Source organism: Sander vitreus, chromosome 17 (assembly GCF_031162955.1).
Source record: "Sander vitreus isolate 19-12246 chromosome 17, sanVit1, whole genome shotgun sequence".
NCBI lineage: Eukaryota > Metazoa > Chordata > Actinopteri > Perciformes > Percidae > Sander > Sander vitreus.
In genome coordinates, this window is record NC_135871.1 from 29,571,578 (window position 1) to 29,715,756 (window position 144,179).

General features: G+C 41.7%; 2 protein-coding genes across 3 annotated transcripts in view; both read left to right on the forward strand.

Moving 5' to 3' along the window:
- The window catches only part of LOC144532195 (polycomb group RING finger protein 5-A-like), a 22,166-nt gene extending 19,321 nt beyond the window's left edge, over window positions 1-2,845 (forward strand). The window contains exon 8 of the mRNA XM_078272817.1: window positions 2,389-2,845. Coding sequence (XP_078128943.1) covers window positions 2,389-2,436 — 48 coding nt within the window. The 3' untranslated portion in view covers window positions 2,437-2,845. The remainder of the gene's footprint in view (window positions 1-2,388) is intronic.
- A 36,102-nt stretch (window positions 2,846-38,947) lies between these two features.
- Window positions 38,948-110,744, forward strand: hectd2 (HECT domain containing 2). Of its 2 annotated transcripts, none has more exons than XM_078273035.1 (22): window positions 38,948-39,487; window positions 46,339-46,480; window positions 55,130-55,268; window positions 55,765-55,867; window positions 56,127-56,216; window positions 56,716-56,780; window positions 57,951-57,996; window positions 61,256-61,365; window positions 64,403-64,551; window positions 65,605-65,728; window positions 67,225-67,321; window positions 67,722-67,829; window positions 70,083-70,215; window positions 75,600-75,688; window positions 86,494-86,558; window positions 86,977-87,070; window positions 91,043-91,117; window positions 94,283-94,370; window positions 96,892-96,998; window positions 102,641-102,756; window positions 104,816-104,959; window positions 106,063-110,744. In XM_078273035.1, exons 1-22 carry the CDS (start codon window positions 39,404-39,406, stop codon window positions 106,181-106,183), a joined length of 2,289 nt encoding a protein of 762 aa, XP_078129161.1. In that variant the 5' UTR covers window positions 38,948-39,403; the 3' UTR covers window positions 106,184-110,744. The 2 variants fall into 2 exon arrangements, with proteins under 2 accessions (XP_078129161.1, XP_078129162.1); XM_078273036.1 differs by having other exon boundaries at window positions 39,388-39,474.
- Window positions 110,745-144,179: the final 33,435 nt, after the last annotated feature.

Sequence of the window (144,179 nt, forward strand, 5' to 3'; positions counted from 1 at the left end):
AGAGTAAAAATGAGGTGTTAGTCTGGAGACAAGCAAAGAGAAGTAGCAAAAAACTAGGGACTAGAAAACTCTAGAAACTTGTTGGTCTGAGGTTCCATACCGTGACTGGTAAGCAATAATCTGGTGTTGAGTCTCTGGAAGCCTGGAGTCTTTATGCCACAGGTAATGAGGAGATATGATCCAGGCGTGCTCGATAGGATTCACATCATTTCGAGGAGACAGACTTGCCCTCACGTTTTTAACACACTTTGCATTTCTTTGTTTGAAAACAGCCATAGGATTATAGTGTTTGTTTCTGATAGCTGATTATATTCTTGGTCCAAGTTACCCTGATAAAGAAGATTGTTGATTAAAAGTTATTTCTGTAAGTCCAATAACAATAACCTGCACGGCTGCATTGATCACATTTTGTCTATTTTTCTGCCTCTGGCGCAGCAAGATGATGATTAATCCCACTCACAATGCCCTGGTTGGTTTTCCATTCACAGAAACAGCTGAGCACCAGACCCATCTAAATCACACAAAAAAGATCAGAGACTAATGATTGTTCTGAAATGTGTAGGATTTTAATAATCTTGACATGAATGAGTTGAAAGCAACACATCCAGAAAGTAGACTGTACCATTGGTCAATGGGATTGTCTAATTTGTCTACACAAAGTTATGCCATCTGAAAAATGATGCACTAAAAGTACATATACAGGCTTTTTGTTGTCTCTAATTAAAAGCTAAATTACATTTTGATAAACAGGCTTACCTCTGGATCTATTTGATAATATGCTCCAGCAAACCTAAAAGAACGAGTGGCTTGTTCCACACACTCAGTTCTCTGCGTTTCATATCGAACGATAACCTTTTCAATTGAGCTTCAGCAGAGCGAGCAGCAGCCAGACCTTGATTCCTTTTTTTTCTTATATGGCTCTTCTGCATCAGGCACTTGGCTTGTGTTCCTGCAGAGCAGAGCCAGGTGGATCCTGGACGCTTTAATGGAAACGAGGTTTACGTTCTTCTTTAATTCTGAACTCAGGAAAACCTGCTGTTTGACATCCAATGAAAAAGGAGTCGCCCGGTCTGTCATTGGACACCCGAGCTTCAACTAACGGGTTAAAAAGTTGGGAAATGTATCTGGCTCGATGTGGCTGCAAATCTAACTGAGATTTATTCTGCACAGGCACTTTCACAGCCTCAAGAATGAATATGATACTTGAAGCTCTCTTCATGTTTCCTTTTGGCCTAAATTCAATTTTATTTATAGTATCAAATCACAACAAGTAGGTCTAGACCACACTCTATAATTTACAAAGACCCAACAATTCCAGTAATTCCCCCAAGAGCAAGCATTAGCAGTGGCTAATGCGACAGTGGCGAGGAAAAACTCCCTTTTAGGAAGAAACCTCGGACAGACCCAGGCTCTTGGTAGGCGGTGTCTGACGGTGCCGGTTGGGGGTGTGATGAACATGGCTTGATGATGTGGCAATAATAGTCGTAATAAAGATAGTGGAACGATGACCACAATGGTAGTCGTAGTAGTTCATGTCATAGTAGGGCACAGCAGGGCGTTATGGGGTGTAGTGTGGCACAGCAGAGCATGGGTGGACGCGGAAGGACGCAGCAGGACGCAGCCGGACACTGCAGGGAATCGCAGAGCGTAGCTTGGTGTAGTGGGTCCACAGCGACAGCTGCACCCAAGACCCAGGTCTTGGTGCCACCCTATTCCAAGGCTATATTCTGGGTGAAGACGAAACATAAGGACTCCGGGGAGTAAACTCCCCAGAGCTAGGTTAAACCACTTAAAAACATTAAACTTTTTTATCACATCTCTCTCAGTTGCTCCTGTCGACTGTTCTGTTTACAGCGTGATTTAAAAGATGATTTCTACCTCTCAGGGGTTTATTAAAGAATGTTATGGTATGGAACTTGACATGATGTGACCAAATATGAGATTCTATATGAATTTCTAGGCTAAACACACACTGTTATTGAGCCTAATAGGTTTTATAATAGGAGTTTTATTTTTCTGCGACCAAAATGTAGATATTGTACTGTCCCTTTTTTTTGTTTTACTGATTTAGTATTTTTTACATTGCCTTTAGATAGATGACCAGTGCATTTACTGTATTATGAACATTTAAATATGACACACTATTAGTGACATTTAGCTAAGACTTTCCTCATTCTGTGTGTGTGTGTGTGTGTGTGTGTGTGTGTGTGTGTGTGTGTGTGTGTGATGTTGTATCAAATTGAAAATATATGCTGTGACAACTCTTCTTGCACCTTGTGTGTAATTAATTATTCCTCTCGGTGTTCCAGCAGCTGTGTGGAGCAACGTTTGAACATTGATTCTCTCTCTTCTCTGAAACGGTTTCTCTTTTTTCTGTCTCTCCCTTAGACGTATCCCATGGTTCTTGAGTACCGGCCACGAATCGACTTTGGCTGAACCCCCGGCTGCAAGAAGAGGACCACACGCACACAAACACACACACACACACACACACACACACACACACACAGGCATATGCAGACGTACATGACAAGTATATAAAACATTAGAAATGCGTACATTTGCATATGGACAAACACAAAACACACACAAACACCAACATACACTCGCCCACCATGTGCAGAGAAAGAGATTTAAATGTATTTTTGTACAGCCAATGATGAAGTGCATACGTTGTCATGCTAAAGAGGTTTTATGCTACATAGAATAATATATGCTATAATATATGATATTTTTAAATGTATGTCCCTGTGCCTAAAAACCTGTCGAGGTCAGAAATGAAGTATGACCATATCTTCACTTTGCCTGTCTAACTCTGTAGATTAAATGTTGATTTTCTACTGTTGATGGCTGTTTTTATGTTCATGTCTCTGCAGTTTGATCACATCCACTGTCACTATCTGAAGGCTAACACAGTGGTTCCCAACACTGCCGGGTGGGCGGAGTTATTATATTAGGCGCAGCGCCACTAAATATGAATAAATAATGCATAGTTCTGCTGCACTGCTAGCAAAGCATAGACACGTTTGTAAAAAAAAAATGGTAGGACCCGAAAAGCTTCCTCCTACTCCCTTTCAGACTAGTATTTATTTAAGAGTATTAATTTATTTTACTTATTCTTGCTTCTTTTTTCGTAGTGAACTGCTTTTGTGTCTTGTATTTTTATTTTTTTTTGTTTATTCTTTTGTATGTTGTTCAAAATAAACTAGTAATTCAATCATTCATTCAAAGGATTGCCAGGTAAACGTAAAGCAGACGATGAAGCCCCTCCACAAAACTACCACAACTACCAAAACAAAGGCAAGAAAATACTTGGTGTTGCACACATTTTTATCCAATGCCTACCATACACTAGAAGACTTTGAAAAGACTAAAGTCTGACACCATCTCACATCCAAGGCTATATTCTGGGTGAAGACGAAACATAAGGACTCCGGGGAGTAAACTCCCCAGAGCTAGGTTAAACCACTTAAAAACATTAAACTTTTTTATCACATCTCTCTCAGTTGCTCCTGTCGACTGTTCTGTTTACAGCGTGATTTAAAAGATGATTTCTACCTCTCAGGGGTTTATTAAAGAATGTTATGGTATGGAACTTGACATGATGTGACCAAATATGAGATTCTATATGAATTTCTAGGCTAAACACACACTGTTATTGAGCCTAATAGGTTTTATAATAGGAGTTTTATTTTTCTGCGACCAAAATGTAGATATTGTACTGTCCCTTTTTTTTGTTTTACTGATTTAGTATTTTTTACATTGCCTTTAGATAGATGACCAGTGCATTTACTGTATTATGAACATTTAAATATGACACACTATTAGTGACATTTAGCTAAGACTTTCCTCATTCTGTGTGTGTGTGTGTGTGTGTGTGTGTGTGTGTGTGTGTGTGTGTGTGATGTTGTATCAAATTGAAAATATATGCTGTGACAACTCTTCTTGCACCTTGTGTGTAATTAATTATTCCTCTCGGTGTTCCAGCAGCTGTGTGGAGCAACGTTTGAACATTGATTCTCTCTCTTCTCTGAAACGGTTTCTCTTTTTTCTGTCTCTCCCTTAGACGTATCCCATGGTTCTTGAGTACCGGCCACGAATCGACTTTGGCTGAACCCCCGGCTGCAAGAAGAGGCACACACACACACACACACACACACACACACACACACACACACACACACACACACAGGCATATGCAGACGTACATGACAAGTATATAAAACATTAGAAATGCGTACATTTGCATATGGACAAACACAAAACACACACAAACACCAACATACACTCGCCCACCATGTGCAGAGAAAGAGATTTAAATGTATTTTTGTACAGCCAATGATGAAGTGCATACGTTGTCATGCTAAAGAGGTTTTATGCTACATAGAATAATATATGCTATAATATATGATATTTTTAAATGTATGTCCCTGTGCCTAAAAAACCTGTCGAGGTCAGAAATGAAGTATGACCATATCTTCACTTTGCCTGTCTAACTCTGTAGATTAAATGTTGATTTTCTACTGTTGATGGCTGTTTTTATGTTCATGTCTCTGCAGTTTGATCACATCCACTGTCACTATCTGAAGGCTAACACAGTGGTTCCCAACACTGCCGGGTGGGCGGAGTTATTATATTAGGCGCAGCGCCACTAAATATGAATAAATAATGCATAGTTCTGCTGCACTGCTAGCAAAGCATAGACACGTTTGTAAAAAAAAAATGGTAGGACCCGAAAAGCTTCCTCCTACTCCCTTTCAGACTAGTATTTATTTAAGAGTATTAATTTATTTTACTTATTCTTGCTTCTTTTTTCGTAGTGAACTGCTTTTGTGTCTTGTATTTTTATTTTTTTTTGTTTATTCTTTTGTATGTTGTTCAAAATAAACTAGTAATTCAATCATTCATTCAAAGGATTGCCAGGTAAACGTAAAGCAGACGATGAAGCCCCTCCACAAAACTACCACAACTACCAAAACAAAGGCAAGAAAATACTTGGTGTTGCACACATTTTTATCCAATGCCTACCATACACTAGAAGACTTTGAAAAGACTAAAGTCTGACACCATCTCACATCTAAAGACAATCTTCTCACATCTAACGTTAAAGACTGTCATAATATGTAAAGACTGGGGATCTTGCAGGGTCACACATTGCAAGACTACAACTAGATTTGGGAACCACTGGGCTAACACAACAGTCAGCCTAAAACATGTATGGCTTATCTGGATCTGATGCTCCTCTGTATATCAGTCAGGTATATTCGCTTCAGAAAAAGTCTGAATGAATAGTTTTCTTCAATCTTCACCCTCTATGCAGATGATGCAATGATTTATTTAGTTACAGACAGTGAGCATCTGCAGAATCTAATATCTTTCCATTTTTGTATCCAGCCTTCACTGCTGTCGCTGTTCACTTTGGTTTTGGCGAATCACAATTCTGGGAAAAGTGAGCTGTTGCTCTGTCACTCGCAGAGAAGCGACTGACAGTGATTGCCAGCAATTATAAGCTCTTCCTTATTAATTATAGTCATTTTGTTAAAACAGAGACAGTGAAATATTACGGCTTTTACGTAGAAATGGATGATTTGAGTGCTTCTTCTGTTACAGGTCATATGTACCCTATCCAAAAATACACACACGTAAACAGCATGTTTTATGTGTTGCTGTGGGCAGGGTCAGACAGACGGTGTGTGCTCACATGCTCGTCCTTCCAGCTGCTTGTTTTGCCCTTGTAGTTGTTTTTTTAGGTCAGAGATATGTAGGCCAGAGGTCTCTGTGGTTATTTTTTTTAATTATTATCCAAAAAAGTCATACATTCCACAAACAACAGAGCAAATACACGACAGACCTCACCACAAATTAAGAGAGAAAAATGCTAATAAATGAAACCAATAGATAAGAATAATAGTAAAAAAGTAGTGTGGTTCTTTACATAATTCACAGTGCTGCTGCTGCTGATGACCTCTCACGCCTGGACTCTGGGTTCATATTAAAGATGACTGGGAGGCAACAGCAGACACATCTCGTCCATCTGAGTATGAATCTTCACTGGTTTGACGATTCGATAATGATTATCCTGTCAATAGTCTCGCATTGCCAGACCTTCCTCCACAGCGCTGCGGAAGAGGGACTGGCTAGTCCACACAGCATTCTGGGATGCTTTCGTAGGATATCATATGTTTTGGTGTGCATACATTTTCGTACGATATCATACGGACCTGTTCATGAGAATGCGTTGATAGATAGATAGATAGATAGATAGATAGATAGATAGATAGATAGATAGATGGATAGATCTTTATTGTCATTGCAGTACAACGGAATTCTGTTGGAGCCATCCTCTCCAAATAGCAGCATAGAGTAAAAAGATATACATTCTCACCCAAACACATCTCGCACATACACATTAATTTCATGTTCTCAAGAAATATCTAAAAAACAGTAAACACAGCAGTTATTGCACAGAGTCTGATTTCACTGAGGGGGCAAGGGATGTGTGGATGTGTGTATGATTTCTGTAATATGTTCACAGCTCTGGGGAAAAATCTGTTCCAGAGTCTATTTGTACGTGTGCTGGGGGTTATCAGTCTGCCTGAGGGGAGGGTGGTGAACAGGGAGTGTCCGGGGTGGAGGTGTCTTGCCTGATGTCAGCGTCCGGAAAATCAACAAGCAACGTCGGCAGGCTATAATCGATTATGGTCTGTCACTGCATCGATGCAGAATCGTCCAGGTCCACATCGCGATGCATCGATGCAATGATTTGATCGATTCATTTCAACACCCCTAGTAGACTCCAGCACTGTTTCTTAAAGCCCAGCAGTGGGTCAATCAGTACAGACTTGAGCTGTGCAGCCAAATTTGGTTCAAACCTACAGAGTTTTACATTTTAGTAGAGCTCCCAAAGATTCCAACAATATAAGATATGTCGGGATAATTTTTGGCTAAATGTCGAGAATCTTTCCATTTGATACAGTGGTGCAGCCAAGAAAAACAAAGTCTTTGGTTTAAATATTTTCACTCATTGTAAAACTTTTATAAAGAACAAGCTGATGTCATCAGTCCATCCTGTCTCTAAACCAAAATCTGTGTGCTGCCAATTAAGATCTGGATCTGAGGTTGTCATGAAACATGTTTTTTTGTCATCGCTGTTGATATGTCTTCATCTTTGTACCATATGTGTAATTGTTGTCTAGCTCTGTGTGTAATTTTTACGTTTTATTTCTTCTTGTGAGCGGAGCTGCTCGGCAACGCAAAATGAATTTCAGTATGAACTGGTAATAAAGTTGTATCCTATCGTATCGTATGTCGAATAAATAGGATAATGACAATGGAATTTTAGATTTTTTTAGATTAGACTCAATTCAACATTGTTGGCATTGTGCCAAAATAACGAAATGCAAATAATTGTTGGGTCATACGTCGAAAGACAAAACAGAATTTGTGGTTTGAGTCAGAAGAACTTAATGACTCAAAGAGCTTCGGATTTCATAAAATTGTTAACTAACTTCTTTATATTAATTAAAAGTCCTACTGTTCCCAGTATGCAATACTTGGTTGTGTGAACCTGTCTGTTTGTGCTGTGGGTGTGATCTGTGTTGGTGGAGAGAGAGATAATGACTGGTATCAATACTGAAAGTAAGAACAAGAAAGCTGAGAGAAAGTGAGTTCTGTCTCCGCACTCAGAAGCCAATGTGCACTCTGGTTCAGTGAAGCTGCCTTACAAACACACATGAGTTTCACTTCCTCTTTTGATCCATTACAGCTTGTCAGACACTTTGTATGGATGACGTGGGAGCATTGTCATTGTTACCACTGTGGATTTCTTCATCATTTTGTGACATTGTGTATTGACATTTTATCCATTTTAAAAAAAGAAAATACTTTAGTACCAAACCAGTCTAAAAAAAGGTTCCATAAATAAATAAATGGTGAACAAAAGATGTACACAGCCATATATAGATAGATAGATAGATAGATAGATATTTTTTATTTACGTGTCATGCCACTAAGTGGCCCATCCCACACGGAATTACATGACACCAGTACAACAGTAATTAATTCCACAGCTTCCAGTCCAATGTCCACACACAACATTCTCCACTTTGCACAAAACAAAGAACAAATAAAACATACCACAACAGCCACAACACAACAGTGCAACCCATAAATTGTCCAACTAGAGCCAGACACCTCATACACAAAACAAAACCACAGACACAAAAAAAATGAGAAAAAAAAAATGACTGGGAATGTCACTATCAGACAGAGAATCATCGATACAAAGCAGTCTTCCTTTTAGCCCATGCTTGTTCTAAAAAGTCTGCAAATAAAAAACGTTTTATGTTCATATAACCAAACAAACAGATATATATCCTGCCTCATCTCTTTTAGTTCAACTTTGTGAAATAATTGCAATCTTAAATCATATGGCCAATACAAAGCAAAATTAACTTCATTTTCTTTTTCATTGAGATCACACAAATAACACAGTCTGTCTTTCTCACTGGTGCCTGACCAACGTCCTGTTTCAATATGGAGAGGTAGTATACCAGACCATAAGTCACCATCTCATCAGAATCAAAGGCAGCTTTATTGGCCAAGGGTTTACACATACAGGGAAGTTGGTTTCTGTTGCTGTCAATGTACACAGAAATAGACATGCAGCTAAGACATGGACAACACTGAACAAAGGTAAAACATAACCATTTGACAACTACGTACAGAGAGAAACATTATATATATATATATATATATATAAAGTGAAAAAATACATGTAAGAAAATCTACTTTAAAATAATGTATTTATGTTCTTTTTCCGTTATGACTGACTGTCAAAGTGAAAAATAAAAGAATGTTCTTTGGCGTTCATTGTTTGTGTTTGTTCATGTTTCTCAAAGAGTTTAACCTGAGCCAGGCCGTACAGCAAATATATAAATCATATCACATCATACAGGGAGAGTAGTGTACAGCTGTTCAAACCTAATCAAACATATGACACACTTGTATCGGATCCTTACTCGGTATCGTGTCATACGCAAGTTCAGGTGTCAGAATCGATGTCGGGAAGCGAAAAATGGTATTGGACCATCTTTAATTACTGTAGTTCTATCTTTGGCTTTGGACAACACAAATAAGCAATATTTGAAACTAATTTTAAAAAACCACCATCTCTGTACAAGCGCAACCTTGTGGATATGTTCTGATCTGTTCAGTAAAACTGACTGAGTTAAATCTCGTTTCTAAAGACATCCTGTTACATCTCCTCTGAGTCATTCAGCTCTGGACTGCTGTAAGTCTGCCAGACACAGAGACGATGTTGATGGCAAACAGCGTCTGGCCCGAGATACAGATACATCTCATCCCCGCAGCTCAGGTGGACTGAAAGTGGCTTTATCCTTGGATACGGCCGTGTCCTTTCATTATGAATACATTATCCTGGGAGGACGCTCCTCAATGATACTCTACTGTAGCTGTACGGCTGAACACCATACGAGCCAGGGAGATTTAAAGTTCATTCTTGGCCCTGTATACGCTCGTTGACATTGCATCATCTGCAGGAGAAACGTGTTGCTAAGGACAACAGTGGCAGAAAGAGCTTCAATGTGCGCACAGGATCAGTTATTTATTCATAAGTTTGAAATTTGAAAGAGCGATGTGTTGATTTTTGCTTAAACTGATGATCTCCAACATTTAAATGTCTGTTCAGTCATTTTAGAATAGAACAGAAGAGAATAGAATATATTTTATTGTCATTGGACAACAGCTGTCCAACAAATTGTTTCTGCAACTCACCCTCAGTGATACACAAATAAAATGACTAGTACCCTTAAATGGCAAAAGACAGAATAAAAAACAATAAATATAATAAATACAATAATAAAAAAGTCAGATATTGCATATTTGTATTCGCAGAAAGACTGCTATTGCACCATTATTTGTTAGTGTTCAGTTCCTTTATGACACATGGGTAGAAACTGTTCATAAGTCTGGATGTGCGGGCCTTCATGGACCTGTATCGCTTCCCAGAGGGCAGCAGGGTGAAAAGGTGATGGGCTGGGTGGGAGGAGTCCTGTGTGATGTTTTTGGCCCGATCACCACTGATGAAAGCTCTTACTTTTGCAGTATTACAAACTGGATCACTGTGGCGACAACACATTTCTTAAAACTGGTTCATATGATATGATACAAAAACGTAAGCACAACGACTAAGTTTAGCAGCCTTTACAGTTAATTTTAGCCGACAAAACGTAACTGTCAAGTTAAGATTTGAAAAAAGATTGTGGTTTGGGTTAAAACACCAGTCCCCTTAAGTAGAACACCCAGGACACAAACATGCATTTCCTGGGTGAAAGTCTTGTGTTTTCCCCTTAACTTTGTTCCGGGACGCAAACTACACTCCCCTGCTTAAAAGCACTGTGCTTTAAGACCCAAACATCCACCCCGAACCTTCTTTTTATGTGGATCTTCACGGTCTTATACAGTCAATGTGGTCCGCCAGAGGCACAGCTAACATTACAGACTCGCTTTTCAACTGACAACTGAATGATGTCACACAGGTGACACTCCGTGAGGTGAGATCTAAAACAACACAGCTGCAAATACCAATGCTACCAATGCAGATTTACTACTACTACTTGTCACAGCGATGCCGTTGCAATGAATTAAAGTCGCCAAAAAAAACTCTGCTGGTGTGACCGGGCCTTTAACGAATATGTTTCCACATTTAAATTTTGCGCATTAGGAAACATGGGGGGGAATCTATGGGAATTTGACACAATCTAATATCAGAGGAAATATGTAACATAGATGCAGCTTCATGACGCTACGTCACCCTGATACCATCTGACCACTGCGTATCACTATCAACACTCGACACGGATATCAGCGCGTCAAATGTTAGGCCAAGTTATGCAGCAGATGGCACGGGACGTCCCGCAGCCTGAGGGGAGCTGACACAGAGTCTGCTTAGACACACAGCAGCCGGCAGGATCCTGCTGAGAGGGTCTGCATGTGTGACAACGAGGCATCACGGGCGCATGTTCACACTATGTTGGTTGGATCACTGCAAAATACATTAACATTACATTACACAAAAATGTACAAATTGCAAATTAACAAAGTTCTAATCCAGTATCCCTGTGTTGATTTAGTTTGTGTTACATGCTAAATATGTAAAAAAAAAACTGTACTTCTGTCTAAATTTCAGGTATTTGTAAGTCTTTTCATTCTGCTTTCTACTTCTACTCCACTACATTTCAGAGAGAAATATTGTTCTTTTTACTCCTCTACATTCATCTGACAGCTTTAGTTACTAGTTACTTTACAAGATGTTTGCACACAAAACACATGTAGTTGATAAAGTAAGTTACATTTTAAATTAAACTACCCAACAATATAATGACCTACAAGTACAGACATTATAGAAGATAAACAGTTGATTGACACAACTGTTTTGATCGTTTCCAGTTTCGAAAATATGAGGATTTTACTTTTAATACTTCAAGTACATTTTCCTGATGATACTTACATACTTTTTACTTTTAAGTAACTTTTTCAATAGACTTTTACTTGTAACAGGGTAATATACGCAGTGTGGTATTAGTACTTTTACATACTCTAAGTAAAGGATCTGAATATTTCTTCCACCACTTACAATTTCAAAATCGCTCTTTCTTGTCTTCCTGTAAATCTTGAACTCAGGGACGGTTACACAATGGTATCCAATCAAATATGATTTGGGGTGCTAGCTAACCACGCTCAATATAAAACAATGATATGAGCAATATCATATAAGGTGTGTGTGTTTGGATTTGAGCTGGTAAACTTTGCTTACATTTCATAAGAATGTTTGAGGTCTAAATAATTCATTTCTTCCTCATCCTCCTGATCTAACAACACAGGCAAGGGAGGCGTGCGTGGAGGCCAATGGTCCTCTGTAGCTCTCTATCTCTTTGCTCTGTATTGCCCTATCATTGCTAAACCACTAGTCTATATCATTAACGTTCCACTTCCAGGATTGCTCCGTTGCCGACCATATTTCACTCATTCAGGCCGGATATCCATTGCCTTGGGTTTCCTTTGTGTTGGCGTTCTAACCTCTGGTGGATTTCTGAGGACTATGGTTAACTGCTCCTCAGATCTCTGCAGGGTAAATCCAGACAGCTAGCTAGACTATCTGTCCAATCTCAGTTTTCTGTTGAACAACTAAAACTACTTTTGAACGCACACGTTCCACCAAAAAAAGTTCCTTCCCGAGGCTATTTTGTAGAGGCACCGTGGCTCCGTCCGGCGCTTAGTGCCGCCCAAGACGATTGTGATTGGTTTAAAGAAATGCTAATAAACCAGAGCACTTTTTCTCCCATCCCAGAAAGCTGTGCAGACTCGCCAGACCCTCCTCTGCAGCACCGCGGTAGAGGAAGGTCTGGCAAAGCGAGACTACTAAACCACAAACTTTTTTGCGATCCAATTACACCTGTAGGACCTGATTTAAATCCCTCTTGTATCTAATCCCCATCCACATATTCTGTCACATTACTGACGCTAAAGACTCTCTGACTAAAGACGCTCAAGGCAGCACGGAGGCCCAATGGTTAGCACTGTGGCCTCACAGCAAGAAGCCACATTAACCAGCTCCGACTGGGGGATCCCGAGGCGTTCCCAGGCCAGGTTGGAGATATAATCCCTCCACCTAGTCCTGGGTCTTCCCAGAGGCCTCCTCCCAGCTGGACGTGCCTGGAACACCTCCCTAGGGAGGCACCCAGGGGGCATCCTTACCAGATGCCCAAACCACCTCAACTGGCTCCTTTCGACAAAAAGGAGCAGCGGCTCTACTTCGAGTTCCTCACGGATAACTGAGCTTCTCACCCTATCTCTAAGGGAGACGCCAGCTACCCTCCTGAGGAAACCCATTTCGGCCGCTCGTACCCTAATTGCATCAACAACAAGAAAATGTGAGACAACTGTCTGCAGTCGATCGGTGAGTTTGAAGGATAGATTACAGTTGGGAGATGCATCACTTCCCTTTTCAAAAGTGATCAATCAGTGAGTTGATCCATTGGCAGACAGAGGAACAAACACATCTAGATTGCAGTATATTCATGGTTATTGTCATTTTCAGGTTTATTTACCAATCACCACAATTACTATCTCAAGAACACAGGAAGTTTCTGCAGACTACCCAACTCCAAATCAAACCTTTTGTGGCCAATAAAGTGTTGGTAACAGGCGCTTACGCAGCAGCGGTGTGTATTCTCGGGCTGGGTGCGGTGATCTTGATGTGCAGGTGTTGTTAGTATTTGCCTTGGACTGCTGCAATAGCACTTGTTCAGACAACTGATGTCACCACAAAAGTCACACATATTCATCGACTTTTATTTCAGTTCATTTCTAAAATGAATTAAAATGAATGAATTATGAAATATGTTTGGAAGTGGATTCTGATTGAAGGTCACACTAATAAAAGACGACTATATCACCCTGGTGGGGTGATGTATGTGCTATTAATAAGATGAACATGTTGGTTATTTTTATAGGTGACATTACAAGAGGCGTGTGTGTGTGTGTGTGTGTGTGTGTGTGTGTGTGTGTGTGTGTGTGTGTGTGTGGTTATGTATTATTGTGTATGACAGTGCTGCAGTATGTATTTCGATGAATGTGTGACTGTGAGAAAGCGTCTGCATGAGTTTGTTCCCCTCCAGTGTTTCCGCGACTATCTGTGAGACGTGTTATGAGTGTGTTTTATGAAAGTGTGTATGTGTGTCGCATACAGCAGCAGCCCCACCTCCAGATTTTGCCACCTCCGTCCTCTGTGGGCACGTGTTGCTCTCTGCTTCCCCCGTGAAGGCAGCGATCTAACATGCAAACACCGATGTCTGATCTCAAGCAAGAACTGAACTGGAAACGATGTGTTTGATGTTTTGGCATATGATTGCTTAGTTGACAATTGACAAAGCCTGTCACAGTTACTGTAGCTGTATTCTTGTGCCATATAGGCTTCACTCCTTTGCCCAAACTTGGACTTTCTGGCAGGCTACCAGCCCATCACATGATGAAAGTCTTTTTCCCACAGACTTACATGGCGAAAGAGGCGTTTGTAAATCAGTGGATTTTTTCTTTGAGTGTCACAACCCCGGCAGAATGACTCGTTACACCATCAGAATTTGATCCATTCAGTTTTGACTTTTGGAACGAGCCACACAATTAAATAATTGATTCCCCACTGCCAATCATCCGGGTCATTTTTGGCTCCATGATGGCTTCATGCGCCACTGAGCAACTCTTATAGGAATGAACGGGGCTCCTCCTCGAACGCTGTATCCAGGTCTTATAATACATCCATGACATGCGGTATAAAGGTCCCTCCAATACACCTGCCGGACTCAATCGCAAGTCAATCACAACACTTGAACATCAGCGTGAAAATAACTACCTGAAACGACAGAAAACGTCTTTTGGACAAATGTCTTTAACTTAGATTTTAATTTTTTTGTCCCATGTCAGATCGGCTAAAATGGAGGGGGGGTTTATTACTGCAGCCAGCCACCAGGGGGCAACCGAGATGGCCACTTTTGGCTTCCCGTTTAGGAAGCTATCATGCCGTCAGTTTTTGACTTAACACTTAACAATCCCGTACAGTTCACTCTAAGCAGCCCTTTAACCCTTGTGTTGTCTTCCCGTCGACCGTGCAACTTTTTGTTTTTTCCTGTGTCAAAATTTTTAAATAAAACTTTTATTTCAACACTGTGGTTGTCTTTTTCGACACCTTTGTCACTTTTCCTGATGTTTTTGTCAGTTTTTCCGACATTTCAGAAGCTTTTTCCGATGTTTTAGTTTTAGGTTGTCTTTTTCGACCCTTTTTGTAGGTTTTTCCACGTTTTTGATGCTTCTTCCAACATTTTAGTCACTTTTGTCAACGTTCTTTCGTCAATTCTTTTTTTTCAAATGCAATAAAATTGAATAAAACACTCAAATTCAATGAAAATAGTGAACTGATTATGTATTTTACTTGTGAAGAGCATTGTATGGAACCATACACGTTATTTTGTTGAACGAAATCCAAAATTGTGATATAGAAACTTTTTGAAAATGGGTCAAATTTCACCCGAGGACAACATGAAGGTTAAGAGATCCAAGATGGCCTTATACAAGAGTGGCCTTAATCTGGCACTCATGGTTGCCAGAGACATGTCAGACTTGTGACGGATGAAGAACCAGAATCGGCTCAAGCATACTTGGTCTGGTTCCATGTTTCATCTATGGCCCAAGGCTGACTGGCCAACTGGAACTGATTTCCACAGCGAAACGAGCCCAGAGCCCAAGCAAGGGTTCACATTTTATAATCTAATGGCACAACACAGCTGAGGTGAAGAGTAACTTAGTAACATTCCTCATGTCTCGAATACAGTGCTTAAGAATAATTTAAGGTACTTTTTATATTTACATATGCTGCTATACACTTACTCAGTTGCATTTCTGACCGCTATATTTAGTTACAGTAAACTGACGTGACTTTATTTTGCCTCTTCCCGTGTGTGAGGGATTTGTTGGACATACTAGGAGTGTGTTAGTGATGATGAGGATGATGACATGCAGGGCCGTCGACTCAGCACATGGCTCAACAACAGCAGCCGTTTGCGGGAATGTCACGTTCCTATAATGAGCCAGCTTCTGCTAGAGCTGGCGACACATGAGGATGCCAAAGGAGTGACTGCATGACTGCAGACGGGCTGCGGGGTCAAAGGTCAATCCCATTAAACAGGGTGTGATGGTTCAGGAGGCGGAGGATACAGTACATTAGAGAGACTGCCACGTGGGTGATTTTTGATACGGTTAAGTGCACGTGTGGCTGATGAAGTGTCTATGGAGCACGTCTAAGAGAACTTTAACTTAAAGGACAGGCCAGAGACTGTAAAAATAATGGACGAAGCTTCCAGGTCTGAAAAGTGAAGCTGTAAAAAAGGGCCATAAAACTCTGTGTTTTCATTTTTCTGTTTGCTGAACCACAGGTTCACAGATTTATTCTGAAGTCAATACGTGCCCTGCATTGCTGTGCCTTCAACTTGAAGCAATCAAGTGCAGTAAGCTTGTACTGGGCTCCTGTCAAATGCATACTTCTCACTTGATTTATTACCATAGTCATTTCATAATGAGTTTCAAGTCTTCTTCAATACAGCATGATGTTAATTTTGTAAATTGAAGTCCCATTTATTTTATATTTTATTTTTAATTCTTTAAGTGATGATACATATATACTTTTAAGTAAAACTTTCAATGCAGGACTTATTTTTTACAGTGTGGTATTTGTACTTTTACTTAAGTAAAGGATCTGAATTACTTCTCCAGCCCCTCGAGAATAAAAGATGCAGAAGGGAAGCGACCGTAACATTACTCAGTCTGCATCAGGACAGAATGTTGTGCCTTCTCATGCGTTCTCATTTGCTTGCTATACCTTGAAACAACAATCTAATTCTGGAATGACATTCTGCTAACCCTTTATATGTGTAACTATTTGTTCTCTTACAGCTGCATGTATAAGTTGTTGGTGTTTTCTGTCTCAGAGGAGTTGCTATCTGTCCAGAGAGTCCGAAATGAATTATGCAAAAGTGCCTCTCTAAATTCTGCTCCAACTCATTGGGAGCAGCAGCAGCAGGATGATTTAAAGTTGAAAGAGCTGCTCTCTCTTGAGGAGTTTAGATTGTGAATAAAGGACAGACTCAATAAGGAATTGTCCTTGCAAAATGTAAATGAGTCTGGCCTAAGAAACTGCTGATTCGATACTTGACTGTTGTCTTCTAGAGGACCCATGTAGAAAAATATACTTTGTTAACTCTTTTACCCAAGTTTCTATCTAGAATAGTTATTATTCTACATGAGTTATGGCTGGGTTATCAGTTTACTTTGCTCTAATCATCAGGTTAGGGTAAGGGTAGGGTTAGGGTAGGTTAGGGTTGGGTTAGGGTAAGGGTAGGGTAGGGTAAGGGTAAGGGTAGGTTAGGTTTAGGGTAAGGGTAGGTAAGGGTAGGTTAGGGTTGGGTTAGGATCAGGGTAGTGTTAGGTTAGGGTAGGGGTAGGTTTAGGGTTGGGTTAGGGTCTGTGCTTTGCTCCGCTAAAAATACGTGCTAGGTCTGTTGTTGGCGGAGCCGTGGGGCATTGTATAGGCCAGACAGGAAGTGGAACCAAGCATAAGGTCAATTTTCTAAATAAACACCCTGTGCAGTATCCCGATGGTAAATCACATCACTAACACCTAAAACACAGCCACAAATCTGTGACCCATGTTTTCATAACTCCATTTTACTATGTAGACCACTTACTTTTTTTTGTAAAAACACAAATGCCCAGGAAAAATTACAAAACCTACAAGATCTGCAAGTCACGCAGGCAAAACGTTTCTCTTCTGAGACGCTCCCAGCGTGTGGTATGAGGCACAACGGAGGATACAACGACAGCACGGCGGTGCATCTGCGCCTGGTGGAATCCCGGTTTAAGAGCAGGCATCAAAGATAGCTAATCTCTGTGAGTGTCACCACTTTTAAATATGTCATCACTTTGTCAGGGGAACAGAGAGTCCTTCATATGGATGGACTCAGAAACCGAAATCTCAACGAGACTATGAATAAAGATCGAATATTACAACAAATACATAATATTACTGTAAGAGAGAAATGACAAAGGTAGCCATGGACTAAAATGATAACATCTTTGTGGCTTTAAAATGTTAATATATGTGTATAAATAGGCCTCAATGTAATTATGATGATATAAAAATACATGTAACAGGTTAGGAGCCAAAATATATTCACAGCCACCGATATGTGGAGAAGCATGTGGTGTGTGTTTGAGACACAGGTGTTTTTCTGGAATAGAAAGATGACATAATGCTCTGACTGGCAGCCTGATGATACAGAAGTGTGTATGTGTGTGTGTGTGTGTGTGTGTGTGTGTGTGTGTGTGTGTGTGTGTGTGTGTGTGTGTGTGTGTGTGTGTGTGTGTGTGTGTGTGTGTGTGTGTGTGTGCGTGTGTGTGTTAGTAAAAAGATTTTGTGTCTGAAAAAGGAGAGAAAGATGTGTGAAAGTGAAAAGAGGGCGGGTAACGAAGTGTGTTTGTGTCTTGCATGGAAGATCTATACGGTGATGTTGCGTGTGTGTGTGTGTGTGTGTGTGTGTGTGTGTGTGTGTGTGTGTGTGTGTGTGTTAATATGTGTATGTGGGTGGGTGTGACTGTGTTTTATGGCAGCAGTTGTGTGACACCATGCAGTAAATATGTGAAATATGCTGTTACTTCAACACCCATGTAACTTTGTCTGAGCAGGCCTGTGTGTGTGTGTGTGTGTGTGTGTGTGTGTGTGTGTGTGTGTGTGTGTGTGTGTGTGTGTGTGTGTGTGTGTGTGGTATGAACTGGCAGCACATATACACAAAAGGCTGAACATCTTTCCATGTTTATATTATCTGATCAGAATAATAATTTAGCGCTCTCATCTCGTGATCAAGATTTGTTTTCTGACTGCAGCTGCAACCAAACAGTAATAATATTCTGCAGGAAGTGATACTGTGCTTGTGGTAGTCAACATTTGGTGTGCAACATAGGAACCTTAGATCAGACCTGAAGTGAACTTTGGTTTCTTTATATGTCGTCAACAATCCAGAAAAAGAGTGAGTTTACAACATAATTCTTCTTAGATCGTGAGAGAATAAATCGTAAAATCATTAAATCCCTGCACGGGCTTACATAGCCTGGTCCTACCAGACTCTGGTCCACTAGCCTGGTCCTACCAGACTCTGGTCCATTAGCCTGGTCCTACCAGACTCTGGTCCACTAGCCTGGTCCTACCAGACTCTGGTCCACTAGCCTGGTCCTACCAGACTCTGGTACACTAGCCTGGTCCTACCAGACTCTGGTCCATTAGCCTGGTCCTACCAGACTCTGGTACACTAGCCTGGTCCTACCAGACTCTGGTACACTAGCCTGGTCCTACCAGACTCTGGTCCATTAGCCTGGTCCTACCAGACTCTGGTCACTAGCCTGGTCCTACCAGACTCTGGTCCACTAGCCTGGTCCTACCAGACTCTGGTCCACTAGCCTGGTCCTACCAGACTCTGGTCCACTAGCCTGGTCCTACCAGACTCTGGGCCATTAGCCTGGTCCTACCAGACTCTGGTCCATTAGCCTGGTCCTACCAGACTCTGGTACACTAGCCTGGTCCTACCAGACTCTGGTCCATTTCATTTGTCCAGAGAGTCTGGCCTCTCTCCATTGACAAGTGTTAACTTCCTTGAAGGCGGGTACTCTGTTGAAGTTTAAAACTATTGGATCTGCCCAGAGCCACTCTGGATCTGCCATAACCAATCGCTAACGTTTGGTCGTGATGTCGGCTTAGCATCGCTAGCGTTCGCCTTAGCCAACTCCTTCACCACTAACAGAGCGAGCTGGAAAATCTAACTTTTCTCGAACCCTGTGGTGAGGAGGGCCACAACATCATGGCCACCAACACAACTCAGCAAAGATTGTTCTTGCTCGAAGCTTTAACTTCTGGATATTCGGCAGCGTTGCCACAACAGCCCTTCGCTACATGTCGTCTCCCCCTTCTCTCCCTTCCCTTTACTGTCTTTGCGTTATTCTGTCGATTCAAGGCCACAAAAGCCCCAAAAAATGATCTTAAAAAAAAGAGAAATCTGAGTAGAATCACTGAGATGTATTTGGTGCAGTGTATAACTCCATATAGCAAGATGTTATTAGAGAAAATCTGCTGCCTTCTGCAATACTGAATCAAGCTGAATTTTCATTCATGGCACCTTATTTCTCTGGCGAACCCAAAAGACAACAACATAAGATATCAGCAACGCAAGGCAAGACAGCTTTATTTCTATTGCACATTTCAGCAACAAGGCAATACAAAGTGCTTTACATGCATTACACATTAAGGAGCCATTAAAAACTGTAAAAAAAAATAAATAAAAACAGATAAAGTATTAGAACTAAAGTTACAGTGCAGTAAAAGAAATTAACAATTATTTAACCCTCTGAGGACAAAAGACGCAGCGGTGAGTCCAAGCGATGTTTGACACATTGAACACTCCTACTCAAAAAGTGATATTAGAAAATTTCATTTTAGACATTTATTTACTATTTTATATATATATATATACTGTATTACGCTACTTTTGTGACATCCAGATGTTGGGTCTGGGAACTCACCATTGGCAGGGCTCAATCTGAACGGTTGTCTTTCAAATTTCCTCTGCACCCAATAGGATAGCGCTACAACCAACCAGAGCTAGTTGATAGACTAAACTTTTACCGTATCCAGTCGGGAAAACTCCGAACACATCTTCCTTTTTTAAGAACGACTTCAGTGCCGTTCTTTGTTCTTTTCTCAAAGAAAAGCTGAACTCGTGATACACACCGTGATTGGCCTGACCTTGGCTGCAAATTACATTTGCTGCTGCTAGGGTGCGTCTAGATTTCTAGGCTACAACTTTTCAGCTTCAGGGCTAAATTATCTCTCTACACATTGCTCTGGAACAAATTTGAGCCTCACTATACAGAAAGTTGAGTTTGCTTTGAACATTTTGATATGAAACACATGGGTTATGTGCAAATATCCTTAAAATGTGAATTTAAAAAGAAATGTACAAATGCCCTTAGACCTCAGAGGGTTAAAGAACGGCAGCATCAAAAGAAGTGTGCAGCTTTGATTTGAAAGAAGTCAGAGTTGCAGCGGACCTGCAGTTTTCTGGGAGTTTGTTCCAGATACGTGCTGAATAAAAACTGAACGTAAACATCTTCTGTCACATGAACGCTGAGTCAACGTCACGAGAAAATGTGTAATGTTTTAGTCTTAGCCAAAGACAAAAGTTTGAATAATACCTCATCCAAATCATAACCAAAATACATAACTTTAACCTTCCCAAAAATAATAATAATTAATACCAAAAAAAAATAATAATAATAAACTGAGACTTATTAAAGATGTGGCATAATTTCAAATAAAGCCTATACCTTAGAGCAGGGGTGTAAAACTCAACTTCACTAAGGAACACACTGGAAAATGAGAAGCACATCAATAGCTGGACATGTACATTTATTTATTTAAAAAAGTAAAATATCATTGATTTATGGGGTCAGCCCTATGTTCCCACAAACCAAAGGCCCCACAGCCCTATGTTCCCACATGTCTAAGAATTTTTTTTTCACTGACAATTAGGCCCTATGTTAGGGTTAGGGTTAGGGTTACATTCCATCTGTAGTCCATTGCTACTGGATAATAGGTTGGGTGTAATTGGCTACCAAATTGGGAGAAAGGGGGATAAAATCTGATACAAAGAAAAAAAGAAAATGTGGGAACATAGGGCCTAATTTTGGGAAACAAATCTTAGAAATGTGGAAGCATAGAGCTGTTGGAACACAGGGCTGTGGGAATATAGGCACGCTCCCGACTATATTATTGCATGTCTCATATAGCCTTCTCACTTACAGTTTGGTCGACATAAAGCCCTAAAAAAGTCAGCGAAAAAGTTCTTTAGCCATCAGAGAATTTAGCAAAACAAGCAAAACGATCAGGCAGGCTACCACACAACCGACTCCCAGCAACCTGTTTCACAGCCTGAACTGTCCAGTTCTGTGGGAATTTCTGGGTCTCGAAGTCAGCAACTCTGCCAAATTCTGCTTTGAGTGCTGCATAATTGCATAAAAAAAAAAAAACCTTAATTGATATGCGAGCTGGATACAAATTTGCGAGGGCTGGATCCGGCCCGCGGGCCTTTAGTTTAACACGTGGGCCTTAGAGAATTTAAAAGTGTAGTTTTTTTTGTTTTATGTGTAGTGTGTGAGCAAAGTGCTGAGTGTAAATGCTGTACCTTTTACAGCTCTCTCCATTCATCCAGCGGTTTGCTTTGACATACGACTGCTGTGTTATCAGGTTTCAGAAGCGCCGTCTCTTACGGGTTCACTTTACGAGATCTAAAGATGTTTCAGCCGAGCATACCTGCACACGCTGCCTCCCTCAGGTCACTGCCACTGGGAATCATCGGCATTGTGAACATTCACAGCTAAACTAATCCGTGACATCAACACTTGTGACTGCTTTCTATCCTTGGACTGAATGGAAAAAATCCCGATGGCAGGAGTAAATCAGAGTCCGATTTATAGCCAAGCAACTCTGTACTTAGAACGAAGTGTGTGTGTGTGTGTGTGTGTGTGTGTGTGTGTGTGTGTGTGTGTGTGTGTGTGTGTGTGTGTATCAGTGTTGGGGTAGTTCAAAAAAAAGTAATAGATTACACACTACTAGTTACTTTAAAAAAAGTTCACTGCTGAACTGCTCACATTACTTTTGGATTACTCTGTAACATCACCTGAGATGCACCATAACTTACTTGCCAAATAACAATATAAAGTTAAACCTCATGTATGCCCAGATCAACACAAACCCTTATTATAATGAGGACTCTCACAATATCTCTCTGTTATGCTCTTTTACAACAAAGTTGTAAACATCAGCACAAAATTTTATCAAGAAGTCGTCCGCTCTTCATTATCTGTATTTTGGCCAGTATATTTGGGAAAGATGGCGATTCCACTGTTGAAACAGGCAACAGTTCCTCCACTATGTATGCTGCAACAAGCCCACTCATCTCTGCTTTGTGTACCTGCTGTTGAATGCAGTCTTGGCTGCTTGGCTGGTGTCGACAACATGCTCTTTTCATCCGTGTCTAAGGGTCTGGGGGTCTTTAGCAACTAGCTTAACGTTGGATTGGATGTTGTGTTCATGGCGGTGGGGAGGTGTTTGTGGCCTGGGCACAATTTACACTTTACAATCAAGTTTTTGTCCTTTCGCGCAACTAATTGTCATGGGTGCAATTTTCTGTTACAGTTTTTCCTGTTTTATTGTGTTAATTTATTCCCCGTTTCCTTGTTGTTTACTGTCTCTTGTGTTCTCTGTTGCGTTTTACCCTGTTTTCACCCATGTGTATGTTTTATGCTTCAGTTTCCTGTTTTATTTTGTAGTCTGTTTTCTCCCATGTCATGTCTTGTTTTACTTCCTGCCTTGTGTTTTCCCGCCTTGGTGATTGTCTGCCCCGCCCTGATGTGTTTCACCTGTTCCTGAGCCCTCGTGTCACCTGTCCCTTGTTTCAACCTTGTTACCTTGTGTATTTAGTCTCTGTGTTGATTTTGTCATCAGATCATTGTGTGTGTATTAGAGGATGGATACCCGACCCGAGCCCGACAGGACCCGACGGGGTGGGCCGGGTTTGGACAGATATTTAGAAATGATTTTCGGGTTCGAGTCGGGCTCGGTCACATTGGGCCTCTTGCACGCGCCTGTGTTAACGTGCGCTTGTTGTCCCGTGTGCGCTGATCTGTTGACATTTCCGAATGCCTTCATACAGTTGCTTAATAAAAGGTGGCTCTGACAGATTTGTTTCGTCTGCTTGGACGAGTGTTAGGGTGTTACGCAAATCTCTGTTTGCGAGAAAGCTCGGAGCACAACCACAGACGTGATAGAGAGAGCAAAAGACGCAGAGGGAACTGTGAACAAAAGCACATTATATCAAACAAATAAATGACCAACAGTTTCCGACTATACACAAATGTTTTGTGATTTTTTTTTGATACTTGAGAAGTTTTGCTTGGACTTAAAGACACAAAAATAATTTCATCTTTTACTGCCTTTTTGGGTGCCAAATGTGACAATATATGAACGGAAAATGTTAAATGTAGTACAGCTTTTCCAGCCTTTCTACTTTGTTCTATTCAAGTTGACTCGGCCTAAGTTCTTCAAAAAAACTCTTCATGCTAAATAATGGGCTTTTTTGCCCAAAATGGTGCTTTTTTCGTGACACAAAAGCTGCGGGAATAAAGGTTCATAAAAGTTCATGAGCTTTGTACTCGGATATTATTTCTACCTCTTAGACATGTTTTTAGAGGTTTATTAGACCACTGTTTGTGCAGAGAGGACATACAGTCATACAGTGCATGCTGACAAAGTACAGGGCAAGACATCTATAAACAGTACATGTATCACACTATAAATATACCTTCCACATACTGGGAGACGTTGTGTGGTTTTATGGGGATCGCCATGTGTTTTGTTCAGGTGAATAACTTTAGAAAGCCATGATGATGACATCTGAATTCACAACAGAAACTTCAATTGAATCAAACCATATAAGAATGTGTGGCTTTGAGAGGGTGACGTCAGGGCAGAAACTGTGTTTCACCCTCCTGTTGTCCTCGGGTCAAATCAAAAAGTTTAGATGGTTCCATACAATGCTCTTCACAAGTTAAATAAATGAGCAGTTCACTACTTTCATTGGATTTGGGTGTTTTATTCAATTTTAGATAATAGAATGTTGAAAAACGTAGGAAAAAAATGTCAAAAAAGCACAGAAAAAAAGTGACAAAAACATCGGAAAAAGTGACAAAAATGTCAGGATATTCTGAACGGAATTCTGAAGCGAGACGGCCACCAATAAATTCCTCGGGAAAATAAGTATTTGGTCACCTACAAACAAGCAAGATTTCTGGCTCTCACAGACCTGTAACTTCTTCTTTAAGAGGCTCCTCTGTCCTCCACTCGTTACCTGTATTGATGGCACCTGTTTGAACTTGTTATCAGTATAAAAGACACCTGTCCACAACCTCAAACAGTCACACTCCAAACTCCACTATGGCCATGACCAAAGAGCTGTCAAAGGACAAGAGAAACAAAATTGTAGACCTGCACCAGGCTGGGAAGACTGAATCTGCAATAGGTAAGCAGCTTGGTGTGAAGAAATCAACTGTGGGGGATATTATAAGAAAATGGAAGACATACAAGACCACTAATAATCTCCTTCGATCTGGGGCTCCACACAAGATCTCACCCCGTGGGGTCAAAAGGATCACAAGAACGGTGAGCAAAAATCCCAGAACCACACGGGGGGACCTAGTGAATGACCTGCAGAGAGCTGGGACCAAAGTAACAAAGGCTACCATCAATAACACACTACGCCGCCAGGGACTCAAATCCTGCAGTGCCAGACGTGTCCCGCTGCTTAAGCCAGTACATGTCCAGGCCCGTCTAGAGTTTGCTAGAGAGCACATTTGGATGATCCAGAAGAGGATTGGGAGAATGTCATATGGTCAGATGAAACCAAAATAGAACTTTTTGGTAAAAACTCAACTTGTCGTGTTTGGAGGGGAAAGAATGCTGAGTTGCATCCAAAGAACACCATACCTACTGTGAAGCATGGGGGTGGAAACATCATGCTTTGGGGCTGTTTTTCTGCAAAGGAACCAGAACGACTGATCCGTGTAAAGGAAAGAATGAATGGGACCATGTATCGTGAGATTTTGAGTGAAAACCTCCTTCCATCAGCAAGGGCATTGAAGATGAAACGTGGCTGGGTCTTTCAGCATGACAATGATCCCAAACACACTGCCCGAGCAACGAAGGAGTGGCTTCGTAAGAAGCATTTCAAGGTCCTGGAGTGGCCTAGCCAGTCCCCATAGAAAATCTTTGGAGGGAGTTGAAGGTCCGTGTTGCCCAGCGACAGCCCCAAAACATCACTGCTCTAGAGGAGATCTGCATGGAGGAATGGGCCAAAATACCAGCAACAGTGTGTGAAAACCTTGTGAAGACTTACAGAAAACGTTTGACCTCTGTCATTGCCAACAAAGGGTATATAACAAAGTATTGAGATGAACTTTTGTTATTGACCAAATACTTATTTTCCACCATAATTTGCAAATAAATTCATTAAAAAATCCTACAATGTGATTTTCTGGATTTTTTTCTCATTTTGTGTCTCATAATTGAAGTGTACCTATGATGAAAATTACAGGCCTCTCTCATCTTTTTAAGTGGGAGAACTTGCACAATTGGTGGCTGACTAAATACTTTTTTGCCCCCACTGTAACCATTCCAATGACTCCAAAGCTGTTCAGTTAAGGTAAATTAAGCTAAAGCTTTAAGTATTTTCAATGCAGGACTTTTACTTGTATCAGAGTATTTTATACAATGTGGTATTAGTACTTTTATTAAGTAAAGAATCTGAATACTTCCCAGAATCCTAAATCTCTGATCTCGCCTCTGCTATACAGTATTTTTGGATGGTGCAGTTTGATATGAGTTGCCTCGGTCCCAGTTTGCATCTCGTTGGTGTTAAGCAGGGCTGTAGATATCAAGTCTTTATGTCTGAAATGGCTTTAAAGGGAGTTTTAAGAGTGTGCATTGGGGCGCACATTTAGGCTGCAGCACCCCCCAGCGAAAGTATGTTCCCGTACGTATGTCTTCTTCTTCTTCTTCTTCTTCTTCTTCTCATTATTTTACTAATTTATCAAAGTTAACCCATTTAATGCATTAATGATTACAAATCACACCTCATATTAGTCTGAATCAAATATGGGCCAGTGTTTAAAGCAGTCTCACAGATGGCCCAGCAGGTGCAACACACACACACACACACACACACACACACACACACACACACACACACACACACACAGGACTCCCAACATCTGAGCAGTTTGATGTGTGTGATTAATTAGATCATGTTTCCACAGCAGCGGGAGGCTGTAAATAGGTGGTAATGTGAGGCAGTAAACGACACACACACACACACACACACACACACACACACACACACACACACACACGCACACGCACGCACACGCACATACACCATTTGTGCTACTATACTTGGGGGGACACTAGCTCACACACTAATATCTAATTCTATCCTTAACCCTGAAACAAGTGAGGATCGGACAAAACATCCTCATTTTCTAAAACGTCTCAAAGTTGTCTCTCTCTCTCAAAAACAAAGAGAAAACTTTGTATATCCATATAGGAGGTAGGCAGGGGCGGAGCGAGGGGGGGGCGTCAGAAAAGTGGAACTTTTTTCAACTTCAAAAAGACGCTCCGAGCTGCAGAAAAAAAGGCGGTGGTGGTGTTTAAAAAAGCACTCAGGACTGTTTTGAAAACGAGGTTTACTCCACAGGATTATAATGTAAAACAGACGCTGGCAGCTTCTAGAAAAAAGTGTTAACATAGCCTAAGGCAGGTTTTCGTCCATCTGTCAAACAGCAGCAGGTGATTTCTAAGGTCACGAGGTTTTGAGTTTGACATTTTTTGTTTGTACAGTGTCGTATATGACAGACAACTGGCTCCTGACTGTCTCTTGGTGATACTGGGCTCTGGCTCTCCCCTCAGCTTTACAGCAAGCCCTCATGTTTGGTATGCTCATTGCAAAACCGGTCATTATAAGAGAATGGAAGTCGACTTCTCCTCCTCAAAGTGGCTGAATGATATGGTTTCTTGTTTGCACTTTGAAGAAATTCGGTTCTCTTTGTCCAACTCCCATGATAAATTTAAAGTGCTCATATTATGCTTTTTGGCTTTTCCCCTTTCCTTTATTGTGTTACATATCTTTTTTGTGCACGTTATAGGTTTACAAAATAAAAAAGCCCAAAGTCCCCCCCAAAGGGACTTACCATCTCCAACAGAAAACACTGTTCACAAACTGCTCCAAACAGCTCTATTGTAGTCCAGCCTTTACTTCAGAGACATACGTGGTCACTTTGTAACACACGTTACAATGCTCGCCTAGCTGCTAGCATGGCACGCCCTCATAGTCTGCTTCTGACTGGCTAGTAGTCCTTACCTAGCTGCTGTCAGGGCACGCCCTCATACTCTGCTTCTGACTGGCTAGTAGTCCTTACCTAGCTGCTGTCAGGGCACGCCCTCATACTCTGCTTCTGACTGGCTAGTAGTCCTTACCTAGGTACTGTCAGGATACGCCCTCATACCCTGCTTCTGACTGGCTAGTAGTCCTTACCTAGGGACTGTCAGGGCACGCCCTCATACCCTGCTTCTGACTGGCTAGTAGTCCTTACCTAGCTGCTGTCAGGGCACGCCCTCATACTCTGCTTCTGACTGGCTAGTAGTCCTTGCCTAGGTACTGTCAGGATATGCCCTCATACTCTGCTTCTGACTGGCTAGTAGTCCTTACCTAGGTACTGTCAGGGCACGCCCTCATACTCTGCTTCTGACTGGCTAGTAGTCCTTACCTAGCTACTGCACATGTGCGACTCCCAACAAAGATGGAACAGAAGTGTGATGTCTCACTCTGTTGCTAAAACAGAGAGCTCAACACACAGGGTGAAAAGAGGAGCTGCAGCAATGTGCAGTACAACAAAAATATGGTGTTTTTTGAAAATTAAACCATGTAAACCTATTCTGATACAACCTCTAAATACAATTATGAACCTGAAAATGAGCATACTATGAGCTCTTTAAGAAGATTTTGGGCCCTTTCACTGAGTACATCAGGAGGGAAAAACCGCAAACTGGGGCCTTACCTTTTTTTTTGGCATGTGTATTTCCACATTTTCTTTGCTTTGAACGGAGTCTGTGCTGGCTGTTTGTCTGTTTTTGTTCTGCTTTGTTCCATTCTTGATGGGTCTTTGTCATTTGTATGTTCTTGTAAAATCTTCCTAAAAAAACTGCAGCAGGTGAGCTACATTTACAAACATACAGATTAGATTTTAAACACACAGTCAGAATTCTGATTTTAGAGTCAAAACTTGAATAAATTTTTTCACATGTGGCCCTTATCCTCTTCCATACAAACACATACTAAATGTTTGGTTGAAATAAATAAAAAAATGGACTTCACCCACCAAACAGTGAAAACTGGAGGCTTTGAGAGTTTGAATACTTCACAAAAAAACAACCCTGAAGCCTTCTGAAACCCTATTCAATAGACTGAGAACAATGACACAGTCATAATGCAGCAATGAGAACAACTGGAACTACTGTGCTGACTGAAATGAATGGGAATCATGGGTAAACTGCACCATCTTGTGTTGAAAGAAGACGTGACATAGTGGTCTGCATTGAAAATGAATTTACTGGATGTTGAGCTGCAGAGACTCGTCATCCTCATTCCTGGCCGACAAGATGAAAAATAAGACTACATTCACACCACAAGTCTTAATGCTTATTTCGGATTTTTTGCTCAGATCCGATTTTTTTTTGTTTGGCTGTTCACATTGCCTTTTAATAATAATTCACATGCTTTGTTTGCTACTGTCGATAGGTTAACAAACCTTCCAGTACCAGTAGTATCTGAACTTTTAATCAACCAAGGCCTGCAATGATTTTGCCACCTTCTTCATTCCATTTTTAAGTAAAATCAAACTCAACCTTTTCTTGTCACTAAACAACAGTTTTGATGCCTTCCAGTCAGGTTTTCGACCACACCACAGCACTGAGACAGCTCTTGTTAAAGTCTTTAATGACATCCACTTAAACACAGATAGTGGCAACATTTCAGTCTTAGTATTACTTGATCTCAGTGCTGCATTTGATACGGTCGACCATGACATATTATTAGACCGATTGGAAAACTGGCTTGGCATTTCTGGCTCAGTACTAAAGTGGTTTGAGTCTTATTTAAAGAATAGGGACTACTTTGTGTCTATAGGTAATTATACATCTGAGCATACAAATATGACGTGCGGAGTTCCCCAAGGCTCCGTTCTGGGGCCTCTTCTGTTTAACATCTACATGCTTCCACTGGCTCAAATTATGGAAAACAATAAAATAAGTTACCATAGTTATGTGGATGACACACAAATTTATATAACCTTATCGCCAGGGGACTATAGTCCAATACAACAACTGAATAAGTGCATTGAACAAATTAACGACTGGATGTGCCAGAATTTTCTTTATTTAAATGATGAAAAAACTGAGGTGATTGTTTTTGGAGCAAAAGAGGAATGATTAAAAGTCAGTCCTGGGCCGTGAGTCCAATCTGCACGAAAACTTGGATATAGACTCGGAGGACCCTCATGACTAAAAGTTATCAAAAGAATTTTGATAGCTAAAACAATGCGCAAGATATGGAGGAACAATTTCCTGTAGGTGGCTGTTAAAACATGAACGGTTGTATCTTGGCAAAAGTTATTCTGATTTACATGAAACTTAGAATGTATGGTCTACATGTGATGTTGCGTCTGCCAGTACCACCGACTGCAAGAAGGCGAGGGCCCGTTCACCGCTGCTTGCAGCTTTAATTTTTATTTATTTTTTTATCATTTTTACCTGCTTTTTAATGTTTTAATTAGTTTTTTTAATCGTTTTCTAACTGCTCTTTAATGTTTTATGTAAAGCACTTTGAATTGCCCTGTTGCTGAAATGTGCTATACAAATAAAGCTGCCTTGCCTTGCCTTGCCTATATCAGATTCCAGTGTGAACTGTTTGTGGTTTCGAACTGACCCACATGCGCAAAAGAACAATAACAATGACATCAGACGCAGCACGCTGTTGCACTAAAGTTAGGGAGGTTATGGAGGAAGGAAGCTTTTTCGCTTTTATTTCAAAATGTTTGTGTAATGGCAGCCGTAACATTAATGAGCAGGTGCTGAGGAGGAGAAGAATGAAGAGAAAGAGAGCCAAATTGGCTATTTTGGCCTTTTGCGGGGTTATGGCTGCAAATTAACTTCAGAGGTCTGTGTGGATGCAGAGATGAAGCCAGGAGTGGTGGGACTGCGTTGTGAATAGCTTCAGAGAGACTAAGTTTATTCAAAACTTTTCGGAATTTGTCTAGGGCTAACTCCCGCCGGCGCATGATTGTGACAAATGTCGATGTAGATTGACATAAAAGTTGCATCAAATCCGCCTTGGTTGTTCACACTGCGGCCACGTCCAACCAAAAATCCAACCTGGGTCTGATTCAGGACCACATATGGAAGTGGTCTAAGTCTGACCTGGTGACTTGACCCCCCCAAAAAAAAAATCAGATTTGGGTCTTTTTTGCCTGCAGTCTGAATGTAGCCTAAAGACCTTCACAAGAACAAAAGATGGATGCAAATGTTTCTTTGTGTTCATTTCTGTTCCCTTTCCCAAATGTTTCCCACATTTCCTTTTATTCCATTAGTCCTTAGCCTACATTCACTTGGTGGTTGTTGTTTATTTTTTTTATTTTATTTTGATACTTATATTTGATGTAGTTCCCTGGTTTTTACTTTCACTACTTTCTGTTTTTCTTTCCTCGGACACACTCGTGTGTACTGAAATGTTAAGAACGGACACAGAAACACACCCTCATGTGCAGGAAATGGGTGCACCGTTCACCCTCCTCCCTCTCACCCACTCTCTCCTTCTTTCTCTCTCTCTCTCTCTCTCTCCCTCTCTCTCTCTCTCTCTCTCTCTCTCTCTCTCTCTGTCTCTCTCTCTGTCTCTCTCTCTCTGTCTCTGTCTCTGTCTCTCTCTCTCTGTCTCTCTCTCTCTCTCTCTCTCCCTCTCTCTCTCTCTCTCTCTCTCTCTCTCTCTCTCTCTCTCTCTCTCTCTCTCTCTCTCTCTCTCTCTCTCTCTCTCTCTCTCCCTCTCTCTCTCTCTCTCTCTCTCTCTCTCTCTCCAGATCTCAGTTGAACTGGAGTAACCTCTCTCCCCCTCCACTCCGTTTTTTTGAGGAACGGCGCACATGTGTGTGTACGGCGTGTGTGTGCGTGTGTGTGTGTGTGTGCATGTGTGTGTGTGTTCCTGCCAAAAGGTCTGAGAACAGGATTCTGCTTCTTTTTTTCTCCCAGATGTTCGTTTTGCGCTCCCTCTCTCTCTCTCTCTCTCTCTCTCTCTCTCTCTCTCTCTCTGTCTCTCTCTCTCTCTCTCTCTCTCTCTCTCTCTCTCTCTCTCTCTCTGTCTCTCTCTCTCTCTCCCTGTCTCTCTCTCTCTCTCTCTCCTCTCTCTCTCTCTCTCTGTCTCTCTCTCTCTCTCTCTCTCTCTCTCTCTCTCTCTCTCTGCTCTCTCTCTCTCTCTCTCTCTCTCTCTCTGCTCTCTCTCTCTCTCTCTCTCTCTCTCTCTCTCTCTCTCTCTCTCTCTCTCTCTCTCTCTCTCTCTCTCTCTCTCTCTCTCTCTCTCTCTCTCTCTCTCTCTCTCTCTCTCTCTCTCTCTCTCTCTCTCTCTCTCTCTCTCTCTCTCTCTCTCTCTCTCTCTCTCTCTCTCTCTCTCTCTCTCTCTCTCTCTCTCTCTCTCTCTCTCTCTCTCTCTCTCTCTCTCTCTCTCTCTCTCTCTCTCTCTCTGTCCCACAGTTTGAGGCGTTGCTATGAATCAAACCAAATATTCCTCCTGACAACAGATGCTTCTCCTCCCTCTCGGCTCCTCAGTGTTCTCACATCAGTGCAAACTTGCGGGGATCACAGTGGACACACACACACACACACACACACACACACACACACACACACACACACACACACACACACACACACACAGACAGACAGACAGATATGTTCCTTAGTTTTGCACGTTATTCAGCTTTTTTTCTCAAGTGTGACGAATGTGTTTATTTCTTTTTGCTTGTGTTTTTTGCATTGAGCTCTCTCTGCACACATCTGCACTCGCCATCGCCACCTTTTTTCAAAAAAGATTCAAATAAAGTAGCTGTAGTTCCTTCTCCAGTAACAAGATGAAGCAGCTCAGCTTATATTCCCTCAGCTTTTTTGGTGAATTGTAGCTCAAAAGATGTTTGGACGTTTTGGTTTAAAGAGAGCGACACTGATATATATATACTTACACCACTTTCACAGAGAAATATTGTCGTTTAAATGTAACCCAGATGTCTTTTCTTCCACTTTACATTTCACATTTAGGCCAGTTTTATTCTGGACAGATTCAGTAACTTCACGAGCAAAAACCAAACATTCTGTGGCTTCATGGTGTCAGAGAAGATTAAACTCAATTTGATTCTTAATAGTCATTCATAAAGTCATATATCTACATGCTGCAAACAAGAAGCAAGCTGCAGAAGAGCCATCAGCTACAAGGATCAATATCTCCAATTGGCTAGCAAACTCGTGTCTGCACCTTAATGCTGATAAAACAGTATGTATGTTTTTTTTCGAAATTCGCAAATAGAGATCCAGATCCAGATGTTGTAGTAGCAGGGAAAATACTTCCAGTGGTCCAAGAGTTCAAATATCTGGGAATAATAATAGATTCACATCTTTCATTTAAAACACAGATCAAAACGGTCATAGAACTAAGGAACATCACATCCATCAAATCCTTCTCTAAATCCATCAAACATTGCTTAATTGGCTAATCAAATATGCTGCCATAATACAGAATAATATGTTTGTCTTTATCACTACAGTAGTGTCTCTGTATGTGTTTATGCAATATGTGTTGTTGATGCGTCCTAATGTGTGTCTATGCACTTTCACCTGTGTCTACTGTGATACTTGTGTTATGTTTTTCTCATGCCATCAACCTGCCAGTTGTCATAATCTGGAATAGTGGTTGTGTCATTGTACTTGTCTATGCCTATGTCTTTCTTGTTTTATGTGTATTTGTTGTATTGTTGTAGCGTTATCTATTGTTTTAAGCCATCAACCTGCTATAGGGACTGCAGATGAAAATGAGCCTGTATGACTAAATCTGGCACATTTACATGTTGGCCTCTGTACTCTCTGTTGATTAATGTGCGTTGTCCCTTTTAAATAAAGACATCTAAAAAAAGTCTGTTATTAATCTTGTATCTATCTTGCCTGAAAGGACCACATGCTGAAGGAAATATAGCTTTTAACCAGTGGTGGAATGTAACTAAGTACATTTACTCCAGTACTATACTTAAGTCCAACTGTTGAGGTACTTTACTTGAGTCTTTTCTTTTCATGTCACTTTCTACTTCTACTCCGCTACATTTCAGAGAGAAATACTGTACATTTTACTCCACTACATTCATCTGTTACAGCTTTAGGTACTAGTTACTTTACACATTAAGATTCCTGCACACAAAACACACAACTGTTTGGATCGTTTCCAGTTTCTAAAATGTGAGAATTTTTCTCCATCGAGTACTTTTACTTTTATTACTTTAAGTACATTTTCCTGATGATACTTACAGACTTTTACGTAACGCTCCTGTTGTCCTCAGGGTCAAATTTGACCCGTTTTCTATAAGTTTCTATATCACAAATTTGGGTTTCTTTCAACCAAATAACATCAAAAATGTCAAAAGATATAATGTGGATGGTTCTATACAACGCTCTTCACAAGTCAAATAAATGATCATTTCACTACTTTCATTAAATTTGGGTCTTTTATTCAATTTTATAGCATTTGAACAAAAAATTATAAAAGAATGTTGAAATAAGTGACAAAAAAGTTAATTAAAAGTGACAAAAAACTTGGAAAAAAGTGACAAAATACTCGAAAAAAAAGTCGGAAAAAGGGTCAAAACTATCGAAAAAAGACAACAAAAAGTTTTAGATTTACATTTTGACCCAGAAAAACAACAATGTGCATGGTTGATAGGAAGACGACACAAGGTAAGTGACATTTTCAATGCAGGACTTTTAGTTTGTGTTTCTATATTCAACACTTGTGAATCAATGTGTTTGTATCTCCAGTGAGTGGAGAGGCAGAGGTTGAAATCTTGAACTCGTTCTTGTGCAGGACCATCTTTAGGATGCGGGTGGAAAACCTGGAGGCTGGCTTCTGTTTTTCTTTGCTTTTTTTTTTTCTTTCTGTTTGGCAATTTTCTCCAGGAGTGCCCAGACTTTAGAAACTTGCGTAGGTCAGCAGCTTTAATGCTTATGTGGGTTAAAAATACAGCAGAGTTTCCCATCTGCCAACTGGTCTTATAGTCTTCTCTACTTCTGTTCAGAGTCAGCCGGCAGCCAGGAAATGGTTTCAAACTGAGTCAGTCAGAGTTAGTCTATATCAACGATGTTTCACTTCCGGGATTGCTCCGGTGAAGCCAGAAGATCAGCCGGATGTCCGGTACCTTCCTCCTCCTTTGTGTTGGCGTTCTAACCTCTGGTGGATTTGTGAGGACTATGGTTAGCTGCTCCTCAGATCTCTGCAGGATAAATCCAGACAGCTAGCTGGACTATCTGTCCAATCTGATTTTTTTGTTGTACGACTAAAACAACCTTTGAACGTATACATGTTCCGCCAAAACAAGTTCCTTCCTGAGACTATTTTGCAGTGTGACACCAATAGTCACGACCCAGAACGTATAGATAAAGCTTGTTTAGATCTGACCCTAAAGGAGACTTTTAGCGTCAATAACAACGAAAGGCACCTGACCAAGGGTCCGTATTTTTACACGATGGGAGTGAGAATGTGTTGTTTATTCTGCCAAAGTGTTTCAAAGTGCAGCTGCTCACCTGCAGCAGGAGCTTTATTATAGGCTACCTTTTGCAGAGTCTATATCAACGACTATTCATTTCCAGGATTGTTCAGGTGCCGGAAATTCCACTCATTTTCGACTGGATGTCTGTCAACTCCCGCTTTCTCTGTGTTGGCATTCTAAATCTAACTCCAGACAGCTAGCTGAGAGTACTGGTGGCATACAGTAAACCACATGCCAAAACTCCCAGCAGGCTTTGTGTTTCCACGTCAGGTGCACGAGACTGCAGAGAGGCTGGACGGAGACTTTGAGGTCCAGACGCCATAAAAACTGAAGCAAAACACATCTGCTGGAACAGAACCACGCCAATCACACGACCGACCGTCTGAGCTCCAAAAACAAGCAGAGCTCAACCGGACGCCTGCACTCAACCAAGATTAGAAAAGCTGATGCTCACCATTTTCCAAGATAGAATAAATGCCCAGCAGCAGTCATCTAGTAAAAAAAGGGAAAAGTCCAGTGTTTCATAGCAAAGAAGACTTGTGACACTATTTGTTCTCATTTTTCAAATTCCACTAATTGCCCTTCTGGGTGTAGACTGGGTAAAGCCAGCCCGATCTGATTTGATATCGCCCTGCAGCTCAGGCTGGAAACCTGTACGTCTTTCTGTCCTGCTTCCGTTACAAATCTGCGGGGACCAATCACAAACTGGCTTATCCACCTGGCGCGCTATTGGCGGGTTTAACACAGTGACGATAGAGAAGCGATGGCAAGCAGCTTTTTGTTTACATTCAACATGGCGGCCAGCGAAGCGCAGCAACCCGTTAATGCTGCTGTCGCTGCTGTTTTTAAAGATTTCAAAGGCAAGTTTTCTCTGAAAATGGAACAGAAACTCGCCCTGGAACAATTCCTACAAAAGAAGGATGGGTTTGCCTTACTACCGACCGGCTTTGAGCCTAATTTACCAGCAAGCCCTGCAAAGTACGTCACCCGGATCGTTGGTCTGATTGGTTGAAGGACTATCCAATAGCGTACAGAGTCATTTGAACTGTGCCCGTTGATCGTGTCTCTTGTGCAGTAGAAAATACAGAGCAGACTCCCCAGACTTATGTTCAATCTTAAAAGATTGAGCTTGGTCTGGTGATAGCCAGACTATTGTAGGTGAGTTTCTGAGCTGTTTCTCATCTTCTGTCTCCTCCTGAGATAAGTTGTTTAACTTTCTATTGGCTTTGAAATAAAACTGAACAACAACAACAAAAATCAGAGTTGTCATTACAGGAATGTCAGATCTAAAACTGTCTTCAAGGCGTTTCCAGGACCTGCAGAAACACTGAAGCTGTACCTCAACTATACCACACACACACACGCACACACACAAACACGCATGCACGCACACACACATGCACGCACACACACACACAAGCACACACACACCTGCACGCACGCACACACACACACACACACACACACACACGCACGCACGCACACACACATGCACGCACTCACACACACACACGCACAAACATACATGTACGCACGCACGCATACACACATACACGCACACACATGCATGCACACACACGCAGACACGCACACACAGACACACACGCACACACACACACAGACACACACACAGACACACACGCACACACACACACACACACACACACACACGCACACACACACATACATACACACATATCTGCGACATCAAGAGCCCAGTTTCTTTATGTTCAGTGCGAGTTGGCCTGCAGCCCAGATCCTGTTTCTTACTAATTATGGACAGAAGTTAAATTGCAGCGTGACGCAGAGTCTGCAGGGCCTCACAGTCAAGACCGAGGGGATCACAGCACATCACTTCCTCTCACAACTGTCAAATTAAAAGCCTGTGTATAGGGTAACATAAAAAGAAACAGAAGTGGGGAAAAAGATTTGAAAAATGCATACAGTCACAAGTCAGGGTTTTTATAGTCTCGCATTGCCAGACCTTCCTCCACAGCGCTGCGGAGGAGGGTCTGGCTAGTCCACACAGGATTCCTGGATGGGAGAAATACGTGCTCTGGTTTATTGACATTTCTTTAAACCAATCACAATTGGTTAAGGGCCAGACGGAACAACGGTGCCTCTGCTAAATAGCCTCTGGAAGGAACTTGTTTTGGTGGAAAATGTGTACGTTCAAAAGTAGTTTTGAACGTACACGTACATGAGTGGAATTTCCAGCACCTGAACAATCCTGGAAATGAATGGTCGTTGATATAGACTGTGCAAAAGGTAGCCTATAATAAAGCTCCTGCTGCAGGTGAGCAGCTGCACTTTGAAACACTTTGGCAGAATAAACAACACATTCTCACTCCCATCGCGTAAAATACGAACGCTGGTCAGGTGCCTTTGGCGTTGTTATTGACGCTAAAAGTCTCCTTTAGGGTCAGATCTAAACGCGCTGGGTCGGGACTACTGGTGTCACTTTTGATGTGGATGGGCCTATAAAAGGCACGTGTACGTGACACACGGGACAAGAACAGGACGGTTGGGTTTAGGAAAAGAAGAACGGGACAGTTGAGCTTAGGAAAAGATGGTGGGTAAATGCACATTTCAGTGACACGCAGGACATGGACCCCGGTCTCCTGGGTGACAGTCCTTTGTTGTTTGATCCATCCAACCCCCCAACATGGGTCCTTATGTGATTTTATGGGCTTTCATACTACCGTTATCGCTTGTAATACTATGTCATCTTCACGCGCCGCGGAGCTGCTGCTCTGCCCAGTGCGTTGTACACACACGCTGCGGGGGTGCTTATGGCGTCGTATCAGACGCTGACAGCCGATGACCAAGCGTCCGTATTTTACGAGTTGGGAGGGAGAACGGGTTGGAATAAAAGTAGGAGAAGACTTTTCGCTTTTTTCTTTTAGGGCGCTTTTTAAATGAATCGTCGTTGATATAGACTCAGTAATGATACGGATTATTTTCAGATCACGTGTACAGGAAATAGTCATAGCCTACCTACATTTAATTTTCTAAGTGAAGAAACAACCTTTTTTTACTTTTAAGTTAAAGGTAGTACATAAAAACATTCAAATTAAGATTTTGTGTTTGACTTGATATTTTATGGCATTTATTTGTATTAAATGATAGTTTGGCTTTGTCATTCCTAACACTGAATATATTCTATGTGTTCTTCCTGTCATACTTTACTCATTCTATTCTTGCACTTATTCTATTCTTTGTTTGATTCCTTCAGTTCTTTCTTCATTCATTCTGTCTTTCATTCATTCTTTCTGTCGTTTTTTCTTTGGCTTTATTTATTAATTTATTTGTATTTCTTTCTTTCTTTCTTTCTGTTCACTAACTTTGTCTTTCCCACTTTTATTGTGTAGCCAAAGCTCCTATTTCCCGTTACTCTGTGTGTGTGTGTGTGTGTGTGTGTGTGTGTGTGTGTGTGTGTGTGTGTGTGTGTTCTTGTTTAACTATAGTCGTGGGGTTCAACAACCGGGAATACAGTATACTTGTGGGGTCCCGACAGCTTTGTGGGCCCAAAATGCTGGACCCCACAAGGTTAAAGGGCTGTTTGAGGGTTAAGACCTGGTTTTAGGATTAGGGTTATGATGAGGTTCTGGTTAGGGTGAGGGTAAGGGTTAAGGTTAGGCATTTAGTGGTGATGGTTAAGGTTAGGGTAAGGGGCTAGGGAATGCATTATGTCAATGATGGGTCCCCACAAAGATAGTGAGACGCACTGTGTGTGTGTGTGTGTGTGTGTGTGTGTGTGTGTGTGTGTGTGTGTGTGTGCGTGCGCGCACTAGGCGCCTCCTCCTCCTCCAAACATGGCGCCGGCCCGCAGCGCTGCTGCTTCCCCGACAGACGACGCGCAGAGAGGGAGAGACGGAGGAGAAGAAGGAGAAGGAGAAGGAGAAGCGGTCAACAACTCACCCTGAACGTGTTTTTCTTTTTTGTTTTTTTATTAATTTTTTAAAACGAACAAAACTTCACACTCTTTAAGCTTTTCCGGCGGAGACTTTACGTGCAGCTTTTTGGAGACGTTTACGCGCCAGGCTGTGCGCGCAACGGAGAGCCCACCTGTCCGACGAAGGTACACTTCACTCCAGTTTCTTCGAGGATGTGAACGTGCCTGATTAACCGTGGAATACCGGAGCAGAGCGAGCAGACAGACGGGTAGCTCTGGGAAAAAAACATGTGCAGGAACACAGAGGCTGCAGAGGACTGACTCTTTCCAGGGACGGAGGGAGAAAACAACAACTTCTTTCCGCTCTTCCACACCGAGAGGATGGATGGAGAACATTTTTCGCTGTCAGGAGTTGAGAGGGAAAGAGAGAGGCTTCCGCCAATTTACAACAGGTCCGCTCCTGCTGTAAGAAAACTGCTTTTTCTCCTCATGTATAGTCCAACAAAGTGATTTACACCATCATTTCTGTCTTTGATGTGCACAAAATACGTTTGTGTTTGTGTTGGTAGAAGTAGTAGTAGTACATACAGATAGTAGTGTAAGTCAAAATGGGAAAGGAAACAGTATAGCATCCAATAAGCATCTTCTATTGATTTTTGTTTATTTGAAATAACAATGTAAGTCTATGTATAAACTGCAGGGCGCATTGAACTACAGGCAATTTTATATTCATCCTTTTGCAAAAAAATAAAATAGGTAGACATTTATTTTTTTATAAACCACATTTCAAAACACTTTATTACTTGTGATACAAGTCTGAATGATGCTTCTTGTTTTACTGTAATGATTTGTACTGTTTTGGCTAAAGTCGTTATGCTTTATTATTATTATTATTTTTTTTATATATAAAAACCATGATGCAAACAACGTGACACATAATTAGGGAACACAGCACGATCATCTGCATTAGGGATCGACCGATACTGGCTTCTCAAGGCCGATATACCGATTATAAGTAGTTAAAAAATAAAAAATTAAAATCTTTCAGTCAAAATGAAGATTTTGGAATGTTACAAACTCCAACAAAAAACTTTGTTTAAATGTTTTAAGCAATTATTTAATGAATTAGAAACTTTCAACATCACACCCAGTAACAGAGAGTCAGATAGTGATGTGGGGGGGGGGGAGACATTAAGGCAGACTCAGTGGTGAGTGAAACCGAAGCAGAGGGACAGACACAGAGCTGTAGCCGAGCCAAAGTAGAACACTTCTTAATTCAATAAAGCTTTAGTGTTTAACTTTTTTATATTAATGAACGTCCGTTACATTCAAGCCATTGCCAAATGATTTTCTACTAAGCTAATTAAGACTATCAGCTCCACACAACTCTCTCTGGATCTCTCAGTATGACTATGTTCAGAAGATTGTGGCGTCCGGTGACTTTCCTGCGCAGAAACTCAAGAGTCCATCATGTTTTTTTAATCCTCCGTGTCCTCCTTGGCTACTAGCATCTGTGTGTAGGAGGGGTGGGGACGGTGCACGATCACGGAAGGCTTCTATCATGTTAGTCTCGCTTTGCCAGACCCTCCTCCAAAGGGCGCTGAAGGAGGGTCTGGCTACTCCACATAGCATTCGGGGATGGGAGAAAAACGTGCTCTGGTTTATTAGCATTTCTTTAAAGAAATCAGAATCGTCATGGGCGGAGCTAAACTCCGCACAGAGCCGCTGCAAAATAGTTGTGCGAGAGAAAACTCAGATTGGACAGATAGTCTAGCTAGCTGTCTGGATTTACCCTGCAGAGATCTTATTTTTTTTAATTTAATTTTATTGGTTTATTTAATAGGGACCATGCATATTTATGAACATTGTTGTATAAAAAACACCATGTAAATATGCCAGAATTAATTAGTAAAAATAACTACTTTTCATCTGCAGTCCCTAGGCAGGTGACATAGGATTAACATAGAGACAGACAAACAGACTAATGTTTCTCACTTGATCCCGAATCATTATATAAGGACATTTGTAATATTCGACAGATTCTGCTGGTTATCTTCTGAACTTTAACTTGCAGTGTATGGGGGGGGGCATATCGAAGTGTGGGGTCTGGGATTCCTCCCCCAGGGTTATTTGGGCACAGTCGCTACGCACGCACTACACACTGCGCGGGTCGATGAAAGATGAGAAAAGTCTCTCTGCATGTTCTACAGTATAGTTTGCTAGTTTACTCGACCCCATATTTGTGAATACAAATATCTGAAGTGAAAGTTCTGTCACATAAATATATTGTTGCATATCATTGCACATTTTTAAGTGGGTATATGGGTGTACCTGCGTATCACGTAGACTACACCACTGCTGACAGCTTTAGTTACTAGTTACTTTACACATTAAGATTCCTGCACACAATAAATCTGATGTTTTATTCTAAAGTAAACTAGCCAACAATATAACGTCCTACAAGTCCAGCTGAGATGATCAGACCATTAAACACACAACTGGTTGGATCCTTCACACTTTCTACAATGGGAGGATTCTTCTGCATTGAGTACTTCTAGAAGATTTTTTGGGGCATTTTAAGCCTTTATTTGATAGGACAGCTGAAGACTTGAAACAGGAGAGAGAGGGGGAATGACATGCAGCAAAGGGCCGCAGGTCGGGATCAAACCCGCCGCCCCTGTGTCAAGGACTGAACCTCTGTACATGGGGCGCATGCTCTACCAGGTGAGCTACCCAGGCGCCCCAAGTGCTTTTACTTTTAATACTTTAAGTACATTTTCCTGATGCTACTTACATACTTAAGTAACATTTTCAATGCACTTGTAACAGAGTATTTCTACAGTGTTACTGTGTTATTAGTACTTTTACTGCAGTAAAGGATCTCAATACTCCTTCCACCGCTGCTAGTAACTACAGCTGTCAGATGAATGTAGTGGAGTAAAAAGTACAATATTTCTCTCTGAAATGTAGCGGAGTAGAAGTAGAAAGTAGCACAAAGAGAAAAGACTCAAGTAAAGTACAAGTACCTCGACATTTGTACTTGAGTACAGTACTGGAGTAAATGTACTTAGTTACATTCCACCACTGGTGACAGCCAACTGAAAGACTGTAGTTTTGTGGAAAAAGTGATGTCCCTGTGTTACATAACGCCCCCCTGACATCATGGCTGCAGCAGTGTCTGATGATGTCATCGTCGTGTTTCTGAATTGCACTGCAGCGAGCCGAGTGCTGGTGTCTCGCTGTGTTTAAAGTTTTTGCTCCTCGGTGTCACTCCGGAGCAGACTGGTGGGGGCTTGCAGGCTTGGTTGGTTGGTTGATGTCATCTCCATTGTGTCAGGGAGCAGGAATGTGCAGATCCGACGGTTTTTGACCATTAAACAGTCGGTCATTGCTCAGACTGACTCTGGTTGTGTCTGGAAATGCCATAAAGCGGGCTGCATGCGTTTCTCTCGCTGCAGCTCGTTCTCTCTGGAACTGATTCTCTGTTTCCTCCTCCAATGTTCTTCTGCAACGTCAAGCTTAGATCTGAGGAAACTCAGGCCAAAGTAGGGCTGTCAAAACTGGCCAAAGTAGGGCTGCCGTTCGATTGTTCGTTCTAAAAAAAACACAGAGGTTTGAATATATTCAAATACCTACCTTTTTGCGCATTATGTCCATAAGAGGGCAAACCAATACAACGGCAGACATCGTAGGCGTAGATTTCAAGCTCCATGATGCAGAGTTGTTTAAGCCGCTACAGAGCTTCATGACGCCAGCTACAGACCTCCGTTGTATCAGTGGTAGTTGGTGGTTGAGTAAGTTACCCCAAAATAGGTGACTTTGAGCCGGGTACAGAGCACCGCGAGCTGATGCTCGTTTCGGCGGAATTTACGGTTAAATTTAGTCCACAAAATATGAGCGTTTTACCGCGACAGAAGAGAAGATTAGGCTCCAAAACAACCAGTTAAGATTAGGAAAAAGATCGTGGTTTGTATTAAAACTCCCAGGGAACACACATTTCCTGGGTAAAAGTCTTTAGTTTTTCCCGGGAAGTGAACTCCGCTCCCTGGCTTCAATGTCCTGTACGCGTTAACGCCCACCCCCCCGACCTTCTCCCTACGCGGCCAGCCGTGTTCTTATACATAGGGTTGGGCTTCGTTTGGATTTCAACTAATCTGATTCCAATTCTGATTCTTCCTTTAGATTCCGGTTCTCATCGATTCTCGATTCCGATTCTTTGAGGGGTGGAGTTGAAACGGGTCACGTGCCTATTTCACAAATAAGAGGAACGTTTTATTATGATTCAGTGGTGGTTTGCATTTCAACAGGGCTTTTTCAACGTCACATAAATCCTCACTAGAGAGCTGCTTACTGTGCTCCGTGTCTGCAACACAACAACCACATGGACGCTACTGAAACCAAAACGTGCACATTTTAAATTTGGAACCGATTTGAAACCAAATCCTCCAAACGATTCCAATAAAGAAACGATTCCACTGGAATCGTAATTTCTGAAACGATTCCGACTTACAGCGCTTAACTTTTCGCTGCTTTTTGAACGAATGGTTCACGAGAACAGGCTGAATAATTCTACACTACATCACTTAGAGGTGAATGGACGAACCATGTGACTACATGTCTTGAGAACGTTCCTTGTTACTGAAACGTCGACCAAATTTAACCAACGCAGAGGATACAAAGCAAGTGTTGTGCGTCAGGGCTGCAACTCACGGTTATTTTCATTGTCGATTAATCTGTCGATAACTTTGATAGTTGTTTGGTCTCTAAAATGTCCGAAAATGGGTAAAAATGTAGAACAGGGTTTCCCAAAGCCCAAGACGATGTCCTCAAATGTCTTGTTGTTTTGTAGCTCTACTCTTTGCAATGATTGCTGTCTATCTGTATTATGAAACAAGCTTTGTGTGTCTGTGTTATGTGCAGATCAGTTATTATTACAGATTCTTTGATCCGATCTGAATGAAGCTGTTGTACCTGAAAAGTGCTCTCGCAGAGAGACGGAGCCTCTGTCAGACGACACGAGATGAATGTGCACACGCGTTTGTGTACTATACATGTATGTCTATTTGTACGTTGTGTCATAACTCTGGAAACTCAACCTGTTGCCTTCTGAGGTTGTTTCTCCGGACACAAACTGTCCTTTGTTTTCTCTTCACGATGCTGTGTGCAAGAGAGAAAACAGTATGTAACTAAGTGTGTGTGTGTGTGTGTGTGTGTGTGTGTGTGTGTGTGTGTGTGTGTGTGTGTGTGTGTGTGTGTGTGTGTGAGTGAGAGTGCTGCGCGCCGATGCCAAGAATTTGTTCCGATTTTTCCTCGAGGTTTTATTTCTTTGGAAACTGATACATTTTAACAGATTATCTGTCTTCCTGCTCCTTCTGTTCTGCAGCCCCTGAACACATTGGTGGTGTGTGTGTGTGTGTGTGTGTGTGTGTGTGTGTGTGTGTGTGTGTGCGTGCGCGTGCGTGTGCATGTGTGCTGTGCGCCGATGCCAAGAATTTGTTCCAATTCTTCCTCAAGTTTTTCTTTCTTTAGATTCAATATATTGGATTAACCGTCTTTCTGCTCCTTCTGTTCTGCAGCCCCTGAACACATCGCTGGTGGTGTGTGTGTGTGTGTGTGTGTGTGTGTGTGTGTGTGTGTGTGTGTGTGTGTGTGTGTGTGTGTGCGTGCGCTGCTGTCAGGAGCGGCTGCTGTGCATCTGTTGATCTCTCCACCTTTCATCCCTCCTCCTCTTCTCTTCCTCCTGTATGCTCTCCATCTATTTGTACATTCCTTTTTTCTTCCCCTGTTTCCTGTCCTCTTCTCCTTCTGTCATTTGTTCTCCTCTATTTTCCTTCTTTTATCCCTCATGTTTATTTCTTCTCTGTCTTATCTACATCATTGTCCTTTCTATCATTACTTATTTCTCCCTTACTCATTTTACTTCTTGACTGTTCTTGTTGTATACTTCTGGATCTCACACTTTCCCATATGCTTTTTTATTTATGAATGTGTATATACTGTAGAAACTGAATTGCCCTTCGGGGATAGATAAATAAAGAATGTATCTGTAATTCCTATCCCTTTTTCTAGTTCTTTTTCTTTTCTTGAACCCTCATATCTCCCTTCCCATGCCTCATTCCCACTTAGGCCTTACTTCATTCCCTCTCTCCTTTTTGTTGTGCAATTTCCTCCCCAAATCCCTCCTTCCTCTCCTCTCCTCTCGTCTCTCCGTCCTCCTCTGCTTTGCACTTGCGGCTCTTCTGCAGCTTGCAGAGACTTTGTGTGAAAAACCAGAAGAGCAGACGGCGATCGATCACAGGGAACACGTAGTAAATGTTATTTTAGATCAGTTCGGTTCGTATTGTATCTCAATTGTCTGGATTCCATTCGGGTGAGGAAACCTCAACATCTAGGAGTCGCTCTGGTCAATATATTTGTTCAAATTGTTTGCTAACTTAGATAGATAGATAGATAGATACTTTATTCATCCCGAGGGAAATTTTAGGCATCCAGTAGCTTAGACAACCATAACACAACAAACACACATCTCACATACATAAAAATCACTCACAGAAATGTAAAGAGTTAAAGGTGCTATGGTAGACTGTGTGCATTGGTGGTAGCGCAAAAGAGAACAGTGCAGGGATTGAACAGTTGTCGGTCACTGGGAGATTGTAGCTACTTGGATTTTTCTTCAATATAAAGAAAAGTGTATCAAAGAATATACATTTACAAATACAAATCAGCATTGGTATTGATAAAAATGTACATTTTTGGACATTTCATGCCTCTTTTTTTGTCAGTAATAAAATGCAAAATGTTTGTGGAAACTGGAGCTCTAGTTTCTAAACGTGTTATAGCTTCAGTCACTGTAGATGCCTTTTTAAAGTAGCTTTCATGTATATTACTGATAGGTCTGATGTATTAATATTATTGATATTGTTGCCTTATTGCAGATATATCAGTGAATATTTTGGCGGAGAAGTACATATCGATTGCAGTGCAGAGAATTGCAGCATTACATTTACATGCAAAATGTGTATTTGATTTTTCTTACTGTTATCTTGGATAATAAAGGTAAAATATTCCTGTAAAGTTTCAAAGTAGATTTACATTTCCGTACATCCATGCCAAAAAGGTTTTTCAGTGTTATTTGTGAATGTAAAAAGTATTTAAAAAATGTATTACGATCTTTACTTTCCCTAGTGTAGCGTAATCAACAACATGTTCACAGGCTGGTTCGTTGTTTGTGTCCCTCATAATGTCTCCAACATCAGCAGCAACATGTTTCTTCTCTGTTTCTATGTGGTGCTGATGATGTCATCTTCCCGCGCCAGGGTTTTGGGCGAGGAGCGAAGCAGCCGTTTCCGTCTCTGAGCACCTTCATCTCCACGCTGAGCCAGAGGAGGGACGCAGGGGGGCGGGGCTTAGCTGGCGGCATGACGGGCGGCCTGAGCAGCACCCACTGGCTCCGACACGGTGAGTTCAAGTCCAAATGTTCTTCTCTATTGTCGTTAAACACAGCGCTCGAGCCTGATGCATTGGTAAGGCACATTATTTTGGCCCAATCAAATTATACTTTGTTAATCAGTTTTAGCAAGATGGAAATGCTCCAGAAAAACCATATTACCATAAGCATCCAGACTTTGAAGAGACATTGTGTGAATTGGGCCTACTCAAAGGAAAACAACATGTTTCATACTGTTGCACCTCCTCACTAGTCTATACCCAAGTCCTTCCACTTCTGGGATTGCTCCGTTGCCGCCAGATATTACGCCGGATGTCCATTTCGGCCGGATGTCCGTCACCTTCCTCTTTCTTTGTGTTGGCGTTCTAACCTCCGGTGGATTTGTGAGGACTATGGTTAACTGCTCCTCAGATCTCTGCAGGGTAAATCCAGACAGCTAGCTAGACTATCTGTCCAATCGGAGTTTTCTGTTGCACGACTAAAACTACTTTTGAACGTACACATGTTCCACCAAAACAAGTTCCTTCCCGAGGCTATCTTGCGATGGCACCTTGCCTCCGTCCGGCGCTTAGCACCGCCCAAGACGATTGTGATTGGTTTAAAGAAATGCCAATTAACCAGAGCAAGTTTTTCTCCCATCCCAGAATGCTGTGTGGACTAGTAGACCATCCTCCGCAGCGCTGTGGAGGAAGGTCAGGCAATGCGAGACTACCTCCTCACTAACGTGTGCCTGTGACATTACATGTTTACTGGCGGCGCTTGTGGTAAGCAAAATTTTCGATACTGGTACCGATACCGTGACTTTGTTACCGGTTCCTAAACAATACTTTTTTTTTCTATTTAAAATGATATGGCATGGATGTCATGAACCGCACCCAGCCAGAGTGCTCTGATTAGACTCGGTCATTCTCCTAGTAAACCAAAACTCTGTTACATAGAGCATTCTCCTACCGTGCTCCTCATGTGTTAAAGGTCCCATGGCATGAAAAATTTACTTTATGAGGTTTTCTAACATTAATGTGAGTTCCCCCAGCCTGCCTATGGTCCCCCAGTGGCTAGAAATGGTGATAGGTGTAAACCGAGCCCTGGGTATCCTGCTCTGCCTTTGAGAAAATGAAAGCTCAGATGGGCCGATCTGGAATCTTCTCCTTATAACATCATAAGGGGAAAGGTTACCTCCCCTTTCTCTGCTTTGCCCGCCCAGAGAATTTCGCGAAGCATGGCAGTTGGTCAAGGCCACAACCCCACCCTCCATCTTGCCCACCCTCTCTCCTCCTTAATAGCATTTAAAGCTACAGACACAGAAATGGCACATCCTAAGGAAAGCTCATTGTGGGACTGGCTCTAGTGGCTGTAATTCTGCACCAAGGCTGAATTTCAGGAAAGAGACTTCAGATACAGTATTAGGGGACCACTAAGGTCTATATAAAAGAGACTTCAGATACAGTATTAGGGGACCACTAAGGCCTATATAAAAGAGACTTCAGATACAGTATTAGGGGACCACTAAGGTCTATATAAAAGAGACTTCAGATACAGTATTAGGGGACCACTAAGGTCTATATAAAAGAGACTTCAGATACAGTATTAGGGACCACTAAGGCCTATATAAAAGAGACTTCAGATACAGTATTAGGGACCACTAAGGCCTATATAAAAGAGACTTCAGATACAGTATTAGGGACCACTAAGGCCTATATAAACGCATCCAAAAAGCAGCATGTCATAGGACCTTTAAAGAAGCTCACTCAGGTGACATTTCTTAACCCCCCCCCCACACACACTCATTATACTACAGCCAACCATAACACACCATCCTTTCCGCGTCCCACACAAACAAACCTTTTTCACTCATTCTCTTATGGTGCTCGTTTTGTATCGTTTATTATAACTGCTTTAATGCTGTTTGATTGTTTTGTTGCTGTCTGTTATGAGTTTCTATAATTGTAAAGAGCACTGAGACCATGTCTAATAGGGATTTTAAACTTTAAATACATTTGATTGATTCATTTCAAAGCAAAGGTTAAAGCAGCTCAGAGTGGCCAAACTGCAGCGTGAATGCCGGGGTGGTGTGTTCACTGTCTGTCTTTGTTCCTGCCGTGGTCTCCGTCTCGTCCAGGATGTAATGATGTGTTACTTCCTCTGTTTACACTACGCTCTGTTTATGTTGAGCTGCTAGCAATGCCATCGAAGCAGCAGCTCCAAAATGGAAGGTTTTCAGAACAAACAGAAAAAAAGAGAAGAGGAAGAAAAGCTGTTTTATGTTTTCCAGTTTTGCATGCCGTGCATTAATAGAACTTTGCAGTATGCAGAAACATCTCAGGATCACACTTCTGATTAGATAGAAACAGGCGTCTTTATGGCGCGATACACATCTCAGCTGACCCACGGCTTCTCTTCTTGACGTTCTGCCATTTTAACTTCATGGTTCAAGAAGAAATTTCAGATTCTCTGTTGAAATGTGTTCAACTATTCCCCCTGCTCAGCATGTTTCAAGAACAATTTAAAAAAAGAAAGTTTAGTTGTTTGTTAGGGTTTCAGGAAAAAAAGAGAAGAATCTTTATGGGGCGATTCAGGTCCCATCTGACGTTCAGCTTCTTCTTTTTTGATTTTCTGCCATTTCTACTTTATGGTTCAAGAAGAAATTTCAAATCCTCTCTTTAAAAGGTGTTCCAAAATTCTCCCTGCTCAGCTTGTTCCAGGAAAAATTTGAAAGTTTAGTTGTTTGTTAGGTTTACAGGAAAAAAGAGGGAAAAAAAGCTGTTCGTGTTTTCCAGTTGGTGACAGAGTATTTACCTTCACAAAAGTGCTTTTTTTTTGCTACTAAAAGGCTCTGATTATTACTCTAAATGTCTGACAACATTATGGAAAGGATCCCTACAGAGATAGACCTTTTTAAAACCTCTTTAAGACCGTTCTGTTTAACCAGAAACAGCTCTGTAGTCTCTAGCACTAAACCCACCAGACTCCATTTAAAAAAGCAATACTTTCAGCGTGTATAGAGCCAACATATTTTCACATGTAAATTGGTAATCTATGTTTATTTCAACCAAAACTAGAGTTGTGATGGTTGGAAAAGTGGAAAGACGACCAAAAACGGCCTTTCATAGTTTTATTTTGGGTCTGTCGATTTTGAATGAAGTGTGTTTTACAATGATAAAATTACTGTTTATTAGAGCCCGACCGATAAAGGATATGTAAGGCCGATACCAATACAAATATTTGATGATTTAAAAATCCGATATTCCGATATATCGGTCGAAATATATATATATATATATTTTTTAAATCCAGAAATGCATAACAAAACATAAACAGATTTCCTTAACATTATTTATTTGAAGTTATTTATGAGTCCTCACTAAAATAATATGATAATGCAGTTAAAAAATAATAGTTTGTTTTATTGTCTCAACAGAATAGAGGAGCATCAAAATATATTAAAGTTCTGATAAATATAATGTATAAAAATACAAACTTAAGAAATGAAACTTAAAGTCCTTTGAACAAAAAGACAATAACAACAAAAAAAAAACAAAAAAAGTGTTTCCAACAGGGACGTTGTAGAGCGCCCTCTGGTGGACAGACTACGCAACGCCAACACTCAGAACATGGTTGAAGGGTGTTTCGTCTATTTTTATTTAATTTTTTTAATATTCAATTATCAGAATCATTTGTCATTTGTCATAAATAATTCCGATGAATAAAAAAAAGCCGATATATTGGTCGGGCTCTACTGTTTATTTACATGGAGTCTGGTGGGTTTAGCGAACACAATTGTTTTTATGTTTAAAAAAAGGATCTTACTCTTTAACATGAAGTTCAACCTCCTTAGAAATCCTTCCCATAATATTGTCAGACACTTAGAATATTAATCTGAGTCTGTCAGCGGCAAAACGAGCACTTTTGTGAAGGTAAATACAAGCTGGACAGTTGTCCTATTAACTTACATTGTAGCTTGTTTCTCCGCTGCTGACTGCAGCGATCTCTCTTAATACTGGACCAATGTCAAAGATTGTTTTTCCCATCAGTCACTTAGACACTAAAACATAGGAACATAGGGTCCATGTTGAGATAAGCGGTAGTTACCCTTTAAAGAAAGAAGATAACCAACGGATTTTTTGATTTCCTGCCATTTCAACTTCATATTTTAAGATTCTCTGTTGAAAGGTGTTCAAAATATTTTCCCTGCTCAGTCTGTTTCATGAAAAATGAGAGTTTACTTTGAGTTTGATCGAGAAAATAAATCATTAGCGACGGAAATGTAATGAAATCAGAACCATCATGACAACCAAGATGACAAACATGTCATGAGGTTCTTTATTGTTTATTCGCCATCAGTGTTTTGACATGAAAGGGAGCGTTGCTTCCTGTCGAAGGCGAGGTTATTCCTGACTGCCGTGTGAATGCAGACTGAGCCGAGTCCGCTTTGTCACCACGACTACTGATGCCAGAATAATTATGCAAACCTCCGCCCCAAATGAAAACCATATGGTGTGTTAACACACACACACACACACACACACACACGCAGACAGAAGATAGTGCAGCGTTCCTCAGGCCCGTTACAGTCGCCGGCCCGCTGGATAATCACTACAATTTGCTGTTTCATCTGTTAAGTATTACACGAGGTTTGTATTTCCTTTGAATATTGTCAATTATGGCTGAGCTGAGCAGAGGTCCGTCTGAGTCTCATTACAAGATTGAAAACACAATGACACCTTTTCTAAAGGAAAAAAAAAAAAAAAACTAGCACCAAAGTCCAGCTTGTTATGGAAAAAGATTTCAAACTTTATTGATCTCAGCAGGGGCACTGGGGCACTGCGGCAGGATGCAGCCACTGCATCTACAGAGAAGAAAATAGCACAATTGGTTGCTTTATTATCACATCTGTTTTCTCTCTTGTTCATAAATTCAAACGTTTCCCAAGTAAATGAATTAACCCTGCCGCTGTTCTAGACTTTCCAATGGTTACTCTACCGAAAAGATGAAATTCTGATGGTGAAACAAGTCATTTTCCAGGGTTTAGACACTCTAGTCTATAGGAAAAAGTCATTTTTGGGCCAGAGCCTATTACTGCCTGACACACCTGGAAGTTGCAGTTCAACTGATTGTCAGAATACACGATGCAGGGCCTCATTGCCACCTTGAACAACTTGAGCAAGTTATCTCGCTCAACTGGATAAACCGGCACGATAAAGGCGAACGACGGCAACATATCGCGAAAGACCTTGAACAGACTAAAGTCTGACACTATCTCACATCTGAAGACGATCATCTCACATCTAGCGTTAAAGACCGTCATAATACGTAAAGACTGGGGATCTTGCAGAGTCACACATTGCAAGACTACAACTAGGTTTGGTTTGAAAAATGTAACCAAGCTAGCTAGCTACAGCTAGCATTAGCTGGTAACTTAAGGGAAAGTTTCCAGATTTTCTGTTCTGCCGTACATGCAGATGAATGTCTCCAGTACCCGGAGGTCTGCGTTTAACCGCCGGTAAAACTCCCGTTGGATGACTCGCTTCAGAAGGGTTGAAAATCGTCAACTCTCCCTCTTTAGCATTTACCTTAGCGCAGCGCCATAGCAACCATAAACAACTCTGGTTCTAGCTCTAGCTGGGTAGATGCTAGATCGGAGCTGCTAGATGTGTTGACGTCAAAGGACGTGCCTCATGGCCTTCCTTATTCTGCCTCTGATTGGCTAACCCTGGTATTCTTACCCTAACCCTAACCCGTCCCCACTCCCCATGCCTAAACCTAACTACGTCAACCGTTCTAGCAGATCCAAATTAAGATCTACCCTCTAGCCGTTTGCTGCTTCCTGTTTGGTGCGGGATGGAGCGCGCCCATAGGCGGACTGGCAACCTGGCAGCTCTGGCGAATGCCAGAAGGGCTGATGCAATTTTCGGCCGATTTGGGCCGCTGGAAAAAAGAAAAAAATTGCAGGCAACACTGGCGTTTCACAATAGTTTGACAAAAATATGCAAGACTGTACGTCTGAAGCCTGGAGCCTCTCGTCTGGTGCCGTCAGGCTTCTACTTTTCAAAATAAAAGCTGGCTAGTCTTCGTACTTTGGTGTTTTGGGTGTTTAAGTATGTAATATGTTTTAAATATGCAAGCATTTCCATTCTATTCTAAGATGGTGACATAATCTCAGGTGAGCCTGGTTTTTGCAAATTATAAAGCAAATAATCTCCCCGTCTGAAATTGGGCCGGTAAGGGATGGAATTGCCGCCCCTGAGCGCATCCATTGGTTGTTGATAATGTTCCCGTGATTTAACTTCACGACCAAGACTTAAAACTTATATATAAATTATTATTATTATTATATAAACTATAATATCGAACACGTTTGATTTTGTCGGAACGTCAAGATGGGAAAAAGAGTGAGTTTTTATGACCACCTAAAGCCAAACAACGGAGACGACGGAAGCGCCACGACTCTTGCAAGACTCTCAGGATTTCATTCCGATAGTTTGCGACAGTGGAATCGCTTGAAAAGTCTTCGCCGTTAGTTGAAAGAAAATATAGAAAACTGTAGTAGAAAACTGCACACACACAAAACTGTAACTGTCGTTCTTTTATGGTATTCAGTTCAACGTTCAATTTGTTCAATAAAAGAATGATGTTGGAATTGATTTCCTTTCATTTCTTCCAAATTCAACAAGCAAGTTCTTGTATTTCAGCAGAATACTGAAAGCAGCAGAAAGGCAGAACTGAAGTACACTTTAGTATCTGATTATTTATGCCAAGTATTATTGTTATCACGAGACTTTCCTCATGTCGTGCAGCCCTGCCGCAGATTCTGTTTGGCTCTGCTAATTAGACGGATTTGTTCAAATGCAGCAACAGCTGATCTTCAGTCTGATGTTTGTGGACTGCTCCATTCATTAAACCTCGGCGTGTTTGAATGAGTGGACCGTACTCGATGACAACACTCGAGGGAGATAACGAGCTCGTCCTCGTATCCCTCGCAAAGACATCAGAGGCTTCTGTTCAAGCAAACTTTGATAAAAGACGAAGAGAAGGGAGGAGGATGTCCTCAGAGGTCTTCAAGGAGGCTGTTCTGATGAAAGGGTGTCATGGCAACCGAGACTTGTTGCTGTCAGGACTCAATTGTGTGACGCACAAGCTGACAAAGCAGTGGAAGCAGTGAAAGAGGATTTTTTTCTCTGTGTTGTAGCGCTCATCAGCTCTACGTTTCTCTCTCTCTCTCTATCCCGCGGGAGGAAACGCCAATTTTCCCTCTGCTTCCATCACCTGCACTCATCAACACATTTCATGGCCAGGTTGCTATGAAACATACCTGACAAGCATCAGAAATGTTTAAAAACAAAAAAGCAACAAATGCAGCGACAAAAAATAGTCAAAAGCTTCGAAAAAAACGTCTTTCCCTTCTTTTATTCTGCCAAAGTGTTTAAAAGTGCCGCTGCTCACCTGCAACGGGAGCAACAGCAGCAGAAAGGCAGAACTGAATACACTTTATATATCTGTTTATTTATCGCAAGTAATACCATTGTCGCGATATTCAACAACGTTATCGCATACTTTCCTCATATAATGCAGCCCTAGTCAACACTAGTGCCCAAGCAATGTGAAAAACCATTTTTAATAACCCCATGGTCTTTTCCCTCTAAACCATCTAAAGCTCCTCCACTACTCTCACAGAAAGAAACACTTGGGTTCCTGTGATGTAACAGCTGTCTGTCGTGACCCTTTATCTTCAGGCTTGTACAATCTGTCCGTGCCTACAGAATGAGCACCCACAATGCACCTGGACAGGCCTGCTGGTGTCTGTTGTTACTGTGGAGACGGAGACAATATAGCAGGCTAATTATACAGAGGATGAATAGATGGTCAGAAGTGTGGGAGGATGGGGGGACGTGTGTGTGTGTGTGTGTGTGTCTGTGTGTGTGTGTGTGTGTGTGTGTGTGTGTGTGTGTGTGTGTGTGTCTCTCTGTGTGTGTGTGTGTGTGTGTGTGTGTGTGTGTGTGTTCTTGTTTAACTATATTCGTGGGGTCCAAAAACCGGGAATACAGTATACTTGTGGGTTCTGGACAGCTTTGTGGGGCCGAAATGCTGGACCCCACAACTTTAAAGGGCTGTTTGAGGGTTAAGACTTGGTTTTAGGATTAGGGTTTTTTATGGCATTTATTTGTGATGCCAGGTTAGGGTAAGGGGCTAAGGAATGCATTATGTCAATGACGGGTCCCCACAAAGATAGTGAAACACACTGTGTGTGTGTGTGTGTGTGTATGCGTGTGGTCACATAGTGCAGCCGCGACTCTGTGATTACACACTGATTGAGGGTAATAGCTGTGTGTGTGTGTGTGTGTGTGTGTGTGTGTGTGTGTGTGTGTGTGTGTGTGTGTGTGTTTGTGTTTTGTTCTCTGTCTCCCTTCGTCTTGCTGTACAAACGTATATATTCCCTACAACTCTCTATGTTTCCGGATAGGAACAGTAAAACCATTCCTGTTTTCTCTGCTGTCATGTTTTCCTTTTACGGTGGCCGAGACGTAATGCCAAAGGCACAAAAAAATTCCACACGTCACAACGTCATCAAAAGTCTGTGTTTACCATCCATTGTTTTGATTGAGGGACCCCTAGGAGGGACGCGTAATGCTGACTGAGTGGTGCGTTGTGTGTCTGCGGTGCAGGGAGAGAGCTGCCCCCGATCTGCAGCGATGTCCGTCAGAAGCAGCGGCTCTCCATCGACACTCTTCCCCCAGAAGTCAAAGCTCCGTTCCCCTCCGACCCCGTCATCCCGCTGCGCACCAAGACCACCAAGGAGTTTCAGTGAGTCCCTGAACATCAAGGCTGTTCTCCTTTTGTTTTCAGAATGGCTTTTAAGACATAGTAGCATGTTTCCTGCTTTTATGCAACCTTTTCTGATGTTTTATTCTTTTTATTGTATGTCATGCTGTTTTATTCTTGGTCCGTGATGTAAAACACTTTGGATTAGGGCTGGGCAATACATCGATATTATATCGACATCCATATATGAGGCTAGATATCGTCTTAGATTTTTTTTTAATGTTGTGATATGATAAAAGAGTTGTCTTTTCCTGGTTTTAAATGCTGCATTACAGTAAAGTGATGTCATTGTCTGAACTTCCTAGCTGTGTTAGTATTTGTCTTTACCTACTTAGTAACGTCATCTACATTATTGGTGATTATTTATCAAAATATCAAAAATCTCATTGTGTTAATATTTTGTGAAAGCCCCTACAATATCGCCACAATATTGAGTGTGTGTGTGTGCGTGTGTGTGTGTGTGTGTGTGTGCTGCCAGGGAGGACATGGAGCGTGCCGTCCAATCAGGTGACTGGAGGGAGGTGCGAGAGTTTTACCTGACCACCTTCGACTCGTTCATAGAAATCAACGCTGCCTTCAAGGTAGAACACACACACGCGCGCGCGCGCGCACACACACACACACACACACACACACACACACACACACACACACACACATTCTGGCTCTGAGCAGAATGCCTGCCTGTGTTAGATGCTGTTAAAATTTCACCAGACGCCGTAACCGTTTTTACGATGGGAAAGCATTGTTTTTTTTCCTCTGCTGTTTTTCTCCTTTTTCTTCTCTCATGCTCTCTCCTCCTCTTTCCTTACTCATTTTCTGTCCTCCCTCCTTTCCCAGCGAGAGGCCAACGGATCGTTCAACACCATCGACGACTCGGGAGTCAACGCCAAGTTTGTCAACGCCGTTTACGACGCTCTGCTCGGCACAGTAAGCACGTGACAACGAGACCCCGCCTACCAACACATACGCATAGATCATCACCACCTGTAACTGAGTTCATAGCATTTATGACGCTGTTTTAACGTGCGTCTTGGTGCGATCGGATCACAAATGGACAACGCTATGTAGCGGGCCGTTTTTTGGGGCAGTCTGTATCAGGGTTTTAATTTCCTGATAACCGATAAAGTTATTGAATTAAGAAGTGTTCTACTTTGGCTCGGCTACAGCTCTGTGTCTGTCCCTCTTCTTCGGTTTCACTCACCACTGAGTCGGACTTAATGTCCCCCCCACAACTAAATATGGCAGCCAATGTTTCCATTTCTTGTTGTGGGTCTCTAACATTCAGGAATGTTGACTCAATCTTGGTGATCCTTTATGTGTTGGACGTTGAACATGTTTTGGTGTGTGTGTGTGTGTGTGTGTGTGTGTGTGTGTGTGTGTGTGTGTGTGTGTGTGTGTGTGTATGCGCGTGCGTGTGTGTGTCTAGCCTCAGGACATCCAGAAGTCAGTGTTGAAAGGGATCATCAACAGCTTGCTGAGGGAGTGGAAAGGGTAAGTCCACCACTGTGACACTTTCTACATTTTATTTTTCGTCCATGTGCTTAATTTTATTTTCTACTTGATCTCTTTCTGCTTCAATGTCATTTCCAAGCAATACAAATTAACATCAGAGAGTTTATTCATTAAAACAAAAATCATAGTAAAATGGATGATTGGCAAGAAGGTAAACACAATAAAACAGAAACTGTAACTTTTAATAAGGAATATTCCTAATGGTTGATTTGTTTAGGTGCAGTAGTTAGACTGAAATTAAGAAATAATCTGAGATCCATCTCTGTTTTCTTCAGTACAGCTCTGTGACTTATTTACCAGGTTTTTGTTGTGCTACGTTGCAGCGCTGGGTGATATGGCTACAATCTTCCATCCCAAAATTGGTAATTTCATGCAGCGACTGTTAAACCAAGAGGGAAAACCAACTCTAGAGACATTCAACACAACTAAAGGAGGCAATGGGGAAAGCACCCTAAGGCTCTGAAAAATGGCAAAAATGTAAAAATAAATAAATAAATAAAACATTGAAAGAAGCGACCGTGACCTGTACAACTTACTAAGTGTAAAAAGTGCCAGAAAAAACAACAAAATGCGTCATAAAAAAGCATAAAAAAATGACAAAAAAGTGAAACAAACATCAATAAAGCGTCAAAAAACGTCGGAAAGGGATACAAAATGACAATAAAACGTCAGAAAAGGATACAATTTTTTTTTTAAAAGTGCCTAAAATGTGGCCAAAAGTGTCTCGATCAGTATATAAGTACATGTAGCATGTTTCCTGCTAACTCAATGAATAAATAGTCTATATGAAATAACAATATTGTAGTTCCTATTTTCGTGTGAACTAACTCTCTGAAGTTGTGCGCGTCCAAACAATGTTTTTTTCAATGTTTCTAATAATATACAGCGCAGAAATATGATTTGGATATTGGTGGCATCGGCAGAATCTCTGCTTTCGCGTTCTTTTTCATCTCAAGATCATTTGTCACTCACACTCCAAATTAGGAGACAGGGAACCTGTGCCTGTGCCTCTCTGTGCGTAATTGTTGGACTTGCTGTAGGGTGTGGGTTTTTAACGGTATGTACCGCCATATCACCCAGCCCTACGTTGTTGCGGCGCAGTCATTCTTTTGTGTGACAAGTTTTGTTCTGTGTGTTTTCTGATTTCAGGCCTCGGACAAAAGACGACCTGCGGGCTTATTTCATTCTGGTTCAGGTGAGACTGAAAATCCTCGAGACACAGTAAAGACAGTCAAAGGTTTCCTGATACACCGAAATAACGGACTCGTCACAATAAAAGCTCGGGAGGCGAAGATACAGAGCACAGTGGAGCTAAAAAAAACCTACATATTGAATAAACACTGATTATACGGTACTTATAAGTACTGTCCTGAAATAAACTCATGAAGCGAAAAGTCTGGATTTTTAGTTTAGATTAGCAGGGTGCGATTGGCTGGGGGGGGATGCGTGGGATTAACCCCTTTCTGGTCTACATATCCCTGCATATGCTGAATTATTTTTATCCCCGCCCCCAAAAGTGATTAATGCTACTTCAGCAATAGACCATATATTATATACCTAAAATAGAAGTATTTTAAACTAAGTAAAGCGCTGTAACGTGGTTTGTAGTGCTGATTCTGATCCATAAACATGATCCGTCCTGATTATTGTCTTATCTGTTGTGTTGGATTCAAGATGCTGTATGTAAGGTGGGATTTACCCGAGTGTGGGATCGATAGAGTCTATCTTATTTCATCATAATTCTGCAAGCTAGTTTAGGAAATCCATACTTTGACCTTGACCGGCTTTATATTACATTTTTTTTTCTTTTCTCATCAGTGCTGGGGCACAGAAATCTTTCCCTCGTACCTCCCTCTGCCCCCCCCCTCCTTTTCAGCCTTTATTATTCTGTTTTTTTGTGTTTGTTGGGTCCTTTCTTTGATCCTGTTTGATCCTGTATTCAATCTCTCCCTTTCTTTCTCTCTCTCTCTCTCTCTCTCTCTCTCTCTCTCTCTCTCTCTCTCTCTCTCTCCCTCTCTCTCTCTCTCTCTCTCTCTCCCGCTCTCTCTCTCTCTCTCTCTCTCTCTCTCTCTCTCTCTCCCTCTCTCTCTCTCTCTCTCTCTCTCTCTCTCTCTCTCTCTCTCTCTCTCTCTCTCTCTCTCTCTCTCTCTCTCTCTCTCTCTCTCTCTCTCTCTCCCTCTCTCTCTCTCTCTCTCTCCCTCTCTCTCTCTCTCTCCCTCTCTCTCTCTCTCTCTCTCTCTCTCTCTCTCTCTCTCTCTCCCTCTCTCTCTCTCTCTCTCTCTCTCTCTCGCTCCCTCTCTCGCTCTCTCCAGTCTGATTTCCATATATGGTTTTGGGGATTAGAATCAGATAAAGACAGGAATCCACAGTAGTTCCACTGTGGTTCCACGCTCCATCAACACACACACACACACACACACACACACACACACACACACACACACACACACACACACATGACTTTGTCCCATTTGACTTTGACGACTCGCCTCGTCTTCCAACTCTCATGAGAACACAACCGCACACGCACGCACACACGCACACACACAGATTGGGACTTGGTGAAGTCATGTTGGAGTTGAGGACTGGTGGTTTCCTGTATGATGACGACTCTCTCCGTTACGGACTCTGAAAGCTGCACATTCAACTCGTCTCTCTCTCTTCGTCTGTGTGGTCGAACCCTGTAAAGACTGAACACTCCTCTTTGGGATTATCTCACTTATTATGTCATGTGTTTTTTATCCTTATTAAATCCAAACAGCAATCTAACAGAAAGAACTTCATGTTGTCAAGGTCACAGTGAGTCATGTTTTTGACGGAAAAACACAACCAGATAATAGAATAGATCCAGCTCGAGTCTCCGTTTTCTTTTCACGGACGGGACAGAAAAACACTCCCAGACGTCAATTGTGCAAGCAGCAAAATACGACATATGGGTCAAACAAACACAGGACTTTGTCCGAGTCCCGTTTGAAACTAAAAGCGATTCTTGTTTTGAACGTCACGTTCGGCGCCACATGCGTAGTAACCTTCAAGAAGTGATGTAGCGTCTCACTAACCACGATCTCTTTCTAAGCTTACCTAAGTAATATTGGTGCCTAGACATAACCAAACACGTTCTGTGTCACGTGCTTAACCTTCAGGAAGTGAAGTAACGTCTCATTTTATACCAACCCACCATCTTTTTATCAACTTACCTAAGTCGTTTACAGTATGTGCCTAAACCTAACCAAACCGTGAGCGTTTCACAACGTTAAAGATATGTTTAAAATCACAACCTTTACGTTCAAAACCGCGATCGACGGTCTGGTCATATCTGGTTAGATATGAGGTCATATTTCTGCCACTGCTACGCAGCTTAGCCTGGCGCCCCCCTACGTACTTCCACTCAATTTTCATTCAGCCTTCAGTACTCCGTCTGGGTTTGCGGCATATTCACAGGTTTTCTCCGGCCAATCTTTACCGGTCCAATCAGCTAACAGAGGGCGTGGCTGAGAACGATGACGCTGAGGTCGTGCGCTGGTTTGAGTTGTAGTTCCGTAATGGCGGCGGAGAAAGATGCAAAGTAAAGCCTTTCACCCAGTGTTCCTTGGGAGTGTTTTAATCCAAACCACGATCTTTTTCCTAATCTTAACTAGTTGTTTTGGTGCCTAATCTTAACTTTTGTCACGGCAAAACGCTCCTATTTTGTGGACTAAATTTAACCGTAATCTCCGCCGAAATGTTATGTACCCGGCTCAAAGTCACCTATTCTCGGCTAAACACATTTACTAACTGTCGCTGATACGACCGAGCTGCGACGGAGGTCTGTAGCCGACGTCACGAAGCTCAGTTAGCGGCTTCAACAACTAGCAACTGCCGCTCGGCGTCGTAGAGCTCGTAGCCAGCCGGCGTCACGTGATCAACCGGCGGTCTCCTAATTTCTTAGGATATCATACGTCTTGGTGTGCATGCAGTTTCGTACAATATCATACGGACCCGTTCATAAGAATGCGTTGCTAGGGGCACTGTTTTATGAAAGGCTCCTGTGGGTCGTATTAGAGGGTAGGAACAAACGACTGATATCATCGTCTGGTTTGGAGGACTAACATTATGACATTATGACATCCATCGGTGTGTTGTGTTTGTGTTTTTTTTTCTTTTTGCCCCATCAGCCCAACTATTTATTATGCTAGCATGCAGACTGAAACTCCTGGGGTTTTGAGTGTGGTGATGGACACTTTTGTCCCAAAATGCAATGCACAACAGAAATGGAAAAACTGCTTTTAAGTTGTGTTCCAAAGTCACCAGCTGCACGTGTCCCGATACAGCTGGATCTTCTGAAGACACTAGTTTCAAGACCACGATATGACATATTGCTTTGTGTGTGTGTGTATTTTTGTGCGTGTGTGTCTGCGTGTGTATGTGTGTGTGTGTGTGTGTGTGTGTGTGTGTGTGTGTGTGTGTGTGTGTAGAACCCCCAGTATTCGAGCACCAGCACCTATGTGATCTACGCTCACCTGCTGAGGCAGATCGCAGCTCTGTCTGAGGCCGACCACCACTTCCTGGTTCATTGGCTAAAAAAGTAAGTGTGTGTCTGTAAGTGTGTGTGTTAGAGCTGCAAAGATGAATCGCTTAATTGATTAGTTGTCAACTATTAAATTAACAACAATTTTGAAAATAAATTCACCGGTTTGAGTCATTTTTTATGGAAAAAAAAAAAAGTTTCTTCCAGCTTGTTAAATGAATATTGTCGGGGTGCCGTGATAGGTTACCGATTAATCGACAATGAAAAGAATGGTTAGTTGCAGCCCTAGCGTGAGTCACGCTGCCTTCACGTTGGCACAGTAGATACGGCTGCGAAGCGACCGGAAGTCATTCATTTCCTACGGAGATTCGCAGAGCGTATGCGAATGGGTCCGAACCGATGCGAACGAGTGCGGCGCGGAAAAAAATCGGGTCCGTTGGTCATCCGGATGCGTTAAAAAAAGTTGAACTCGTACGACAGGCAACGGACGGTTCCTATCCGACAATCGGAGCGGAAGTTAGCGTTGCTATGGTACTGATGAATCTGAATTCTTAACTTTTAATTTATTATTGTGTAATTATAGAAAGGGGTAAAAGATTGATTCATTTTGGAGTATGAGAAAAGTTCTTCCGTGCAGAAACAATGCATAGGATACCAGCTATGGCTAAGTTGGTTAGCAACAGACATCCAACTATTGACATTATACCGCTATATCACATTTAACAGACCTGACATATCAACATCCTGGGCAGCAGCAGCCTTTCTGTTTCCATCTCTATAGCCCTCAGATGAGAGGTCATAGAGAATTGTACATTCATTTAGAATACATAAGTAAACGCGCTTGGTCGGGACTATTGCCGTCCCTTTTGACGCAGTTATGTTAAGGAAAAGGTCGTGGGTGGGCGTACGGTTCCGTTACATGCGGAAGAACGGGACAGTTGTGTTTAGGAAAGGGTCGTGGGTGGGCGTACGGTTCAGTGACACGTGGGAGGAAAGAAAAAAACGACTATAGCAAGCGTGACAAGCGGGACGCGGACCCCGCTCTCCTGGGTGAAAGTCCTGTGTTTGAAGTCCTCTCTAAATCCTCTCTAACTGCTGCTCTCCCCGGTGCGTTACACAAACACACTGAAAGACGCCTTTTTCGCCGCATTAGACGCTGACAGCCACTGTCCAAACGTCCTGATTTTACGAGTTCGGAATGAGAACGGGTTGCGGGATGGGATGGGAGCGACAATTGATTCCCGCGTCACCCTCTACTGGGGGGCGCACTGCGTATTACGGAGCTGATTGAAAGAGGAAGTGTGAAGGCGGCGTCAATCTTTGATGTTTGTTTGCAGCCAAGTTGCCATAGCTTTCTATCTAGCTATTGCTCTCTGTTTTCTTTGTCGTCCTCTTCCTGTCTTTAACTTGTTGTTTCCATCGGCAAAGGCGCATTTTCTTTATCTTCCTATTTGCATTGTTTCTGTATGATCTTTCACAGTTTGTCCTCGTCCGAGCCGAGTCTCAGGAGGGAGGCTGGTTGTATGTTGAACACATTGTAAAGCTCTCTGAGGGAAATTTGAGGCTCTGTAAATAACTTTTGGACGTGTAAGCGGATTAGGTCTTGCCATGTGGTCTTTGCTGCAGGGTTAGCCGCTGATTGATGTTGTGATGGCAATGTAAATTTAAAGTTTTTCCATCTCTAACTGAAAATACTTTTCTCTCTCTGTCTCTTTCTCTGTCTCTCCCTAGCGCTACTTATGCAAATATCACACACAGCTGCAAATATCACACACAGCTTTCGAGCTTTGATAAATCTGTCATGTCATCTGGTACAAAAGCCACATTGGGACAACCTGCAGCAGTTGCATTCTTTTCAGAAACCGACTTGTTTTCATCATCATCTTTGTTTTAACCTGAGGAGAAGCCGACATGCAGCCGTAATGGAAATGACATGTTTGCCATTTTCAAATATGCGACAAAAATGTTAAAAAGGCAAGAAAAACAAACAACAAAACAAATATGTCCAGGAAAGGCGACAAAAGGCGACAAAATCCTTGAAAAAAGTGACCAATAATGTCAAAGAAGGCGACAAAAAGCAACAAAACCTCAAGAAGATGACATAAGCAACGTCTAACGAACAATAATCGCCAGACCCAAAACGGAATCTGCAGATTTGTTTACAGTTTTCAGCGACAAAAAACTCAAAACAGCAAAAAACTCAAAAGCAACCAAAACGTTGGGGGGGGGGAAAGCGACAAAAGCGGCAAAAAAAAAATTCAAACAAGCGATAAAATGTCGGAAATAGCTACAAACGTGTCCAGAAGGGCTCCCGTGTCTGGGCAACTACAACCAATTCACTCTTCACATGTATATTGTGTGTACATAATGGAGGGTCTAGCTCATGGTACATGCATGCATAATAAAGCAGAGGAGAATGAATTTCTTCTAAATATTAGCTACATTTTGAGTACTGAATTAATTTTTACCGAGTGTTAAAAACTGTCAATTATCAAGAGTTGGCAACAACATCCATTGTCTAATAATAAGGCATACATTTGTTAATTTTTAGGTATTTCACAAGGTGTACCTACTTAGGTATCATATTGGTACTTTCCAGCTTGTACTCGTTTTTAAACTGGTGTCCAGTCAGATTAAAACCTTTTTTACAGGGTAGTATGTACCAACTGTGTCTCCACGTTAATTTATGATCTCTTTTTTGGAAAACATAATCCTCTATCAGGCAGTTTTGTCAAATCGTTGTATCTTTTAAAACATGACTCAGCCTTTATAGTAACAAACAACAAGCCATCTCTCTCAGCCTGAAGAAAGAGCGCTGACCAATGCGTCCTGTATGTGGTGATGATTTACAAGCGAGCTGCTTCAAATTACAAGTTGTCTTTACTTTTGCCTTAGATCCAAAAACCTAATTTAACCATCCAACGCTGCTATTTTTCTCTATTCAAGTGTCTATTTATGTGCATGTGTATATTTCAGGGTTTGTGCGGTTTGGACTCTGCCAAGATCTGCCCAACCAATGCTAACTGTGTGTGTGTGTGTGTGTGTGTGTGTGTGTGTGTGTGTGTGTGTGTGTGTGTGTGTGTGTGTTTTTCAGGCTGTCGGCGAGGCGTTTCAGGCAGCTGGTAGAGCGCCTCCTACAGTTCATCTCCACCCGTCTGTTGCCTGCAGAACCAGACGAACTTCCTCCTCTTGCCAAGTGCTCCTGGTGGATTCCCTCTGCTACCAAAGTGCTTAGCCTGTTCAGTGAGTCTCTCTCACACACACACACACACACACACACACACACACACACACACACACACAAAGTCTGGGTAAATTAGTTAATTTTAGCCTACTTTATGAAAACAAAATCGCCCCCTTGCAATTTTTACCTGCCCCCTTAGTCATTTTAACCTGGCCCTGGGCCCGTTAGCAATGCTAACCATGCTAACACTGTGGACATTGAACCAGACCAAAAGAATGGTTAGTTCTAGGCGTTGTCCGTGTTTTCGTCTTAAACTTTGACCCTCTCACTGTGCGTTTTAACTTCGTCAAAGTTAACTGGAACATTTTGGCCGCCTAAACATGTCTTGTTCAGCGTTCTGCCAACCAAGCCAGCATTAGCTAGTAATTTAAGGGACAAGACAACACTGGCTTGGTTGCGTCATCCTCCCCAGCTCCACCCTGTCGTCCAAAAAAATGTTACATCCCGTTTAAAACACCAAGTTTGCGATGGATAAATTGCGCGCACACACACACACACACACACACACACAGAGACGCACACACACACACACACACAGAGACACACAAACACGCACGCACACACACACACACACACACGCACACACACAGACACAGAGACACACACACACACACACACACACAGAGAGACGCACACACACACACACACACAGAGACACACAAACACGCACGCACACACACACACACACACACGCACACACACAGACACAGAGACACACACACACACACACACACACAGAGACACACAGATACACACAGATACACACACAGAGACACAGAGACACACACACACACACAGAGACACACAAACACGCACACACACAGACAGACACACACAGAGACACACAAACACGCGCACACACACACACACACACACACACACAGAGACACACACACACGCACACACACACACACACACACACACACGCTTCAAAACAGCGTTCCACAATCCAGTGGGTGACGTCCCCACTGCTACGTCCACTATTTTTACAGACTGACACATACAGATCATTTTGTCACACTTGACTTTCTTTCTTCTTTTCCTGTCCTCAGATGCAGCCAACAGTGTCTCCTCTACTCCCATCATGCCTTTCACCGACTTCTACAACATCACTCTGGAGCATATAGACTTCATGGAGGAGTACAGGACCTGGCAGAACTACGGCAACTCCAATAGGTCAGATATCTGTCCTTCTTTTTGCCTATCCAGTTTAAGTATTAAGCTGACTGACTTTTCCGTCTGCTGATGTTTATTTACTAATCGATCAGTCGATCGACAAAAAAATAATCGCCAGTTACAGTTTTCAGCGAGAAAATTAGATTTAAAAAAAAGTAAGATTTAAGATTTTAAAACATTGAAAAAAGCGATACTCAAAGCAAAAAAAATGTTGGGGAAAAAGGGAAAAAACTGACAAAAACCTTGGAAAAGGCGACAAAGAAAATGTCAAACAGATGCGACAAAAACCTCAAGAACAACACACAACCTCTAGCCTACCGCTCCCAATAAGTGACAAAATAACGCCAACATGTTCCTGTTTACATGTTGTGATTTGTAGAGTCACAGCATGTACAAATAACAAGATCACATGACACACAGCCATCTTCTAACTGTATATAAACTGGGAACTATATTCTCAGAAGGCGAAGCACTGCTACTTGGGCGGCGTGATATTACTCCAACTCAGGTGAACTCTCTGCTCCTCACCTCGGGGCTTCTCAGGTGCTGCTAGCAAATCACTCCGCCCAAGTAGCAGTGCTTCGCCTTCTGAGAATATAGTTCCCAGTATGTATACAGTTAGAAGATGGCTGTGTGTCATGTGACCTTGTTATTTGTACACGCTGTGACTATACAAATCACAACATGTAAATAGGAAAATGTTGGCGTTATTTTGTCACTTATTGGGAGCAGTAGGCTAGATGGAGCCGGTTACCTCCAGGATCTGTGCTAAGCTAGGCTAGATGGAGCCGGTTACCTCCAGGATCTGTGCTAAGCTAGGCTAGGCTAGCGGTGGGTGCGTCAGACAGAGTTACGACACGCACGGAGATGAGAAGGGTATGTATGTATGGACTAACTCTGGGGGATACGGTGAATAAGACAAAGTCCAAATAAGTCGGCGTATTCCTTTAAATGAAGGAGCAGTGGAACAGACGCTGAGTACTGACTTTTTCCAGGGAAAGTGGCTCTTCCTCGCCTGGTAATAAGGAGCAGAAATGCTAACAGACGTGACAACACATCAGCTTTACTCACTTACCTATGACCAAAAGCGCTCTTAGCTCCTTCTGAAACTTTCTGGAAGCCAGACTCGAGTGTCTCCGCCTGTGCAGAGACAAAGTGACGTTCCCACAGCTGCAGTTTATCCAGAATGGTGGAAAACACTTTGAGAAGCCGTGAAGTCTGTTCCACGCTGCGTTACGGCTCGTTGGCGTCCGATAAAGGGAACGGATCCAGAGTTTACAGTTCAAATGTCCCTGGCTGGTGCGGTGGGGGAATTTTGTTCATTTCAGGCTCGGAGGGTGTTCATTTCAGAGCCTTGTGATTTAAAAAATAATCAAGAATGATGGTTGGATAGTTGGTCAAGAATGAAGTGTTTCTATATGTATTCAACTAGTGGTGGCAAACTGATTTACAAATAAGATTACTAACTCTTCATATTTCTTCTTGTCCTTGCTCAGGTTTTCCTTCTGTCAGTTCCCCTTCATCCTTTCAACGGTGGTGAAGAAAGCCATCATCCAGAAAGACTCCGAGCAACAGATGATCAGTCAGGCCCGGGTGAGAGAGACACACACACACACACACACACACACACACACACACACACACACACACACACACACAATTATTTTTTTTTTATACTTCTTTACTTGTGAGGAACATTATCTAAATAACACATGCAAGAACCAAACACTTACCCTAACCTAAATCAAATCCCAGCCTGAACTGTTGAACTGCCTTTTGAAAAAGTGACCTCACTTTTCAGGTGTTCTTTATTCACGAGGTCCTCACAAAGATAGAAGTACAGTAACACAGAAAGCATGCAGAACATGCAATGAGGTACTGTACGCAAGCAACAAATGTCTACATGTCCACACAGTTTAATCGTGAGTGTGTGTGTGTGTGTGTGTGTGTGTGTGTGTGTGTGTGTGTGTGTGTGTGTGTGTGTGTTTCACAGCAAAGCCTGGTCAGTAAGGTTTCTCGCAGGCAGAGAGTGGATATGAACCTTCTGTTCCTCAACATTAAAGTACGACGAGCACAACTCCTCAGCGACTCACTGGATGAGGTTGGTACGCACGCACACACGCACACACACACACACACACACACACACACACACACACATACACACACACACACACACAAGGAACACGTTTGAGAAAACTTTGAGAAGAGTTGTGTTTTCTCCGCAGAGAATTCATTATTTTAAGTATGACAACACTTGGGGATTAAATATGTCTCTCTAGGGGAACCATAGTTAAGACTGTTGCATGATGATTGGTTTTATACTTCTACAAACGTTGTTATATGTTTTTCTTTTCCATTTCAAACTCGCCTCCCGACAGGAAGCTGGAGCAACTAAACAGCTTGTTTGACACTTGGCTGCTTTACTGTACGGGCCTCTGTGATCACAGACACTTTGCATGTATCTTATGAATACCTTGAGCTGTGAGATAACATAGAGCAGTGGTTGTTTTGCTGAAATATGTTTGAGGCCTCCAAACCAATCTGCTGGTCCAGTGCCAAACAAACAAAAAAACTATAATTTTCCGTTTAATTGACATATCTGCATGTTTTTCCTGTAAGTACTGTGTTACGGGCATCCTCCACTGAATGCATTAAGCAAAGATAATGAAGAAGGAAGGAATTCTCACAGACGCAGACAAATGTCTTTGGTGGAAACTTGAAATAGTTAGGCCTTAATGAGGTTTCGATGCCAAACAGAAATATATTTTTTTGAAATGTTTTTTGTAATGAGAGAAAAACAAAAAACAAAACGGGCACATTTGTGGTCTGGCAACACAAAGAGGGCGTGAAAATACAGAACCATTCATGATGGATAAGCCTTTAATGTTCTACATTCATGTCTCAACCTCAGACGCTTAGTCTGACCTAAACTGTAAATCTCATGTGAACCCCAAAATCCAAGTCCAAGTGATGATAACAGTTTGAAGTCTGATTCATTCAGTTTTAAGATTATCCATGTGTCTGTCTTTGTGAAGTTATTTGGTCTGCAGAAGTTTAGGAATACATAGTCTATATCCACGACGTTCCACTTCCGGGATTGCTCAGTTGCTGCCGGAAATTCCGCCAGATGTCACTCTACCAGATGAGCTAACCAGGCGCCCCAGATGTCACTCTTTTAGGCCAGATGTCTGTTACCTTCCTCTTTCTCTGTGTTGGCGTTCCAACCTCCGGTGGATTTGTGAGGACTATGGTTAACTGCTCCTCAGATCTCTGCAGGGTAAATCCAGACAGCTAGCTAGACTATCTGTCCAATCTGAGAATTTGACTTTTTAACGTACACATGTTCCACCAACACAAGTTCCTTCCTGAGACTATTTTGCAGAGGCACCGTGGCTCTGTCCGGCGCTACGCACCGCCCAAGACGATTGTGATTGGTTGAAAGAAATGCCAATAAACCCACACACCCAATAAAGCACGTTTTTCTCCCATCCCAGAATGCTTTGTGGACTAGCCAGACCCTCCTCCGCAGCGCTGTGGAGGAAGGTCTGGCAATGCGAGACTAAGGAATACATGATAACCGTTTTGTACTTATGTTTGAAGGTTTAATGAAACATCAGTTTTTATTATAAGGTATAGTTAAAATGTATTTAAAATATTGGTTTCAAAACTGTTTGCAACACAACATAGAGAAACAACAATAAAATTATAGGTGAACTGTTTTTTGTTCGAATTGTATGTATTCGTAGCCTGGCTCCTACGTACTTCCGCTCAATTTTCGTTTTCCTTCAGTACTCTGTCTGTGTTTATGGTATATTTTTGGGTTTTCTCTGGCCAAATATTTACCAATATTATTTGTCCAATCAGCTAACAGAGGGAGTGGCTGAGAACGATGACGTTGAGGTTGTGCACTAGTTTGAGTTGTAGTTCTGTAATGGCTACGGAGAAAGATGCGAGTGAAGCCATTCGGTCCGTTGTGGCAACGCTGCCGAATATCCAAAAGTTAAAGCCCGAGCAAGAACAATCTTGTTGGTGGCCATGATGTTGTGGCCCTCCTCCCCACGAGGTTCGGGAAAAGTTTGATTTTCCAGCTCGCTCTGTTAGTGGTGAAGGAGTTGGCTAAGGCTAACGCTAGCGATGCTAAGCCGACGTCACGACCAAACGTTAGCGATTAGTTATCGCAGATCCAGAGTGGCTCTGGGCAGATCCAATAGTTTTAAACTTCAACAGAGTACCCGCCTTCAAGGAAGTTAACACTTGTCAATGGAGAGAGGCCAGACTCTCTGTACAAATGAAATGTACCAGAGTCTGGTAGGACCAGGCTAATGTATTCGTCCTCTTCCTCCCTCTGTAGTTGACAAGGAAGCGGTGCGACCTGAAGAAGAAGCTGCGGGTGACGTTTGTTGGGGAGGCGGGGCTGGACATGGGCGGCCTGACCAAGGAGTGGTTCCTGCTGCTGGTCCGACAGATCTTCCACACAGACTACGGTGAGACACACTTCCAGTTCGCAGAAGTCAACGGGCGCTTTCACACCTATACATTAGTTCGGTGGACTTGGTGTGATTCGGGGGGGGGGAGAAGTTGCAACATTGTTGCATTTTTCATTTGGCTCAGTATGCATTCACACTGCACTTTGTCAATCGCACCAAACACTGTAAACACACGTCACGCGACCGGAACGGTTGCTTGTTTATTGTACAGAAAATCCGAAACTCGCCGACACTTCTGGTCTCAGAAATAATGGAGCGACACCAAATTTATAAAGTATTGGGTTTCCTGGTTCTGCCTTAGTGTTTCTTATATTTTAGAAGAAGGCAAACAATGAGTGAAGGAGAGAGAGATGATGATGCTGTCACTTCACTCTGGGAAAGTACTTTAAAACGTTAATATATTGTTGAATTTAAATAATTTTCAATTTTTAAAAAAACTCTATAAAAGAGGATTTCTTTGATGTCATTTTTCAGGTTTTCAAGAATTGGTTTATGAATCAGAATCATTTTGAAAGTACTGGTTCGGCATCGGAATCGTAAAAATCCAAACGATACCCAACCTTATCGTGCGCTCAACCACACCTGTAGTTGCAGCACCTTACATATATATATATATATATATATACATATATAATTGTGAGCAAGGTTGAAATAGCAGGCTAGTAAATGCTCTGTTCTTGGTTCACTTCATGTATTTGGGTGGGATCGCGTTCTCACCTGAAGTGAACCCAACTCTAGTTCACTTGGAAGCGAACCGAGACCCCCGTTTTCAAGCGGACCAGAGTTTGTTTGTTTGTTTGATCCGCACCAGAGTTCAGATGAGCTTTCACACCGCCCCAAACCAACCGGACTATCCGACCAAATGCTCCGGGGTTCATTTAAAACGGACCAAACAAGGTAGATGGGAAAGCAACCAGACCCTATTCAGACCTGTACGCATTAACGCAGGAGGAAGCATTGAGATCCGATCACTCAGACCACTTTCGGAGGTGGTCTGGGCCGCATATGGCCACAGTATTTTTGCGGTGTGTTTGCAAATATGTCATGTGCGCCACCATTGCCTTACAATTGCTGCCTCCCGCTGGTTAAAAACAAATACAGTATGTGGTCTTGACAAATAAAAAATGATTTACATATACATATTCATGGATAGACCCTAAGATGAATCATCTCGTTTTCGAGGTGGTTAGATCTATGTAGAGCAGGGAGTGAAATCTGATCACAAGTGTACTCAGGACATGTGGAGACGCATTAAATGCCATGTTTGAACTGACATACTTAGGGTCCTATCTTGCTCCCGGCGCAAGTGTCTTTGCTAGTTTAAGACCGACGCAGTTGTCAATTTCTATAATTAATTTCTATGAATTAATGAAGACAAGTACAACCCTTTTGAACCATGCGCCCGGCGTACGGACCGTTTTTTCCACCGTCAAACCAGCAAAAGTGGATTTGGACACGCCCTAAACGCACCTGCGCCAGGCGCTTCACGCCGTGCGCTTAGATCGTTAAACTAGGGCCCTTAGAGCTGTGCACTTCTGATCGGATCACCCAAGACGTTTGTTAATGCCAGGTCTAAACGGGGCCAAAGTCTGGGATGTCGGTAAGCGTTTGCCATCAGTATGTCTGCAGTGTAGCTCAGAGGGCCTTCAGCTGACATCAAACATATAAAGTATGTCCGTGAAAAGAGCCTAAATCAAGTGTGAATAAAGTAAAAAGGAGAACAGAGAACCACAGATAACGTTGAGAATCTGGAGGAAAATGAAGCTTGATGCAATGTCAATGGGAAGTGAAGCCATACTTTATTGGAAACAAGTGGAAAGAAAATCTGTTTTTTATTGGATCAAAATGGAAAGTACATTTTTATTACACGGAGGTCTCAGTGGACGAGCTGTGTGAGTTTTCAGGTTGGTAAATGAGTGTCAGATGGCTGAGAAAAGTGGTCAGTTTTGCTTTTGGATCCTCAGCAACAAACTCTTATTTCAGACTGGAGCAGCTCTTGTTATGACTGTCCTCTTCTGTCTGTCTGTTTCTCTTTTCAGTTTACGCTCCTGCCTGACTCTAATTATCTCCATGTCTCTGCCACTTTGCCATGCGCCGTTGTGCCTGTGTCTCTTCCGCTTCCTCTCTTCTTCTTTCATCCTTTTAAAAAAAAAAACCTTAAGCCTCAACAATTCGGCCATTTTAAAGAAACCGTCCACCAAAAATGTTTCTTTTTTTAGTATCAAATTCTCTCCCTGTAGTGTTGAGAAGTGGCGCTGAGAGATCCTTAGACTTCCGTGGAAGCCTCTTAAACCGCTCCTGCAACACAATCCACTTCTTCTCCATGGATCCACATGTTCAGCAACCGATAGTTCTAAGAAATCATGTCATATATTTCAGTCAGGAGAGACCTCATTTAAAAGTGAAAATAAGTTTAATGAATGAATGCATAATAGGTTGCAACCTGTTCTCATGAACTGTTCGAAAAGCTACGAAAAGATAAGCACTGTAATTTGTATGTTTTACACGTTTTTTTTGCTGTTTGCATAGGGCTGGGCAACATATCGATATTATATTGATATCGTGATATGACACTAGATATCGTCTTAGATTTTGGATATTGTAATATCGTAAATGGCTTAAGTGTTGTCTTTTCCTGGTTTTTAAAGGCTGCATTACAGTAAAGTGATGTCAGTTCCTGTTACCAGACTGTTCTAGCTCTTAGGGGTGGGGATGACGTTAACACACAGGACTTTCAAGGCAGGGACCGGAGTTCGCTAGCCTGGCACCGCCATCCTACGTACTTCCGCTCAATTTTCATTTTCGGTAGCCGATGTCACGTGACCAGCCGTCGGTCTCCTAGTTTTCGTATAATATCAAACGTTTTAGCGTGCATAACGTTTCATATGATATCATGTGAACCCATTCAGTTCGAAATACCCCCCTCACTTTTTTGTTGTTGTATTTTTTAAAGAACGACAATACGAATACGGTCGACTAAACTCAACTGTATTGTGAAACTTTCGTCACATGACCAGCGGCAGAGGCCATCATTTTCGTACGATATCGTACAAACAGTTGTGCAGAAGTTTTCGTACGATATCACACGGACCCGTGGATGTGTTGATTTCCTACAGGTGTCTTTTTGGGGAACTTGCTGAAACGACTGATGCTGTCGTTCTCTTCGTTTAGCAACAATCTGAGGCACAAACTAATGTTGACATTTTGAATCCAAATTGAATTGATGTGAAATGTGATTATAACATTTCACAGGCTCTCTTTTATTCACGTGTTTCCATCAGTGTGGTTCCAGTATTTACTTTAACCACGAGACGCATTCTCCCGTCGGATGTGCGGATAAAAACCTTTTTCATAATATTGATGCAGAATTGTCTCCCAAGATTTTCAGTTTCTCCTTCAGTACCTAGGAATTAACATTAGGAAATACTTGAATGGAAACGTTTGTCTGCATCTGCCTCTCCTCTCTCTCTCTCTCTCTCTCCCTCTTACTTTCTATCTGTGTCTGTCTCTCTGTTTCTCTCTCGCTCTCTCTCTCTCTCTCTCTCTCCTCTGGCCGAGTTGTTCTTTCCATCATCTTTCCATCGTCTTTCCATCTTTCCGCGGTCGTCTGTGTTTTTGGTGCACACTCAATGAAAGCTGTGTTCCCCTCATTAGCAGCGCAGGGAAAGCCCCAGCTCTGCCTCGCACACACACAAACACACACACATGCACACACACACACACAGGCTCTTTTATGCGTGAAGCGGTGTCAGTTTCTGGTGTTCAGAGATGTGAGCGCTCCAGATGTGTGTCTCCGCTCAGAACAGACTGCTGCTGTTTCTCTCAGTCGGCGCTGGAAAACTCGCTTTAAAGCAGCAATCATTTATATTTTTTATAATACAGTATTGAATGTGCAAAGGTGTCTCTGGTAGTAATCTGTAGGGGGTGTAAGAAAAAATTTATACACTTGAGTATCGCAATATTTTATTTTGCAATACGGTATCGATTTTCAAAAACGCAATATCGTTTTTTTGTTTTTTTTAGTTTACGTGCAAAAATGTTCATGTAAGACGTCACGTTGTGTTCAAACCCCCTACTGCTAGATGGCTATGCTGAGACGCACCACTAGTGTCCTCGCCCAACAGTGCCTCACAGTGCCTCGCAGTGCCTAACAGTGCCTGACTTTTTGCTAGAAGCTAACAATGTAGCTATGGCTGAACTTTGGCCTACTTTAGCATATAAACATTAGCTCACTAAGAACCTGGGAACCACAATCCCAAACTGGCAGTTTGATTTTCTGTGTACTGAATTGATTACCTAAAGTAAACGTCTTAGACTTTTATGCACATCCAACCCGTTCTCATTCCGAACTCGTAAAATAAGGACGTTTGGACAGTGGCTGTCAGCGTCTGATGCGACGAAAAAGGCGTCTTTCATCGTGTTTGTGTAACGCACCGGGGAGAGGAGCAGTTAGATAGGATTTAGCGAGTAGTATGTAAGGGCGAATTTCCACGTATGGAGGTTGGTTGGGGGGGTGGATAGGTCAAACACAGGACTTTCACCGAGGAGACCGGGGTTCGCGTTCCGCTTGTCACGCTTGCTATAGTCATTTTTTTCTTTCCTCCCGCGTGTCACAGAACCATACGCCCACCTACGACCCTTTCCTAAACACAACCGTCCCGTAGTTCCCCCGTGTCACGGAACCGTACACCCACCCACGACCTTTTCCTTAACATAACTGCGTCAAAAGGGACGGCAATAGTCCCGACCAAGCACGTTTACTTAAAGCGCTAAAGGGACGGCGCTAAAGGGATGGCGCTAAAGGGATGGCGCTAAAGGGACGGCGCTAAAGGGATGGCGCTAAAGGGACGGCGCTAAAGGGACGGCGCTAAAGGGACGGCGCTAAAGGGACGGCGCTAAAGGGACAGCAATAGTCCCGGACAAGCACGTTTACTTAAAGTGCTAAAAGAGACTTTTAGCGTCAATAAGAACGACAAAGGCACCTGGTATTTATATATATTCTATATTTTTCATCTATACCATGTATGTGTGCTGACTGTATATTTTATTCTTTACTACTGTTTTTTCATTGTTTTTCAAGTTTGAGTTAGTCTTTCTTCACTCTGTCTCTTTACTTTTATAGTTTTGCAGTTCCTCTTTTGCATTTAACGCCTCCATTGGTTTATTTGTTCCTAATTAACCAATTTAGCATATTTATCCTTCTACTATCTTCCTTCCTCAATCGTTGTTGCTTCTTCCGTCTTTTTTCCTTTTTACCCATCTTCCTTCTCTTCCTTTTGTTTCCCCTTCACTTGTCAATCCATCACTCTTTCATTTCTCCATTGATTCATCAACCACCAGAAATGTGCCAAACCTAATCTAAACCATTTTTTATATTACAGGCATGTTCACCTACATGAAGGACTCGCGCTGCCATTGGTTCAGCAGTTGGAAGTGCGACAACTATTCAGAGTTCCAGTTGGTCGGGACTGTATCCTTCATACAAGAAACAAAACACGGAGAGTGTGTATTGCATGTAATGTACATTTTTAGTGGACCTTGGGTGGTATATTCTTAGTTAAAGGGATACTTTGCTGATTTAAATCCAGTTCTGTGTCATGTAACGGATCAATTGCAGAGATTGACTATAATAATAGTGTCAAACTGTCTGTGTTACTTAACCCTTGTGTTGTTTTCCATTCAACTATGCACTTGCCGGTTGAAAACTGAAAGTCAACACTTTTTCTGACTTTTTTTTGGCGCTGTTCTTTTAATGTTTTTGGTGGGGGTTTTTTACGTATAAAGTGCCCATATTATGAAAAAAATCACTTTTTTCTGGGATTTGGGGTGTTATTTTGTGTCTCTGGTGCTTCCACACACATACAAACTTTGAAAAAAAGAGTTGAGTTAAGTGAGATACGGTTTCTGAATGTGTCCTGCCTTCAGTCTCCGGGTGAGCTGTTCAAAATCTGCACGGCTTTCTACGTCACTAGCCGAGACGAGGGGGCTAAACGTTAGCATGCTAGCTCATTCTCAATGGCAAAACACTGCTACAACACACACAAATTCACCCTAATCTACAAAATAAATTGTATAGAACTACTTCCATGTCCCTGTTCTGCAGGTATTCCACGCAAAGTTGGAAGTGTGCCCTCGTTTAGAAGAAGTCTCCCGGCTAATCCTGCCTTGTACAGGAAGTTGCAGAAACAGCTAGCTAGCTCATGTAATGCTTACCTAGCTACTGCACATGTGCGACTGACAACAAAGATGTTACAGCAGTGAGAGGTCTCACTCTGTAGCTAAAACAGAGACCTGAACACAGGGTGAAAAGAGGAGCTGCAGCAATGTGCAGTACAACAAAAATATAAAATTAAACCATGTAAACCTATTCTGGCACAATCTCAAATTACAATTTATGAATCTGAAAATGAGCATAATATGGCCACTTTAAAGGAAGAAAGGTACTTTTTTTGTCACATACACATACATGTAGCCAAATTCGTTCTCTGCACTTTAACCCATCTGTCAAGGGAGCAGTGGTTGTAAATCACACGTTATATCGACGATACAATATTTACTGAATAATTTACTGATAGCACAAAGTCTGCCACGATCAGAATCACCTTTATTGGCCAACTATACTTACATACACAAGGAATTTGACTTTGGTAGATGTTAACTCTCTATACATTCAACAAATAGACATGTAGTAGTAAACATTCAGTCGACAAATAGTAATATAGACACATACTGTACAATAGAGACAACAGTATACATATAGGCACATGTCAACATAATATACAAACATACAAATATACAAATAAGACATAATATCAAGACAAGTACACATGGAGTGGGATGTAAGGTGCAAAAAGTAATATTGCAAAGTAGTGTGCAAGATGCATATTCATTCGATTGAATCCATCAATGCCATCGATACGAGACAACACATTTAACACAATCACTCACATTTATATACAGTATATTTACAAAAAGCAACTAAAATATGATTTAACAATTTCATTACAAAGCTCTTCCAGACATTAAAAAAAATAAAAAATAAAGATAATTGTTTTGGGCTTTTCCCTTTATTAGATAGTGACAGTGGATGGACAAGAAAGTGGGGAGAGAGAGAGAGGGGATGACACACAGCAAAGGGCCGCAGGTCGGATTCAAGCCTGGGCCGCTGCAAAGGACTAAGCCTTCATCACAACTCTAGTTTTGGTTGAAATAAACACATGGTTTACCGATTTACATGTGAAAAAATACTGGCTCTATACAAGTATTGCTTTTTTAAATGGAGTCTGGTGGGTTTAGTGCTAGCGACTTCAGAGCTGTTTCTGGTTAAACAGAAAGGTCTCAAAGAGGTTTTAAAGGTTAATATCTGTAGGGATCTTTTCCATAATGTTGTCAGACATTTAGAATATTAATCTGAGTCTGTCAGCGGCAAAATAAAACACTTTTAGTGGACGCAAATTGACAATGCACATTTCACCGATAGGGTTACATTGCAGCCCGGTCTGTGTTAGCGTTTTTGCTTAATACTGGACCAATTTCAAAGATTGTTGCAGTCACTTACACACAAAAACATAGAAAAATAGGGTTAAGGTTGAAAAGAAAAGAAAAAGATTATGCACATTAGTATTTTGTTCTCAGGTAGTTTCACAGCTTCTGGTTGGAGCTGTTGGCAGGGAGAGTTTTGGGATGTTGGACACACACACACACACACACACACACATACAAAGTTTTCTCTTTTACTCCCCCTCCCTCCCCGTCTCACACACCATAACACTCCTCTATTTTAAACCACAGAGGAGAACGAGATACTATAATGTGTGTTTTTAGGCCATAAATCTGCACACTGAACACATATATCTCAAACTAAATGCGTCTTCTTTCAGCACCGAATGTGAAATAAAACAGGCAAGGTTTCAAAATGAAACATTTCCCCGAAACAGGGCGGCTTCAGTGATTTCACACCCACATACTCTTACATAACAAATACGTAAAAAAAAGACAAAAAAGCTGTTTATTATTTATTTATTATAATATTGTAAAAGGCCTTTCACAGTACAAGTGGACGCTGCATGCTTTAAATGATATACTAGCAATGCTGTAGTTTTATAAGATGGTCTGCAGTCATACACTGTAAATGTGTCGTATTGATGTATATTTACAGCTAAAGTCTGACATTATCTTACTGTTTTAATGTTATACAGGATCATACTGTAAATGGCAGTGCATTCTGGTAGAAAAAAATAATATTACAGCACTATCTGCAAATGTTACAGATTACAGGTATTTACTGTTAATACCAATGCATCTTGGGAAAATGGGGGGGGGGTTGAGGAACAAAACAACAATGATGTCAAAAGGCAATGTCGGAAAAAGTAACAAAAACCTCCCCCACCCGAAAAAGGCGACAAAATATTGTGTGAAAGGCGACAAAAACGTCAACAACATTGTCTAATTTCTTTTTTTTAAAAGGCGACAAATTTAGCAACAAAAACATTGGAAATGCAACAAAAACGTCCCAAAAAAAATAATTAATTAAAGTGCTCATATTATGCTTTTTGGCTTTTCCCCTTTCCTTTATTGTGTTATATATCTTTTTTGTGCACGTTATAGGTTTACAAAGTGAAGAAGCCCAAAGTCCCCCCCAAAGGGACTTACCATCTCCAACAGAAAACACTGTTCACAAACTGCTCCAAACAGCTCTGTTGTAGTCCAGCCTTTACTTCAGAGACAAACGTGGTCACTTTGGAACACACGTTATAATGCTCGCCTAGCTGCTAGCATGGCACGCCCTCATACTCTGCTTCTGACTGGCTAGTAGTCCTTACCTAGGTACTGTCAGGGCACGCCCTCATACTCTGCTTCTGACTGGCTAGTAGTCCTTACCTAGGTACTGTCAGGGCACGCCCTCATACTCTGCTTCTGACTGGCTAGTAGTCCTTACCTAGGTACTGTCAGGGCACGCCCTCATACTCTGCTTCTGACTGGCTAGTAGTCCTTACCTAGGTACTGTCAGGGCACGCCCTCATACTCTGCTTCTGACTGGCTAGTAGTCCTTACCTAGGTACTGTCAGGGCACGCTCTCATACTCTGCTTCTGACTGGCTAGTAGTCCTTACCTAGGTACTGAGCATATGCGACTCCCAACAAAGATGGAACAGAAGAAAAAGAAAGTTCACTGATACACTCAGTATGAGACAGAGATTTCTTATTACATTTATAAGAAAACATAATCGGGTGGCATTATGTTTCTTTTAAAAGTATTTTCTGTTTCATATTAATAGCATGCAGGTGTAATTTCTCGGAGACAGGGTTGTGTCCTGCAGTTTTTCTGACTAAAGGGCACGTATTCTACCTCAGACAGCTGCACATTTTCCACTTTGTAGCCTGTTTGAGCAGCCTGTATGCTCAACACTTACAAGTACACCATGTGTACCTCCATTCATCAGAAAGTCGCAGTACTGCGTGATAAGAAATGGTCGTCAGGTGGACGGTTAATGAAAGAACTGAAGATTTCTGAGTGAAACATTCATGCATTACTTTTTCTTCTGTAGTTTGAAATACTACAATGTTGCTTTTCTGTTGTTCCTGCTATTTGTAAAATGTAGGTCTACGTGCGTGTGTGTTTGTAATTCTGTGAGAGTGTGTATGTATACAGTATGTGTGCATGTGTGTAGTTTATGTGAATAGAGAAGGATCCAGCACTTCATCCTAAGTTACTGGCCAGCTGGGAACTGTCAAAAGGTTATATAACCTAATAGCTGCCTGTTCCTCGCCAGGTGTGTGTGTGTGTGTGCGTGTGTGTGTGTGTGTGTGTGTGTGTGTGTGTGTGTGTGTGTGTGTGTGTGTGTGTGTGTGTGCGGGTGCGTGTGTGCGGGTGTGTGTGACTGTGCAAGGGGGAAAAAATTTGATGGATGGAGCAAGACAGAGAGAGGATGGAGAAAAGAAAACATGGAAGGGTGGGAAATGTTTGTGTGTGTGTGTGTGTGTGTGTGTGTGTGTGTGTGTGTGTGTGTGTGTGTGTGTGTGTGTGTGTGTGTGCGTGCGTGTGTCTGGGTATGTCTGCGTGTGTGTGTATGTGGGTGTGGGTGTGTATGTGTGTGTGGGTGTGGGTGTGTGTGTGTATGTGGGTGTGGGTGTGTGTGTGTGTGTGTGTGTGTGTGTGTGTGTGTGTGTGTGTGTGTGTGTGTGTGTGTGTGTGTGTGTGTGTGTGCTCGTGCGTGTGTGTGGGCTCCTGGGTGTTCCACATGTGTGCTCACAGTAAGAGCTAATTTATCAATCTCCCTCGTTCCGGTTCAGTCGTCATGGTAGCGTTGCGTCACTGTGGAGATGAAGAGGGAGCGGTGAGAAATAAGGACACTGGAGAGAAAATGTGTGTGTGTGAGAGAGAGAGAGAGAGATAAATGTAAACCTAAAGGCCTTGCAGCTGCCCTGTTTTCCTTCTTCCTTTCCCCGGCAATGTGTACATATTCCAATATTGCAATATTACACAGTCACAGGTTTGCTGTGTGGTACTTTACCTTAAACACAAAGTCATTTGGGAATATGTAAAATGTTAGTACAATACCATCTGAAATACTACAACATTAGAAGCTAAAGCATGTAATAAAACATTAAACATACAAAAGGAAGTACTAAAAGAAGGTGAGCTAACCAGTAATAAAATCATCATGGACAACATAAATTACATAAGACATTACGAAAATTAAATTAGTACAAAACAATTGGTGCACAGTGAACCTGGGGATTTTGGGGGGGATCCAGTTTTGTTGACGCGCGATTAACGTACGCACGTTGTGTGACTTTGCTCCGTGGTGTGGGAAATCGGGAAGCGAGACAGCAGTGACGTTGTTGCCAACTTGGCGACTTTCTCGCTCGACTGTCCTTCCTTTGCCGTACCTGAAGTTGCTGCATTCTGGCTGCTGTCTGTAGATTCCTTCATGCTCAGCTCGTATTCTTCCAGATGTTTCATACCAGATGTTGTAACAGCGGTGATGTTGTGTATTGTTTAGGGTCCTCGCCACCACCAGACTAATCAGCATTGCAGATTGAACATGTAGCTGGACTTGAATGGCCTTCTTTTGACTGAAAGTACTGCCAAACAACACTTTTTCTGCTCACCAGTTCCATTTCCACTTCCTCTCAGCCTGCTGCATTGAAGCTCCACCTACGTAAACACCTTCCTGTAATCAACGGCGCCGTCATTACAGCGACCAACGTAGCGCGCGGAGTGCGAGCGTAGGGTTCAGCAGAAACCCAACCCCGTCAAAAAGCCCGATATTCAGCCCAATCTGAAGCCAAATCCTGGATTCGGTGCATCCCTTGACTTTTCAGGCAGTGAAATAGGTTGTGGTAATTCCACCTTCCTCTATATTTTCATCCCCTTGTTCTTTCTCTTTTGTTCTGTCTTCCATTTTGTCCTTTTTTCATTTGTTCTTCTCTACTTTCTCTGCTCTGTATGTTTCTTTGTCTTTCCTTCCTTCATTCAAGTTCATTTCTTTACTCTGTCTCTCTTTACTTTTGTACAGTTCCTTTTTTTTTTGCATTTGGCTCCTCCATTGGTTCGTTTGTTCATAATTACCCAAATTACTTTATTTATCCTTCTACTACACGTGTCAAACTCAAGGCCCGCGGGCCAAATATCAATTATCGCTCGCATATCAATTAAGGTTGACAAAAAATTTGGACTTGCCTAGTTGTGCACACAATCCAAAAATACAGGATTTTCTTTTTTTTTTAACTGCATTTACACTACACTCAAAGCAGAACTGTGGCAGCGTTGTCGACTTTGAGACTCCGAAATCCCCACAGAAGCAGAGAGTTTGCATATTTATGGGATTATTTTTGTGCCTTTAATTCCAAGCAAAACTTCTAGAAATTCTTCTTTAAGTATCAAACAAAAATCACTAACTCAAGCAAAAAAATGGTCATCTCAAAAGTAAAACTTAAAAACTTGCACAGAAAACGTGTGTGTAGTCGTAAACTATTGGTCTTTCATTCGTTTGATAATATGTCCTTTGGTTGACAGTTCCCTCTGCTTCTTTCTCAATGATCAGTCTTTTGCTCTCCGTTGTGTCTCTCCATCATGTTTGCCTTAAAATAGTTTGATAGAGAGAGCAACCCAACTGTAAACAAAAGGACAAAATATATTAAAAATAGTTTACGACTAAACAAATGTTTTGTTTGCAAGTTCTGAGTTTTACTTTAGAGATGACCATTTTCTTTGCTTGAGGTAGTGATTTTTGTGTTGCTTGGAATTAAAGGCACAGCAATAATCCCATGCATATTCAGGCTGTGAAAGAGGTCAGCTGTTTGATATAAAAGGATATCATTGTCTTTGCTTGATTTGCTAAATTCTGTGATGGCTGAGGAACTTTTTCGCTGACTTTTTTAGGGCTTTATGTCGACCAAACTGTAAGTGAGAAGACTAGTGTATATGAGACATGCAATAATACAGTCAATGATGTGCAAGATAGAGTCCAAAATCAAAGCAGACCATCATCATGCCTCGCTAACTGCGAACCATGATAATAACTTGTCAACTAAAAGTCAGTCTCCACACTGCACTGTGTGAGGAGATCAGCGTGCGTGCACATCAGTTTGGTCACTAACTTTGTAATAGCAACAGACAACACGCAGACCCATAACATCAGGGAAGCTCCAGGCTTATTACGTGTCAACTGCCTTGTCTTAATTTACTTCTAAATGTGCTTGATAAGAGCCTTATGGTGGATCCTTCTTCATTTCCTGAGTTTTTGTGATGTTTATATTTGCAGAATTTTGAGGCAGAATCTGTTTGTTGTTTGTGGCGTGCTGTTGCATCAATGAAGCAACAGAGTTTAAAGGGGTGATGGAATGCAAAACCGATTTTACCTTGTCATAGTTGAATAACGACAGTTTGGTGGGTAAATATGACATACATAGAACCTCAAAGTCCCATTGATACCTCTTTCCTCTGCAAATCTCACATTTTGAAACTGCTGCTGAAAACGGGCCAATCTGAACAAAGCTGGAAGCTGACGTCAGCATCCCAACTCCTAGTCTTTGTCACCCCCCAACATTTGCATAGGCTACACCACTGACCTGAGGTCAGCTTAGTCTTCTGAATCTAGCTAGGTCACGCAGATCTCCAGAGGTCCGCTATTGAATTACTAAATTCACTTCTGAGACTTTTTTATGTGAGAAATCAACTCTGTAGAGGTCAAATATGGGCCGTTTTACCAAAATTGATGGCTAATTGCAAATTTTGTCCGACTGTGTGTCGCAGTTCAGCAGGAGCTCAGCAGGCTACGTGACAGCGGCCGGTGCTGCCTCGCCGCCCGGCGTGTCCTACTTCATAGACCCCGGCTCTGTGTGAAATACCCTATATAATCATTCTATCACCCCTTTAAGAAACAGTCTGGCAAACAGAAGGAAGTGGGTAGAAAAACAGACGGAGAGATAATGTGAAACAGAGCGGGCATGAATAAAGACAGAGAGAGAGAGAGAGAGAGAGAGATTTATACGTCTGTCCCATAAAATGGCGATATATGATCGAGGGCCTCTAAATTCTTTTCTGTTCTGTATACTCTGTTTGATATCAGTATGTGTATGTGTGTGTGTGTGTGTGTGTGTGTGTGTGTGTGTGTGTGTGTGTGTGTGTGTGTGTGTCTGTATGTCTGTGTGTGTTTCTTTGACTTCATAATGACCTTAATGGTTGCGGTAATAGTTCAGTTAATGTTTATTTTCATGTCGGTGCCTTTGTGTGTGTGTGCCTACTGGTAATCAGTAGTACACACACACACACACATACACACACACACACACACACACATATACACACACGCACACACACACACACACACACACACATTCAACCTACACACACAATTACACTACATCTGGTCACCACATGTGGCAGCTGTGAACACTTTGTGCGTGTGTGTGTGTGTGTGTGTGTGTGTGTGTGTGTGTGTGTGTGTGTGTGTGTGTGTGTGTGTGCAGGTGGATGGGACATTCAGTTCTGTACATGAACTAAACACAAACACACACACATTGAAGTTACACAATGAAGTCATTTATAGCAGACATTAAACTCTTTCTGCCATTAAAAAGACTGGCTGGTCTTTTTTTCAGTTCACACACACACACACACACACACACACACGTACACACATACACACACGGACCATTAGGTCAGATTTTACACTGCGAGTTTCAGACTGAACAGCAGTAAAATCCAGCTGTTTTCTGTCCGGAAATCCAGCTCCACCTTTTTATAAAGACTTCAGCTTCTGTTCTGACAGCTATTATTCTCTGTGTATTCGGGGCCTTAGGGCTGCTCGATTATGGAAAAACAAATCATAATCATGATTGTTTTGGTCAATAGTGAAATCAGGATTATTTAAGACGATTACTCATTGACTTTTGGAAAGATGTTGCATTTATTGAAGTTAGAAAACCCGTGAAACAGTTCAACAAATCAACAGCATAAACATCTGGAACTGTGAAATTCTACTGAATACTTTTCCCCTTTGAATGTTTTTTTTTTTTTCCATTCAGAACACAAGCCAAAATAAGAGTTTATTCAGGAGGAGCCGAAATTGAAATGACCATCAAAATGTGAGTCATTGCACAGCGCTAATCTGAATCATGCCTGTCCATATTCTAAGATAACGTGATTGGGTTACTGTTGAGGGTTATTGAGGATATTTATTTTTTAACCCTTGTGTTGTCTTCACCGTCGTCCATGAACTTACCGGGTCATAATTGAAAAATTTGTTTTTTTGGAACTTTTTTGACCCTTTTTTTATGCTTTTGGCGTTGTTTAAACATTTTCGTCCCTCTTTTCAACGCTTTTTTTTTAATACATGGTCAATAAACCTAATAAAATGACATTATACCAAATTTTTTTTTTTTAAGATTGTTTTTTGGGGCTTTTTTGCCTTTAATTTTACAGGACAGCTAGGTGAGAAAGGGGGAAGACATGCAGGAAATCATCACAGGTCGGACTCAAACCCTGAACCTCTGCGTCAAGGCATAAACCTCCAAGTATATGTGCACCTGCTTTACCACTGAGCCAACCGGCCACGTTATACTTAATTTTTGAGTTTGAAAAAAAGATATTATGAATTATTTTGACTAATAGAATAGTTAAGATCGGAGGATGTTGAGTCAATCACATACTGGTTTATGTCAAAGTTTGGTCAGGATGCTGTTTTGGGGGTTAACATTTTTTTCAAATGCCATGAAATTAAATAAAACAACCCAAATTCACTGGAAGTAATCATTAATTATTATTATATTATTAATTATCTTACCTGCGAAGAACATGGATGTATGTGTTGTATGGGTTCCATCCAACGTACATAATGCATCCATGTTATTTTGGGGCAATGTGGTTGTTAAGCTCCTCTTCGTTTTTATTTTTGCTTTTACTTCTGGTCACCTGTCTTGATTTCTTCCTTCAAATGTAAAAACGATAAGTGAACTTGGAAAAAAAACACCTTCCTCTTCCTTTGTGTTGGCGTTCTAACCTCCGGTGGATTTGACTCTGGAGGACTATGGTTAACTGCTCCTCAGATCTCTGCAGGGTAAATCCAGACAGCTAGCTAGACTATCTGTCCAACCTGAGTTTTCTGTTGCACGACTAAAACAACCTTTGAACGTACACACGTTCCACCAAAACAAGTTCCTTCCTGAGACTATTTAGCAGAGGCGCCGTGGCTCCGTCCCAAGACGATTGTGATTGGTTTAACCCTTTGACTTGCAACTTTTAGTTTTTCTGGGTCAAAATTTTAAATAAAATAAAAAACGTCAACGCTTAGGTCGTCTTTTTCAAAAAAAATTCCGACGTTTTTGTCGATTTTTTTCTGCGCTTTGGACACGCAAAGTCAATGAAAGTAGTGAACCGATCATTTATTTTACTTGTGAAGAGTAATGGTTGTAGGGAACCATCCACATTATATATATATATATATATATATATATATATATATATATATATATATATATGTGTGTGTGTGTGTGTTTTTGACAATTTGTTTGAAAGAAACATCAAATTTATGGTATAGAATGTTTTTTTAAATGGGTCAAATTTGACCCGAGGATAACAGGAGGGAAAATGCCAATAAACCAGAGCACATTTTACTCCCATCCCAGAATGCTGTGTGGTCTAGCCAGACCCTCCTCCGCAGTGCTGTGGAGGAAGGTCTGGACATATGACACTACTGTCTATGTGACGTTATGGATCAGATGAAATACCAGACTATGTAACTTCCTCCTTAACCTGCTGTGTTATCAGCTGATGGGCTTAGCTGTTTACAACAGCATCGCTCTGGACATCCACTTCCCCCTCTACTGTTACAGGTACGTGTGTGTGTGTGTGTGTGTGTGTGTGTGTGTGTGGTGTGTGTTGATATTTTAGTTTGTCCCATGTTTTATATAGCTACATACACATATGTGTGTGTGTGTGTGTGTGTGTGTGTGTGTGTGTTGATATTTTAGTTTGTACCATGTTTTATGTATATAGACCTTCATACACATATGTACGTGTGTGTGTTTGTGTATGGTGTGTGTGTGTGTGTGTGTGTGTGTGTGTGTTATTTTAATTTGTCCCATGTTTTATATATATAGCTACATGCATATGTATGTGCGTGCGCGCGCGTGTGTGTGTGTGCGTGCATGCGTGTGTGTTTCTGATGTGCGGCTCCAACCCCACCAGCAGGAATGTACAGTAACTGGTAACTTGGTTAATGTTTCCCTGAATGATTGTCCTCTCTCACAGGAAGCTCCTCACTCCACCTACTGCACCATGCGACCAAAATGCCCTTGTCGGAATGGCAACCGCCACCCTGGACGACCTGCAGCAGATCATGCCGGTACGTGTCGCTGGTTTGAAATTCTCTCGTAATTTAGGATGAGCTACGAGCTTAAAGTGACTAAAGACTGAGGTTTAGGTGTAACTTTGAAACTAATCAGCAATGTTTTGCTTGTTGACGCATATTTTATTACATTAAAACCCCAAAAATGTCAAGAAAACAACCAGAAACCACCCACTGCTTGTTGCTTTGTATGTACAGCTCTACAAAAAAAAACATGTTAAAGACATAAGACATTGTGTTACATTAAACCATATAGGTGTAGATTTCGGGGGGGATGCAGGGGAGATATGTGTATGTGTGTGTGTGTGTGTGTGTGTGTGTGTGTGTGTGTGTGTGTGTGTGTGTGTCCAATATTTAGAAGAGGTAGATTTCTCCCCCTTCAAAACATATCAAAGACCCCCCAAAAAGAGGTAATTGTGCGGCTTTTGTCAACGTTGTTTGTCGCTTTTTTGGGAGTTTTTGTCGCCTTTTTTAAGGTGTTTTTGGACAATTGTTTTCAGCGTTTTTGTCGCTTTTTTAGGGTGTATTTGTCAACAAAAAAAAAAAAGACGACGTTTTTGTTTTTTTGTTTTTTCGGGGGGCTTTTGGACAATTTTTTGACGTTTCTGTCACTTTTTCCATCTTTTTTGTCCTTTTTTTTCTACAGTATTTTTGTTGTTTTTGTCGCTTTTTATAAAAATGACATGCATACATGTCGCCCCCTTAAATAGTTATCATATTCTCTAATAGATCTCCAACCCCAATGTTGATCCCAAAGTTAAGCCCTTGTGTTTGACGCTCAAAAGGTTTTAGGGGGAGGACACCCCCCCCCCTGCGTCTTTGCATTAAACTAAAAAAGCTCAATCTTTTTCTCTCTCTCACTCATAACACTACAAAGAACATGTTATTGAACTTGTAATTCTGTGTGCTGTCACTAGAGGGTGCCAGAGTACAACTTTTGAACACTGTGTGTTCACTTCGACCCCCCCCCCCCCAAATCCCTCAAAGCATGGTCTTTGTAAAGTCTAAATATAACTTCATGTGCTGCTGTCGGAGTGAACTTAAGTCTCCCACCAGATATATACTTAATATAGCTTTGGTAACTTTGTGTCAAAACACATTCATGCATTTTGTCTACTGCTCCAACTTTTACGTCACTTGAAATATATTTAACATGCAGTAGTTTTCAATTGTACCTTCATTTACAATGTTTTGCATTTGTTTTAGAGTTTTTGAGATAATATTCAAAGTATATGATTGCCTTTTATCTGTAGTTAGAGTGCGTAGGGCTGGGTACAGCATTCAATACTTTTAAGGCACCGACCGAATAGCCTCTAAAGTATCGAGTATCGAAAAATGCCTCGTCATGCAATACCCAATTTTAATACCCTAAGGTCAGTCAGCGTCAGTGAGCCAATAAGCACGCAGCATGCTTCTACCAAGATCTAGCAATGTCTGTGATTGGCTGCCTAATGTTACACATCGTAGAGGCACACAGGAAAAACTCTACGTTACACAGAGACGGGGCTCACGTAGAAATATCTGTGTATATACATACATTCTTCCATAGAACCTGGGAGGGTTTTGAGAGATTAAAGAAGTCCACGTTGTCGCTTTTTTTGGACGTGTCACTTTTTACGACATTTTTTAAGTTTTTCAAAGTTTTTGCCCCTTTTTTCAACATTTTGGGCGTTTTTGTGTTTGTTTTTACCTTTTTGTTGCTTTTTTCTAGGCATTTTGGAAGTTATATAGACGTACTTCCAGACTTTTACTTAAGTAAGATTTTCAATGCAGGACTTTTGCTTGTAACAGAGTATTTATTACACTGTGGTATTAGTACTTTCACTGAAGTAAAGGATCGCTCGGTTACTTTGTAACCTTGGTTCTCTGAGTGAAGAGACTATCTCTCCAGCTTGTAGGCCGCTCGGAGACAGTTCCGATCATACTATCAGTGATTCTATCAGTGATTCCACGCCAGCCTGCTTTATAGGGCGTGTCTGGGCAAGCCGCTGTGTCTAAAAGAAGTATCCACGTGACCTTAGGGGGATCATCACCGTACATATGGAATATGTAACGGTGGAGAGATAGTCTCGATACGATAGAGAACTGAATACTTCTTCCACAGCTGGCTGCAGGGGTCCAACAGTTTAATCTGCAACTCGTGTGCTCTAATAGTGTGCTCATTTTATTTCAGAATCTGAAGCAGAATACTTGATCCCCTCAGGGAAAGTGTTCAGTGCAGTTTCTTACAGTCAGATTCAAGGTAAAAGTAAGAGTAAGAAAAGAGTGCGTCAATAAGTGTATAAAGTATGTAAAGTTGAGAAGAAAGGTTGAGTAGGAGTAAAGTAAGATTAGGGTCAAAGCTGTCACTTTGCAACAGAGAAACTCTTGTGACCAATGGAACAATTCAGCTGTGTTGTGCGTCAGCTTTGAGCCAAAGATCCAGAACATTCACTCAAAGTTAGTCCTCAAGTTTCACATCCAAAACTGTCCTGAAGGTTGAAAACTCTGGATCGCACTAGGACACAAGCACGCGCACACACACACACACACACACACACACACACACACACACACACACACATGCACACACACTGCGGTGCCAGAATGGGTACGCCGCGTGGTTACATAACAGCAGGATATCAGATACGAGGCCTGCAGTTGGTGCCCGGCAATAACTCTAGTGACCTCAGACGAGCTTCATATTCAAACGTCATTCAGCAAAGAAGTGAATCTGTTTCATATCTGAACATGAAGTGGAAATGATGGACTCTTGATCACCATGAAAACCTTTCAGCTATTCACTGGTCTGAAAACTGTTCTCCTTAGTAGATATATTTCACTTAAACAGACAAAGACGGTACGTGTCTCGTTCATTGTCTCTGTAAGCAGCCGTGCGATGCATTGTGGTAGCGCCGCGGCGGCTTTCATTAGACGGTCGCGTCGAGTTGCCCGCTCCTCATTTACATAAAGTTGAATCCAGTCAATGCAAATCAGGTGCGTCCAGCTTGACTTTTTAAACTGACCATTGTTCAACTAAAATCAAAACAGCTTCAGCAGCTGCAGGTCATTTCTCGCATTAAATGTTAACGGAAACACATTTCGGTGAACTATTGTCATAAAATAAGAGAACGTTTCCAAGCAAGCCGCCGTGTTGGTCTGTTTTGAAATCCGGGAGCAGGCAGCCCCACGAGTGAAGCGTTCGTCCAATTAGGTGTAGCCATCGCGGTTGAAGGAGGGTGGAGCCTGTTTTCATTGCTTTTCAGTAGGGATGCACCGAATCCAGATTTTTGGGGTTTGGCCAAATACCGAATCCACTGGTTAAGATTCTGCCAAATCCGAATACCAAATCCTCCTCCCATCCTCAGTCCATTAACACAGTGAATACATTAATGAAGTAAACAATGTCGACAGCAGTGTATTTTTTGTACCTGAAGTTGCTGCATTTTGGCTGCTGTCTGTAGATTCCTTCATGCTCAGCTCGTATTCTTCCAGATGTTTCATACCAGATGTTGTAACAGCGGTGATGTTGTGTATTGTTTAGGGTCCTCGCCACCACCAGACTAATCAGCATTGCAGATTGAACATGTAGCTGGACTTGAATGGCCTTCTTTTGACTGAAAGTACTGCCAAACAACACTTTTTCTGCTCACCAGTTCCAATTTCACTTTCTCACAGCCTACTGAATTGAACGGTCCACCTACGTAAACACCTTCCCATAATCAACGGCGCCGTCATTATGTTGACCAGCGTAGTGCGAGCGTAGGGTTCAGTTCGCTGGAAAAAAATTCTAAGGTTCAACAGAAACCGAACCCCGTCAAAAAGCCCAATATTCAGCCAAATCCAAAGCCGAATCCTGGACTCGGTGCATCTCTGATTTTAATTCTCTCAGTTTATTTGGGACTGAACCTGTGACCTCTGACTCCCATCACTGTCTGTTGTTGAGCCAAAAGTTTGGCCCTGATCCTGAACTCTTGTGTCTATGTGCAGGAGCTGGCTCACGGTTTGGGAGAGCTGCTGAGCTACGAGGGAAACGTAGAGGAAGACTTCTACCTCACCTTCCAGGTATCAACATACATTTACACCAAATGGATGCCCCTGTGGGAATATGTTGGGTCTTTGCAAATAAAGTGTCCTGAGATAGATGATTTGACCATTTAAAAAAAAAAAAGTATAATTTCTTTTCTTCTGTCAGATACATTTTTTTCTCATTTTAAATGCACAAAAGTACAAAAATGGCCAAAAAACAGTATTTGTTGTCATCTCATCAAGGTATCAGTTTTGCATTGCCATTATGCTTTATACGCAACTTGAACTTATCTGCAATTTATTTGCCAGGTTTTGATTATCATTTTAATATCGCAGTTGAAAATGATGTGAGAAACATCTGAGTACAAATAAAACTCGTCAAGCGACTGTTAAAAGTCAGGATACACGCACACACACACACACACACACACACACACACACACACCACAAATGTCGTGACCACAGTGTCTTGGCAGGTCTGACGGTGCTGACAGACGGCTGTGACTGCTGTCACTGCTGTGTGATTTTAATACATTTTATTCAGTCCCACTGATGTCACACAGCAAATGAGTTAAAATGTCAAAGATATGAACAGTTATTAATTTAAACATTGGCTGCACACTGTCTTACTTGCAAAAAATATAAAGTTTAATAGTAGGCAACGTTTCGGTACTACTCAGATACGAGGCCTGCAGTTGGTGCCCGGCAATAACTCTAGTGACCTCAGACGAGCTTCATATTCAAACGTCATTCAGCAAATTAGTGAATCTGTTTCATATCTGAACATGAAGTGGAAATGATGGACTCTTGATCACCATGAAAACCTTTCAGCTATTCACTGGTCTGAAAACTGTTCTCCTTAGTAGATATATTTCACTTAAACAGACAAAGACGGTACGTGTCTCGTTCATTGTCTCTGTAAGCAGCCGTGCGATGCATTGTGGTAGCGCCGCGGCGGCTTTCATTAGACGGTCGCGTCGAGTTGCCCGCTCCTCATTTACATAAAGTTGAATCCAGTCAATGCAAATCAGGTGTGTCAGGACAAAAAGTAAAGAAGCACTGCAGAGTGAATTCACAGCACAAAAAAAAAGAGGCCCAAACACTGCCTGGTGAGATAATATCTGAGTTGATTATCAGCTACAGAGCAGTGCAGGGATGTTGACCAACTGCTTGCCTTTAACTTACATTACATGTCATTTTAGCTGACGCGGTTATCCAAAGCGACTTACAATTGCTATATATATCAGAGGTCACACACCTCTGGAGCAACTAGGGGTTAAGTGTCTTGCTCAGGGACACATTGGTTGATGTATCGCAGCGGGAATCAAACCCAGATCTCCCCCACCAAAGGCATGTGTTATAGCCACTGTGCCATCACCACCACAACTTCACAAAATTAGGGCTGGGTCGTTAAAAAAATCCAATAGCAGTACCGACACCAATAGTGTGACTTCGATATTTGTTCCTAAACAATACCGGGTCCTAAACATTACTTTTTTTTAAAATAAATTATATTTTTCAGCTCCTAATACGTTAGCCACGTCTCTGTGTAACGTAGAGCTTTTCCTGCATGCCTCTACAACATATAACATTAGACAGCCAATCAGAGACATTGTTAGAGCTTGGTAGAAGCATGCTGCGTGCTTATTGGCTCCCTGACGCTGACGAGATATAATCCTTAAAGTAGAGAAGTTGGGTATTGAATGACGAGGCATTTTTTGATACTCAATGCTTTAAAAGGCAATTCGGTCGGTGCCTAAAAAGTATTGAATTCTGTACCCAGCCCTACCTGGAACTAAAGACAAATAATTATTATCTGTGTTTTATTAGCCATGAAGTATTTTCCCACAGTCATTTAAGGCAGCTTCCAAATCCAGCCACCGTGGTCCACAGTGATCCTTTAAAACATTACTCTAAGTTTGAGTTAGCATGACATCAGCATGTTTTCTGAAGCAGCGCGTCAGACCGTGGCTGCTCCCTGCCGCTGAGTGAGGTAACCAGATGCATAAAGGCATACGTTGTGGTGCAGCTGGAGTTATATAGAAAGCCGGAACATATGTGAGAAGAAACATTGTGTAAAAGGCTGAGTGGAGGTGTTATTTGAACCCACAGCGTGAGTTATATGCTGGTCTCAGTCACACCACTGTGGTGCAGAAAAACCCACTGACCTGCAGCACACACTGCATCTCTCTCTGTCATTTCTCCCAGTCACTGTGGATCCCCACTTTCTCCTGCATGTTTGTTCATCAATTTGTGTCTCGTTTACTGTATATATTTATACGTATTTCATATTTATACCCCTCTAAGTTTGCACTGCTGTACTTGCAAAAGCCCTCACTGACATAATGCATTCCCTATAACCCCGTCAACCCTAACCTCCACCTAATTCTAACTATAAACTCAAACTTTATTTATATACCACATACCAGGAACGATTCTAGGAGCAAAGCTTTAGGGGTGCCTAGCATCCTTTTAACGTAATTTCTAAAAACGTTATTCTAACTGTTAGTTGGCAATGAAGTAATATAATTTTGACCTTACTCTCTCCCCTGAAACTGGCTCACAGTATCAATACCTTTTGAAAAAGAGAGATGTATGTGATTCTGACTAAAGGCTGACAAGCTGTATTTTCTGAAAATGTTCCTGTGAATTCCCTTTTTTGTAGGCATTTCTGCCTTTATTCGATAGGGAAGCTGAGATATGAAAGGGGAGAGAGAGGAGGGGGAAGACATGCAGGAAAACCGTCACAGGTCGGACTTGAACCCTGGATATTCTGCGTAGAGGAATAAACCCCTGCATATGTGCGCCCACTCGACCAACTGAGCTAACCGGCCACAATTTCCCTTGTTTTATTCTGATCTTTTACATATTATACTGTTGTTATAATATGTGCCTCTTTTGGACTCATTTGCTGTGTCATTTTTTTGTGCTGTATCATTTGTATTGTGTGTCCTTCAGCGATATACTGAATAACTCTCATTCACACACACACACACACACACACACACACACACACACACACATACGCACATACACACGTAGTGTGCAGACTGCTGCCATGTGTGTGTGTGTGTGAATGAGAGGCAAAGTGTACTGCAATATAAATGGAGCCATTCACCATTTTACGAGACAATGAAAGGGTTTGGGAGTCCTTCATCACCTATGTGACATTCTCTGTGTTTGTGTGTGCGATTGTTTCAGGTGTTCCAGGAGGAAATGGGCGTGGTCAAATCCCACAACCTGAAGCCTGGAGGAGACAAAATCCCCGTCACCAAGCAGAACAGAAAGGGTGAGTCACCGCAGTGAGCAGCACATTTCTCCACTTTAGCAGTGAACGACTCAGCAGTTCATCAATCGTGCTCGCTGACACACAGACCTCCTTCATACCTGCATGATGCTGCATCTTCTGAATCACAATCACAATCCGAAAAAGATTTATTGCCAGGTAGTAGCACTTATTAGGTATTTGCTTTAGGTGATGGTGCATACATAAACCCACATTTAAACATTAATATGAAATAAACAAACACATAAATATAACTATATGACATGACTGGCTAGTAGTCCTTACCTAGGTACTGTCAGGGCACGCCCGCATACTCTGCTTCTGACTGGCTAGTAGTCCTTACCTAGGTACTGTCAGGGCACGCCCGCATACTCTGCTTCTGACTGGCTAGTAGTCCTTACCTAGGTACTGTCAGGGCACGCCCTCATACTCTGCTTCTGACTGGCTAGTAGTCCTTACCTAGGTACTGTCAGGGCACGCCCGCATACTCTGCTTCTGACTGGCTAGTAGTCCTTACCTAGGTACTGTCAGGGCACGCCCTCATACTCTGCTTCTGACTGGCTAGTAGTCCTTACCTAGGTACTGTCAGGGCACACCCTCTTACTCTGCTTCTGACTGGCTAGTAGTCCTTACCTAGGTACTGTCAGGGCACGCCCTCATACTCTGCTTCTGACTGGCTAGTAGTCCTTACCTAGGTACTGTCAGGGCACGCCCTCATACTCTGCTTCTGACTGGCTAGTAGTCCTTACCTAGGTACTGTCAGGGCACACCCTCTTACTCTGCTTCTGACTGGCTAGTAGTCCTTACCTAGCTACTGCTCATGTGCGACACCCAGCAAAGATGGGACAGAAGTGAGATGTCTCACTCTGTAGCTAAAACAGAGAGCTCAACACACAGGGTGAAAAGAGGAGCTGCAGCAATGTGCAGTACAACAAAAATATTTTTTAAAATGAAACCATGTAAACGTATTCTGATATAACCTCTAAATACAATTATGAACCTGAAAATGAGCATTATATGAGCACTTTAAGAAAGAAAAAAAACACAATGAATGGCTGAAACAATACCTTGCTGGTGGATCAGACTGGAATAGAGCAAAAACACATTAGATCCACTATGCAATAAAGAGCAGATCATCCAAACAGCCACAAAGTACTACCCATAACCGATTTTCTGAGAAGGCTGACCACATGGCCTGCGGGCCAAGTCTGGCCCCCTCGAAAATTTTTATCTGGCTCGCATATACATTTAGGTTGGCAATACATTATGCGCACAACCAAAAAATACGGCAAACTGTTTTTTTAAAATGCAGTTATGCTACACTCAAAGCAGAATTTGAGAATCCTAGTCTATAATTATGACGTTTAATTTGAATGCTGAGGTGTCGGATGTCTTTCATTTCGGCTGGATGTCCGTCCCCTTCCTTTGTCTTTGTGTTAGCGTTCCAACCTCTGGTGGATTTCAGAGGACTACGGTTAACTGCTCCTCAGATCTCTGCAGGGTAAATCCAGACAGCTAGCTAGACTATCTGTCCAATCGGAGTTTTCTGTTGCACGACTGAAACTACTTGTGAACGTCCACATGTTCCACCAAAACAAGCTCCTTCCTGAGGCTATTTAGCAGAGGCACCGTTGCTCCGTCTAGCGCTTAGCACCGCCCAAGACGATGGGGTTATGGTTTAAAGAAACTCCAATAAACCAGAGCACGTTTTTCTCCCATGCCGGACACTCCCCAAACAACCAGATATTTTGGATATTCGGGCTGTCAAACAGGTTGTTGTGAGGCGACTGTTTGGTAGCTGCTTTTAAAAATGTAATTGTTGTTTTTGCTTGGTTTGCTAAATTATATGATGGCTTAGGAGTTTTTCAGCTGACATTTTTAGGGCTTTATGTGAACCAACATGTAAGTGATGAAGTTATATGGGACATGCAATAATACAGTCAAAGATATTTGACTTTTTCGATGAAATAAAAGCATGTCAATAAACTATATCACCAGCTGGCCCTTGATGTGATTCTCATTTTCCAGTGTGGAAGTTGAGTTTGACACTGCTGTGCCAGACAATTCTGAGGATGTTTAATGAGTCGGCGGCGGCCAGTGTTTGCTGTTGTGTGCTGGGGAAGCAGGCTTAGGATAGCAGACGCCAACAGACTTAACAAACTGATCCACAAGGCCAGGAACATTGTGGGGGAGTGGAGGGAGCTGGACTCAATGGCGATTACAATATGCAATACAGAAGCAACCACCATTTCTTTACTGAGTTTAATACAAAGCACTTTGGTGCAACATGCATTGGGTACAGATAATCTTTGTTCTTTATAAGACATTTAAAGTCAGCTTTATTTCTCTTGTGAAGCCTCATTTTCCATCGAGCAGCTCGTGTTGCCATCCAGGTTCAGCTCTGTGCCAGTGTCCGTCCCCCCACCCCGTGTGTTGAATGGAAATGCCAAAACTGGAGGGTGAATGGGGAAAAGTTTGTAATGGAATATTGAAAATCACAATGTTGTTTCTTCTCTCTCCACAGAGTACGTGCAGCTGTACGTTGACTTCCTGCTGAACAAATCCATTTATAAACAGTTTGCTGCCTTTTACCACGGCTTCCACAGTGTGTGTGCCTCTGATGCACTCATGGTGAGTCCACAGTGTGTCTGTGTGTGTGTGTGCGCGTGCGTTTGACTTGCTTGTTTGTTGCACAAATTGAACATGCACACTTTCCATCAGTCAGTGCTTGCAGTTTCTCTTTATTGCAGCCAAAAAAAGGTTGCAGTCTCTTCAAACAAATTGTGCCAAAGCTTGCAAGCATGTTAGTGTATAGGTCAATGGCGTGCACTACTTGCTGACCAACCTGATCTCACAGAATTCCGTGAAATGAACACGGCCCCTTAACTCAAAATCTGTGACAGTTTCACGGAATCGCCGAAAATTCCGTTACGGGCCCACGGATGCGATGCCTATGTAAGTCAATGACAGACATCATCCGTGATCACAGCACGTTTCTTTCTGCCAGTTGGGCTGCGGCAGAGCCTCAAAGCCCACGGAATTCTGTGAGATCAGGTTGTGCTGACGTTGCATAGCATTTTATAGGCAAATTGAATGGCATCCATTAAGCAGTAAGCTCAGTTCAGGGCAACAACACAAGTTACATGGCAAATATGGCAACAATTTGATTGGTCTGAACAGCTCTGGTTGGAGCATAGTTGCTCCACAACGGATCAAGTCCAGACCACACTTCCTGACCTCAAATGTTGTGGGCGGGGCTGAGTTTGGCTGGCATCCAGGCTAACTACCTGCTGCTGCTGTCTCTCTTAATACTACCTCATCTTACAGGGCCACGGTCGAGCTGCTGCTCTGCCCGGTGTGTCCCATACACTAAAGGGGGATTTTGGCTTCGCTGACACATGACAAGTTGGAAATGATGTTATCAACCCTCTCTTTACTTACTTACTTCCTGTCAGTACGCACAAACATTTTATCAATTTGAAGAACAGACACCATTAAGAACTGCTCACTCTGCAGAAATGACTCAGCAGACTCTCTCTGTACTGAACCAAAACACGTCTGCTGAATGATTTCATTGTGGCCTTCCTCAGGCTTGTTTCAAGATAAACTGTGAATGTTAACTTCCTGGAACAACAATTTTAGTAGAGTTTATCACTTCCCGCGCAGTAACAGAGAACACATTTTAAATGTTGAGTCTTTTTTGTGTTTTAGTTGGAAGTTACAGATGACATCAGAATGTGGTTCCCAACCTCTCTGTACCAAAGTACCCCCACTGCCCTATCACATGAACTTACTTACCCCGTCATTGATTCCCAATGTATGTTCCAAATGGATAACACTATTCATTAAATAAAAATGGATATGTTAATTCTCCCATACAATTGAACTGTCAATCTTAAGTTAGGCTACTACTACTTGTAGTAAAGCTGAATGTCCCAACCATTTATCCATTAAACTGCAAATCTAAATTTCCTCAAACAACATTTGTTGTAGAGTACAGTGTTTCCTCTATGTTGATTTTGTAGTGGCGGCCTGCCGTGGCAAAATGTATCAGAAATAGTGCAGATGCACAATGTAGTCACGGTTGCCTTTCAAATGATCCAGCTGACATAATGCACCCCTCATTGGCTGCTACTCTCAAGTAGAACTATTCAGAGGTTATATCCAGTTTAACTCCACATACTCTTGTGTTGATGTAGTTTATTGTCAAAACGTTTGCCTTCTTCGGAGTCAACTATTAAACGAACAGCTCAACCAAAAATGTCGTTGTTCGGACAGACCTGCCCCCACTGCTAAAAAAAATCCTAAAGGAAACACTGGAGTAAATCACTTCCTGCGCAGTAACAGAGAACACATTTCATATGTTGAGTCTTTGTTGTGTTTTAGTTGGAGGTTACAGATGACATCAGAATGTGGATCACATTTTTGAATCGTTCCTCCATCACGGACGACTTTTGCCCAAAAATGGAGCTCAGGCAGTAAATTCTGTTTGTCTTCGTCCTTAGCTAAATGTTGGCTCTCTCTAATAAAGAGCTGCTGACTCATGTTGTAGTTTGTTGAACTCTGAGGACCCTGAAAAGGGTCAAAGGCCCCTAAGGGACCCAAATATAGGCCTCCACAGTAGACCAACATGCATCCAACCTGCAAATACAATATCTATCTTTTGTTCCTTACATCCATGGTTTCCAACCTTTTTGTACCGAAGTGCCCCCACAGCACTATCAGATGAACTTATGTGCCCTGTCATTGATTCCCAATTTATGTTCCACTGTTATGTTAATGTTCACATACAATTGAACTGTCAATCTTAAGATAGTACGTTATAGTATAACGTTAGTTTAAGCAAATCATTTGAACTGTTTAGTCATTACCTTTAGCTGTTTATACTTCTGTGCTCGCATGCTGACTAGCTTTTTTCCCACTCTTACATAGGTGTTACAGTTGACATAGTCTATATCAATTGCTCCGGTGCCGCCGGACATTCTGCCAGATGTCCGTCACCTTCCTCTTTCTTTGCGTTGGCGTTCTAACCTCCGGTGGATTTCTGAGGACTATGGTTTGGGTTAAAACACCGGCCCCTTTAAGTACAGGCAGCAGAGGGAAAGTCTGTGTCTGACCGCAGAACAGTCGGACAGTCAGACAGTTGGACTGCAGTTTATCAGCTGAGAGCCTGAAACTGGGTCAGAGAAGGGAAAGGCTGATCTAAACTGTTGAGACTGAAACAGGGAGGACTCAAGTCTCAGCTGGGCAGATAATAACCAACCTGCTTGTTGCCTCCTTTTCATCCTACAGTTTGAAAAAAAACAGCTTTCCTATATCATGTTTGAGTTGAAAATGTATTTCTGTGGCTCTGTAATTAAGGACAAATCACACCCACACCTGCAATAATAGCTGTGAAAAAATAATTCAGTGTGCAGTAACATGGGCCACGTGACAATGGGCCCTATTTTAATGATCTAAGTGCACGGCGTGAAGCGCCTGGCGCAGGTGCGTTTAGGGCGTGTCCAAATCCACTTTTGCTAGTTTGACGGTGGAAAAAAGGGTCCGCACGCCGGGCGCATGGTTCAAAAGGGTTGTACTTAGTGTCTTCATTAATTCATAGGTGTGTTTTGGGCGTAACATGCAATAAACCAATCAGAGATCATCTCCCATTCCCTTTAAAAGCCAGGCGCGTTTGGACCTTGGAGCATTGCTGTTATGATGGAGGATTTGCACCGTAATATATTTTTATTAGTAATCTTCCGCATGTGTGTGTGCTGCTGTGCGTCCCTGTGTGTGTAACAAGCATGGTGTACACGTGCTGTGCACGAGCCTAGGAGCATTTTACTAATTTGCTGTTAAAATAACAATGAAATGCTGCGTTATTGACTTTAGACCAGGTTTTTGTTGGTCAATGGTGCGATCACTTCTCGCTGCCTCAAGATAGCAATACGCCCAGAATGCACCTGAACACACCTCCCCGTAAGACCAGTACGACCAGAATGCACCTGAACACACCTCCCCGTAAGACCAGTACGCCCAGAATGCACCTGAACACACCTCCCTGTAAGACCAGCACGCCCAGAATGCACCTGAACACACCTCCCTGTAAGACCAGCACGCCCATGGGCACACAGATGGGCGCAGGTGCATTTGCTATTTAAACGACGAAATTGACAATTGCGTCGGTCTTAAACTAGCAAAGACACTTGCGTCAGGCTTTGTGCTGCGCCGGGTGCGAGATAGGGCCCTGTGTGTGTGCAATAACATAAAGTGAAAAACCTCAGGTGCAATAATATCTCAGTGTATGTTTCCGGTGTACTTTTACAATTATAATTTCATTTATCTTACAGCTATTTTCGCTCTTTAATATCGTTCTTCTACTTTATATTTAATTTAAAAAAATATATTTATATAGCTATATATTTTAATGTATTCTTATTGTTTTGATTCTTATATATTTGTAGAGCTGACTCTAAGAGTACCTGTGCAAATGGCAATTAAAATCTATTCTACCCAATAACACCTCCAAACTTCTGCTTCTTTACGTTACATCCTTCTGTTTTTCATTCTGCATACTTCTGTCTGCCTCTTCTGTTTGCATTCGATCACTCAGTCACGTCCACAATGTCTGACGTCTCAGGATGTGTGTGTGTGTGCGTGTGTGTGGGTGTGTGTGGGTGTGTCAGTTTTAAGCTGTACAGTCATGTACTTTTACAATTAGCTCTTGGATATTGTTGTTACATAAATGAGCGACCTGCAGAGTCAGATTCCTCCTGTGTAAGACATTAAGTTGGCTCACAAAATCCAAAATGCAGTTTCACTTTAGCCTGGTTGTAAATAAGAAACCGACTTTCCCCACTTGAACTTGTGTTTGGCAGCTTGACTCTTTATCTGTGATCAGCTGCTGTGACATGGCAGGATTTCCTCTCTTAGTTTACTGGTTGTGTTGCTCTTGCATGGCTCATCTATTTTTTTCTACACATTCAAGCAGCGGAAGCGATTGTTGCGTCCCACTGTTGTCGTGTTTCAGTGGAAGTTCTTCAGAAAGGCGGATGTTGCGTCCGTCCAGCTCTTTTCAGTAAAGCTTGGTCATAGCTGTATCTCTGTGGGTTGAGCTCGGGGTTAGAGGTTCAAATCCTGCTGATACTTACAACGCATGTTTATTCTATGTTGCATAATGTATGTTACATTATATCATGTAACGTTTTTGTTATGTTGTTTTGCGTTTTGTCATTGTTATGTGAGATAATGACAACACTGATTGTATATCACTGTACATAAAAAAGAAATGTGAACACCTGGCTAGGGCTGCAACTAACCATTGATTTTCATTTTCGATTCATCTGTGGATTATTTCCTTGATTAATGGATTCGTTTTTTGATTTATAAATTGTCAGAAAAGGGTGAAACATGTAGATCAGTGTTTCCCAAAAAGCCCAAGATGATGTTCTGGCAAGGGTGGCCAGTGCCCCCGTAATATTAAGCCTTGACTCCCCTCTGGCCCCCCTAACTGTGGCAAATATTTTCATACATTTTTAACCCCACCTTCATCCCCAAAGAGTAGCGGGGATATTATTCATGTGCAGTGATAAATAAAATGTAGGTTAACATTGAATGAGTAATCTTGTGTTTATTGTTATGTGTATATCGTTAGTCGTATGTAGAACCAAACCTATGGAGGGTTGGTGGTATGTGGCGTAACGCTTAACCCTTGTGTTGTCCTCAAGTCAAATGTGTTTGTTTTCTTTTATATCAGAAATATGGGTTTCTTTTAACCAAAAATAACATGGATGTATGGATGATCTTTGCAGGTAAAATGAATGATTACTTTCATTAAATGTTTAAAGGTGTTTCATTCAATTTTATAGCATTTGAAAAAAAATGAAATGGTTTCAAAACAGCATCCTGACTAAACTACAGTGTGATTCACTCAACATCCTCTGATCATAACTATTAGGCAAAATGTTATCATTTATTATCATAAAAATGTTTTTCTACCTGTATGAATGTGTTCCTGAATCAGACCCAGGTCTGATTTTTGTTCAATGCGGCCACAGTGTAGTGTAGGCGTGCTGTGTCTGATGTCATTGTTATTGTTCTTTTGCGCATGCGGGTCAGGTCGAACCCGCAGACAGTTCACCCTGGAATCTGATATAGGCCACATTTTGAAAGGTAATGCGAAAGGCCAAACAAAAAAATCGGATCTGAGCAAAAAATCCGAATTAAGCATGAAGGTGTGAACGTAGCCTCTGTCAGTAGTGTGTGTTTCTGATGCGTGTCTTGTTTTGCAGCTGCTGCGGCCGGAGGAGGTGGAGATGTTGGTGTGCGGGAGTCCAGAACTCGACATGAGCGCTCTGCAGAAAGCCGCTCAGTATGAAGGATACAGCAAGACCGAAACCACCGTCCGGTAAGAGGCCTGCAATTCCTGTTTACTGACAACACGCATGCAAATCACCTCCCATTTCCTTTTAATACACTCCCGTACACACATTGACTACACTGATCCCTGTGTGGAAGAAGTTAAGTCACTGTGTGCAGCTGTGTGTATGATTATAATGACTAGAAAATATTATTTTAAACAAAGTATGCAAATCAACATGTTGGTGATGCTCAGCTCTCTTGTCTTGCATTGGTGCTTGGGACTGGAAAATAAAATTGCGGCCCGTTTGCTTCTTCTCAGCCCGACCAGAGTTCATGTGTTCATGTGAAAGTCAGCGATGACTGACTAAAGGGTTTACAGTATGTTGAGCCTGCAAATGTTTGTATGCAAGGCATTCATTTTGTAACAGGAAGTAAGTCTCTATCTCTCTCTCCCACACACACACACACACACACACACACACACACACAAATGTCCTTCAGTCCGAGTCAATACTTGTCAGCCACAGATAATGTAACTCAGCACGGTGCTGACAGCTGCAGGACTGTTACACAACTTCAATACTGTCTGTCTGTGTGTGTGTGTGTGTGTGTGTGTGTGTGTGTGTGTGTGTGTGTGTGTGTGTGTGTGTGTGTGTGTTTGTCTGCCTGCCTGCCTGTCTGTGTGTGTGTGTCTGTCTGTGTGTCTGTTTGTGTGTTTGTGTGTGCATGTCTGTACAGTATGTGTGTATGCCTGCCTGCCTGCCTGTGTGTGTGTGTGTGTGTGTGTGTGTGTGTGTGTGTGTGTGTGTGTGTGTGTGTGTGTGTGTGTCTGTGCGTGTGTGTCTGTGCGTGTGTCTGTCTGTCTGTTTCGTAGTCTATACTTTGTGAAACTCTTTCCATGCAAACTAGACCGGCAAAGATTAGTTATCAACTATTAAAATAATCGCCAACTATACTATCATTTAATCAGTTTGAGTAATTGTTTAATGGGGGACAAAAAGACAAAATTCTCTGATTCCAGCTTGTTAAATGTGAATATTTTCTAGTTTCTTCTAGAGATGTTCCGATACTGCCCAAAAAGCTGGTATCGGTATCGGGAAGTACTGGAGTTAATGCACCGATCTGATACCACGTAATAAAGCCCTAAAAATCTACGTTAAAGTAGTTTATTTATGTTCTTTTTCCGTTATAACTGACTGTCAAACTGCAGAATAAAAGAAAGTTCTGTGGCGTTCATTGTTCATGTTTCACAAAGAGTTTAATTTGAGCCAGACCGACAACAAAGATAGAAATAATATCACAACCATACAGGGATAGTAGTATACAGTTGTTAAAACATAATAAAATATATGACACACTGGTATCGGATCGGTACTCGGTATCGGCCAATACGCAAGTTCAGGTATCAGAATCGGTATCGGGAAGCAAAAAATGGTATCGGGCCATCTCTAGTTTCTTCTTCTAATCTAGGATCAGACCTTTAGGGGGCTCAGGCCCTAATGAGAATGTGACATGGATACAGTGCCTTGCAAAAGTGTTTTTGTTGTTCCTGTTCAGAGTACAATCTTCAAATATAACGTTTTCAAGAAGCACATTTGTTTGGCGATGTGCACTGTGCACTAGGGTTGGGCATCGTTTGACTTTCAACAATTTTGATTCCAATTCTGATTCTTCCTTTAGATTCCGGTTCTCATCGATTCTTGATTCCGATTCTTTGAGTAGTTGAGCTGAAACGGGTCACATGCTTATTTCACAAATAAGAGGAACGTTTTATTTTGATTCAATGGTGGTTTGCAACAAAGCCACACTAGAGCCCCGCTTACTGTGCTCCATGGCTGCAACACAACAAGTGTCTGGCTGCTACAGAAACCAAAACTTGCGCATGTTAAATTTGGAACCGATGATCGGATTTGAAACCAAATCCTCCAAACGATTCCGATGGAATCGTAATTTTTGGAACGATTCCGAGTAGGAATCGGTTCTCGATGCCCAATCCTACTGTGCACAATCACTCCCTGGAGCTCTCATCCTGGTCACACTGAGGCCTCTTTTGCAGCAAATGCGATGCATATTCAGTAAATGTGTGTGTTTATGTGTTGCACCAGGTGTTTCTGGGATGTGGTGTTGGCCTTCCCTCTGGAGCTACAGAAGAAGCTGCTCCACTTCGCCACAGGAAGTGACCGCGTTCCCGTCGGAGGAATGGCCGACCTCAACTTCAAAATCTCCAAGATCGACGTTCCAACTGACTGGTAGGTTCCAGAAAAAACTGACAGCCTTTAAGAAAAAGCAAGAATAAACACTGACTGACTATTACTGACTGTAATCAAAGTCTGCAGGAGATAACACGCTAACTTTAACAGCTAAGACCCTGAATCTGGGTCAGCGAATGGACATACACACACACACACGTTTGTATGTCCTTGTGAGGACCCACATTGACATAATGCGTTCCCAAGCCCCTAAGCTTCACAATCGTGAATCCCCCGAATAACGCTCCCAAAGTAGTTATGACGGGAGAAAAGTGACCAAGTACCCAGATAACTAGTACTAAGTAGTTTTTGTGCCTAAACCTAACCAAACTACGACCGTTTGACAATGTTTATGACGTATTTAAAACCGTGACCGTTCTCTGGTTTAAATATGAGGACAGAAAATGCTCTCGTGGAACTTATTAGCTCGAGGAATAAACAACTTACAGTGCTTAGCATGTGAAAAGTGAATAGGAATAAAAAAACATCTTTTGGAAATTGATCTTAATGCCTTAATTAAAAGAATTAGGAAAATCCAAACTTTAAGGACACCAATTGTCTTTGTGAATGAATAATGTATCGTAAATAAATAAATGTTCTTCCTTAAAAAACAGGGGGCATAAGTCAGTACACCCCTATGTTAAATTCCCATAGAGGCAGGCAGATTTTTATTTTTAAAGGCCAGTTATTTCATGGATCCAGGATACTATGATCCTGATAAAGTTCCCTTGGTCTTTGGAATTAAAATACCCCCACATCATCACATCCCCTTCACCATACCTAGAGATTGGCATGGGGTACTTTCCATAAGATCATCTCTCAATGCAAATCAAACCAGCTATTAGGCTAACTGAAATAAAACCATGCCAGTCTCTAGGTATGGTGAAGGGTATGTGATGATGTGGGGCTATTTTTTATTCCTCTTTTTAGTCACCTCTAGCATGGGTGTATTTACTTATGCTAAGCACTGTATATCGTCTTATGGTTTGGAGGACTTGTTGGGTTTTTTATTAGACGTGGTTAACAAAAATTTTCACAGCTAAATGTTTAAAGACATATCAAAGTTATGATTCCCGCCCCTCTCTCTGTTTGTGTCTCTGTAGGTTGCCGATCTCTCACACCTGTTTTAATCAGATCTGTCTCCCTATGTATCGCACCAGGAAGGAGCTCAAACACAAACTCACCATCGCCATCTCCAATGCTGAGGGCTTCGGCCTGGAGTGACCAGCCTGCACACAGACACACACACACACACACATACACACACACACACACTCACTCTCTCTCTCTCTCTGTCACGACTGCCACAGCGCACATTATGTGGTCGTGGATCAGACTGTGGAGGAAACAAGTTTTTCAATAAGTGCTTTCCAATTTGTCGAACTTTTTAAATTTGCAGCAGATAAGATGATCGCTTCCCCCACGCAGCAGCTACAGAGGAATATTTTTATTTGCACATTGTCTGTGTTCACTCTATTACAAGACAACCCTGGTGAAGACCATTATATTTTGGATGTCACTTAATAGAAGTTAACTTATCGTGTCATCCTTCGAGAAACTTTACTGCTCAAATTAATTTCATAAATGAAGTTTTTGAAATATTTCTGGTCCCATACCATTGAAATCATACCAACCAATATTCTCAGAAACCTTGTATCACCAAAAACGTTAACGTATAATAGGTTGCTGCTTTGCTCAGGTAATTATTATTGTCAATATGACTATTTATTAACCAGATTGCCAGGTATTCGCCATGGATGTACTAAAGACGTAAATACAGCGTTCATGGCGGAGCCCTGTTCATTCCTATGAGAGTTGTTCAGTGGCGCATTCACCAAAAAAAGTTTCTAAGCTTCCGGGTTAACCTCCGTGATATGTGGCCTGCTGAATATGGGCCCAGAGACTTTACATTAAGGTTTTTACAGGTCGAGGGAAGTTTTTCAAATATGAAAGTCCGTGGATTAAAAATTCAGAGTCCTGACCGACATTGTTTGTAGTTCAAGGTATCTTGGCAGCAGTTTTACAGACGTCTCTTTTACAATAGCGGCCTTTTTGGGCCACAGGGGGATTTTATTTTTCATTGCAATACCATGAGTGGCCACTGATCAAAATTGGCAGAAGGGCTGTTACTGGGTGGCTGGTATTCGCCCATCATTGACATTAACTTTTGGACATGTTGTTCAATGAGCCTCTATTTAATGGTCAAGAATAAACTGAGAGCAGGTCTTGTGTGTTAGGTACAGAAAAAAAAGAGAGAAAGTATGAAAAAAAAAAAAAGATAAAAAACAGAACAGTGTCAGTACAAATATGTGAATATATTTCCGGAGGTCACTAAAGAATGGAGATGTATGGTTTTAATATTGTGTTCATTTTGACTTTACTGCTTTGGTGACGTTTGAAATCTATTTTCATGAAGTCATTGGCATGTTTTGTATCATTTAGCTTTGTTTGCAGCACACTGTCAGGATGTAAAGCTTCGCTGTGAGAAGGATGCTATCATGTGTCATGAGATTTAGATTTAGTCTTGTAAAGTTTTTTTTTTTTTTTTTTGACATTGCTGCCTGTCTCTGAACAAAAAGGCTGCAGCAGAATTTTTGTTTATTTTGTTTGAAATGTTGTAATATCACGGTACGGTTGAATCAGAGCTGTTGATTGACAGTTCAGTGTTTTTTTGTTTGTTCTGTTTGAGTGTCGTGCAGAATATGAAGCCACCTGCTTCTGGATGTCCTGTTCTGTTGTTAACATATAGGTGAATAGTCAGACTAGTTATTTGGGTATTGCGATGTTGCCAACAAGCCCTCCAAATCATACTACAATATGGAGACTGAGTGCATTTAAATCCCGCCCCCACCGTAGGGGAAAAGAACTTGCTGCTCTCCATTGACTTGTGTTGCGTGGCTCTATCCTCCTTGTCACTTCGGTCTGCTAGCAAACAACAGAATATTGCTTAAAAGCTGCTGTGTGGTGATATTCACTACCAACAATGTAAAGAACCAATTACTTTTTTTATAAGCTGTCGAACCTAAAAACTGAGCTTTTATGAAGACAGAGAGGCAATCAGCAGAGAGAATGGAGAGACTGTGGGATCCTGATGCTAAGCTAACGTTTTGTCTGATGTTACGTGTGTTAGCCCAACTTAAAGCTACATTGTGTAAAAATTTCTCCCATCTAGCGGTGAAATTGTTATGACAGCCAACTGAATATTACTTTCTAGCCCTTCCCATTCCGAGTGCGTTTTAACTCCTACGGTGGCCGAACCCAAAATTAGCTCTTAGTCTCTCCATCGTTTACACGCAGCTGTTTTAGCCACTCCAATATTAACTTTGGTCTTGTTGCTTTGCCTGTCACGTTGTGGTTTTAATTCTTTTTTTTTCGCTTCCTTGGCGCCTCCGTTAAATGTCCTCGAGAATCGGTGTGATCCTCCATCTTCAACAGGCTTTCAAATCTGCCGGCAGTCGCGAGTAATCTCCCAGCTGGCATTCGTCACGGTGCCATTGAGTGTAAAAGCGCGAAAGGCGGAGGTATGTCCCTCTTTGGCTAATGTATTTTAAAGATGGAGGCGCAACATGGCTGCCGCAATTCAAGCGACTCGCTCATATGTATTCTGAATGATTTTAAATGGCAGATTCTACGCGTAAGAGAATACTTTGATTAGATGGTGGAAGTAATTACACATGAATGAGCACATATTTGTAAAAGAACAAAGGGGTTTTTGTTAAGAATCAACTCAAAAAATTACACAATGTAGGTTTAAAGACATATAGTTTAGCTAAAACTGACGATTAGATATTCAACTTGGTAACAAAATGCTTGCTGTAAACGTAACGTCAGACATAACGTTAGCTTAGTGTCAGGATCCCACATTCTCTGCTGATTCCTCACGTCTGTATTTTGTCTTCATAAAAGCTCAGCATTTTGGGTCAGCAGCTTATAAAAACTTAAGTTAAGTGATTTACATTGTTGGTAGTGAATATCACCACACAGCAGCTTTTAGGCATTTTTCTGTTGTTTGCTAGCAGACACAATTGACGTGGAGGACTCCATATTGTTGTATTATGATCCTCATAAGTAAACAACACAACGTGATTGGATGATGTCTTCATTCGCGGTGCGTAAGCTCAGAACAATCAACCTTGTATTGAAAAAATTACGGCGGGTTATTGCCGTGTAATATTTGTGTTCTATGTGAAAGTAGTCATGACTAAAGCAACAGTTCAAAAATATATTGACGTGCAAATTATTTACACACGAAAAACATCCCCAGTGTGTAAAGGCCTTAATACTTCTTCACCTTACTTACAGCTTTGCTCCTGTCAAGACGCTGCTATTATAAACGTAAATATAAGTCATAATTGCTGCTTGAACAAACAACCTATGTTGGCAGTTTTTTGGGGAAGACAGTCTGGATGTTTCAGTGATTGTGGCTCGCTCTGCTTCTGGCAGTGTTGTGGTCAAGACCACCTAAACCGAGACCAAGTCATCACCCCAGACCAAAAGTGTATCGAGACCGAGACAAGACCGAAGCTTTGTGGGGTTTAGACCGAGCCAAGACCAAAACCAAGACCAAGGCGGAGCGAGTCCGAGACAAGACCAAGACTTTTAGGGGTTGAGACCAGTGCGAGTGCGAGTCCCACACTGCATGACACGATAAATGTGGAAAAATGCTAACCATAGGCACTCCTCAAACTGGTCTGAAAGATCCACATTCCCATAAAAAAACACTCACAAAAAATCTAATTAGTGTATCATGAGAAATGCCTCGGTAAAAGAATCAAAAGGCAGTTGTGGTCTTGACCGATCTTGAAATAAAATTGAATCCTCTTTACCTGAGACCGAATCAAGACAGAGAAAAAATGCGATCGATTCCGAGACGAGACCCAAACCTTCAAAAAGTGGTCTTGAGACCAAGACCGATCTTGAGTAACACTACAAAATTGGCCTGTGGGGTAGCTTTATGTAACTTTGTTGTCTCTCCCGGTTAGGGTTATAAGTTCTAAAGACCAACTGGCAACAAACCAATAGGTTTAACAAGCAACAGTCAATCAGTTCTGTTCTGGGTCACTCATTGAGCGTATAGGGCCTGAAAAATCACCTTATACAACAATGGACCCTTTCTATCAGTTAACAGCAACAGCAGAAGCCAGAAAAGCTCCTCTCCAAGCATCTGTTTGAGAAGGACTTCACGCCACATTCACATCACGAGTCGGACTTATCGTAAAAAGAAACTGCTGACTGGGAAAAAAGTCAGCATCCATGTGCTGAATATGAAAAGGACACATTGTATGGCTTTGAAATGGGAGATGACGTAGGAGGAACTCATGCTTGGACAAATGGGATAACGTGATGTCAGAAAAGTAGTTTTTGTGAGATGTGTGTTGTTTGTAAATGGGACCAAACTGTGTCAGGTTATACAGTGGGATGGCAGAATGAAGACCTAGTCAAAAATCTGTTTGAAAATAGTTCAAACTGATTCTAAGGATTTGTTGAGATGTAATTATTTTCACTTGTCAGATGTTTGAAAAGTAGTGAAAGGTAATGTATTTTTTATGTGTTTTTTTGGTATTATTATTTAACAATTATAAACCTTCAGGTTCATCAGTATCTGTCTAATGTTGTGTACACTTGTGTTGGGTTTTAACCTGAGTTACAACACTTTTGTAATGCCTCTCTGTCCTTAGTTAGTTACCGTTACGTACTGTGCTTTTCTGCCGCCCAAGTCTTATATAATGTGCTGTATGTACTGCTAACTGTATCTACAGTAAAAGCTGACGAGGGGTCCTCACTCTCTGCAAAAAAAGATTTGCTGTACTGTGCTTGTTTTTGTTAGAGACATCTCACATCTTAACATTCATACTGGTAGCTGCACAGAGCAAATCAGGAAGTATTCAGAACCTGCGTGAAGCTGGCTCCCCATGTCATCCAAAAATTAGTAAAAACACTGCTTTTCGTTTGTGCTACATTTGTGCCGGTTTGTGCCGTAAAAGTTATCGTTTGTGCTGTTAAGGGTTTTAAGTAGTGCTGTCAAACGATTCAAATATTTAATCGCGATTAATCGCATTAATGTCATAGTTAACTCGCAATTAATTGCAATTAATCGCACATTTTTATCTATTCTAAATGTCCCTAGATTTTTGTCCAATTATTTTTTTTTCTCATTTTAATGCTCTTATCAACGTGGAAAAGTGGATCGGCTTGCTTTGTGCTTTTGTCGCCTGGCTTTGACGAGGGGGGGGGGGAGAATTGGCATCAGCTGTGTGCTTGGCCATCAAGTGGTATTTCAGACTGGACGTGCTGCGATGATAGCTCAGTTCACAACGACTAAACACACAGATCACTTTGGTCTTGTCAATGGAACCATTTGGCAACTTTTGTAAAAGTAAACTTTCCATTGAGAATCTTATTGGCATCCATTTTGGCGTCTCCACTCAAAACGTAACGTTAGTGTGTGCGGCTTGCCTGTTGTTTTGTTTCCGGTCTAGCTAGATCCGGTGTGGTGTTGTAGTTTTTCTAACGTTAGTTGTTGCAACAGCATGTGAAAAAAACTACAAAGTTTGCTAGGCCAAAAAGAACGTTAATCTTGGGATAAAAAAATGTACGCCGTTAATATGGGTTTGCGTTAACGCCGTTAATAACGCGTTTAACTGACAGCACCAGTTTTAAGTAATTAAACTTTACATTTTCTGGCAAGTGACGTCACCCAGCCCCCCATTAAAAGGTGCAGTAGGTAAGCCTTATAAAACTAACTTTCTGTCATATTTTCTGAAACTGACCCTATGTTCCAGTAGAACTACATGAAGCAGGTCATTTAAAAAACAATCCAGCTCCTCAGGCTCCACCTACAGCCTGTAGTGTCCACCGCTCCCTGTTCAGATGCACCAGTCAGGGCCAGGGGGGGTTACTAACTGCGTGTCAATCACTGCTCATGCACACACATTCATTCTCCCTTGTGGGGGGAGCACATTTGTGCTACTATGTTTTTTAAGTTATAACGCTTTATAGATACATACGTACGTACCTACGTAAGTACCAAGGCCGTCGATTTAACGCAGGACCATGAATTGGGCTTAAAGCATTGAACCTAGGGAAAAACACTGACGTTTTACATTTTTCTCTCATCAATCTACACTCAATAGCCCATAATGACAAAGAAAGAACAGGATATTAGAATGTTTTTCAAATTTAATACAAAAAAACTGAAATATCAATTTGACATTCAGGCTCTTTGTTTAGACACTTGAGATCAGCTTAGGTGCCTCCCATTTCTCTTGATCGTCTTTGAGAAGTTTTCTACACTTTGCTAAATTCCGCTGATTGGCCATGATTTGGAAAGGCACACACACCTGTCTATATAAGGTCTCACAGCTGACATCTCAGACCAAAAACCATGAGGTGGAAGGAACCGCCTGCAAAGCGCAGAGGCAGGATTGTGTCGAAGCACAGATCTGGGGGGAGTTTGCTACATTGAAGGATTAAGAACTCAGTGCCCTCCATAATTTTTACATGGAAGAAGTTTTTGGCTTAAGTTATGCATGACTGCCTGCTTTGAGCTTGCAAAAAGCACCTAAGGGAGTCTGAGACTGTAAGAAGACTGATGAAACCAAGATTGAAGTGTTTGGCCTCAATTCTAAGCGCCATGTTGGGAGGAAACCAGGCACTGCTCATCACCTGCACAATACCATCCTAACTGTGAAGCATGGTGAAAGCAGCATCATGCTGTGTGGCTGCTTTTTTAGCAGCAGGGACTGAGGGACTGCTCAGGGTTTAAGTTAAACTGAGCAAAGTACCTTTTAATTAAATAATTGTCCAGAGAATACTTCCGTTTTTTTCATTTTTTTATTCCATAGCAAAAAAAGTCACTTTTTTATGAGAAGAAACTAAACAATTCTGTTTCCAGCTTGTTAAATGTGATTTATATTGTAGTCTCTTCTCTGTGACAGTAAACTGAATATCTTTGAGTAACATTACACTTATGTAGGCTACATAGTGTTGAGCCTCCGCAGAACCGTAAATTGCGCTTAAGATTACTGCCTTGACTGTTGACCAAGGATATGTCCCCCAATAACCCTATTAAACGATTATAATTTATTTTACTTACTATATACACACACACATTCATATTCTGTGTTTCTCTCTCCGTCACTGTAAAAACCAATTAATGCTCAGTGTTTTCTCGCTGCCTGTCCGTCTCTCTGTGGCCGGGAGTTGCCCTACTTTAATGCTGGTAACGAGCATTCTTATCTTTTCTTTACAAACAGAAATATGTAGGCCATGGCCAGCAGCACTTTGTAACTCAGTATCCCGCTGACAGTCCACCATTATGTTTTTTAATAGGAGAGCAGACTGGCTGACTAAGCAAATTTCACCCTATTCATTTTCAAAAATAATCACACTGTAGTGCCAAGTGTTGGGTCATTGACCTTAAGCTGGTCCTTTTTTTATTTTGTTGGTGTTGATCCAGTTGGTTCAACACAGATGCCTTTACAATCTCTTCAAGTCAAATAAAGTTCATCCTGACATTGATCTGTAGTCAGCGGAGGAACGGTTTGTTATTGACACTTCAGTTAATACAAACTCATTTTTTAAGTCAAAGTCTTTTTTTTTTTTTTGTTCTTGTTTTTGGGATGTGTCCAGGGACAGACTGTCCTCTGTCCGGTATTGTCCTGCGGAGGACGGCAGACAGAAATTCTCACCTCCATGACAAAGCAACGTCATATTTACATAAATTGTAATCTTACACTATAACTTGATTCAAAGCTAATTTCATACAATATAATAAAGCTGCAAGTTAATATTGATTAGAAAGGATATTGTGTATATCTATGACGTTCCACTTCCATGATTGCGCCGTTGCCGCCAGAAATTCCGCCGGATTTTATTCTTTTTAGCCGGATGTCCGTTACCTTCTGCTTTGTTTGTTAATTCTAAACTCCGGTGGATTTCTGAGGAGTCTGGTTAACTGCTCCTCAGATCTCTGCAGGGTAAAATCAGACAGCTAGCTAGACTATCCGTCCAGTTTTCTGTTCCACGACTCTATCAACTTTTTGAATGTACATATGTTCCACCAAAACAAGTTCCTCCCAGAGGCTCTGTTGAAGTTTAAAACTATTGGATCTGCCCAGAGCCACTCTGGATCTGCCATAACCAATCGCTAACGTTTGGTTGTGACGTCGGCTTAGCATCGCTAGCGTTCGCTGGAAAATCAAACTTTTCCCAAACCCCGTGGGGAGGAGGGCCACAACATCATGACCACCAACAAAACTCAACAAAGATTGTTCTTGCTCGGGCTTTAACTTCTGGCAGCGTTGCCACAACGGAACGAACGGCTTCGCTCGCATCTTTCTCCGCCGCCATTACGGAACTACAACTCAAACTAGCGCCCGACCTCAACGTCATGGTTCTCAGCCACGCCCTCTGTTAGCTGATTGGACCGGTAAAGATTTGGCCGGAGAAAACCCAAAAATACACCGCAAACCCAGACGACATACTGAAGGAAAATGAAAATTGAGCGGAAGTACGTAGGGATGCTGTGTGGACTAGCCAGACCTTTCTTCGCAGCGGTGTGGAGGAAGTAATGGCAAAGCGAGACTAGAAAGGATAGGACAGTGTAGGGACTGTTAACTGGAAGTGTGACTGTCAGTTAAAAACATTAATAGGCTAACTTTTTTTCCTCACTTTTTTAGTCTTCAATGAGTTAGTCAGCATGAGTCAACATGGGCAGCGGTGACACACTGGGATCCGCTCAGTCCCCAAGGGCAACGCATTCTTACGAAGGGGTTGTACGAGTACAGAGAACCGCGAGCTGTCAGTTGTTTCAGCTGGCATTACAGTTGAGTTTATCCAACAAAAAGTGAGCAGAAAAAGATTGTGGTTTGGATTAAAACACTACCGAGGAACGATTAGCGTTTTCAGTGTGAAAGTCCTTTGTTATTCCCCGGGATGTTAACTCTGCTCTCCGGATAGAAAGCTTTTTAAAGGCCCAAACATCCAGCGCAACCTCCTTCTTACGCGGTCCACAGCACTCTAAGGCTACGTTCAGATGCTCAACTCTGATTATTTTTTTTTACTGACTGTTCACATTATGTTTTTTAAATGTGGCCCGCATCAGACTTAAGTACTGGTGACCTGCATGCGCAAAATGAGTAATACAATGTCACGTGTCACATGCAACACCCTGTTTAAATGCTTATCAAAATAAACCCATGGATGTATTAAGAGAACAGAGAGTAATTATGTCGTGCTACTAGCTAACGCTAGCTACTAGCCAATAGACGGCAGTTTGGGAACAGGACATTAAAAACCTTACATCCATGTTACAGGCTTTACAGCATAGGACTCTCGGATGTATTATAGACCCTTTGCACGTGACGTCACGCTCCACTCGCGCAAATTATGAACGCCATGACGGACGGCGTAAGAGCTATGCTGTAGACAGACAGCAAGCTAAACTCATACATTTTCGTTCGTGTTCTCACATTCACAATCTGCAGAGTAATCCTCACCAACACAAGCATGTGTATGTATTGCCTTTCTGTTTTAAATGAGTGATAAATAAAATGATCCTAAACTAGCTAGCTGCCGTGCTAACCAGCTGTCCTGCTAACAGGTCCAACCCAATGATGACCCACATAACTAATATCGGTTATTCACTGACCTAGCTACATATCCAAAAAAGAAAGCTGTTCCCTTGATTGTTTAACTTAACACACATACAAAAAATATTGGTTAAATTAAAGATGACATGGCATGGAATCTAGTTTCAAAAAGGCCAAAAAAACAAGTTAATTGCGGGTCTGCGGAGCTCCTACCCCGGCTAGCTGACGAGCTAGCTAACTGCAGCTAGCTTTGGACTGCTCGCTAGCTGCTGCCCATCCCGTCGTAATATCCACCGGTCAAATCTAAATATAGGCTACACAGCGAATATAATCACAGATAAGAAGATGGCTAGATGTTACAATTATGTGTGGCTACTACTGATCATATACACTCCGTGATTTACTGCATGGATTAACGTGTGATAGGTAATTAATGACTGCACTTCCCAGAGTTGGGATGTGTTTAGGCATCCATTCCAAAATTGCGGGTAGCCACGACCGACCATGTCCTTTAAAAACATGGGCTACGTGTTATATAAATCTTTACTTAAGTAAAGAATAGATGTTAATACAAAATAAACCCTAGATTGATGTCTTATCTTTGCCATTATGAGGTACCTCCCCCGCCGCCGTTAGCGTAGCATCGCGTACCTGTAACCCAGTCAGCTGCAACGAACTGGTAAGCATCCAGACTTTTAAAAGCTTTGAGATCAGCACCAGTATATGGAGATATCCCGTTTACCACATAGTGGTACAGATCGTGTGGACTGAAGTCGGGCAGACTCTGTGATTTAATGAGGTCCGTGAAAATGGAGGAAGGAAGAATTAAGGGTCGGTATCCAATCCTGCTATCTCCAATTTCTCCAAATACCGCTCTTTGTGAGCACCTACCAGATGCCCTACCTCGACCGATAACGGCACGACAACTTGTTGTTCAATAGAAGAAGCCATAAAGCCATAAATACAGTTTATTTAGTGTTATGTATTTCAAACTGAAACTATGAAACTTTCCCGCTAGTCTACTACTGTTTAGCCTGAGCTTCCGCCGTCCCGTCACGGCGTCGCCACGTGGTCGTGGTCACGTGTTTGCAAAGGGTCTATAAGATGATACAAATGATCAATTACAGCCATATATCCATTATTACAGCTACAGGAACTCGGGAGAACCGCCTTATGAGCCTGCAGTGAAAGGCGGCTCAGTCCCATGGGTCTGCTCTTGTTCATTAAGTGCGTTCATTATGCCTAGTTAAATAACTCTGGATTCGGCTATTATTGCATGTTACAACTTTTAAAACATAATGATTTAAATGAGGACTAATGTAAGTGTTCGGACTTAGTAAGTAAGTTGATCTACCTCAAAAACATGCATTCGCTGATATATAGACATGTCTTTCGCCATGTAAAGTCTATGGGAGAAATGTTGCTATGCCATTGGCTGCTATGCCCATATTTGCATCAAAGCCTGGCGCTGTTCCTGGGGACGTGCTGTTCCTGGGGACGTGCTGTTCTCGGCACAGAATTGTGATGATGGTCACTTCAGAGTGACATTAAAGTCGCATGAATTCCGATCTGACTGTCCAGACTCGGGTCGAATATCCAACCTGTAATGGATTTGGACCACATATGAAAGTGGCCCAAATCAGAACTGGAAAAGATCAGATGCCATGTGACTTGGACTGTTTACACTGTCATGAAAAAATCAGATATGAGCGGATGCCTGCAGTCGGAACATAGCCTTAAACAGCAGCAGTCAATGTGGTGCATACAGCAAAAACTGTGGAATACATACTAATTATAGTGCATTACTTTTCGTAGCGATATGTACGAATGCTTCATAAGAACAGCCTGCACAGGGAGGAGGATCGAAGAGTGTGTGTGTGTGTGTTTTTTATAAGGTTCATTGGTTGTTAACATTGGTGAGTGTCCAGCCGGGCTGAGATAATTATGTAACACCTTTTTCATCATGTAATTTATTTTTTTCTGCTGAATTAAAATACTATATTTAAATCATAATCATTTATAGATTTGCCCATAGCTGATATGCAGTATTTGTACCCTATGTACAGTATTTTTAATAGACTATTATTAGGTTAAGTTTTATTAGGCCAAAAGTTTGTATTGGAGTTACATAAAGAGAATCGGTGGTCAGGGTCAGCATTGATTTGTTGCCTGTTGTCACTGGGCAGAAATTTCAGACTGTAAACATCAAACTGAATGCGACTTTAGACCGAACTGACCCAGATGTTATGACATAGTTATCTGCCTGTCCTTGGGTAAAATTTGGGATGAGATGGGGTGGGGGGGGGGTTACATAATTTTCAAAACTCTGCACCAAAAGTTTTATTCAGGAATTCAACTGTCGGAAATACAAATAAAAAATCATGAACTCAAGTGTCATTATGAAACACACTAAACAAACACAATGCTTTAACATCAGCAACATCCAATCCAGTCACTCCTTCTCGTTCCCTGGCCTCATGGCTGCAACTTGCGCTCTCTTCATCTTCTCTATAACATAAAAAGGGGACAAAAAGGTTGTATTTTCTTTGTGCATATAAAATAACAGACACCACCAAAGTTTAAATGCACTAAAGCTATACCTCCTAAGATTGACTGGAGGCCTGGCGCTGGCAGATTTCACTGCTGCCAGCACTCTCGGCTTTCCCATGATGAGTTTGTGGAATTCTGCACAGCTCATTTGTAAATTCATTTTTACTTTAATTTACCAGGTTAAATGAGCATCTGTTTCTCACATCAGTCCAGGCACCTTTCACGATGGAAAACAGCCGCTCTGAGTAAGCGTTGCTCACGGGGATGCTCAGGACGAAGGACAGCAGTTTGGCATACTGAGGGAACGCAGACCTGCTCTTCAGCGCTTGGGCCCAAAGCTCACCTACAGGGTGATGCCTTGATTTGGCAACTATGAACAGTTGTTAATGCTCTATCAGATTATAACTACTCAAGAGTCTGCTCTTGAGACTTTGCTCTAATTTTGATTTTGATTCGGGACAACAGCTTGGATTTCGGGACGTCTGGTCACCCTAGCCTGTCCTGATCACGAAGGACCGTGACACATTGGCTCTGCCACGGGCTGGACGAGTGTAGTCTCGCATTGCCAGATCTAATTCCATAGCGCTGTGGAGTAAGGTCTGGCTACACCACAGATGCATTCTGGGTGAGGAGAAAAAAACACTCTGGGTTGTTTGCATTTTTTTAAACCAATCACAATGGTCTTGGGCGGCGCTAAGCTCCGGACGCAGCGACGGTGGCTCTGCTGAATAGTCTCTGGAAGGAACTGGTTTTGGTGGAACATTTGCACCCCGCAAAAGAAAACGCCACATACAATATTACATGAAGTTAACTGTTGACACAATACAGTAACGTGAGATAGTTAAATTAGCTGATACATGGTTAAACCTCAGCTCTTACCAGTGTATCACCATGTGAACTTCGTCCACAGCAATCCCACCAATCGGTCCCAAAACGTCCCAGTTAGAGGAAATGACCTAAACATATTATTTGCAACTCTTTACAATCACTCCCAGAAAGATCCAAGCAGGCCTGCCTTGTTGCAACATCCAAATGTTCTTCAAAACATGTTTCTCAATCCTGTCTGACTCCGGTCGGGCAGGTAGAGAGACAATGCAGGTGACTGAAACTGTAATTTCCCAATTTTCTTTATTGTGATTTTTCAGTTCAGTCTTTCATCACAGGAAGTGATGAAACTTCCTGTAAAGGTAACCTGATCCTTGTCATGAGAGAGGAAAAGGTGAAGATGGCTATCAGCTACGAACTATGGCTACGATTGCGACTACGTAGACAAGCAAGACCATCTTTGCGTCCATCTGTACATCTAGCTGGCCTCCGTCGGTTCCCAGCGGGATGTCAGGAGCTGTATATTATTGTTGGATCCTCGACTGGTGGATTCTTCTTTTGTGTGCCGATCTGACGGCCACGTTCTACTTTAGAATTAATCATGCAATCAAGTTGAAGCGCTGATGGTTTTCACTGGAATTGAACCTCGTAAGATACAATTGATTGATGTCAGGTGCTCACATCACCTGATTACCAAAAACTATTTTTTTTCACATTGCTTTTGACACAGACATGGATTATTTTTAAACTCAGTTTCAGTCTGTGAAAAGGGTTAGGGTTAAAAATAAAGAACTGTTCCTACCAGGGGCTGCGCGCACACACACACACACACACACACACACACACACACACACACACACACACACACACCACTGATTCTCCTGTGGTTAAACACTCCTGCAGCCTGCTGAGCCTCAGCTGACCCCTGCGACTACTCTCTTCAGTCTTAGCTCCATTAAACAGGTGTGTCGGCCAAAACAAACTGACTGTTTATCACCTGCAGATAAGGTAATTGACATTCATTGTGCATGCAAGGTGACGCACACACACACACACACACACACACACACACACACACACACACACACACAACGCTAAAGACTATTTATATACGCATATAAAGTAGATTGCCATTTCTTCTAGAAGAGAATTTAAAGCCAAATAAGAATAATTCAAATATTTGTTGGGGGAAGAAATACTTTTTTTAATAGTCAACAAAATAACTTGAATTCTTATGCTGTGATAGAACAGAAACTCTTGAGATTTTTAAGTTTAGTCTAATGTGATTTTTATTTGTCATTCAGTTTAGTTTTAAGACAGCTCACAAGTGCTTATTTTGTTTTTTGAAACGTGAATGTTCACCACAGTCCTTTTCTCTCCCTCATGATAGAATCTGTCTTACACACACACACACACACACACACACACACACACACACACACACACACACACAGCCCCGTCAGCTCTTGCTGTTTCTGCTCCAGATGTAAAGAAGCAGTCTTTGTGTGCAGTAAACTCTCAGCCCGTCCGCGGTCTGGAGGAGTTTCAGAGTTTGACTCGACAGGTCTCCAGACTTTACCAACCTGGTTTTGGGGAGAAAAAAGAATTGGCAGAGAGCGAGAACAGTTACATAAGCAGCTTGTTAGCTTCGTCATTGCTTCCTCATTACACCGAAGTGAGAGTAGTGCAAAAGTCTGCTCCGTTCCTCCATTTTTCCATCTCCTCATCAGTATGTTTTCCTCACATACAATTTACTAATTTAGCTGAGTCAAGAGAAGATTATGTTGGGGGATGAATTAGTCAATCAATGAACATGTTTCTGATAGACACAGAGTTCCAACCGAAGTTGTTTTCCACAGCAAACGGAACACAGAAAGTTTGGTATTATCAGATAAACGGTTGTCTTTCAAATTTCATCTGCATGCAATAGGATAGCACTACAACCAACCAGAGCTAGTTGATAGACTAAATTTTTGCCGTATCCGGTCGGGAAAACTCCGAACACATCTTCCTTTTTTAAGAATGACTTCAGTGCCGTTCTTTGTTCTTTTCTCAAAGAAAAGCTGAACTCCAAGTCTTCCAGAGTCGCGGCCAAACAAATGGAACCGGTCGCCTGTTTATTGGACAGACACCAAATTTATAACATCTTGGATTTTCTGGTTTTTCTTTAGTGTTTCTAATATTTTAGAAGAAGGCGATGGATGTGAGGACAGCGAGTGAAGGAGAGGGCGGGCCCTGATGAGTGAGAGATGATGATGTCACACAGATGACCAGCGATTTGTGCTCATTTGTGCTCGAACAGCTTATGTATCTGAAAGCTATCATCTCTTATATAAGTCCGTAAATTGTGAGCAAGGTTGAAACTGCAGGCTAGTAAATGCTCTGTTTTTGGTTCACTTCCTGTATTTGGGTCGGATCGCGTTCTCACCTAAAGTGAACTGAACTCTAGTTCCCTTTGAAGCGAACCAAGACCCCCATTTTCCAGCGGACCAGAGTTCAGATGAGCTTTTCTGATGATACGCTCCACGGTTCGGTTCAAACGGACCAAACTGAAGGTGTAAAAAAAAAAATATATGGGATCTTTTAATCATACCACTGTCTCAAGTAATGATGTATTGATGTGACACATGTAACAGCTTTGGAAAAGGCACATTATAACCCAAGATAGCCTGTCAGGTAGCATCAAAGCCTCAGCTAGCTCATTATTCATGCTAAAATTGGCTACAGTGCTCCGTCCTTTGCCAAGGCTCTCGTTATGAAGCCCTGCCAACCCTCGTGTCTTTTTCAACATGAAAATAATCACCTCTTTGAGCAGATCTCTGCCACTGATGGAAGCTGGAAAACATTTGAGGCAGAAGACAGAACTTGAGCTGGTTATACTCTCCCCCAAACTTGTTTTCTCCTCCTTTACTCCACCCAAACTCCTCTCTGTCTATCCACAAGTGGATATTTTTAGCATATATCCATCCAACACCAGTGAAAAGTCATCTGATTAACTTCAATGCATGTAAACAACATTAAGCATATGCCAAATATCCAGAAGTAAACACGACCTGTCCTGCAGTGGTGTCCATAGTTCTCTAGTGACAGGGCGTGTGATGTAAAAGGATCTCTGCATGATGCAACATTTAGGCCATAAATACACACTTATCATTCTTTGGAGGTTCATCACCAGTGACTCCTCATAAGTGGCTTGAATGTCTGCAGTGTGAAAGTATGTTTTATTAAAACATGACAGAAGCCCAGAAGCCACTTCTCCAAAGTGAACTGGTTTTAATTTGTTTGTTTTTGACTTCCTCTCCATTCAGCATCGCCGTCATAGTTTCCTTTTTTTTGTCCGAGCAGGAGGATGTGCAGTTGTAACGTTCATAAAGATCACTATGACATTTTGAACTTGCATCACTTCCCTTCAACCTTCATCACTTTCACGTCACTTCAGAGAGAAGTGAGTGTTGAGAAGAAGAGTGTTTTTAATTTTTCATTTGTTTTCTTGATATTTATCACATTTGTTATTCAAAATCAATGTTAATGGAGTTTTATAATAATAATAATAAAAAAAAGAAGTTAGTGTCCTTAAGCAGGTTGGATGCTACTTGACCGATTACGAAGGTTAAATAAAAATGTAATCCACTGCATTCAAAATACATTTCTGTTTTACTTCAGGCATAATTATAAAAAAAAATTATGTATATATTTTTTTTTTTGTCCTATACTTTCTTCACCCAGTTTAGACCACTTTGTCCTTCACTTACTACTTTAAACAAGTTTATCATTTAGCTGTCTATATGTCCTACGTAATGTAGGACACGCAGACATGTGGGCATTCCCACTGTAAGAGTGACGTCAGTCTCTCTCACAGTCAACATTCTGAGTCCCTTGACATGTTCCTCAACCTTTTACAGTCGACTACTGGGGCATACTGGGGGCTAAAATAAACCTCTCTACCCAAAGATATCCATGGCATCACATGTATATGGACTCTCATTCTTATAACCATAGCCTTGCTTTTCTATGGTTTAGTTCATTTCCAATCTACTTTACAACCCTTGTACTATTCTCCAAAGCTTGCTGCAGTGTTTTAAAGTGCCCACATTATGAAAAAATCACTTTTTCTGGGATTTGGGGTGTTATTTTGTGTCTCTGGTGCCTCCACACGCATACAAACTTTGAAAAAAAAACATCCATGCTGTTTTGAGTGAGATACGGTTTCTGAATGTGTCCTGCCTTCAGTCTCCGGGTGAGCTGTTCAAAATCGGCAGGGCCGTCTACGTCATCGGCCGAAACATTTGGTGTGTGCTAACCACTTTAGCTAATACCACATCAGCTAGCTGTTTCTCCGACTTCGGACAGTACAAGGCAGGATAAGCCGGGACACTTCCAACTTTGCGTGGAATACCTGCAGACGAGGGACATGTAAGTAGTTCTATACAATTTATTTTGTAGATTAGGGTGAATTTGTGTGTGTTGTAGCAGTGTTTTGCCATTGAGAACGAGGTGGCTAACCGCTAGCAGCGTTAGCTTCTAGCTAGCAGCACAGTACCTAGCTAGTAGCACACGTACCTAGCAACTGCGCGGTACCTAGCTACTGCGCATGTGCAACCTCCAACAAAGATGGGATAGAAGTGTGATGCCTCACTCTGTAGCTAAAACAGAGAGCTCAACACACAGGGTGAAAAGAGGAGCTGCAGCAATGTGCAGTACAACAAAAAGATGGTGTTTTTTTAAAAAGTAAACCATGTAAACCTATTCTGATATAACCTCAAAATACAATTATGAACCTGAAAATGAGCATTATATGGGCGCTTTGACATGACTTCCTGATCTGAACAGTGTAATGAGAAATGAGCATGTAAGCTACAGTATAATAGTTAATTAGCAGAGGGAAAAGTAATTTTGTGCCTGGTGATGGATACAATCAAGTTCAACTCATAGAGCACAATCTAATACAACAAGGTGTAATCAATTGGAAAGCGCATTAAGTTTAATGAGGTTATTGTGTCAACAGAGAAGGACTTTGTCGATTAGACCCTATCAGTATGATCCATCTTCATTAAGCGTAGGCCCATGAAGCCCATTTTCAAAGTGCTTTACAGAATCACTGATTTAAATGTATGAATACACAAATAAAATAAAAATCCAAACTAATCTGGATATACATGTGATGTTGAACATAATGTTAGCCTGACAAGCCAGACCCACCTCAACATGTTGGGTCTGGGAACTCGCCATTGGCAGGGCTCAATTCGAGGGGGGGGATAAACGGTTGTCTTTCAAATTCTCCCTGCATGCAATAGGATAGAACTACAACCAACCAGAACTAGTTGACAGATTAAACTTTTGCCATATCTGGTTGGGAAAACTGCGAACACATCTTCCTTTTTTAAGAATGACTTCAGTGCCGTTCTTTGTTCTTTTCTCAAAGAAAAGCTGAACTCCAAGTCTTCCAGAGTCACGGCCAAAGCCGATTCCAAAGACCCCTGTTCTCCAGCAGCAGCAGCAGCCATCATCTTTGTTTTCAAGTAGCAGGGAATTCACGCGGAACCGTCGCAACTCTGCCGTCATTATGTTAAGCCCCGCCCACCGACTCTATACACGATGTGATTGGCCTGACTAGAGTTTGGTTTTTCCAGCTCGCAAGCCAACGGAGAGTTGCTAGACGACCCTGGCTGGAAATAACATTTGCTGCTGCTAGGGTGCGTCTAGATTTCTAGGCTAACATAATGTAGCAGCAGAAATAGCATTTCAGAGCCACACAAGAACATACACAAAGTGTATTGTTGTGACCTCACTCGAGCAGTCCAGTCTTTTTTATTGTTTCCATAGCTCCATCACTCCTCAGTGTTAGGTGTGACTTTTGAGGTTGTTTGCAGTTTGAGCAAAGAGGAAAGACGATGCAACAGGGGAAACTGAAAGCCAAGCCAGGAGCGCCGTTTAAGGTCACAACCTCAAGGCTAACGCTTTACTCACTAACATGTTTTCTTTTTCAACATGCATTTTTTTTCCAGTCAGCAAGTGAAGGGAAAGAGTATTAAACCTTGACGTCTCTTAACCTCACCGGTTTGTTTCATCTGTTTGTTTATATTGGTTTTGTAATTTGCAAAGCAAACACACCCAAAGTGTCTACATGCTCTTTCTCACATTACTCATTAACTGCCAGTTAAACATTGCATCACTCGAAGTACCTATTGCCACACTTAACATGCAATTTCTGCTTTATGTTTGAGCAGATAAGCAGCATGAGTAATGATCAAATCAGGTGAGAATTTGATACAAACCAAAACAGCTGATGGTCCTACTGTCTGTCAAGATTAGTTCTCGTCATTTGCCATTTAGATTACACTGTGTTCCAAATTATTATGCAAGTGATATTTTTCACTGATATTCCTAAATAGTCAATGCAAATGACTCAGTATAGTCATTTAGTATTCAAGTCACCAACCGTTAGGGTATAAGTCGAATTACATTGAACAAACCACCCAATGAAAACAGTATTTTTTTTTTTATATATTTAAAAATAAAAAACTGAAAATGCACTGTTCCAAATTATTGTGCACAACAGAGTTTCAAAGCATTTTATAGGTTGTAAAGAACAGAAAATGGTCATTTGCTGAATTTGCAGCATTAGGAGGTCATATTTACTGAAATCAAAAGCTATTTCAATCAAACGGGTGGGCGTACGGTTCTGTGACACGCTCATCATGCCATTTTGGCTGTATGGGGGTGCTCAATGTCAGATTTTACATAGAACTACCTGTTTACTCTCAATGAGTTAATATACAGCATATTTTGAAATTAATATCAACATATAATGCTGTAAATAAAAATGTGCAAAGAAAAAAGCTTTAAATAACTTTTTAAAGCGCGTGAATAAATCCAACCGCCCCAATGACAGATTTACGTTTCAGTTTCCATGATCCGGGGCCGATGGAGGAGCATCTTGGGAGGCAGAGATTTAAACCTTTAACTGAAAATTCTTAGTCAGGGACACCCCCACAATTATGAGTTTGTGGTAATGACAAGAAATCCCTGTATCACTAATGACTGCAACATGACTTTAGAAAGTGATGGAGGGTTTATCTTCCCCCAGGCAGCCCGAGACTGTGAGATGAGTTCACTTCAATCACATCCTAGAAATGGGCGTGTGTGTGTGTGTGTGTGTGTGTGTGTCTGTGTTGTGCAAAGACTGAATTTCTTAGGAAACAGGCTGAGTCTTGTCCAACTGAACTTACAGTAATCAGATGTATTCGTCAGAATTTTAAATGAAGGCATAAAGGGGCTGGCTTATCGTAAGCCATCTAATCTTTTACTGTTCATCACTTTTGGCGTTTGTTTTTTCATTATTTCAAAGACAGAGTGGTTGGAAAATGAGTTCAAAACCTGGAGCATTTTGTTATGTTTGCCATAGAATTTACAGCTAATTTGACTTATAGTAATGTGGACGTTGTTGGCCTTTTTGACAAAGCTGATTCCTTATTAAATGTATTTTTTCCATGCCACCTTAAAATGCTCATATTAGGCTTTTTCCCTTTCCTTTATTGTGTTATATATCTTTTTGTGCACGTTATAGGTTTACAAAGTGAAAAAGCCCAAAGTCCACCCCAAAGGGACTTACCATCTCCAACAGAAAACACTGTTCACAAACTGCTCCAAACAGCTCTATTGTAGTCCAGCCTTTACTTCAGAGACAAACGTGGTCACTTTGGAACACACGTTACAATGCTCGCCTAGCTGCTAGCATGGCACTCCCTCATAGTCTGCTTCTGACTGGCTAGTAGTCATTACTGCGCATGTGCGACTCCCCAAAAAGATGGAACAGAATTGAGATGTCTCACTCTGTAGTTAAAACAGAGAGCTCAACACACAGGGTGAAAAGAGGAGCAAAAATATGGTGTTTTCTGAAAATTAAACCACATAAAGCTATTCTAATATAACCTCTAAATACAATTATGAACCTGAAAATGAGCATAATATGAGCACTTTAAATCAATGAAGTGAAATAAAACAGCGATTCAGTAAGGGTCATACATTATGATAATAAAATGGATGGAAGACTCATTGGAAGATTTCAGGGCACGGGATCTCAACTGATCCTGGGCCCGCCCTGTGACTGGCAGTGAACTGTGTTGTACAGTGAGTATTGCATGAGAACCCATGAATCACTGCCACGTGTGTGGTTACAACGTCATGACTGACAGGGTTTAGGCTGAATCCCATTTCTCTATCTTGGCCCTACCCCTTACCCCTACCCCTTAGTTTACCCCTAGCCCTTGGCACAGGGTAAAACACTTCTTTATTAACAAAAAGCTGTCTTTATTGCCCAATAAAGTAAACATTATTACAACTATTAGAACCATACATTACATGTCACACACATATAAAAAAGGCACTCAAATGTATAAAACTAAAAAAAAGACACACAAGACCACAAACAAACAAAAAACTACAGCTATTCTGAATTCCAGACCCCAGTCTGATGCCTCTTGGCCAGTAACCTTTCCCTCCATACCCCATTTCTTTCATTAGTGTCCTGTATCATAACCAACAACAATGTACAGGTGCATGAACAGGAATGAATTATACAAGTTTACAATAATACAGTACCAATACAATAATGAATGGCTACAACATGAACGCAGAAACTTCTGCTCGTTTTCAGCCCAGAAATTGGATCAGCTGCTGGGTTTCCTCCGGCGTCCCTGTTTGATACAGGACGGTATATGTAAAGCACGTATCGATGTCTCCAAAGCAAGTAGTGTTATACACTGAAACGAAATTCGCTGCTAATGGAGTTTATTTAACACTGTAGACATGAATGGAGTCCATTCAAGGCAGAGAAATGCCTGTTGTGCAAATAAGCAATGTAGCTAACGTTAACTTTAGCGCTAGCGTTAGCATAGCAAGCTAGCGATTTTTTAAAACGTTTCAATTACAAATATGGTTGCAAATATATATATGTACAGGACTGTGTAGAGCATAAAACAAGACTGTCGTAATTTTTAAATCAATTCTTTAAGCCGAAAAAACGTTTACATTTATGGTTCTCTCTGGTCGACCTGGCAGCCATTTCCTTGTTGCACAATGAATCTGGATACCCCTTGCTGTTCAAGTAAACTTGCATCCTTACTTGGTGTTAAGGGGTATATAGCCCTTCCCCTTAGCCCTACCCCTCGACCAAAATGAGTATTGGGACAGCACCTACTCTCACGGGAGCGCGCAAAACTAAGGGGTAGGGGTAAGAGGAAGGGTTAAGACAGAGAAATGAGCCTTAGTTTGGGACTTTCAACCGTAATCGTTAGCGATTTTACACTGTGGGAGCTCTGCTTAAAGACAATTGCATTTGTTTGTGTCACATCAGCACATTCCATGTTTAAACTATTGGGATGATGCAACTAAACGTGGGTGATGTGATGTGTCACAAAAGCAAATTGAAAAAAGTTAATATTTGTTACTATGGACAGCCTGTTCTCATAAACCATATGTTCAAAAAGCTATGAAAAGTTAAGCATTTTAATTGGAAAGTATATGCAACATATTTAGCTGATGGTCTCCTAGTTTTGTACGATATTGTACATTTCGGTGTGCATACATTTTCGTAGGATATCATAGGAGCCTGTTCATGAAAATGTGTTAGGAAATACAAAAATATTGAAAACAAACTTTCACAAGAGCGTAAATATTTTTAAACCTGTTTTTGTTTCATCATTTTTGGTTTACTGCACCACATGCTGTTTTGAGTTGTAGTTTATTTCCTCTTTTAGTTGTTTTTAGTTGTTTTTCCAAAAAATTATGTGACCTAAATGCACGGACCCGGCTGTCTGAACTGATGAGCTTTCTCAACCTTAGCAGAATTTTTAACAAACTTAAAAATACCATAAAACAACTAAAACCATAACCAACCTCTAATCTTGTGTGCTCATGTGAAGCCCTTTCTGCTTTCTATTCCGCAAATCAAATTGCATTTACTTCCTTGGGTAAACATGATGAAGAAGGAAATACATGTAACAATATATCAGCCTATATATAAAGCTTTAATTGCCAAATTAACAAACGACAAGTGCCCAATGTTCCCACAGCCCTATGTTCCCACATTTCTAAAAAATTCCAAAATTAGGCCCTGTGTTCCCACATTTCCTTTTTATAAATTTGCATCAGATTTTATCCCCCTTTCTCCCAATTTGGTAGCCAATTACACCTAACCTATCATCCAGTAGCAATTGACTACAGATGGAATGTAACCCTAACCCTAACATAGGGCCTAAGTTTAAGAAAAATCTTAGAAATGTGGGACCATAGGGCTGTGGGACCATTGGGCTGTGGGACCATTGGGCTGTGGGAACATAGGGTTGTTGGATCATTGGGCTGTGGGAACATAGGGTTGTGGGAACATAGGGCTATGGGACCATTGGGCAGTGGGAACATAGGGCTGACCCCGGTCCCATAAAGCCATTGTGGAAGAAAACGTTCTCAAGTCCAATTCTGTGGTTGGTTCAGATGAGTTTTATTCACTGCGCAAGAAGCTCACAAGAAGCCGTAGGACTCTCTCTGACCAGAATGACTTCATAGCCAGGGTTTTATACAAGGTTACAGGAAAAGACAGAATAATCAAAAGCTGAGAATAATCAACTCACAATTCTGTCTGAGTAGATTTGCAATGCTCAAAACTGTCTGCTTCAACTAATCAACAGTGCTTTGATTAGTTAGGATGTGAGTTTCTGTTGGAGCCAACCTAGGCTCCAAACAAAAGCTCTCACTCACAGTGATCAAGCACATGCTTTGTTTTAAAACTGAACTAAAGCAAAGGCAGACATACTTAACTAAATCAGGAGACAATAAAGGTTGTTGAACAGGTAAAACAATAGGAACGTAATCAGTCAACAGGAAAGAGGATATCAGGATAAAATTAGACTAAAGCTGTTAGGTAATTCATTTTCTTCTACACCATGTTGTTGGACTGGAGCAGGTTGCACAATTGAGTCTCAGCTAGTCTTGCTTCTGCCAGACCTTCCTCCACAGCGCTGTGGACAAAGGCCTGGCTAGTTCACACAGCATTCTGGGATGGGAGAAAAAGTGCTCTGGTTTATTGGCATTTCTTTAAACCAATCATGTTCGTCAATGGCCAGCTAAAAGCTTTATGCACATTTGCTGACAGAAACTCCTGAAAATGTTCATACATTTATTGAATGCAGTGTATAGTTATTTCAAATCTTTGACATGGAGAATCTTTTTTCTAATGAATCTGATTTTAATTCTATTATTTTCTAAATGTGCACACCACCTTAGCAGGTTTTGAATCAGAGGTTGACCTCTTGTTCTGTCTCTCTCTCTCTCCCTCTCTCTCTCTCTCTCTCTCTCTCTCTCTCTCTCTCTCTCTCTCTCTCTCTCTTTCCTCTGATCACAGCAGCACATTCAGGGTCAGCTGGGGACGTTGTTTCGCCTATCTGGACGTCCTAAATTCTGAGATGTATCCTTTTGTTTCCATTTTTCACCCAGTACCTCTCCATCCAAACTTTGATCTTTTCTCTCACCTCTTTATCTAAAATGTCCCCAACTTACTTTTATTTTTTTACCTTTTTCTTTTTTTTTATCATCTCTCTCCCATCTCTGAATTATTCTTACACTTTCTTGCACCCTTTAACCCCCTAACAGTCTCTCGTCTCCCCTTCGTTCCCCCTTGCCTCTGCAGTGTTATATACAGTATTTGGCCTTTACCCCACATGGCCTTTATTCCAGCTTACATGTCACAGCGTCCATCTATATCTCGCATCCACCTGTTTGAACTGTTGGAATTCTTTGTACTCAAATGTATCACCTTGTGACTGTTAATGCATTCAGTACATCTGAAGAGAAACTTGTTGTGTCACATCATTCATTCCATGTACAAATTGCTTAAATACGTAATGGGACATTTACAATATGGTTAGCATATTTTTCTGGTAATACAAAACACAGTTTGTGAAGAAAATGTGACTTTGTAACACTATTTTTGTGAAAGAAATGCACAAAAAGGTCTACAAATCTGCAGCTCTGATTAATATTGCCATGCTGGAGACATTGAGCTACTCAAACTCAAGAATAGATCTCCACAGCAGCAATATCCAATCCTCACAAATCAACCAAAAGAAGCTAATTCTGGGGGCTGATTTCTGTGTTCTGTTTACTTCGCACAGACTGCAGTCTTTGGAATTATTCATGTAATATTTAGATTTGTATGGAAAGCTTTACAAGCCTTACTCTGTTTGCCCAGATATACGTGGTTGTCAGGGCCAGAAAAGTTGCTTAGCCCCGGTGGCACAACACGGTCTCACGGCAGTTCGTGAAATGGTCACGTTATTGATTTGTGTACACGGACACGTTTATCTCGTTTTTTCCATGGTGGTCAGCACGTAATGGGAAGCATCCATACAGAGGTTGAGTTTAGGAAAAGAAGAACGGGGAAAGGACACATCACACCGGGACATGGTCAGCGGTCTATGGAGGACGCGCGACAACAACGGGACGGTTGGGTTTAGGAAAAGAACAACGGGGAAATGAAATGTCACACGTGTCCGTGTACACAAATCAATAGATTAAATAACGTGACCATTTCACGAACTGCCGTGAGACTGGGTTGGGTGGCAAGTGTCGTTTTTCGACGAGGGCCTGGCTGGGGCCGGTCACAGACTGATGGCAGCATTGATGTAGAGCCCAATAGTGTCTGTAATAATAACAGAATTATCTATGACAAAATCAACAATTTTTCTGACGTTTTTGTCTCTCTTTCGACACCTCTGGCACTTTTTTCAATGTTTTTGGCGGGTTTTTTTTTTTTACGTTTAACGCTTCTTTTCATTACCATGTATACACACCGCTAACACCAACTTATTACCAGTTTTACAATAATTTTTGGAATTCATGGTCAATAAACCTCATTTATAGGAAATTATACCTAATTCTTGAGTTAGAAAAGCAGAAATTATGAATTATTTAGACTAATATTAAAGGCATACTATGCAACTTTTCCAGCTTTGGTCCCCCTACAGGTTCTCTCATTGGAACTACAGCTCGTGCGGCTGTAGTTCCAATACACTGGGGGAAATCCTGGTTGTGTCAGAGTCATGTTTCACGATTCTCTAGAACGGACTCTGCAAAGTTTGCATGACCCATAGTCCCAATGGACATAATTATGAAAACAGGTTAAAAAAATACTGGATTCGTTTTAGGTGCCTAATGGATTTAATCACCCATGCAACCTTTTAATCTATAAAACCAATTTTAGAAAGACACATGGCCGTCAAGTTGTTATTTAGTTGTTAGGTTTGTTTGATTTATTTTTTTCCCTTATTTTACGGTTTACTGTCTCCATATCATTTTGATGTCGAACTACATCTTGCCAGAGGCCTGACAGGTTCAAATGTATCTTGAAAAGGTTAAACTTATTTTCTTGGCTGAAACGGATTGAAACGGTTCCCTTCAAAGTTGCATGCTCTGCCTGGCTTGCTGTTACATTTCGTCCTGTTCTTGTGTGTCAGCACCGTGTTGTGTGACTTTCAACACCACGTAATCAAGTCAACCTCATTCTGCACCTGCTGTGCCTCGCTGAATAGAAACCACAGCGCCGCGAATGCCCTCTATCCACATTATATCTTGCCCTAAATCAACCTGTCCTTCATGCTGTCCTGGTTGCAACAGGTCAGGGAGTTTTGCAGATGCTGATATCACTGACAGCAAATCATGTTGAAAATCATAAACTGAACATATCAAGGAAATAACAGTTATAACAGTCTTCACATCTAACTCCTGGTGAGAGAGCAAACGCAAAGAGCATCACTAGAGGGTAGGGGTGTCAATGATTAATTATAAACAATATAGGTAAAACAAAACAAAAAAAAGTTATTAAACTTTTTGCATGATAAAAGACAACTACGCTATACAATCTAGTTCTTACCTGCTAATCTAGTAAAACGCAACAAGTGCACTAGAAAGTTGTGTTTTAAGCTGCTCTCTGCTGGACGGTGCTCACAACGAAGAGATACTTGACACATTGCCATTATATCGATGAAGACTAGCGGGTTAAATCAGCCGTCCTAAACACTGAGTATACCAGGAAGACATAGAGCTGACAACATTGCAGGTGGCAGCTGTGGAGACAGATCAGAAATACACACCACGAACTGCTTTGGAGTGTCTCCATGTGTCCACGACAATGCACGGCCCGAACATCGTGGCTGCATGACAGGTACAAGTCTTCAGCTGTCCACGGAACGCGGAAAGTATGTCCAAGCCTCCCGGATGGGGTGAACTGGGAGTCCTTTGCTTGCTTGTTGGTTAACGGTTAATTATCGGTTGGAAATAAAACTTTAAATTAGCATTCCTATTAGAGGGTTTACTTTGCCAACATGCCTCCCAGCAGCCTCATTAGTTCAGTCCAAAGTCAAAGCAACCTCTAAATCTCCCTGTCCTTCACTCTGCGTCATTTGGCATCTGACCTTTGAAAGTGTGATTTTTTTTCAGCGACAACATTTTTTTGTGTTCCTATGTTTGTAAAGTGGAAGTAAAAAATGAAGGGCGGCAACTGCTCACCCCTCGTCACTGTGCTTGTTCAATCACTGTTTGATTCGTAGGAGTGTGTAGAGTCTATGAATGCATGTGTGTGGATGTGCAACATTATAGCTTGTGTGTGTGTGTGTGTGTGTGTGTGTGTGTGTGTGTGTGTGTGTGTGTGTGTGTTTGATGAGGCTTTTGTTCTCTTTGTCTCCTCTCTGTCTATTCACAACAACTCAAATCTCACATGGATTCCAGTTCTTTCCGGCTCTCCCCGTCACGTTTCTCTGACAGCAGACACAACAAGACCCCATTAACATTCCCTCTCAGACAACAAAAAAAAACTCCTGCCCTTCCTGCATATGCATCACTGGTTCTAATGGATGCTTTATTTTTTTCCTATCTCTGATGGCACGTACAGTAGTCCCAGGCTATTTAATGATTTGTCTGTCCATTCCAGCATTTATTTTAGTTTGGTTTCGAGCCGGCTGCTGCCTCGTGAGCCTTTATATGCAGTAAAGTTGTTGTTTTTTTGCTCTTGACCCAAAGAAACACACATTTAATATGGCTGCAACTAAAAATTATTTTCTTTGTCGATTAATCTGTTGATTGTTTTCTGGATGAATGGACTAGTTGTTTGGTCTATAAAATGTCCGAAAATGGTGAAAAATGTGGATCAGTGTTTCCCAAAAAGCCCAAGATGACGTCCTCAAATGTCTTGTTTTGTCCCCAACTCAAAGATCTTCAGTTTACTGTCACAGAGGAGAGAAGAAGCAAATATTCACTTTTAACAAGCTGACATCAGAGAATGTTTCTGTTTTGTTCATGAAAAATGACTCAAACCGATTAATCGTTTATCAAAATAGTTGGCGAGTAATTTAATAGTTGACAACTAATCAACCATAACAATTTATCTTAGGGCTCCCTTGGACAAAATCCAATAATCGGTCCGTGACAAACTGGGAACTGGGAACATGTTGAGTATTATGATACTCAACATGGAAAATGCTGGTTTCTTGACACTCGGGGCTCTGTCTGGAATTAAACAAGGTCCAGTTGAGGTCAGGGCTCTGAAAGGCTCTTTATTTCTGTGTCACCTCTCTCTGCTCTCCAACTCTCCTTACATTTCCTCCCCCAGTCCTCCTCTCCCCTCAGCTTTCACCACCCTCCTATCGCCTCCCCCCCTCCAGCTGATCTCGCTCCCACAGCGTGGACCCGCCATGGCGGCAGGGCATCGTGTTACAGTGTTATAGCACACTGCTGCAGGCAAACCCCCTCAGCTGCCCCCTGGCCCTCCAGGAATAGCTGCTCTTCATTCTTAAACGTGAGCCAGGCTGACATCTGGAAAAGACGATGGCACCCATGATGCTGCCAATGGGTTTATGCTGTCTACGCGTGAGAATGTGCAGGATGGTCAGATGCAGCATAAACTGCAGGAGTCAGTTACCCTTCAGTTAGTCTATATCGAAGACATTTTTATTTAGGGGATAGCGCCGGAGCCCCCGGAGGTTCAGCCGGATGTCCATCATTTTCGGCCGGATGTCTGTCACCTTCTTCTATTTTGTGTTGGCATTCTAAACTCCGGTCAATCCGGAAAACATCCTCTGAGCTAGAGCAGACAATCAAATAATGCTTTTTTTTTTTTAAGTAAAATTCTAAACAGATACGAGAGCTAAACATACTGGTTACACTAACGATCCGGCAGGGAATGGATGTCTGGTCACGGCTTATATGGTACAGAGGATGATAATCAGGACCGGGTGTGCAGATAGCAGCAGGTGTAAATGGTTGGAGAATCAGCCAGGATGTGTTCAGGAAAACTCAGGAAAAACAAACTTCAGGTTAGAACAAAACAAAACACTGGCAAAACAGGCTCAAGATGCTGGATTCATGACAACGGTAGCGAGTAGTATGAAAGACCGAAAATCTGCGTAAGGAGGTTGGTTGTGATGGTAGATGGGTCAAACAACACAGGACTGTCCCCCAGGAGACCGGGGTTCATGTCCCGTTCTGGTCCCACGTGTTACTGAAATATACATTTTGTAACCCCACCCACCAACTGTCCCGATCTTGTCCCGCATGTCAGTTTAACATACATCCCGAGCCAGAGTGACCCAAAAGTGACATCAAGAGTCCCAACCAAGCATGTCTAAATATAACGCTAAAGGAGACTTTTTGCATCAATAACAAATGCCAAAGGCACCTAACCAAGTGTGGGGCTTTTTGTTGCGATGGGATCGAGAATGTGTTGTTTGGTTTGAAAAAATGACAATAAACCAGAGCATGTTTTTCTCCCATCCCGGAATGCTGTGTGGACTAGCCAGACCCTTCTCCGCAGCGCTGTGGAGGAAGGTCTGGCAATGCGAGACTAGCTTTCAGTAGATCCTAAGAGTGTTGGCCAAGTGTCCATATCTATGTTTGACTGGCACATTCCTTTAAGGTGTGAGGCATGAGGCGCAATACATTGACAAGAAGCAGTCAGTGCAGATTCACATCAACGTATCAGAGCATCTCACAGTTCAGAGACTGCACCGACACAACTTTATACTGTAGATAACATGAAATGAGAACAAACTCTCAAATGCAGATTACCTTTGTAAAAAGAAAACATATGTATGCATGTGTTCATGGTCTTCCTAACAGTTAAACAAGACAACGTTTTAGAGTAGTTTGTCTGACAAGGTCCACAAAGTGTCTCAAACTTAAAAAACGTAATAAAAAAAAAGTACCAGAACCTTAAATTGTATTGAACTGGAGTTAATACATTTGGTTACCTTTTAAATGTGTTTTAAAGCTGGGGGCATGTTGTACTCTCGGTAAATGTACTGTCTTATCAGTTTTACCTCGTACCTGTGGCTTGTGTCGGAGCAAAGTGATGACCGTAGACAGAAGTGACTTTTTGACCCTTTAAAGTGGGTGTTTAAAGGTGTCCTGCCACACGTCCATTACGTCCATTACGTCCATTAATTTGTGATAATGTCTGAAGTTCTACCATGGACTCTGTTACATTTTTTGTGGAAAAAATGCCTTGGTGACCTTGTTTCAAGCCATTCTAGCGTGGTATAGAAAGCCTGCAGGAAGACTCAGCTCGATTTGTGCCAGTTCTTATTAATATTAATATAACGAGCTAAGCTGCTTGACTATGATTGGCTAACAGCTAGCCAATGAGAGCCCGGGTATCAGCATCCTTTACCCAGTGCAACTAGGTATGCTCATGAATAGTAATGAGCTCAGGCAACACCTCGTCACACTGACCAGCTTTTGTAATTGGCCTGATTTCTCAGCTTATTTCTTTTCAGTGGCTAGAGCTGACAGAGGAGGTAGCAGTTCATTTTCACATTCACCACATAACACAAACACATTTGGACCTAACATATTTCAAAAAATACAAGGAAAAATGGTTTGGTGTGGCACAGCACCTTTAACCCCAGCAGCTTTTACTATCATCATGAATAAATTGACCTACAACAGATTAGATTTAAAATATTCTAAGAACTCTGAATTCTAGTTAGTTATGATTTAGAGAAGTCTTTGTAGCTGTGGAATAATCGTTATCTTAACAGCTCCACCCATTTTCTGTCAGAGCTTCCTTATCTCCTGTAGACAGTCTCTTTAGCCACGCTGTGACCAAAAATAGATCAAGAGTCTGCAGCCATGCACGCAGTTCTGTGAGGCTGCTGAACTAAATGCTATACCAAGCATGCTACTGTGACGTGCTTGATGATGGTGCCGGATGATGGTGCCGGATGATGGTGCCGGATGAAGTCAGGAGATTGCCAACGTTATTAAACCCAGTTCAGACCAAAGATTCGCAACGAGACAAAACCGTTTTTGAATGTTGCAGGGAAAAGTTACAGCGGTCTGAACCAGCCCGTCTCAGCTCGACTCAAACCAGCTGATGGCGTCACTGCGACTCAGCTGGTCAAGTCTCCAGAGGGTGGTTTTAGAACGTAAGAGATGTCACCTGTTTCAACAGCCAATGGAGAAGTCAGAGGATCGAGTGAGGCTGGTTTTAGAACGTAAGAGACGTCTCCTGTTTCAACAGCCAATAGAGAAGTCAGATGACCGAGTCTCCAGAGGCTGGTTTTAGAACGTAAGAGGTGTCACCTGTTTGAACAGCCAATAGTAAGCTGGTAAAGTCAGCTACAAACTATAGAAATAAAATGATTCATAAACCATTTTATTTATATGTTACAAACTGTAAGTTGGTCGAAATGGAAGTTTTTTTAGACAGAGGCTTAATGAGCTCCAGTGAGCATGGTAATGTGGTCTAGCAAGCTAGAGAGTGACTGAAGAGAGGGAGCGCCCAGCGGCGTTAGGACAAAGCAGTGAATCAGAGAAATAAACATTTTCTTCGATTCATCACTAGAAATGCAATTGTAGCAAGCATCTCACTGTCACCAACATTATCCACATTCATATTTAAATACAACAAATGATATATCCAGCTTCAAAAAAAGCCTGAAAGTCGGACGTTAGAACAGAAGGACAAAGAGTTGTTTCTATGCAGATGATACACCGTCTCCTCTCATTGCATTGGTGTAAACTGGCAGGTTTCAGAACGTGTGGCAAGTTTTAACAGGGCTTTAGGACTCTTTGGGCACCACGGATATCCGTGTCAAATGTCATGGCAATCCATCCAATAATGTTTGAGACATTTCACTAAAAGGCTAAAACCTTGTGGTGGTCCAAGAGTCACATATGTTGCTGAGATATTTTAGTCTGAACTTTAGATCAGATATTTCTTTATGTGAAAGAGCTTTCATGTGTTATGCTATTATTATTGAGCTTAGTGTGGACTGGTTTGATACTTAACAAAAGTGCAGTGCTTCCGTTAGCTGAAGAGTAACTTGTATCGTTTCACTTATTTTACGAGTTGGGTGTGAGAGCAGGTTGGTTGTGCTGGTCCATGACTGTTTCCCCATGCGACCAATCCAGAGGTTCGTAGACAGGGTTAAGGATCGGGATGTAGTCTTCCTTTAGCAGAGTCAGAATATATTCCGACCAAGGTGACACAAATATTAAGTGTGATACGCGATATGTCAGTCAATACTCATTGGTTAAACCAAAAAAATAACAGATCCCAACCAGAAATTGGCTTACGTTGAACCCAATGTCGGACTGAAGTTCAGTCAGGTTATTGGGCTTCTTCTTCTCAGCCATTGGTTACCATCTATTTAACTTGCAGGGACTTGAAATTTGGTTGTGATAGACTGAATATTTTAATCCTGCTTTCACTTTTTGCTTTTGGAGAAAGGTCAGAGTTAATGTCAGTTATAAGGTCATGTTATGTGGACCTCAACATGGAAAAATGCAGATGTGGTTCTTAATGTGTGGTGTAGCTGGGAAAGAGGCTTTACTCTGCTTTGTTTACTTTTAGGCACGTACATACGCGCGCACACACACACACACACACACACACACACACACACACACACACACACACACACACACACAAAGCAACAACTCTGTTTAAGATCTGCTGTGGTTTTGTTTTTATTTATCTCGAACAAACAGCAAGTTACAACAATAAAATAAAATAAGATAAAAACACAAACATAGACAAATCAGCTTTTACCAAAGAACAAAAAAAAGGATTCTTTCAGTCAGTTACAAGGCAGGATTAGCTGGGAGACTTCTAAATGAGGGCGCACATGGAAGTAGTTCTTTTGTAGATTATGGTGAACTGGTGTGTGTTGTAGCAGTGCTTTGCTATTGAGAACGAGGTAGCATGCTAGCGTTAGCATTAGCGTTAGCATGCTACAAGCTAACGGTTGCGGTTAGCCAGCTTGTTTCGGCTTGTGACGTCACAAGCCGTGCCGATTTTGAACAGCTCACCCGGAGACTGAAGGCAGGACACATTCAGAAACCGTATCTCACTCAGAACAGCATGGATGTTTTTTTTTTCAAAGTTTGTATGTGTGTGGAAGCACCAGAGACACAAAATAACACCCCAAATCCCAGAAAAAGTGTTTTTTTCATAATATTGGCACTTTAAATTCCTATATTCAGGTCAGGACTTTGATTTTTTCCAAAAGACTTTTGAGAACAACCCCGGTAAGTGGTTCCTAGAGTAAGGACAATAATACAGTTTTTATGAGACTGTGCCATTCTTCATCCCCATCTCCTCTATTATCTTTGCAGAAAACATTTGGACAGGATTTGGACATTTAAGCTCAAACAATATTCGACAGAAATGTTTTGACATTGCATGACACAGTAGTATGGATTTACAACGCATCATTATTATTGTAAGTTTATTATTAAAAGGTATGCATGCACATTGCTGCTTTTGTTCCGTCTTTCTTGTTTCTTCCTTTGCAGAAGCAACAGGCCGATGCATGTCTCCCAGGCAGCCTGTCTCTGTTTATTCCATGTTTATAAAGTGCTGCTGACGTCAGGTCTTGGAGTAGAGAGCTTTATTAAACACAGGATGCCATTGCACTTTTTTTTTTACCGCATTATGTAACTGAACTTTAATAAAGATGCTCTTTGAGGAGCAGCTTGCTACTGGGCAACAATCATGCACTCTGCTTTTCATCTGGTGCACAAATAGACGGAGCTAAAAGGTTCCTGTAGAGTAGCTATTGTGGTTGTTGATAAGGGAGGGGACGGCTGTGTGCCATAAACGCATGATAACATATCTAAACTTGCTGCAGCAAACAAAGTTAGTTCTGTGGAAAAAAAGAAGTTGGTTTTGGTGCTTGGCCCTGAACCAAATATTATATATATGTGTGATATACTACAGTATCTGAGCCAGGTAAGTTCCCAATATGAGACTCCCAGCACAGTTAAACCTCTAAAAACATGTGCCGTGTTCTGAATCAGTTTTTTTTTTCAGGGCTAATCTGGGAGCTGAAACAACACTTTGTACCCAAATTTGGTGTCGCGGTCAAGGCCACAACCTACTTGCAGCCCTGCTAATCCGACCCTAAAACCTGTTTCACAAACTCCTCTGCCTTTCTGCATCGCAAAAGCTAGAGATTTCAAATGTCTTGCATTTCCATAAATCAGAAATCAGTTGTTTAGGCCCTGGTGTGTGAAGCTCAGCCCCAGAAACACCCTTCAGGTTATGGGACGAAGCCAGCAGTGAAAGCATGGAAACAGGAAGGTCTTTGTTGTTGCTTGCTGTTTTTATTCTAGCAAAATAGTCCAACCTGAACACCATAGACAGACACTGCTCTATTTGTGCATGGTTGGTTCAGTACATAAGTGTTCTTGCTTTGTGTCACAGTAGGGAGTTTTTTTATTTTCATGTCTGGAATAAAATGAGTGTGTTTTTTGTTTTTTTTTAAATCTGTAGTTCATACATACTTCTGAATGAGCATTTCTACTTTATATCCTTGGAGACTGAAACTTTATAGTGGCACCACACCAATTAAATCTTTTCATTAGCAGCTCTTTTAGATTCAACACAGCTGTGCAATGTATGGGAAACCCTGGGATGTATTAACAACAACCTTTACACAAACAACTAATGGCCAAATTGCTTTGTAATCATGGTCCCCAGACGATAACTCCTAAGATAGTTACCCTCAATTTCCACCAACTGTGGAAAGGCGGTGGAGTCAATAGGTTTCCATTAAAGTCAATGTGTGTATTTTCACTAACTGCAGAACGGCTCGTTCTGCAGTCAGCACACAGCAGATAGTGCGGGACAGGAAGTCGAGCACAGAAACAAAATAAAACATCCGGTTAATTTTCAAAATAAAATACACCGTGCTCACGGCGGATCATATTTCCCTGCACTACACCTTGAAAACGTCATAATGGGCGGAGACAGGCCTGAAGTCAACTGTTGTTGGTGCTGTGGTTGTGTTTATAGAAACTACATCCTGTTATATCGCGCAACCATACGTGAAATCGCGAGATCTCGTGGGTCCTCGTGACTTCAGCTGTCAGTCATGGCCACAGCCGTTCCGCAACAAATCCGGACCTGGTGGGTATTGAAGGACGGCAGAGCACGGAGCTGACACGCAGCGGAGCCGATCCGCAGCTGTTCCGCAGTTGGTGGAAATACTAAAGTACAATAAAAAAAATACTAAACTAAATAAATAGTAAGTCAGACTTACAAGAAGGAATTGAAATGTAATGGAAGATTTCCATGATTTACTGTCAATAGTCATGTTCCCCATGTTGCCACGCCCGTCCGCATGACACAGAAACCTTTGCTCTGTCGAAGCCTGCCTTTGACTGGCAGCTTCTGTGACGTCTGTCTCCGTTGCTCTGATTGGTTGGAGGTCTATTCAACTGAGTGCAGAGGCATTTTCTTTCCTGGTTCGGTTGAAACACGCCCCATAATCACAGCCCAATGGAGCAGCATCAGACGTCAGGCTAGTAAAACACAGTTGTGAGAGTGATTGCTGTCGTCTAAAGGGCAATTAAAAGAGTTGCGTGATGTGTTACAGCATCAAAATGTTGAAGGAGGTGGTCGAGACACAGTAGACCATTGTTCATAATGGTTTCTTTCAATATTGTTTTTTATTGAAGCTTTAATTACATTTCATTTTGGACTTTATTTGTGGCTCACCATTCTCTTGTGGCACCACAAGTGATAACAAAAGTCATGAGTCATGGGTTAGTGCTAATTATAGTTTGTGTGTGTGTGTGTGTGTGTGTGTGTGTGTGTGTGTGTGTGTGTGTGTGTGTGTGTGTGTATTTCTGGGTCCTCACATGCCTACATGTCTCCTTAATGTACAGACAACTCTCCTGGCCATCTTCCAGTCTGTTGCAGCGAGCAGCTCTCAGTCCAACATGGACACTCTGACTATTTCCATCCTGGTTAACCACCATGACTCTCCACCTTTTCACGACAAAAGAACCTTAGTGCTAAGACAGACATGTGCTCAAACCTGTAAGACTTTTAAAAAAAACATCTATAAAATTCTAAATACATCTCTGGTGCTGGACTTTCTCCCAGGCATATCCATATGTTTGTGTTCTATGGATGTATACAGTAAAGTGAACATATCTACGTGTTCTTAGCAACTCTCGTAGACTCCTTGTGCCTCTTGTATTTTCCAACAGGCTTGATTGTGTAATACAAATTCTCAAATAAGTGTTGTTACTTACACAAATCTGAAAGTTATTGGGATCCTATGCAATGAAAAAAACGGCTGTCCATTCTTTTTAGAACATAACTACAATTTCTTTTTAAATACATGCAATTGATGTCTTGTGCAGGTGTCTTGTATAGTCTCTTTAGCTTGTTAAGACAAAGGAACAGAAGGTGCAAACAAATGCAGAGCAACACAGAGAGAGAAAGATGAATTTCCACAACTCTTACACCCCTTATATTCCTCTCCATTGTGTCCAGTTGCACTTTGGCAGGCTACATCGCTCAGAAGTTGAAAATGTATTCACATTGGGTTTCAGGGGATTTCTGTACAGAAGAGGATTAGTGCCACATGTGAAAACATGTATTGATTTCTGAGAATAAAGTCAGAATTCTGACTTTTTTCTCAGAATTCTTACTTTAAACTTTAAAATTACATTTTTTTCACATGTGGCCCTAATCCTCTTCCGTATTTCCAATACAGTGGAAGGGAACATGATTTATGTTGCGCTGCAGATTGTTTAGAAATTACACAGCAACTTCTTGTTACAAAGTAATCCAAAGACCTCATTGTGAACACTTTACATTAGAACATATTTGAAAGTACTTTGAATGACAATTGTTGACAACAACATCCTAAAAGTCCAAAATAACTTTTTTCAAAGGTATCACAAGTAAGAAGTTGAATCTGTTACTGCTCAGACTCTGATCCCCCCGGTGGACCACTGAGGATCGATACAGGACGATCTGTGAAACTTTTAGAACACACTGAACACACACTGAACACACACACAAACACATTAAAATAAAAACCACCTGTCCCAGCTGGATGCTTATCTGTCTGGTTACTTGCCAGATAAATAGCTGTTCTGAGCTTTCAACTTAGACAACATGCATGCACACACTTCATACACACACACACACACACACTCACACACACACACACACACACACACACATACACAGAGAGACACACACACAGTCAAAAGTACATTCAGTTCATTTATGTAACACTGTGAAGTCCAAGTGTACACACACCCAAACAAATGTATGTACTTTGATATCCAGTTCGGATGTTAAACTTTTAATATTAACCTCGGTTATAAACAAACGAGGACAGGTACACGTACACACCGACGTCCACCTGGTCACCTATTTTTATTTCCGTGGAGCAAACTTTACAGTAAAGTTTAGCTCACAAAAGGTGAGCATCATAAGGCGATGACAGTGGTTAGGGTTAATGTTAGGGTTAACAAAACGACAAGTTAAGATTAGAAAAAAGATTGTGGTTTGGGTTTATACACCGGCCCCCTTAAGTAGTACTCCGGGGACACAAACACCCGTTTCCTGGTTGAAAGTCTTGTGTTTTCCAAATAACTTCTTCCAGAACACGAACTCTGCTCCCCGTCTTGAAAGCCCTGTGTTTTAGGACCCAAACATCCACCCTGACCTCCCTCCTGAACGGATCTTCGCACTCTAGCGATACGTACAATCGATGATCGATGAGAACAGCCTGATGCATGTGAAAGGTATTACAAGTGGAAATGCAAAGAAGGACCAAAGTTGGCTGATATTTGACTTTAATGTCCCTTAAACAATGCAGGTCAAGTGTGGACACACTATTGGTAAAAATGTCTTGGTATTTCCTTCATTCTTTGCCGACATACCTTTTGACTTT

Coding starts and splice junctions, on each gene's coding strand:
- hectd2 (XM_078273035.1), top strand. CDS start 39,404: ATGGATGGAGAACATTTTTCGCTGTCAGGAGTTGAGAGGGAAAGAGAG. Junction 61,366..64,402: donor CTGGTTCATTGGCTAAAAAA/GTAAGTGTGTGT, acceptor TGTGTTTTTCAG/GCTGTCGGCGAGGCGTTTCA. Junction 67,830..70,082: donor TCAGCGACTCACTGGATGAG/GTTGGTACGCAC, acceptor CTCCCTCTGTAG/TTGACAAGGAAGCGGTGCGA.